The 144,179-nt window shown below is 30.8% G+C and overlaps 16 protein-coding genes and 1 pseudogene across 20 annotated transcripts in view; 5 read left to right on the top strand and 12 right to left on the bottom strand.

Moving 5' to 3' along the window:
* Positions 1-687, bottom strand: part of LOC100794167 (probable inactive purple acid phosphatase 29-like) — a 4,044-nt gene extending 3,357 nt beyond the window's left edge. The window contains exon 1 of the mRNA NM_001253003.2: positions 283-687. Coding sequence (NP_001239932.1) covers positions 283-625 — 343 coding nt within the window. The 5' untranslated portion in view covers positions 626-687. The remainder of the gene's footprint in view (positions 1-282) is intronic.
* A 6,667-nt stretch (positions 688-7,354) lies between these two features.
* On the bottom strand, positions 7,355-9,574 carry LOC100786065 (uncharacterized). The gene is given in 3 exon segments (NM_001255541.2): positions 7,355-7,944; positions 8,928-9,191; positions 9,283-9,574. Coding segments are annotated over 3 exon segments (978 nt in total). The 5' UTR covers positions 9,517-9,574; the 3' UTR covers positions 7,355-7,464.
* A 2,551-nt stretch (positions 9,575-12,125) lies between these two features.
* LOC100782875 (transcription factor 25) lies at positions 12,126-17,579 on the bottom strand. The gene is made up of 4 exons (XM_003547942.5): positions 16,589-17,579; positions 15,474-16,003; positions 13,676-14,584; positions 12,126-12,680 (listed from the first exon to the last, which is right to left on the bottom strand). Exons 1-4 carry the CDS (start codon positions 16,757-16,759, stop codon positions 12,398-12,400), a joined length of 1,893 nt encoding a protein of 630 aa, XP_003547990.1. The 5' UTR covers positions 16,760-17,579; the 3' UTR covers positions 12,126-12,397.
* Positions 17,580-21,399: 3,820 nt separating this feature from the next.
* On the bottom strand, positions 21,400-27,216 carry LOC100527600 (uncharacterized). Its single transcript, NM_001251583.1, is given in 3 exon segments — positions 21,400-21,617; positions 25,093-25,241; positions 26,891-27,216. Coding segments are annotated over 3 exon segments (474 nt in total). The 5' UTR covers positions 27,077-27,216; the 3' UTR covers positions 21,400-21,478.
* A 4,643-nt stretch (positions 27,217-31,859) lies between these two features.
* Positions 31,860-34,324, top strand: LOC100778042 (uncharacterized protein C23H3.12c). Its single transcript, XM_003547933.5, has 8 exons — positions 31,860-32,251; positions 32,329-32,393; positions 32,466-32,564; positions 33,166-33,213; positions 33,299-33,368; positions 33,484-33,555; positions 33,693-33,809; positions 34,151-34,324. The coding sequence occupies exons 1-8, from the start codon at positions 32,048-32,050 to the stop codon at positions 34,283-34,285; spliced, it is 810 nt and encodes a 269-aa protein (XP_003547981.1). The 5' UTR covers positions 31,860-32,047; the 3' UTR covers positions 34,286-34,324.
* Positions 34,325-36,613: 2,289 nt separating this feature from the next.
* Positions 36,614-40,669, top strand: LOC100820271 (26S proteasome regulatory subunit 7). The gene is made up of 10 exons (XM_003547927.4): positions 36,614-36,992; positions 37,789-37,870; positions 38,284-38,375; positions 38,462-38,539; positions 38,709-38,770; positions 38,876-39,020; positions 39,102-39,320; positions 39,405-39,586; positions 39,833-40,008; positions 40,295-40,669. The coding sequence occupies exons 1-10, from the start codon at positions 36,906-36,908 to the stop codon at positions 40,450-40,452; spliced, it is 1,281 nt and encodes a 426-aa protein (XP_003547975.1). The 5' UTR covers positions 36,614-36,905; the 3' UTR covers positions 40,453-40,669.
* Positions 40,670-43,227: 2,558 nt separating this feature from the next.
* LRPK (serine/threonine-protein kinase LRPK) lies at positions 43,228-51,743 on the bottom strand. The gene is made up of 16 exons (NM_001255005.2): positions 51,500-51,743; positions 49,184-49,307; positions 49,012-49,083; positions 48,864-48,929; positions 48,691-48,762; positions 48,519-48,590; positions 48,195-48,266; positions 48,033-48,098; positions 47,875-47,934; positions 47,486-47,784; positions 46,664-46,968; positions 46,035-46,306; positions 44,999-45,131; positions 44,192-44,328; positions 43,929-44,085; positions 43,228-43,735 (listed from the first exon to the last, which is right to left on the bottom strand). Exons 1-16 carry the CDS (start codon positions 51,585-51,587, stop codon positions 43,583-43,585), a joined length of 2,148 nt encoding a protein of 715 aa, NP_001241934.2. The 5' UTR covers positions 51,588-51,743; the 3' UTR covers positions 43,228-43,582.
* An 11,262-nt stretch (positions 51,744-63,005) lies between these two features.
* LOC100813699 (RNA binding domain-containing protein) lies at positions 63,006-65,879 on the bottom strand. Of its 2 annotated transcripts, XM_026125984.2 has the most exons (7): positions 65,763-65,879; positions 65,300-65,510; positions 65,033-65,189; positions 64,653-64,791; positions 64,498-64,552; positions 64,018-64,240; positions 63,006-63,302 (listed from the first exon to the last, which is right to left on the bottom strand). In XM_026125984.2, exons 2-7 carry the CDS (start codon positions 65,492-65,494, stop codon positions 63,262-63,264), a joined length of 810 nt encoding a protein of 269 aa, XP_025981769.1. In that variant the 5' UTR covers positions 65,495-65,510; positions 65,763-65,879; the 3' UTR covers positions 63,006-63,261. The 2 variants fall into 2 exon arrangements, with proteins under 2 accessions (XP_025981769.1, NP_001242397.2); NM_001255468.3 differs by lacking the exon at positions 65,763-65,879 and having other exon boundaries at positions 63,009-63,302; positions 65,300-65,579.
* A 9,381-nt stretch (positions 65,880-75,260) lies between these two features.
* LOC100810133 (uncharacterized protein C630.12) lies at positions 75,261-82,030 on the bottom strand. Of its 2 annotated transcripts, none has more exons than XM_006598794.4 (13): positions 81,774-82,030; positions 81,018-81,086; positions 80,685-80,863; positions 79,839-79,974; positions 77,949-78,045; positions 77,452-77,511; positions 77,260-77,360; positions 77,054-77,094; positions 76,890-76,947; positions 76,522-76,596; positions 76,295-76,452; positions 75,932-76,198; positions 75,261-75,755 (listed from the first exon to the last, which is right to left on the bottom strand). In XM_006598794.4, exons 1-13 carry the CDS (start codon positions 81,918-81,920, stop codon positions 75,506-75,508), a joined length of 1,638 nt encoding a protein of 545 aa, XP_006598857.1. In that variant the 5' UTR covers positions 81,921-82,030; the 3' UTR covers positions 75,261-75,505. The 2 variants fall into 2 exon arrangements, with proteins under 2 accessions (XP_006598857.1, XP_006598858.1); XM_006598795.3 differs by having other exon boundaries at positions 81,018-81,083; positions 81,774-82,028.
* Positions 82,031-85,910: 3,880 nt separating this feature from the next.
* LOC100807989 (tyrosine-sulfated glycopeptide receptor 1-like) lies at positions 85,911-89,494 on the bottom strand. 2 transcript variants are annotated; one of them, XM_041010196.1, is made up of 2 exons: positions 86,551-89,494; positions 85,911-86,376 (listed from the first exon to the last, which is right to left on the bottom strand). In XM_041010196.1, exons 1-2 carry the CDS (start codon positions 89,318-89,320, stop codon positions 86,015-86,017), a joined length of 3,132 nt encoding a protein of 1,043 aa, XP_040866130.1. In that variant the 5' UTR covers positions 89,321-89,494; the 3' UTR covers positions 85,911-86,014. The 2 variants fall into 2 exon arrangements, with proteins under 2 accessions (XP_040866130.1, NP_001239911.1); NM_001252982.1 differs by having other exon boundaries at positions 86,015-89,212.
* A 4,875-nt stretch (positions 89,495-94,369) lies between these two features.
* Positions 94,370-96,841, bottom strand: LOC102665479 (uncharacterized; annotated as a pseudogene).
* A 1,135-nt stretch (positions 96,842-97,976) lies between these two features.
* Positions 97,977-101,313, bottom strand: LOC548046 (O-fucosyltransferase 36). Its single transcript, XM_003547901.5, has 3 exons — positions 99,855-101,313; positions 99,066-99,315; positions 97,977-98,482 (listed from the first exon to the last, which is right to left on the bottom strand). The coding sequence occupies exons 1-3, from the start codon at positions 101,057-101,059 to the stop codon at positions 98,306-98,308; spliced, it is 1,632 nt and encodes a 543-aa protein (XP_003547949.1). The 5' UTR covers positions 101,060-101,313; the 3' UTR covers positions 97,977-98,305.
* Positions 101,314-104,729: 3,416 nt separating this feature from the next.
* LOC100777681 (nematode resistance protein-like HSPRO2) lies at positions 104,730-106,139 on the top strand. Its single transcript, XM_003548336.2, has 3 exons — positions 104,730-104,792; positions 105,222-105,869; positions 106,062-106,139. The coding sequence occupies exons 1-3, from the start codon at positions 104,730-104,732 to the stop codon at positions 106,137-106,139; spliced, it is 789 nt and encodes a 262-aa protein (XP_003548384.2).
* Positions 106,140-110,476: 4,337 nt separating this feature from the next.
* Positions 110,477-111,253, top strand: LOC100500375 (RING/U-box superfamily protein). Its single transcript, NM_001250150.2, has one exon. It carries the CDS (start codon positions 110,525-110,527, stop codon positions 110,957-110,959), a length of 435 nt encoding a protein of 144 aa, NP_001237079.1. The 5' UTR covers positions 110,477-110,524; the 3' UTR covers positions 110,960-111,253.
* Positions 111,254-121,813: 10,560 nt separating this feature from the next.
* Positions 121,814-123,498, top strand: LOC100777158 (RING-H2 finger protein ATL3). Its single transcript, XM_003548335.5, has one exon. The coding sequence runs from the start codon at positions 122,190-122,192 to the stop codon at positions 123,147-123,149; it is 960 nt and encodes a 319-aa protein (XP_003548383.1). The 5' UTR covers positions 121,814-122,189; the 3' UTR covers positions 123,150-123,498.
* A 1,843-nt stretch (positions 123,499-125,341) lies between these two features.
* On the bottom strand, positions 125,342-126,876 carry LOC100792779 (uncharacterized). Of its 2 annotated transcripts, XM_041010713.1 has the most exons (3): positions 126,444-126,876; positions 126,188-126,290; positions 125,342-125,980 (listed from the first exon to the last, which is right to left on the bottom strand). In XM_041010713.1, the coding sequence occupies exons 2-3, from the start codon at positions 126,269-126,271 to the stop codon at positions 125,567-125,569; spliced, it is 498 nt and encodes a 165-aa protein (XP_040866647.1). In that variant the 5' UTR covers positions 126,272-126,290; positions 126,444-126,876; the 3' UTR covers positions 125,342-125,566. The 2 variants fall into 2 exon arrangements, with proteins under 2 accessions (XP_040866647.1, XP_003547927.1); XM_003547879.5 differs by having other exon boundaries at positions 126,188-126,874.
* A 4,742-nt stretch (positions 126,877-131,618) lies between these two features.
* LOC100789952 (ubiquitin-conjugating enzyme E2 34-like) lies at positions 131,619-136,242 on the bottom strand. Its single transcript, NM_001254368.2, has 10 exons — positions 136,024-136,242; positions 134,413-134,557; positions 133,932-133,986; positions 133,378-133,416; positions 133,171-133,234; positions 133,011-133,072; positions 132,875-132,914; positions 132,659-132,686; positions 132,253-132,344; positions 131,619-132,152 (listed from the first exon to the last, which is right to left on the bottom strand). The coding sequence occupies exons 2-10, from the start codon at positions 134,467-134,469 to the stop codon at positions 131,873-131,875; spliced, it is 717 nt and encodes a 238-aa protein (NP_001241297.1). The 5' UTR covers positions 134,470-134,557; positions 136,024-136,242; the 3' UTR covers positions 131,619-131,872.
* Between the last annotated feature and the right edge of the window lie 7,937 nt (positions 136,243-144,179).

Raw genomic sequence — 144,179 nt, 5'->3', positions numbered from 1 at the left:
TATGCAATTGATGACTAACCAACATAAAAATAAACTACAAGCTCCAAAAACAAAATACTAACTCAAGTTCATTTCATTTCCATCCAGTTACAAACAAATGGAACAACATATGGTATGAAATATTATTAGCCAAAAATCAGAAACATTCCACTTGAAAGAATGAAGGGAAAGGGTCCTATATCCTAAAACAAGAAAAAGGAAAGCTAAAAGGCAAAAACTGCTACAATAAAAAATTAAATGAAATGATAACTGAAAACTAAAAACAAGAAAAGTATGGAATACCAGTGAAGACAATAAGATTAGGCTTCTCAGCTTTGATCATTCTGTTAAGAAAGACAGTGGTGTTGAGGTCAGAGCAAGAGAAATTCTGGGAAGGAAGCACATCCAAGCAAGGTGTGGTCTTGCCATTTGCATAGTGCATATCTGCCACCTGCAATATCTTGAATTCTCCATTTTGGTCAAACCTTAAGTTCTGGTTCGGTTGTGGTGTTGGCGGGTATGCTTGTTTTGTAGCAGAGACACATATACTAGTCAAACAAAACCATGACACTGATAACACCAAAACCATGAAATCTATACCCATTTCCCCCTTGGTGCCAAAAACATTTCTTTTACTTGAGACCATCACTGTTTTGGGAATTTGGGAGCCAAACACCAATCAAAATCTCAACTTGCACCTGTGCCTCTGGTGGGGTTAAAGTGGCAAGTAGATATATAAGTTTGAGTTTGAGCACATCAACTTTGGAAAGTAAAGTCCTTATCTTTTATCTTTTAGGTAATGTATAATAATTCGAATGGTGTTCAATGGCGACAATATTATTGAATAAGAGGGTGACATGTTCAATGCGATGTTAAAAGATATAAATGCCATACCGTCTAGGTTTTCACGCATATTAAATTTGTTTTATGGTCTCAGGGTTGGGTAGCTATAATTAGGTGCGTCATAAACATTAGATGTTCTTCAGCACAGTAGTGGTATAACTTATTTTCACTTCCATGTCCATTATAGTACTGTACTGTATAATTAATCGGCTGTATCTCGTGCATTAATTTAAAAGCATAAATCTTATCAATAATTAGTTAAGACGCAAACTTGTACCAAAACAAATTAAGACATTAACTATAGTGTTAGGTTTTTTAAAAAAACAAAACAAAATAAGTATTATACTAATTTTACATTATCATCTAATAACAAATTATTATCATATGATAGATTAATTGACTTTTTTTTAATAATTATTGTTATTTAAAAATCATACTAACTATTCCCTCTTGTCTCTATTATAAGTTAAAAAATACTTTTTATTTCAAATATAAGCAAAAATTAGTTAATTTTTTTGTCTTATTTAATGAAATTATATTTAAAATATTCTTCATTTAATAGGATTAAAGATATTTTTTATGTTTAATTTTAAGTTCCAATAAAAAATAATTTTAAAAAATATTTTTGTTTTAGAATTAACGCACCCTAATGAAATTAACTAATTTCTTAATAAGTATGAATTATTTTTTCCTTGTAATTATAATAGAAACGGGAGGGAGTATAATTTCTAGTTATTTGATAGTGTGTAAATGCTTTTACACTAATCATAATCCATAGTAGTTGAGACCCTTTTTCTTATTGCTATAACTAAAGCTTTAATTATTTTGTACTTTCTATGATGATTTAATGTTTTTTTTATTTGTTTAATTTTTCAAATAGAAATTCATTATTGATCAGTCACCTCAAAAAGTGAATTTCATTATTTTGAATGATTTTTTCCACTTCTCTTTTTTCCTTTTCTAAGTAAAACTCCAATGGTTAAAAGAAAAATCAAAAGAAATTCCCTCTGAGAATTACAAAATGTTCATGCACAACACATTTTCTGAAGGAGGAAACACTATCATGACACGACTCTTGCATTTATCACTGAGAATATCCCTTGGCAGTTGCCAGTTGACACATACTTAATTACTTTTGATCCAATCAATCTAACTATGCTTATCATCATCAACCAGACACTTAGACAATGACATCGCCTAACATTTGTTTCTTGTTCCTTGTTCAAGTACTAATAACACTATGCATCCTACATTGTCTTCTTCCTATCTCCAATACCGAAGCAATGAATCTGATTTTAATTACCATTATACCGGCTCTTGCACTGTAATTTTTTTAAAAAATTACCATAATAGGTATATTTTAAAAAAAATATAAAAAATGAGTAAATCGTGTTTTAAAGTACAATTTTACTATGAAGAAATCGTGTTTCAAAACACGATTTTATTTCTCAAAAAATTGTTACAATGAAATCATAAATGAATATAACATTTTAGTTTTTAAATTTTTTATTATTATTAAAAGTTAAATTTGTATGTTAAATTATGATTTTAATTTTTTTCCTAATGAAATCATAAAGAAAAAAACATTTTAAATAAATGAAAAATAAAATTGTTTTAATATATGATTTATTTATTGTGAAATCACATATCAAAAGTACGATTTACTCATTTTCATAATTTTTTAAAAATATACTCATTATGTAATTTTTTAAAAATTCTACCAATTTTCATAATTGACCCCAATTATTATCTATCTGTAAAACCTGTACAGAAAGAGATCTCAACTCACATGCAAAATTGTAAACAAATACCAAAACAAAACAAAGGATCTGCATTTTATTTTTATTTCCCCCCTCTTGTTTTGTGTTTTGTCCGAATATACAAGTGGTCACAAAAGGCAAAAAGGTCAGGAAAGGCCAAATAGGATTATAATTACTGTTGATATTATTTTTCAATTAAAATTAACATTTTGTTTAATTATTGATTTCAGTTATCAAAATAAAATAATAATTTTAATTGAAATGTAGAACCAATAGTATTTAAATTTTGTCCATCATAAAATGATCTTTCTCAAAGGTGATCCTCCTTTTGTTTCTTGACCTAGTTATTTTAAGCTTATTTAATTCATTTAATAACATTCACTTACCTTCACATGCATCTCTATGCGTGTCTCTTGGACGTATGTACCAAAAAGACAAATCAGTGCTCATAGTTATGGTCATGATTCATTTACTGTTCAACCCTGATTCAGAATCAAAAATGTTTCAAAGTTGACGTTTACAAGTCACTTGAATCGTAGTAGTATTATAATTAATTCAAATCTTAACTACCCATCATTTCATGAACACCTAATGATTCACAAATGACATATTTAACATTGTCCTGCACTTAGTAGACTTTTTTTTTTTATCACATTTATTTGTATTGACTATTGGTTTTCTTCATTTCTTGAAGTATTGAATTATGATTATAATACAGTTTGAATTAAAATAAGAATATGTTATCAAAGACAATCTCACATGAGAGCCTTACCCATTTTCTATTAGTTTCTCCTTACCTTATGTTAGTTTTAAAAATTGAAAAAGTTAATGGTCCAGTCCGAATAGCTGTTAACTTTCCTTCACATGAAATTCGGGATATCTCAATTTGTTTTTTCACTTACCAGTCTTGTCACTGATTTTTATTCTGATACTACACCTTTTTCCTCCTCATTTTATTTTTTCAAACTACCAGGAAAATTATTTTCTAAATTACACTTGTTCTTAGTTTTTTTTTAAATTAAAATATTTTTTAAAAAAAATTAATTCCCTTGTTTTTATAAATATTATTTTCACATTAAAAATAATAATTTTTTAATATTATTATTTTATTTTTAAAATAATGGGAATATTTTTTTAATTATTTATTAAAAGTTTTAAAATAATTAATTAATAGTCTTAAAATAAATAAAAGAAGACAAAGTGATTAAAAAAAAATAATTTGATTAAAAATTCAAGGATATCATCAAGGTTGTACCTAGGGGTTCTCTTTTATGAAATTTACAAATTATAAGTGGTTAGATAATTGTTTTTTCGACAACTAAACCATGCAACATATTTAGGAATTCAACCATTGGAAGAAAATCTGTCAAATTATGATTAATTTCATCATTTTTACGTTTCAATTGTTATTGTCAGTATATTTCATTATTTTTGTTTTATTATATTTCATTTATTATATTTGTCTCTCTAATTATTAGTATTTTCTGTTATTTGAGTATTTTAATTTTTTCATGTAACATAATTAAGATGTGATAATTATATATTCAGTGTATTTTTAATTAATCTATTTTTTAATCACTTTGTCTTTTTTATTTATTTTAATAATATCAATTAATTATTTTATAACTGTTAATAAATAATTACACAAAAAAAATAATATTAAAAATTTAAATTTTTTAATGTGAAAATAATATTTATAAAAAAAATGGGAATTATTTTTTTAATTAAAAAATTAATAAAAAAATAAATTTTTATTTAAAATTTTTAAAAAAACTCAAAACAAGTGTAGATCAGAAAATACTTTTATTTTGAAAAAAAAATGAGGAGAGAGAAGGTGTAGAGGAGGAAAAAAACCTGTCACTGTTCTGTCCATGATATATCACCGTCTATTAAGATTAGGAAGCAAAATACCATAAATAAAGGTTATCTGATCCAAAGTCAAATGAGAAGCTAACGGTTACAAGTAACCATTAACACATTACTCATCAGCTGTCTAACCAGTTAGGGAAAAAAAACAATGCATTAATTTAAGTGTGATCTTTCAATACAATTTGCAATTTCAAGAATGTATTTCATCTTATATTATTTCAGATGGGGGGTGGGGGGTCTAACGAAAGATGGGATTTTCTGTTTCTTAGGGAACACACCATCCTGTTGGAAAAGTACAGGGGGAACTTTCTACTTATGCACCACAAGCATGCAATGCAACATGTCCATGAGGCAATAAGACCACTAGTTGAAATTTCCACAGTTTTTTATTTAATTTTACCTCATTAAGGACAGAAAAATACTTCCAATGTAAGTTTCTTAACACATTCTCTAATTCATTATTTATCCTTTTGTTTCAAATTATAAGACTCTTTTAACTAATTTACATCTCTTAAAAAAAATAGTTGTCACATTAAATTTATTAATTATTTGTATTATCATTTTAAAATTATCTTTTTATTCTCTCTCTCAATCTACTTATTTCTCATTAATATTTTAAAAGAGAATAATTAAATAAGAGTATGTAGAAAAAAATAATTAATACATTTAGAAATTAGAAAATAATTTTATAAGAAAACAAATAGATTTTTAAAAATAATCTTATAATTAAGAACCGGTGAATTATTTACTAATATTTGAACGATTCATCAAATAATTATGTGTGTTGAAAAAAGTATATCAAAGAATATATTACTAGTATTATTGTTGAGATAATTTTTCGCTTTGTTACTCTTTAGAGGAACTTGCCATCTGATCCCGTTACATTACGTTTAAAATGTACATGTAAGATGACCACGTGAAAATGTCATGGTCAAAATTTGAAGAATTGCAAATAAAATCAATTATCCACACAATGTTTGCTTGGGGATGGAGCAAGAAACCAAGGAGTTGTTTTTGAACTGGGGACTGTGGGGACTAATATGACAAGACAAATATGAAACTCCAATAGACATGGCTCTCCTTAAGTTGCTTGCAGATGCCAATCTAGAAATGGAATGACCACGTAACTAAAATGGCTTTCTGGAGTGCTGAGGCTGCCAAGAAATTTACATAGAAGTGAAATGTTAATATCCTATCATGAAAAACAACTAAAAATGATAAATTTGCTTTTAAGTCCTCCAATTTAAAAGCAAATTTATCTTCATAATCCATTATATTAACTTTCAAAATCAAATCTTGAAATAGCCATTTTAAGCATGCTGGAAAATTACCTTTTTCTGCCTTCACCCAATGGATATCTAACACCCAAGTCAGGATTAAGGAATAGCAAAGAGTTAAAAGATGACAACAATTCGAAAAAAACATGTGTACCTTCCCTATGTTGTGTTTTCATCCTTGCATGGAGGTATCATACTCATGTAATAACAGAATGATACTTGATCATTTTGATCCTTTGATTCTCATTGATAGTTGCTTGATTTTTAGGAGATTTGCTACTGTGTTGCGACTGTAGGGTATAACTAGTCGTTAGGCATAATTGGACGTAGTGCAGCTGATTTTCATATTCCGAAATAGTTTTTTCGGAATAAGGATAAGTAATCCAAAAACCTATTTGGGAATGTCTATTCTGAAATGTAAATTCCAGAATAATATCCTATTTCAGAAGAATCATTCTATAATATTGGTGCCTGGTGAGAGGGGTATTTTTGTCCCTTAGAGTCTTTTGGGAGCTATAGGAAGTAAAAGTCATTTAATGGTTATTGGACCACTCTAGGTGTAGGTCCAGCCCATAACATACCTCAACAAGGATCCACTAAATCTATCTCAAAGGAGACACCCTAGATACAATTCTCCAAGAAATTCAATAGAACTAATAAAGCTACAAAGAAAAATATGAAAGAAAAAAAAATCCAAACAGTACTTTACACTGAAAAGAGGTTCACTATTCAAGTCTAGTCCCAAGCTAGGTCTCATTGAATCACCTATGACCTAACTATCAAAACAAATTTCTAGCTCTTCACTAATAGTACTTGCTCATGTCCCACACAACAACATCCCCGAATTCACCACATTCATCAGTCAAAACGTAAATTTTGTCACTTGTCTGATTGAAAATATTATAGTGCCCTTTACCATCACGAGATACAAACATGAGAGGATTTTGGTCATGAACAGACCTGAGCAATCACTTTTCCTATACATGTTTCAGAATCTAAAACTAAAGTTTTTTTACACACGCATTCTGGCTAAATGTATAGACCAAAAGGGGTCATGACAATCCCATTGCTTACCTAGAGGCATCCATAAGTTGGAGAGTGCTAACACACACTTCGAATCTCTCCACGCTAGAAATTTAGTTGGATCTTGTGATGTATCTCTTTCCAACACTAGATGGTGCTACATCTTAGTTCTTAAACTTCTGTGCATTGAAAACTTGGATATTATGGGAACACTCACGATTCATGTCAATTTTTGAAAGTTAGAGATATAGACATTCACTGGATATCAATTATCAATATGCAACCATGAGAGACCATCTAAATTGATATAGCCCATTTTACAATATGAGATCTTGATCTGCAAATAGCAATATTTTTAATATCAGACTAGTCATTAAACCAGTAAAGGCACTAGTTCATAGTTCATTGGTTTAACCATAACTGAAAAATATTTCTTTATGACTCCAGGATTTCACATAAACTAAATAAAAAAGGACCAGATCCACAGCCAAATACTCTAGTCATCAGGGATCATTTAGAAGCTAAAAAGCCGCATTCAAGAAGTATAACTCCAAATGTAGCAGATTCATTAAGATTTTATACAACATTACAGCAAACTATATATATAGAACACATACAATTCATGATTTCATTAAATAAATAAGAACAACGCAAAATTTATAACATACCAAGATGATAGTTTTACAAAATCAACCATTGCACCAAGAAAAACATCAAGCATTCTTATTTTTAACCCCTGAAGGAGAGGACTTGAACCAAGGTATCCACACAGAAGTTGTATTCTGATACACCCTAAATGCTTCTGCTCTACTTTCTTGTTTCAACATTCGGTCCTCCACAAGCCTAGTCACATAAGCCAAACACATAGTATTAACAAAAGCTCCAATGAAGGTCCATCCCACTCCCAGGCTCCATGCAAACACAACCAGCCCCCACCACCACAGCTGCTCGCCAAAGTAATTCGGATGTCGGCAGTAATACCACAAGCCACTGTCAAGGACCGAAACCACGGGTTTACCAAGCCCCTTCAGCTTGTTGTTTCTACTCACAAACTCATAGAGCTGTGTATCAGCAAAATATGCTATAACAATGCCACATAAACAGACAACAGTAGCCACCAAGTCCCACATGTTCAAAGGCTGATTGACAGTATGGACAGCATACAAGGGAAGTGACAGTGCAATCAAAAACATCTGCAAAGACAAGAAACACACACCATAAGAAAAACACTCAAGTCAATGGAACAGCAATCAAACCAAACAGGTAATTCAACAAGCAGGTTCGAGGTGTTCTGTTATAATATAAACATCATTAAACAATGAAACAGTACAAGGAAAGACACAGAGAATTAACATGGTTTGGCTGATGTACCCTACATCCACAGGCAGTTAAGAGATTTATATAATTGTTTTGACAACAATGCTTATACAATGAACAAACTCTTTCATTTTCCCTTAATATGCAACCCAAAAAATCGCCCCAAAACTGGATATGTCCATACCGAGGGCTCCAAAATGTCAAGTCAGGTCATGATTTGGATCAGCCCATTAAGTATGTGTTTGGATGAGCGTTGGCAAAATTGAGCATGTGTTTGGTACAGCGTTGTTTAGGTATGTAGAGCCCAAAAACCACGTCCAAATTCATAATTGATGCAGAAGCTACAAATATTTGCTTCTATGGGACGTGGATCAAAGTGGACGTGACTTGGTTCCAAACATGTTATGGTTTTGAATGAAATTAATTTTGTAAAACTAATTTTGATTAAAATTGATTTTGAAGTTATGTAATTAATTTATGTTTGGATGTTTTTATTATAAAATTTTGGATCCAACACAAAAAATTACTCAAAGTTGTTTCTTCGACTCAGAATTAATTATGAATTCTTCTCAAACATGAAACCAAACATATAAAAATATATCCAAAAACAATTATGAACTTGGATTCGTTTTCCCAAAGGTGAAACCAAACACACTAAATAAAATTCAAGGCATCCCAAGAGGTTCAGAGGAGTTTTATGTGAACACTCTCATTCAGTTTTTTCTTTCTTTATCTTCTTGTCATTTTATATTACATGCATACGGTCATACCTACACTTCTTTCTCTTCAATCTCTTTCTTTCTTTAGGTGTATACTATTATGCGAGTGTTCATGAAAAGAGAGCAATGAGAAAAATTACCTGTTGTGAGACATAGACAGCAAAGAATGAAACCCACCACCATTGCTTTCCATACTGTTGACTCATCTCAGTGAAACGCCAATCTTCCCTGGCACCCCACTGCCACCTCTCTCTCCTGAAATAGTTGTGAGTGAGCCTAACACTCCACACCCAAGTCAATAAAATCACGATCTTGGACCTCCACAAATCATAGGGAGCCAAAGGATGAGTGGCATAGTAGTGAACAAGCATCACAGGTATCACAGTCCAATAGGGGTCGATCATCTGCACCATCACAAACACCAAAAGATGTCAACTTTGAAGGAAATGTGAAAGTGGGTGAAGTGAATGAAGATGAAACAAAAAGTGTGTGTACCCAGTGGCTGGATTGTATTAGGCCTATGAGCCAGAAGAGGACATTGACGTTGAGGAAGAAGAGAGCGTTGGCTAATAGAAGAGGGTGGTGATAGCACCATGACCATAGAGTTGACCAAAAAGATGGGGATTTTGCTGAGTCGTAGTGGTTGAGGAATGAGAGGTAGAAGAAGATGGAGGGAAGAGGAACCAAGAATGCAATCACAGCGTTCTTCAAATTGCGGCCACTAGCCATTTTTTTGTGTCTTTCCCTTTGAATCAATTTGATTTGATACTATGTGGTATGAATGTGTTGGGAGTGCTTTATAGCTTCCACTTTTATAGGAGAACTAGAAGGAGTGCCACTTTTTTTTAAAAAAAATAAAATTGGATTTTCCACCAAATACTTCTATAAATCTTACTGATCTATGTTTTGAATAACTTATATTGAGTGGATGTTTGAATTAAAGTTAGAAAGTTCAAATACATTTTTACTCTAGATGTAACAGATATTTATTTCTTCCTCTAAAAAATCAAAAATTTATTTCTGAATTTGTGTATTGGAACCTGCAATATTATATTAGAATCGCAAAAGTAATTTTGCAATTTTGTAATATGGAAAATTACTTTTATAATCGTAAACCAAATATATGTTTAGTGCATGTTTCAAAATCTGATGTAAAATGAATATTGAGGTAAAAGTTATTCTCTAAAAAGCATCAGAATTCTTGTTTTTATTGTTAGATTTATATTAAAATACGTATCATAGCAATAACAATTCTAAATTAAACATGCATTAAGTTAGTTATAGGAAAATTAGATTAAATAACAATTATTTTTGTCGTTTTAAAATTTAAAATATAAATGTGTTATGAAAAATATTTCAAATAAGAAGTGAGAAAGCAATTTAGATAAGATGAAAGATATATTAGAAAATGTCAAATTAGTATTGAACTATCAATTTTTATGAAAAATTAGTATAGTACACAGACAATTAACAACAAATAAACCATCACTTTATATTAAATCATCTTATAAATATGTGTGATATTATAATTTATTTATAATTAATTAATTTAATATAGCCACCCTGTGTAGATTTTTCCATACATAGTTAGGTTCTGTCTTGCGTAAATTCAATAAGTAACTACTGAAAAAACACAATATAACCATATCAAATTGTATAAATCTCTGTAGCATATGAAAAATTATTATTGATTGATTTAAATTCCTGAACTTATATAAACTTTCTCCTCCTACAGAGAAAAAAGCGACACTCATTAAATCATAAGTGTCAGTACAAAAAAGATCAGCACAACTCCCTTTCTGCTTGTGGTTCCCCACATAGCCATGCTCACCTAGTGATCTCGATTATATGATCCATTATTCCTCACAATGATTAGCTGATTCTTTGAGCCCGCAGCTAAGTTATTTTTAATTTTTTTCGATAATGTAAGTTATTTTAATTTGATGGGTTATGAAGTTAAGCTTCTCATTTAATTTCGAAGAACAACTAACCTATAATAATCATCTTAACTTGTGTGGTTGAAGTACATGAAAATGGAGAACCATGTATAGCTTCTTCCTAGTGACAATGGTGGTCAAGAGTTAAGCAATGCAGGAGTATAATTCTAGTGCCATTTATTCCAAACTCAAGCCAGCAACAAAATGTGGGAGTCTCTTCTAGAGAACAAGGTTGAGCATCATCAAAAGTTGGAAAAAAAAAAAATAGATGGAGAGGGAGGAAAGAAAATGGGGTTGGACAGATGGTCACATCAAAAAAGAGATTACAAGTTACAAGACAGTAGGGGAATCCAAAACTCCATAAATTAAGTGATATTGTACAATAATGCTTAGCAGTTAGCAGTGTTGTAATGATGTTAGCTGCATATAGTTGTGACCTTAATGATATGTTAAAATCCACTCACATGATAACTTTATCATACTAACTTAATCCCAAAATGCCTGGTCCCCCACTTCTCTCCTTGCTCTCATATTGTCTTTGAAGGCTAATCTGCCCCTGATCCACTCAATCTACGCAGCAAGAAGAAAAAGAAAAGAATGTCACAGAGTCATGCATGCTTTCAGCTGGAGGGTCTTATAACAAAGTAAGCACCACCCACCACAGGACCAAGAAACTATTTCTTATTCCTCGGCATGCCTAGGCCTGCGTATTGAATGGCTTTTCTGCATTTAGTTTGTAAAAAGTTTGCATTTAGAAATAATTATAGGCATTATAGAGTCTAGAATGGTGTCCCATGTAAGTCATAATTTAATAAACTCTTAATCTCTTGTTAGCCTAACTAACATAATGTGACATACTACAAATAATTTTGTTTTTTAATCATATAATTAGTAGTTCGATTTTCAATTTCATGTGTATAAAAAAATATGTGTATAAAAAAATATTTATTGAAAGAAATCAATTCCTTAAATGAATCTCAATCCCTTAAAAGATTAGTTTTTAACTCTGACAATATCTTAGGATCACAAAAAAAAATCTTTATAGCATATTTTTGAGTATTACTTCCTCTGTATCTACTTATAAGATTCAAATTTAAAATGTTATTTTTTACAAAATTCAATCCATAATGTTCTTTGTATTAATTATTTTTAGATTAGAAATATTTCTCATTAAAAGAAGAAAGAAAATGTATTGAAAAATCATTAGAAAAGAAAAAAATATTAATGACATTTAAAAAATAATTATAAATTTAAAATAAATATATTGTTATTAACTAATGACGTTTTCATTTTTACACTTTCATCCAACTATGTTGTTATAAAAGAGTTTGAACTTAAGTAGTTGTCGTGATATCTAAACTCTTGTGTGACAACGCCTTATTAAACAAGTGTTGACAAAAATTTAAGTATATCAAATGCAAAATTCATAACACTCCAGCCAAAAAGATATGGTATAACACTTGACATCAATATCCCTAAAATTAGACACCACAAAATCATATGGCATTTTTATGCATCTAGAGTGCCCATATGGTTGAAAATGATCAACATAATAGCAGAAGACATGAAGCTCCCTAGGCGTTGCTCTGTACAAGAAAGACATCTCATCATTGAGTACAACACTCCAGCCAAAAATAGGCCCTTCAGAGCAGGAAGGCCAGCGGCCTCCAGAATCATTGATTGTCTTGCCTGTGGTCATCGTGTTGGTTATCATCAGGTTCACCATCCACTCCATCCTCGTAAGTAACCCACGGCAGCATTGACTCAAACAAGACAGCTAATGCATTCCTATTTGCAACACCACGAGGAGCATGGCCATTGCCAGGCAGATTAGCAAATTGGTTCTCATCCTGCATACCCTCCATCATCCTTGGAACACCCATAAATTGTTGCAGATTTTCTCGAGGAATCGATGAAAGTGAATCAGAGAACTCGGATACCAACAAATGTCCATACCTAACAAACAAGAAAGTGTAAGCAAGTTTGTCAAACTCTCAAGTTAACTAATGACCTCTTACGAACTATTTCAGATAGAGAAAATGTGTTAACTCACCATCAAACTATTTTTTGGATAAACTCAGGTAAACTCTTTAAATTCGTGCAAACTCGCATAAACTCTCGACTCAAGAAGCAAGTTTGAAATCATATGTAATTACCCACCCCACCCCCTGGTGCCCCTGACCCCACAACTTTTGTGTTTTACTATGACTCAAATGATCTGAAGAAATCAACTCATTTTTACGAATTTATGTACAATCTGATCATTTTATGTAGTTTAATTTAATCTTGTTTAGAACTGTAACAATTTATTATTGTGGTTTGCTACTTTGCTTTATTATGAAGTTGAAATGTTGAATTACTGTCATGTTAAGAGTATTATGTTATGCATATATGTCATTAATAGATTTTATATTATATTTTATAATAGGTAAAATTATTACGCGTTTACGAGTCGAGTCTACATAAACTCCAACTTCGAGTGTAAGTTGTATTGCTTAAATATCAAGAGTTAAAACTTATATATCACACATAAGCAAATGAAATGCTTACAAAATTTCACAACAAAAAAGATTCATCGGATCATCATGCTACTTTCTTCTTTTCCTTAATTCTCTCTCTTTTTTAATTAAATGACATGATTAGCTTAAATAGTTTTTATTCTATGCAACTTCAATACTTCACACAATTATTCTTCAGTTACATTGTTATCAGCACATTGCTGCAAGTTATTAATCATAATTTCAATTGTTCAACTACCAAATGCTCATTCCAAATTGAAATCAATTTTACTAAGTTTTGAAGACAATAAAGCTAGATGGTTTATAAAACAGCATACTTAAGTATTTGAAGCCTTTTCAGATTCAGATTCACTTCTACTGAATATGCCACCAAAGCAAACACGCAAAATTAAGCTAAAACAACAATATATAAATAAATAAATAATCACTTACTCATTTTTCTCAGATGAAAATGCTTCTTTTCTGACACAAGCCCAATCCTTAAGTTCACTTTTATTACTTTCAAGTGTTTCAATCACTAGTTTTGCAGCACCACTAAGCAGTTTTTGCAGATCAGGAAGCCTCCATATAAGATAATTTCTCTCAACATATATATTAATCAAGTGATCTTGAGATGGAATTCCTGTTTGATCTGACCAGAAAAAAGCATGCTTGAGAATATCTGTCCATGTGCGATCTTTCAATGGTACTTTTGCGACTAGCTTCTTTATGACTGAAGGATGAAGCATCAATGCTTGTTTCATAAGATCAGATGAAGAAGCCTTTTCAGCATCCATACAATCATCTTTGCAGGCCTCACGCTCAAGGTAAAACCGACAAATGGCAAGGGAATAAGAGAAGTTTGGAAACAACCAAATGGAGTTATCACTTTTATATTCTTCAGAAAACTTCTCCAGCCATGCATACTCCTCAGCCCTTAAAGCAAAGTAGTCAATGCAGAAAATAGCCCCCATGGGATCATCAGAATCTAGCGAAAGCAACAATTTGCAGACCTCTAAGGCAGATCTATGACAGCCACGCCTGTCCAAGTTTTTCATGTGGGTGAAAAGAGCTGTGAATATAGGTTTGTTTGTATCATGTTTGAACTTCAGCCGGCAATTTCCCTGCAATGGATTGAACATGGGATGCCATGCACATTCAAGGGCATATAGACACCTGGCAATAGCATCTGCAGACATCTGTTGTTCACCCAATACCGCAAAATATTCTGCCATTGTTAGAAGGGAATCTATATGATAAGGATGGTGCTGTAATATGCTCGCTATGCCATTTATGTCATTAATTGCTTTGGCAGCTTCAAATGCTCTCTGAGATTGGGAGTAGGATGGCGAGTGTACATATCTACATTGAAAAAATACCCAATAAGGGAAAATGAACAGAAGTTAAAAGGATTACAAAAGGATGCAATTATTATTATTATTATGATGATGATGATGATGATGATTCACACATCTCAATATTTTTAACTATAAAGGCTAAAATGTGAAAGCAGATACCAAGTACAAAAGGCATATTCAATTCTTAACTTCGCAAATAAACCACAAAATCATATACCAGCCAGGTTGAGAACCTCAGACCCCTTTCTCCAGTCCCATTGTGAAGAGCGGATTGACAATTTCCGCTAATCCAAAGGTCATTGACAATAAAAATGAACAATAATAAAAGCACAAAGTAATGGACTCAATTATGCATGCTCCAAGTAAAATGAAAGAAACATCAAGAATTGAAAGGCAGAGAGAGTGAGAGAGAGAGTCAGTAATGAAAGTAATCAATAATTAGGCAAAGGTAGGTAATTTTTCTAGGCTATATCTGTAATCCACATAATTTGCCCCCTCTTCTCTCTATTTTCATAACTTGGGTGACTTTGATAGTTTTGATTTGTCTCAAAATATTAGTCACTTGACAATATGAAGAAACCACTAATTGTTATTTTCCAATAATACCCTTGTTTATTGTTATATCACCTACCCAAACATCAATCCATTCACAACTACAATCCAACTCATTTAATAAGGGAATTTTAGTCAAAGAAAACAACTTTAAATTAGTAATTAGTGTAGCTAATAATTTTTTAAAGATGATGTATGCATGTTTTATATTTTATTTTTCCCACCAACAGACATAGCATCTTTTTTATGTGTTTATTTTCATACTTACATGTTTATAATTCATTGGTAGCGCACTTCACACACATTTGAAGACTGAACAAGAATGACCTTTAGTTCCTTACCTGAAATAGTTATATCCATTTTTTATCTCCAAAAATTGCATGGACAAAGAATCATCACAGCGGAGCCAACTGTCTGATGGAGTGACAAGAACACTCTTTTTAAGATTATAATGTACACGCCCCCTCACCCCTCGCATCTGCCTAGAACTGCCCACTTGATTGCTACTCACAAATGATTTCACAACCTTAGATCCAAATATTCTTCTCAGCTCATTTTCTGCATTCAAACATTTAGGATCCACTTGCAATATGGAGGCTGCTTGCTGTTTAACAGATTTATTTTTGTCTTTGGTAGAAACAGGTTGCTCAGCTGAAGAGTTGACATTCAGAGATAAATTTTCTAGAATCAAGTCCAATTCTTTATCTTCTCCCGTTTTATTCGCAACAGCACTATCCTTGTTCTTCTTCTTTTTCTTTTTCTTCGATTTTGGGTTTGATGTAGAAACCTCAGCAGTAGGTTTCAATGAAGATGACTCCTCTTCATCATCATAACTCGCCAACCTTTCATTGGTGGACATCAACTCATCTCCCTGCAGCCAAAACAGACACATTGAGTAACAACTAACAAGCATACTCCTCAATCTCTACCTTCTTTTGTACAAACAACAATCCAAGCATCAATTTTAGGCTAAACATCCAAGAAATTTTTCTAGTAATAAATCAATACAACACTGTGACCCTGTTTGGATAAACTTCTCAATAAGCACTTATAAGAGAAAAAAAATAAAAATAAAAAATGAATTGAACTTCTTCCATGATCTAAATCAACTTATGCAGTTAACATTTGTAGAAGCTCCTCTCACCTAACTGGTGAAAAGTTTAATCAACTTAGAGTCTGTACCATTTTTAATACAAAATGGTGAGACATTTAATCAAGAAAAAAGAAGAACAGCAAGAAAAGCTATATCCAACCTAAATTCAAATTCCCATAGTTTTTTAATCTATTGTCAAATACAAAGGCAAACCTACAATTTCTAGCTTATCCAATTCCCTTTGGTGCATGATAGCAACAGAAAAACAAGACCCGCATGGAAAATTCAAAAGGGTAAAAAAGGTAATGCTTCATGAATTCAAGAGATTAAATCAAAACCAGAAAGGTGGGGTTTTTAAAAAACCTGGTTTTCGGGCTCAGAATCGTTGTCGTTGAGGAGGTCGAAGGGGTTGATGGAGGAACGAGTGATGGGTTCAGAATCGTTCTCTTCTTCTTCTTCTTCTTCTTCTCCGCTCACGTGTTGCGGAAGGTGATGCTGTTCGTTCAGAACCTTCTTCATCAATCGAGCCGACATCGTTTTCGTTGTTCGAACTGAACCACTTTCAGAGCAATTCAGGGGTGCCCAGAAAGAGAAAATCGAGGATGGTTCCCTCAAATTCAATCGCGAGAAACAGAGAACAAATTCGAAGGAAAGAAAGAAGAAAACAGCGTTGGTGCTAACTCATTTCATTTCATTTCTGTCATTCATGGGTGTCTCACATTCACATCTGTATAAGAGAAGGAAGGAAGTGGCTCACAACACAAAGTGGCCCAATTGCTAGTTGACCTCATGGGCTTCCTACAAGCGTGAACCCATTTTTGTTGTAAAGAGATGGGGATCCAGTTGTGTCACATGAACCTTGGACCAAGCACAGAGTGAGTCACACAAGGATTACATCTTGGGGCAATATCTCTTTTCTTCTTTCTCTTTTTTTTTTCAATCACTAGACTAACATTATATCTTCCTCTTCATAAAACCTACATGACTACATTGTATTTGTTTGAATGAAATTACGTTTAAATTTATCAAGCAAAGTATCACATAAGAATCATGTAAATAAATTAAAAAAAATGATTGAAAAAGAAGACATCATTTAAGTGTCCAATCAAGTTTTTTGAGTTGTTAAATAAGTAGTTGTAGGCTTAATTTGTTTTTATAATGCTAATGACAAAAAAAACATAAAACAACAACAACAAGGGAATTCAACTGGTTATGGGACTGGAATGATTGGTGAAGGAACATGGTAAGAAAGAAAAAAAAAAGGAGGACAAAGGAAAATTAAGAGAACAAGCATTAATAACATTATATTTATATATCTTTTTTTTTATCTTCCCTATCTTTTTTTTCTCTTTCCACAATATGGATATCATTTGGCAGCTGAAGTTATTCAGGAACTAACAATAGCACACGGTTAATTATTACTTTGTTTTGTACACACCTATTTGTTTTATTTGAGAGAACGTAAGAGGATTTTACTTCTCATCTCCGTTGTTTTTAATTTTTATATATAGATAGACATAGAAGAGGTGAATACTGTACCTGCTTTTGTCCATGGCACATGCAATTCTTGTATTCATTTCTTCTTCATTTGTACGTATGAATTTTCAAATGTTTGGTTCAAATAATTAAGGACTTTTGGAGTGATGAAGAAGAGAATTAATTAGGTTTTCCAAGTTTGTAAGTGTAACCATAATTATAAATTTTGGTTGAGTTGCTTTGTGCTCTTTCCAGCTGCTCTTTTACTATCTCTGTCTGTGCTTCTTCCAACTATGAAAGCACTTTGGTTGAATTATTCGGAGGAATTATAGTAAAAGGAATCTGAGAAGGAAGGACAAGGAAGTCTGGCGTCTTTTGACGATCTTTTGAGTTTCTTTTTTAATGTAGAGTAAAGGCCCAAAAAAAAAAGTTTATTTTGTTTCATTTATTTAAGTGGAAAATGTCAAATAGTTACAAAATATTGAGAGAAAAAATAGAAGAAAAATCATTGTAATTTTCGCACACCTATCAAAGAGTATTTTTCATATCGTAATTGTGGATTCATTCACTGTTGGATCGGGTTGAGTTTTGGAAATACTTCAAATTGTCTGATTGGATAGTCAAAATGGTATCTAGAGAGGAAGATAAGTGTTCTGCATTCTTTATTATACATTTTAGGGTTTCATCTTCTTGTTTCTCTATTGTAAGCATTGTTTTTCTAGTTTAGTTTGACTGTTTGTAGTAGCACGTTTCAATATCTTGTATGTTCTTGATTTGTGTTCTTGATTTCTATTTTATCCTTTATATTTTATTAGTGTTCCTCACAGTCTTACAAGTTTAGAAGAATTTATTTTCGTTATCTATTCTCTGCTATTAAGTTTATTATTATGTTAACATGTTTTTTCCATCAAGAAGATGTTGTAAGATCTGAATGTTTTAGCTGAATCAGGAGTTAATATTAATGTCACACACCTACTTTTTTAATGCAAGCTACAATTAATAAAACAAGCAAATAGTTAATTACATGTAGTATACTATATTAATAGTAAGACCATATAATTTGACAAATCTTGAGAATTGGATTACCTGCCCCAACTAAATATACTAACATTATAATATAATTGTCATCCCACTTGTAGTTTAATTTAATTAATATGAAGATTTCAATCAATTCCATGAGTGTCTCCTATGTCATGATCCATCCACCTGCCGTTAATTATAGGATTATTTGCAAGGACTAAGAAAATTCTTAAAAGCACAACTTCGTTTGGTATTTTAGTGGGGCCCTCAAACATTCCCTTGGGGCAAGTGGAAACTATTTCTTCCACTGGTAGGGTCAATGGTTTGGCTTTACATATGGACAATTCATTAGCTACTAATTATGTTTTTATTTTTATCTTGTTATGTTGTGTTTTTTCACTTTGAGGGAGCTCGGTTGGGGGACAAAATACCTTTCCTCATATGTTGGCCTTCTTCTTACGCCAACCTCTTAATTATTCCTTTTCTTCTTCTTAGTCTCAGGGTATAAATTCATCTTTGAAAATGAAAATGTTTTTTTTGTCCACGATTGATAACCGATCTTGAAACAGATGACATAAATCAGTTATAAAAGTATCAGAGCAGTTTATACTTTAGAGCACAAATACAGTCCGCTAAATATAATTAATTAAAAACTCAAGATGTATTAAAATAACAATTAAAGGACATAAAAGTCTTCATCGAAATTATTTGATGTCAACGGATAAATAATGATAATTTCTAAAGCAAATTATATTAACACTCTCAAAGTATTGCATAGCACTCTAATTTTTTAACATTTACATCGATGCTTTTTATAGGAGTACATGATATAATGTTCTTGAGTAATACCGTGGTGTCAATATATAGATATTATTAGCGTAATATTTTTTTAAAAAAATTAAGAGATTAGTGGAAGGATAAATAAGAGGTACACGATATAATAATGCTCACTTGTTTTGTTTTAGTCCCTATATAAGTAATTTTTTTTACGTTTTAATTCCTATAAACTCCTCTTAAAAAATTCCTATGTACTCCTCTCCCCTTTCTTCTCTTGTCCCTTGTCCATTTCCTTCTTTTCTTTTCTTTTTTCTCATCAATATCTACTTCCTCACTTTATTTTAAGGGTTGTTTCTTTTAGATCCTCCTACACTAACTAATTCTCATTTACCCTAAATTGAAGAGTAGCTGAAGTTGCATAATTTAGACGCACTTCTTGGACAATATGAGGTAGCTTGTGAGTAGCTTTTCGTGTTAACAGTCCTTTTAGTTGCAATAATTTGTTGCATCATTATGATCTTGTTGTATAAACATTTCAGAAACATGAAAGTTGTTATTTAATTCATTTTTTAGATCACAATGCTTTTGCCAGGTTTCATTGCCAAAATTCTCCTCCGACAACAATGTGTGGTGGAAGCATTTTGATTCTTAGATTTCTAACAATTTAACAACCATAAAAAACTTAAACGGTTTTTCACGGTCAATTTCAATTTTGTGGTAGTCATAAAAAACGATGTAGTATGACCTCACCGTTGTGAGGAGTACCAATAAAAATTACTACTCAAACTATCTTGTCTTGTCCAATAAGCACATTTGAACTATGGAATCTCAACATTCTCAAATTTAGAGTCTATGAAAATTAAATTAATGTAAAAGCATTTTAAAAAATGAATGAAACAAACATCAATCACATGTTAACACCATATCATCCACTATTAATGACATTATTTTTTTATGGCAAGAACCAAAACAAAATTGATAGTACTTGCATATATATATATATATATATATATATATATATAGCATCATTTTATTCTCTAAAAAAATAAAAAGGCAGATCAAATTAATCTTTTAAAAGTAAGTGGATAAATTTGAATGAAGGAGGGAAGAAAAATGGAATATAAAAATTTCTTGCGGCTAGTATGAGACCAACCACAGAATTTCTTCGATTACATGTGGAACTGTTTTTTTTATAAATAAAAAATCAAAATAATTACGTCTAGAAAAAACAGATATTTTTTGCTCTTATAACAATCTCAAAATAAGCCTTGCATTTTCATGCAGAATCTGATATCAAGCATCAAATATTTATATTTGGCCAAAATGCATTCAGATCCAATTTTTCATAACAGTAAAATTAATATAATGAAAAAAAATTGCTAATTATTGTAAAAGAAACTTAACTCAAGTAAAACTACGATTATATGACAACTTTAAAAAAATAAAATAAAAAAGAATGCTTAAAATTCCAACGTAGTGTGACTTGTGGTTTTCAAGTTTCCACAACACCATTCAACTTGTCTCTCACGCCGCAAAGTCTTCACCATTTGACTCCTCAAATTTCAGGTGACGTCTAATGTAAGTATTCAATTTATGCTTTTATGAGTTATAAAAAAGAAGGACTATTATTTCCAAAAGAAAAAGTTAATACCAACGGAAAGGATCATCATTGTACATCTCACAGTTCTAAGTCATCAAATAAAGGAAAAAAGACTAGAAAAGAAATGTACATTTTAAAAGCACCGATATGTCAGATACATATACTTCTCTACTGTACAGAAATAACTCAACATATTTATTTGTTTAATAATACTTTTAGAAGCAGCTTAAAAAGCAGTTGGCAACAAAACATTACTTGAGTATCCTTCCAATTCTGCCTTCTATACAAATGTGTGACCTTTTTTTCCAGAACAAAAGGACAAGAAGAGGCTCTTGAGCAGGTAAGGAGTGGTAACCAAGTGTCATGGCCACAGCAACATTTCACTTATCAGCATTGATTCTAAATATCCTGACCTTGTGCATGTGGGGGAACTTTGCAACAACCAGCACAATCACTGCAACAGTGTTGAATAAGAACATTGGATTCTGATAGTCTGTTGTGTGTGAGGCTATCAAGTACCTGACAATCACCAAAAGTACAAAAAAGAAACACAGTAAATAACTACTGAGTTTTAAAATTCTAACTATACTCTACTCTATCTACCCTTCAAAATATAGAAAATTTCTTCGAAATATCAAGTATTGTGGTGCTTCTCATCTTCAAGATACAATTACAAGATTAGTTGTCTAGTTGCGTATTGATATTAAACCTTATTCTGTTAAGAAGTCTTAATTTTGATATTAACTATGAGTACGTTATTTAATTATGTTTGGTTATTATTATTCATATATGTTTTTAAATAATTTTTAGAAGTATGTGAGCTTTTACTACTTCGAGAGTTTAGTTTTACCTAAGGTCTCAAGTTAGACAACCTTACAACAACTACACAAGCCCTTCCCCACTAAGTAGGGCAGCTACGGATTAAACAAAATCATTGTGTTATGTCAATAACTAAATCCTCAGCAAATCCATTTTTTTCTCACATGGTCAAACCACCTTAGGTGAGATTCTACTATATTTTCCTCAGTAGATGTTGGCCCTAAACACATTCATTCATGATCCCATCTTGTCATGATTTTCCGCTCATCCACTGTAACAATCTTATCTTTGCAACACTAAGCTTATGCTCTTTTTGACTCTCTATAACCCATCATTTAACAAAACACAACACTGAGTTAAACACCAGTGCAGTAAAAAAATTCTTAACACTTAGACAGTTTCCATAAGAATCTGAATCATGGCAAAGCTGCTGACATACAAATCCTCTAGCTGAAGCCCAAATCATTTCCATAAATAGTACCTCCTGCTTTTGAACTTCTCAGTTGAAAAACAAGATGGATGTACCCTTTTAGGGCACTTTTGGAAATGATTAATTCTTGGAAAATAACTGTTTTTGCCCACTCAAAAGCTCTCCAGGAAGCTAAACACTTAAAAACCTCCCTAAAAAAAAACTTCAAAATAAATTGAACTAAATGTACACTTGATCTGGATCAGTTGTGATAAACTCCATGGATTTTGGTAACACTAAGAAGGAAACAGCTCTAGGCAACGTTTTCTATATAAATATAAACTGCTCACTGGAGTATTTGGCATGTAAAATGCAGTCATTTTCAAGAATATCTTCAGGCAAAAAAATCTGCTATTGTAAATTAACTTTTTTTTTTCTGCCTCTCTGGTGCTTACTACACTGTCTTTCTGAGGGTTCTGTTTTAACTTGTTTAAACTTATTTTCTATGTTTATCTTCTGTGCCTTCGTTAAGGAGGATTTCTTATCCTGCCATGTAATTTTATTTTTTTTCATTTTAGATTTGGTTCCTCTAAAGTGAAGGGGGCCTTTAGAGAGAAAAACGTACATAATAGATCATGAACATACATAATAGACCATGTTAAAACTTAATTCACTAATTTTCCAATAAATAGCTATAGTTCTACTCTCTAAAAATGCACCCCTAGTTTCAAAGGAAATGGCTTAATAATGTTTAGATCAAACATTATTTCTTCCATTAAAGCAATTTTATGGGAAAACTAACCAAGAATCAAGGTAGCTAATGAGTTTCCCATACCATGAAGAATAGAAACCTCCACATCTTAAGCTAACTTATATTTGTTTCATATAATTCATTTAGCAAACATTACTACTCATTTGAAAAGTCACTAGGGCTTCTTAAATTATATTTGCATCCTAATACTTTTATGCATACACTTCCAATAAAAGTCTTGGACATCCATAACAGCCATTTTATAGGTCGTAACTTTAGGCACACAATACTAACTTCAAATCACTTTATAAGTTCCCCACACCAGCAGCCCATGTAAATAGTAACAGGATGGAAACTGTCCTTAAAAAAATCGTTATCAGTTATCACTTTCTCACTCTATCATTTACAACCTATCGAAACAACATTTAGTATTAGCTACCCAATTGATTTACAACCTGTCTAGATAATATCTTACGATATGAATGAAATATATATTAGAGCTACATATGATTTGGCTTCTTTGGACCATAATTACTAGGTTTACACTTTCATTCCAAATAGCTAATAAAATCCTTACTCTTCCTGAAATAAATGTCACTCAAGGGCAGTGGGAAACAAATCTTGATTTCAGACACAATCCAACGACAGAAGTTGTTCAGGAAGGCCACAGTTAATACAGATCATAAGGTGCAGAAATTTTCAAATGTAGCCATTTTAGTTTGCTTTTTCTTATATTTCCTTTTTCTTATTAAAACAGATTCCCGTTTTCTAGTAATTACTTGTGGAATTGTGATAATAGAATTGTCGTGAAGCATACAGATATAAGTCTTCCAAGTATCGTGAACTTCTAAATAAACAACAGAGTTACAAAATGCATGCAACTTATTAAGCTACATCACAGCTGAGTGGTATTTTCTGTTCATGTTAACACACATGCTCACACATAATGAGAGAAAAGGAAGTCTAATTCAATAAATAGTCAATACAATACCCAAAAAAAAATGTTTTGGAAAAAAAATCTATTAAATTGGATAATAGTTGTCAATTCCAAAAAAACAGTACAGAGAGTGGTCAACCCTGAACATGCTATGGCAGGATAGAGGGATGGCCGACATTTTAACCAATTAAAATAATATAAAAAAAATTAGGGTAGGAATTAGAACAAGACAGTGAGATAAAAGACATGCTTTAGATAGATTGAAAAACAGAACAACAAAGACAGAACAGAGCACAGCAGCAAAGGTCACAGTTGGCCAGAAACAGCCACAGGTTCACCAGAAAATGGCCAGAGGTCAGGGATAACTGGAAACTAAGGAGAACAGAGCTGCAGAGGTTAGGGAAGGCCAAAATTTGTCGTAGATATAAGAAGTGTTGTTAGAGAAGGGTCAGTATTTGTTGGAAAGGAGAACAATGGGTGCCACTTCATAACAGAGTGCAAGAATGTGACCGAGAAAGTAAGGTTTTCAGTTCTGATTCAAAGGTGGGGGCAAAATCCTGAATTCACACAATAGCCCTAAATGGTGATTATTAATAATGAAAATAGGTGTTTTGCAACCCACTCCAATAACACTGGCTCCATCTGTGATTTTCAGCAATTTTGTCCACACTACCACAGCCGCAATGGCTTCTACCTCAGACTGTGATGCTATTCAATTTTTGTAGCATGCTCCAAGTCGCTCCGCAACACAATTCTGCAATAGTGCCACTGCCACTAATTGGCACTATTGACAAATATTAATTGGATAAGTTGTGATTAATGGTTTCCACACATGAATACAACATTCATTTGCAAGTCTAGCACCAAAAAGAAGTTAAGATCCAAAAAAAGAGTATAAAATGCATACCAACAATGGCATACATTTGTTCACACCAGTGATTTAGTGTAGACCATATTTAAATGAATACTGTTAACGTTTATATAACAAGGGTGCACACACATTCATAGACCCTATGACATCACCAGAAGCAGATACCTTTGTATATAAACATGATGGCAAGCAAATTAGAGAACTTACAGCACCAAAGGAACAACTGTGAGAAACTTCCTGTTACGAGTAAGCTGCTTTCCATTGTCTACCTGCTCCCACCAAGTCAATCTATTGTAGATCCCTTGGTCCTCTGCAAACGGAGTTCCTTTCTTCCAGTGAAAAAAGTCATATGTTACCTGATGGACACAACATAATCAATTAAGCCATGTAGAGAAGTTAAATTATTTTAACATCCATTAACAATATTTACAAACAAAATATTAATTTATAACCTGACTCAATCATTCAATTTTGCTTGAAAATAAAAAGGAAAAAAATGTCCTGCCCATCACTTCATGAAGTAATAAATGAGCAAAAATGGATTCTCTAAGTATTACATTAATATGTCCATTCCATTCCAAACCTACTGTTTGAAAATTATTTGATGATAAGAAATATAAGGTTCTATGAGAAAGCACTATCAAATGAACTATACTTTTAGAAATGGCCACACCTTAAAAGAGACCATGAAAATTGAACCGTCATACTTCTAGAGTCAAACAGAGGAAAAGTAAGAGCAAAAATTTTGAATATTGCATACAAGATAAAAACTGTGCGAGTACAGTAAAATAAAAGCAAATCTAGTTCAAGATTCACAACAATTAATTGAATCAAGAGAGGAAACAAATATGTAAAGGACTCCTCTGTACTGTGGAATTTCCCAGAACCCCATTCGCCTTCTTTTAAAATTTCAGAAACAGTTGGCACTCCACCTTCACAATAAGACACAAAATAAACTTATGGACAGCAATTTGGAGCAAAGCCAGATCACCATCAAAATCATCTGCAGGTAAAGAGATTAAGAGACACACAGGAAACCTTGTACATTTCCAAGCGAATTCTCTAATAGCATCAACATCTTCCTAAACTAAGAGAGGCAAATAATGGTTTAAGAAGAGACTACAACGAGTAAAGACCAAACTGTGCTTATGTATCTTGTAGAGTTGGGGCCGTGGAGAGGATACATCTGATATAGTAAACATTTATTAAAGATAGTTAAGAACATGGTGGGGCCATGGAGATGGGAAAGAGAAATCAATTATGTAATATTCTAATAACTAAATATTTACTTTGGCTTTACACTATATCCACAAAGTACATATATTTTTAATAAGCGTGTATATTTACTCCAAAGCTTCCCTTGAGTGGCGCATCACATTCCCATCCTCATTCCTCATTCCTCATTCCTCATTCCAAATGACTAACTTCCAAGTCACATGAGAATAAAAGCAAGATTATTGCAGAGTAACTAACTTCCAGGCCATGAGATAACATGAACAAGATTATAGAGCAGACACAACAAATTGCTGGCCACCCTCAATCCTTGACAATAGGAAACTAAGGTAAAATAGTAAAATATAGGATGATAGGAATACTAATCACTTTCAATTCCAGATTTTGATTTTATGAGATGACCAAGGTACCTCCAATTTGTACATGCCTTATGATAACTCCCACCCCACCCCCCTTTAAAACCATTTATCAAGCCCACATAGAATAACAACTCCAATACTAAACAACCGCCAAATGACACAATAAATTATCATCCCATTTTTTCTCCAGGTCAAGCACAATTAAATTCCTTCTATCGAAGATAAAGATCACATTCTTCCAAGATTCAACACAAACAACACGGGCATATAACCTAAAAAGCCTTAAACTGCAAGGTTTACAAAAGGTGACCAAATCAACAAATCAAAGACACCCAGAACTCAAATTCAATTTTTTTTTTTGTAAAAAGGCAAAAATTAAATTAAATGATAGGAAGCAAGAGAAAGAGGGATACAGCAAAGTGTGCGAGATTAACGATGGTCCAAGCGATGCCAGGAGAACAACCGAAGACAGAGAGTACGAGGATCCAAGAAAAGAAAAGGATGAGGATGTAACTGGTCCAAACGCCAGGGTACGTGAACCAATCCGTGTTCCTGTTCAGATCCGCCGGTGGCACCGCCTTCACGTACAGTTTTGCCATCAATCAGTTCCGAAGATTATACCCTTTTAACCAAAATCCCCAATTTCGCGATCCCAGATGCTCAAGTTTCGACCTTTCAAATTCCTTCGATGATTACTATCGTTGGGGCTTCTTGTTTTTCGATGGGGGCTGAAATTTCCAAAAACCAGAAACACACCCTCCTCTCTTCTCTCTTTCTCTCTCTCTCTCTTCTTCTTTTTCTTTTTCTCTCTCATTGCCAGCATAGTTTCTGTTAAATTCTGGTTTTTTGTTCTCTTTTTATTAAAGGATTGTTTGACCAATCATATATTTTTTTATATACTATTTTAATATGCTTTTTTCAATTAGTTAAAATTTGATTAAATCTCTGTATTAGATAAGTTTGTGAAGCACTGTTATAGTAGTGGTGGAATTTAAAAAAAATATATCAAATATTTTTTTTAAAATAAAGTTACTGTGACCTTAGTCTCTAAAATTACAATTAAAAAATATCAAATATTTTTTTAAAAAATAAATTTATTTTAAAAAAATTAAAAAATAATTTTTAAGAAGCAGATAAAATTTTCTTAATGAAAAAAAATATTATTTTATAAAAATAATTTTAAAAAATACATAAAAATATAAAATTATTTATGTTATTTAAAAAATATTTTTTAAAAAAAATTTAAGCAAACAAACTCGTAATCTTTAACAGAGTTAACAAAAGAGACTAGTATGACTAATTTTAATTTTAAGAACTTATTTGAATTTTAAAAAATGATCAACATCATATGTAGTTAGAGTATTTGACTTTTGGTAACACTCTGAGGTATCCTCATTTTTTCACAAACTTTGATCCCTTATATATTATAATAGTGTCTCACAAGTTTAAGGATTAAAATAAAGATTTAATTATTAAAATTTGTTGAATTATAATCTCAAGAGCAAGATTCATTAAATAAAAACTGAAACCCACAAATTTTTTTTTCGTGAGTGTTTTTTTTTTTTTGAATTGCACTGAGAAGAGGAATTAAAAGTCTTTACGAAAATAAATTTGAGCTATATCAATTTTTACAGCTTCACAATAAAGTTAGGAACGAAATGAAAGACATGAAAATTTATAAAACAAATAGAGTGTTGATAGTAATTTTCTTACAAATTTATATCACCATTTCTCATATAATATATCACACTAAAAATATAAAATAAAATTGGTTTATAAATCCCAATTTAACTGCTAGCACTTTACTTCACCAGTTCAACTCAACAGATAATTTTGCTGTAATTTGATTGGAAATAGAGATGAAAACATCCAAACGCAGCATTATCGTTTTGAGGCAATACATTTCATCAAATGCCCGCAACTAGAATAACTAAAGACAAATTTATAGAAAAATAAAAGTGATATCAATAACTAATAGATAGCAATCCGCAAGAAATAACAATTTGACACGATTCTTAGATTTATTTTGAAGCTGTTATAAAAAATGTGTTTGGATGTAAGATAAGATTGTGATAGATAAAAATGGTTCAGGTGTGATAGAATCAGTTGTTAATTACAATATTTTAAACTTTATTGTTTATATTAAAGTTGATAAAAGGTGATCCATTTTTTACTTTGCCTTATCAATTAGTACTAATCTTTACCATTAACTTTTGTTATGCAAGTTGGTAAAGTAAATTTGATTAACCCATAATTTATAAACATATATTATAAGGAAAAAAAAGTGAAAAAGTCAGCTTAAATATTTTATCCTAGTTGAAAATAATTACGCAATGATACAACATTTCCATTAACAAACACATCCTAAGAAGAAGTAATAAAAAATATATTTCAAAATTTCATTAAGTCAACAAAAACTACCTTAATAAATCTATAATTAAATATATTGTTTGTGTAGACTGAGACAACTCAAACTAAAATGGTAGTGGTCAATCATAAAAAAAATTAAATTATCTAGTAATTATACATCATCAATTTTTATATGGAATATTTATGATTTGATGTTCCAATTCACTAATTTCATTAATAATATATTAAAATATGAAACATCTTTCTTATATGTCATAAAAATAATTAATAATTATTTATACTAATTTTCAACAATTTTATTTTTAATGTATATTAACAAATAGTCATTAAAAAAATTCATTTTCCATCTCGTTATGAAATATAGTCTTATTACTAAAATATTAACTATAAAACATAAGATTATAAATATTTTTATTTCATTTATTAAGGTTTGGCTTTTGTCTCTCGTCAATATCACACCCATGATTATGTTGATCCTTATCGTGTGTTTCTATAATTTGAAAACACCAACCATTTACTATCAATCTAATGATATTTGTGTTATTTGATATTTAAAAAACAAAAACTCTTCCCATTACAAGAAAACAAAGTTTAACAATTAGATATTACCAAAATCATAAAAAATACAAAGAATGATTATATACATGAAATATAATATTTAAAATAAGAAGGTAAAAAAATTTATTGCATGGTTCTTTACCATATATAGTCTAGTCCTTTATGTGTGTTTTGAACACTCTGAATTTCTTATGCTGATGTGCATTACGAATATTTTCATGTCAAAGGTGGAAGTCATGTTGGACTTTTTAATAGATTCTAAACTCTAAGTAAATCGGTATATTTTCAGTTTATTATTAAGTCAACGAGTTAGCAAGTTAAAAAAAAATTAAACCAAAATATAAATAATTTTTTATTAATTTTTGTTTGTTTAGCATTCAACATACCTTCATTTAGTGTGTTATTATAAAATACAAAATTCTCATCTCTAATAATATCAAACCCTCAGAATGATATACCATTATTACAACGTCAACAAGTTATTATTATCTAGTAGTAATGTATTGTTACTAAACTATTTAAATATTTAGAACTTTATGATTTACTATTTTATTTTATTATATTGTTGAAATGTTTAATTAGTATGTTATTTATAGATATTTTGTTATTATTTTTATATAAAGTAGATTCTTACAAGTCTAAGAACTGAGTCCACGAGTTGAATTTATGAAACTCTCATCAGTCATACGACAAATCTCAAATTTGATAATCTTGATGATTATAATTTATATTTGCTGTATTATAGACACATTGATCCAGAATTTAATCCAAAGCAATTGTGGCATTTCAACATTTTATTTCTCTTTTCTCATTGTAAATATTAATGATACAATAATCACTAGCGACAAGTCGTGTATTGAAATTGAATGGATTATCGAAGTTTTAACGTGTTAATGTAAAGGATATCTAAGAAACTTTAAAACGGTTAATAACACGTTTTCCAAATTTTTTTTTTTCTATGGGTCGAAAATTATTGAAAATCAGCCGGAAGACTTGTTAAATAGGAAGTAAATTTTTCCAACTTTTTTTTATTTTTCCGCAGATAATATGTTGCTAACTTTTCTCCTCACTGAGATCAAACCCACAGCAAATCAAGATTTTTTCACACTTGACCAAAATGACAAACAAAAATCACTTAAAGTATGTTTGAATATAAAATTTTAACTGAAAAAAGTAATTTATCAGAGAATTTGGATTTCTGTAATCTAAAATTGATTGTTTGGATGTTTTTTTTTAAAGAATTTAAAATTTTAGAATTTTAAAACAGAATTTTAAACAACTAAAAATATGAATTTCAATTTCCTTCTAAGAAGTGAGAAATTGAAATTTTCTTCTTACCGTTTTCTTCAACAAATACCGTATGAGATTCTGGAACATTGATCGAGTCTGAATGTAAAGGAACATGTATAACTAACACATCAATCATATCTTTTTTTTCCATTCATTTTTTTTCACCCTCATAATTTTAACTTTTTTTTATTCAAACACAAAATTTTGAAAATAAAAGAATTTCAATTGAAGTATTTGAAATTCTTAAAATTTGAAATTTCTCAGAATTTTAAATTTCATCATCCAAACACACTCTTAGTCTCCGAAAGTCTAAGATAAAACACCACTTTTCTCAATTTATTGTTTTGAAAAATATTAATAATTTGAGAAAATATAAACTGATAAAATGATGCATATCAATATTAGACTAAATTTTTTGAGAATAACATATCTATAATTAATTAAATTTTATTAAAAAATAAGGGGATCTAAAAAAGATGTTGGGCCAATTTGGGTAGATTAAGTATTCTCATTTGATAATTTTAATTTGAACACGATAATTTTTCACTGACTTTGTTTAATATCAATTTCTTTTCATTTTTCCTTGAAGCAAAATGGTGATAACCAGAAAATTGGCGTAGTCATTTGTGAAATAATGATGTGTGCATTCATTATTAATCTGGAAATGACTGCGATTTACATTGACAAAATTTATCTATGTACTTTTCATTAATATGAATGATGCTGAATTTCTAGCATTATTCCTCGCTAGCCAACCCTATGTATTGAATGGAATTGGTTTGTTATCGGTTGAATTCGATTGAGATGCATTTTCAAGTTAATTTAAATTAATATTTAAATTTAGGAACAGATATAGTGTTAGAAAACTCAATAAAGTTATTATATATAATAACATGTAATTAGATCACATGCTACTATATTTTAATTAAATTAATTTTCAAATAAATTTCAAACCATTCATATAACTGTTTGCAATTCGTGAGAAACTTCAATTTTGTAAGTAAAAATGAGATCAAGATAAATAGATAAGAAAATTTGGTTATAACAATTAAAAAAATAAATAATGAAGTTTGAGTAAGCATTAGGTAAAACACTAAAATGTACATTAAAGTATTAAACAATAATAAAACATATGATAGTAAATACATAGGACCCCTTCCACGCGTTCTGTTCTATGTTCCCCTGATATCCGAAAAACTGTTTTGGTTTGATTTCATTTCCGAATACTTCATTCATCACTGTGAGTCTGTAACTGTTCTGTTCATCCCTACCTATCGGATTTTCAGCCACATTCTTCTTATTCCTGAATATACACCCAAATTCCACTTTCCTATCCTAGGGTCACCATCACCATGAGAGCCAAATTGCTCGTGTTCCCATTACGTGGCAGGAACTGGTGCTTCTCCAGAACCATCGATCATTCTCTTCTCTCCGCTTCCCATGCTTCCTCTCAATCATCCCCTTCAACCCTCAAAGGCTTATGGACCAACATCAACGTCCGTGATAAACCCCTTAACGCCAAAGCCGAGCTCTTTGTCGATTACATCGCCAACAAGGTCACATTTTCTCCTTTTCTCTTTCTGTGTATCTCTTTTTTTTTTTTTTAATCTCTTTTTTTTCTTGTGGGTCGTAGATGAATAGCGTTTGGATTGGCTTGGAGAAAGCGCCGGAGGGGTCCTTCAAGAATAAGATTCATGGGTTATTTTTTGTTTTTTGTTTTGTTGTTCAGTGGTAAAGTTGTTTATTTCTTGATTTCGAGTTTTTTTGCAGGTTGGGCTTGCGGCTCTTGTCGCGGGTTAAGCCCTCGGAGATATTTTTGAAGTCTATATCGAAGGAAATCACTAGTGTTGAAATCATCTATCCATCAAGGTTGGTGCTGGACTTTGTTTAGATGTGTAACATGTGTTGTTTGTTTTAAGTTTTACTTTTGTTCCTGTCGCTAGGTCATGTCTCCGAGAAAGGAGACCTAGCTCAGAACCATTCTAAGTGTAAAGTACAATCTGTCCCCCCTTCTAGGTCTATAATGGGTTATGTAGTAACGTCATTTTTGGGCTGAGTCGATCGACATCTGGGTTCAACTTTCATTTTACCATTGAATTGAAATGAAATGTGTCCTCTCTCTTCTTGTTGGTCTTTGGCTTGCTTGTTTGTTTGTGGTTACTATATTTAACGGTTCAATTCTTGCAATTCCTTGATATTTTTAATGTGGACAATGGAGCAGTGTGAAATGAGAGATTAAATTATGTCTGCTTTCCATCTAGGGGCTTTTCCTGGTTGTTTTACCTTCAATCTTGAATTTAAATATGAAAATATTATAGGTTGAGAGAACCAATTTTCTTTAGTGTAATTGTGTATAAATTTTATGTGGAAACATGATGTGAATGAAGAAGAAGAAAAGTTAGCATTATGGATAGTTTTGCTTTTCTTTTTTCAACCTTGTATATCGATAACATTAACAATATATTTTCAGTTTGAATGCTCAACTTGTTCGTCGAAGACTGAGACATATTGCTGTGAGGTAATGTGCCGGAAAACATCATTTTTGTGTTAACCTGGATTGTATTACTGCTTCATGTGATTTAATTTTAAGTGTTACTATTCAGGGGAGCAATTATCCACAGGAAATACTTCTATGGTTCAGTTTTGTTAATCCCATTGAGTGCAGCATGTGGCGTAAGTGTGTTAAGTTAATGTTAACTATCAATATATTATTGACTTTACCTTTTTTCTTTAATATGTAATTCATTCTTGTTTTGTCAATTGATATCCATATCTTTTTACCTTGCAGATTTTACCTTTGCCTAATGTCCCGTTCTTCTGGGTTTTATTTCGCACTTATTCTCACTGGAGAGCCCTGCAGGTTCGTTCTATTGCTAACTTTGCTGTCACAAGGACTTCCTCCTGTTGATGTCTTCTCCCTATAGATTTATTCCTGTAGGTTCGGAGTTTGCATCTTGACTATTAATTCTCTTATTTGTTTCATATAATTTTGTTTAGGGAAGTGAGAAATTGCTCCAACTAGTCTCAGATGGCAACAAAACTTCAAACACTTACACACAAACTGAGCATAAGAACTCTAAAAGTCAAAGCCATAGTTCGAATGAACCCTGTTGGGTGAGTATTTACATATTGTGTTTTAGTATTAATAGATGTTGGGATGTGAAAGTGATTTCAAAGGTGGGTTGAACACAATCTTACAAGTAGGCACCAATTATAAGTTGGATTGCTTGGTTTTTTGGTAGAGTTGCTTGGTTTTTTTGGTAGAGGTGAGGGTGTTTGGGATGGGGTGACGAGGTGAATGCCTATACACAAATTGTGGATCATGATTATCATAATAGTTTATTATTTAAACTTAAAAAATAATTTTTTGATATTTAAACTATGCTAAATTTACTTTGTTTAACTACATTTGGTTTTTTTTTCTTTTTTTTTTCTGATAAATATGTATGAATCAGGTGTTGAAGCCCTCCAAAGAACTAGATAATCTTGTCCGTCTAGAAGGTCTTAGTCAACATGCTATCGTAAACATTTGCAAGATCTATGACTTGAACACCAAAGATGTTATAAAATACCAGAAGTCTATTTTTTAATGTTTTGTAATGCAATAAGTTTTGGAATTTTCTATTCAATCCACTTCCTTCACATTTTCATAAATGTTAACCCATATTTTTTGGTTGTTATTAACTTATTCATCAATTTATGCTACTTGTGAATATCTTTGTTTTTCGAATACTGTAATAAGCATTTTTTTGTACGATTTTGATCCAACTACATAAATGATCCAACCCAAATTATCCGGATTAGTCTGGGTCGATTTGGATTCATGATTTTACACAACTTACTAAATAAAAAATAATTTTATGATAATTGCAGTTTAATAAATTATAATATCTAATTTTAGATTAAATTTCTTTACTAACTATACAAAAAAGATAAAAATTTATTTATTGAATAAAAAATCAGATTATTTTACAAATAAATATATAATATCATATTAATTTTTTAATTTGTAATAAAATTAGGGGGCTAAACTACTTCAATCCAAAGTGAGTCTGCCTCAGAGTAGATTTATAGAAATATTTTATGTGATATTTTCAGTTCATATGAAATTTATGAAAAAACAATCCAATAGTATAGAACTTCATGTAATTCCTATTCATGATACTTTTAATTGAAAATTACATGATTTTACCTTGGTTTGTCAATGTACAAAACATGAGCAAGAGAATAAGATAACATTTGAATACAAAAATGTGATTTTGCAGGGTAAGGACCGAAAATAAAAGAAACACATGATATAATGTTTGACTTGATCTAACACAATACAATTGGTGTTGGAGACCTAATTAAGGTGGAGAAAATAAAATAGATATTTGGACTTTTTACTTCGAAATCCGCTAAGGAATGTATAATAACTCACCTGTTGAATCAACTAGCCTCGAAAATAGATGGCGCTAAAGTGCGTGACCTATACCCGGTCGTCGGGGGCGCGGCGGTTATTGCAAAACCCTAAAAAAAGTATCTCAAAAAAATATTATAAGTTACTAAAAAATAATTTTTCACTCAACACTATTACTAAGGTCAAACAAGTTTTACAACTAATATAAAAGTTAAAGTTGAACCGAAAGACCTTGTCATTTGTATTGAGTTTAAGCTTCTTTCATTAATTTGTTTGAGTTTTAGTATTTTAAAATTATGTTTGAGTTTTTTAGTAATAGACCTTGATAGTTTTTAGGTCTATAGTATAATAGAGTAAATGTTGATCTTATAATTAGTTTTGACTAATTTTGGAATGAAGTTTTGTGAGAAAGACTCTTTCTTGGTTTTTAAGAACACCCTTGATTCATATCTTTGGATTTTTTAATTGATAAATCTTCCTCTCAACTTATCAATTCTTTTGAATTGCAGTGTTGTTCTATCATTTCTTACATCAATTCATTTTTACCTTTTGATTACTATACTTTTCTTGAAAAATTACCTAAAAACATTCAAGAACAGAATGCAAAAATACAAGTTCTAACCCTTTGTTTAATGATAAAACCACTCTATGGATCACAAATTCAGCATCTCATTAAATGTTTCTTTAGTCCATTTTTATTAAAAATAAATAAACCTCCCAATCAACCCAAAACTAATCTGAGAATTTTTATTTATGAAAAATGATTATTTTTTTAAGATTGAGGAACTAAATAAATAAATTGAAATTTAAGAAATAATGAATAAAATTATTCCTCTCAACTTCAATTCTTTTGAATTGTAGTGTTGTTCTATCATTTCTTTACATCAATTCATTTTTACCTTTTGATTATTATATTTTTCTTGAAAAATTACCTAAAAACATTCAAGGGAAGAATGCAAAAATACAAGTTCTAACCCTTTGTTTGATGATAAAACCTCTTTATGGATCACAAGTTCAGCATCTCACTAAATGTTTATTTAGTTCATTTTTATTAAAAATAAGTAAACCTCCCAATCAACCCAAAACTAATCCGAGAATTTTTATTTATGAAAAATAATTATTTTTTTAAGATTGAGGAACTAAATAAATAAATTGAAATGTAAGAAATAATGAATAAAATTACCCAAATTTTTAAAAATTAAAACATATTTAAACCTATGTAATTTTTGCTAGGAGTGAATCTACTCCATAGAATATCCTGTCATACGTTGAGATTCTTAGGTTTATCATTTTTAGTATTTTCTTAAAATTATGTTTCTACGAAAGACTAAAGATGCCTATTAGAAATTTTAATTTTAATTTTAATAAGAGAAACACAAAAGCCTTCAAGATATATTTATATATTTTTATTAATTAATGTTAATTTGAAAAACATGAACAAGAAATTACCACTGTCTTGCTCAAGACGTTTCCCCCCGCCCCCAAAGCAAGTAATAAAAAAGAAAAAAAAACCACTTAATGTATATTTTTTAGCTTTATCATCTTTGCCTTAAAAAAAATCCTCTGTCATCTCAATTTATATCTTTAATGATAAATTTTGTATGTTTAATTAGTATTAATATTTTACTGATATCTTTAAAAATATAGTAAGATTTTACTGGGAAAAAAAAGTATTTTTAATATAAAATTTATTTGTCTCACATAAAAGGGCATAGCTTAATTCAATCTCCTGTATCGCTTCTCTTCTCTTCAAAGTGAACTTTGCAACTTTGAGCAGAAAATCTCACAGTCGAAGGAAGAAATAATCGCCAATGGCAATTGAACACGAAGACGATCTCAAAGACGAGAAGAACCCTCGACCCCTCGACGAGGATGACATCGCCCTCCTCAAAACCTACGTATGCTTTCCTCCCTCCGAAACCCTAATTTCCTAATTCCTCTTTTTTGGTTTAGGCCAAGCAGATCTTGGTTCTTGCAGGAATTATATCTCTACTTGTGTTGTGCCATTTTCTATGCCATCCCAAATGAATCTTAGTCTAATTTGCTGTCAACTCTGCTGCCATTGGATTCTAATTGCTTATTATTTTGGGGGAGATTTTACTGTGTTGACCTACTTTCACTTAATTCTGATTTTGGATCGTGGGGTCGGTTAAAGTCTTTATCTTTGAACTTTTTATTGATTTTGAAATTTAGGAAGCTTAGGATTTGCTCAGGAAAATGAAAGGGATAAAGATTTCGATAGGTTTTTTTTTTTGGATGACAAGAGTTTGAGGTTGCAAGTTTTGGGTTTTGGGGTTTGTGTTAGCTACGTGGTAATTGTTCACAAAATCATGATGTAGATGCACAAAGTTTTTTCTAGTGCCAACATTATTGTGGAGGTACAGCTCGCGTGGCTATGTAGATTAATTAGGTTTGGTTAGGAGTTGCTGGGTTGCTACTGATGTGTCTGGCTAAGTATGAAGTACTGATGATGTGAAGTCTCTTTACTCTGTAATATACAAATCTGAGTAATGATTATGGTTCACAAGATGTTTTGCTCATTTATTAATCATTGGTTTCCCCCTGTCAGCTTGTGTCCTTATAGTTTATGGGCAGAAAATGTTTGTCTGTAATCAGTGGTTTTATAACCATTAGTATATTTATAATTATAAATAATTATAAACAGTCTTTTATAGTGTATTTTGGCTTCCACAGGGTTTGGGACCTTATTCCACAAGCATAAAAAAGGCGGAGAAGGAAATCAAAGATATGGCCAAGAAAGTGAATGACTTATGTGGTACGTGCAAAAGATTTAGTTTGTTACTGCATCTTGTTATTGTGCTTGGTAGATCATTTTAATTGTTTAAATTAAGGAAATTTACATGGTTGCTTTTATCTTTTGGGGGGGTCTTGCGAAGCCTGTGCCCCCTTTACTCTTGTTTTCCTTTTTGATGGGTTACAAGTGGTCCCTTAGTTGGGTATTTTTGCTATCTCTAAATTTATTATGCCTTATCCATTAGTGATAGCATTAGTTTGTTTCTACCAGTCATTGGACAGGAAAAAACAAAGGAAGGGGTTAATAGTTGTTATTATGTAGATATTCTGTTTTTGTTGCATTTATATTTTATGCTGATTGTCCTAATTGCACGGAATCTATGCTGTTAACACTTGCAAACCTCCTCAAATGTTAGCTTCCTGATGTTACAATAGGTATCAAGGAGTCTGATACTGGATTAGCAGCACCAAGCCAGTGGGATCTTGTTTCTGATAAGCAAATGATGCAGGAAGAGCAGCCTCTTCAGGTAATTATTTTTTGTTTTACTTGGTAGAATTTGTTCCAAGTGTTCTGTATATCTGCAGGAATTAACTATGGCTATTTATTGAACAGGTGGCACGATGCACAAAGATCATAAATCCAAACTCTGAAGATGCCAAATATGTTATCAATGTGAAGCAGATAGCAAAGGTACCTATAATTTTTTTAACAATCTTTTCATCTTTCCCTTTTCTAGTTGTTTGTTTGAAGATGTTTGGCTTCACTTGTTGATTAAGAGATATCACTTGCTGATCAGTTGTCTTATGTTTTGTAAAATGCCAAGTTGGGTCTAATATACCTTCTGCTTTGATGTTGATAGTTTGTTGTTGGGCTAGGAGACAAGGTTTCCCCCACTGACATTGAGGAAGGGATGCGTGTTGGGTATGTTTCCAATAAGTAATTTGATGCAAGAATATTTATAGAAAGAAGAGGAACCCTTTGGGCATGTTGTCTGCTTGTAATTTGACCTTCATTTTATCATTGCAGGGTTGATAGAAACAAATATCAGATTCAGATTCCTTTGCCTCCGAAAATTGATCCAAGTGTAACCATGATGACGGTTGAAGAGAAGCCAGATGTGACATATAATGATGTTGGCGGTTGTAAGGAGCAGATTGAGAAGATGCGTGAAGTAAGTCATTGAAATTTCACTTATCTTACATTATAATGATAATGAAGTTATGCGGCACTAAATTTGTCATTTCCCTGCAAGGTTGTTGAACTTCCCATGCTTCATCCAGAGAAATTTGTCAAGCTTGGGATTGATCCTCCAAAGGGTGTTCTTTGTTATGGTCCCCCAGGAACTGGGAAAACACTTTTAGCCAGGGCTGTGGCTAATAGGACTGATGCTTGTTTTATAAGGGTTATTGGAAGTGAGCTAGTTCAGAAATATGTCGGTGAGGGGGCTAGGATGGTTCGTGAACTATTTCAGGTAAATACATAAGACGTGCCTTCTAGCTTTTGATCGTTGTTTCCATGAAATTCAATCATTTGACTAAAATTTTATCTCTTGTAGATGGCTCGTTCAAAGAAGGCATGCATTGTGTTTTTTGATGAAGTTGATGCAATTGGAGGTGCACGATTTGATGATGGTGTTGGTGGTGACAATGAGGTTCAGCGCACCATGCTTGAAATTGTGAATCAGCTTGATGGGTTTGATGCTCGGGGAAACATCAAAGTTTTGATGGCAACTAACAGGTTGGTTGATTTTATAATGAAAGCATGTCTCTAACAGTCAACGTGCCAGTTTTGCCATAATTATGATGCATTCAAAATGCCCTTTTAAATTCAATTTTCGTTGTAAGAAATAGAATTACAAATCTAGGTTGCATTGCAACTTCCTTTGCAAATGTTACATGGTTTTGAGTGTTTTTCTTCAATTTGGAAGTTTTACTGCTACTAAGCTGGGCTTATTGTTCTTGTCCTTTTGTCCACAATTTCTAGGCCTGACACTCTAGATCCTGCACTACTACGGCCTGGGCGGTTGGACCGTAAAGTTGAATTCGGCCTTCCTGACTTAGAGAGTAGGACTCAGATATTCAAGATACACACAAGAACCATGAACTGCGAAAGGGATATCCGATTTGAACTTCTGGCTCGGCTTTGCCCAAATTCCACTGGTACGGACATTTTCAAAAACTAGGCAATTTATAATTTATCTTGTACTTTTGATCATCAATTTATCAAGGATTTCATTATTCTGCTAGTATACTTATTGGTCAAACTTGTTTCTGTTTAAGGAATTTTTTGCAGCTTTCATTCTTTTCTCATTTCCTAAAGCTTTGCTATCTAACATATCTAACATTGTGTGCTTCATGCTAGACATTGGTTTTCTGATACATATCTGACATTGTGTGCTTCATGCTAGACATTGGTTTTCTGATAGATACCTTTTGTTGTCTCCAGGAGCTGATATAAGGAGTGTATGCACAGAAGCCGGTATGTATGCTATCCGTGCCCGGAGGAAGACTGTAACAGAGAAAGACTTCCTTGATGCAGTAAATAAAGTCATCAAAGGATACCAGAAGTTCAGTGCAACTCCCAAGTATATGGTCTATAACTGAGTTATTCTTTCATCTTCTTTTCCCGAGACCATAGTAGAACGTACAATCTTTATTTTCCCCTGAAAATTGAATGGCATGTGATTCTTTCTATTTAACTCCTGTTTGAATGCATCCTTGTAGCAAACCTTTCCTTGATGTTACATCCAAAATTGTGAGCAAAACCTTCTTTTAGCCCTTGAAGAATATACTTATTATTATCAATGGAAGTTGTTCGTCATTTGCATGGAGAAATTGATTAGGATGGATAAAAGGAAACTTGATTTAAGTTAGATGAAAATATTGGTTATTGTTAAAATAATAATAATAATATAAATTACTGGATCTTATTTTAATGTAAAAAGATAAATGTTCATGATTATTTTAAATGATCATATGGTGAAGTAATTTTTTTATCTTAATCATTTATGCATGATTATTTAGGTGAGATTTATAATGTTTATTCCTAAAATAAGAATTGTTTTCATTATATACGCTATCCGGGGAAACAATTGCAGCGTATTTTTTTAAACATTTTATAATGAAAAATGTACTTGTGGCTGTATATACAAAGCAAAATATCTTTTTTAATAAATGGGAAAATTAATAAGAAAATAAATATTTAGAACTGTTTTATCTATTAATACTTTATAATATACGGTGAAATTAATATATGTAATTTATTAAGTAGAGTTTATTTAATGAGTGAGGATTCTCGTTTAATGAGTTTTTATGAAACAATATGATGAAACCAGCGTTAATTTTATCATCTATTATTTTGAAAGCATTTTTTCATTTGTATTTCTCGTATTCAAAGTTTAAGATAGAGTTATTAATTTTTGAATTGTATTATTGTATTTACACTTGTTAAAAAAAGGAAAAATAATAATATATAAAATATTAGAGAAATAAATAAAAAAGAAAATGTTAAAATATAAATTAATTACATATCAATAAAGTTTTTTATATGTAATTAATTTTTATTTTTAAGAAATATATATTTCTTAATGAACGTGAACTTATTACCACCCTTATTCAAAGATTTAATAAATTGTGGTGATTCAACGATGACGTTTGATTTTAAAACATTAATAATTCAAATATAAGTTAGAATAAATAACTCTAAAAAAATTTAAATATATTTTTTATTCTTAATATATATATGAATTTGGTTTTCTTTCTAATAATTTTTTTCCGCATTAGTTTCTTAATGTTTGAAGTTTTGTTTTAAATTTCTGTTATCAGTTAAGTGATGATGTGTTTGTTAAATATTTAATAACGCGATGTGTGACAGTTTATAAATAAGTATTTGTTTCAAAATTATAATTATAATTTCTAACCGTTTTTAAAGTAAAAATAATTAGAGCTCTTGTCTAAGTCATCACTCTAGCCCTTCACAACTAGTTTGTCCTCCTTCAACCTTCATTTTTCAAAAAAAATCTCAAATCAATTAAAAAAAATCTCACAAATACTCTCATTTTCCCCAACATCTAAGATTTTGTTTCTCCAAACTTACACTTCAAACCTTAGCATATGACACATGCACAATCTTGGAAAGGATGATGACGTTACATGATGGTTCTGATGACACTAGCAAATACGTTTGGCTCATCAGTAACAAGGGCCACTGCTACATTTCTGGTGGTGAAAGTCATTGTATCTCCATCAGAATCGACATCATTCATGATCCCATTGTGCTCTTCCTCAACTAACCAACTTTTACAATTTGGTTCATGTTGCGACCATTGTGTCGCCACCAAACCTCGACCCAAACCCCATCACACCCTAAACCCAACAGCGCACCAACCCAAATCTGAAATCCTAATCAACAATATCAGATTTGAGATCCAAATCAACAACATGTGCATTTCCTTAAATGCACTCTATTTTGTGTTGATCGAGTGCCAGTGTAGTCTTGGGACGGGTTTATGATTGCGGCTTGTGGTAGTTTGGGTGGGTTCACAATGCATGAAGAAATGTGTATTGATGCAGTGGTTTCCTTTGTTTACATAGAGGGGAAGAAAGAAAATAGGTAGCAAAAAGAGAAGCCGAAAATAAGGGTGTAATAGGAAAAAGAAATAAGTTTATTTTTATTTTGTTTTTGAAACAAATATTGATGATTTTAAACCATCATAAATTGCGTTATCAAATATTTAACAGATATGTCATAACTTAACTAATGATAAATATCTAAAATAAAACTTTTCAAATATTAGAAAATAAATGTAAAGAAAAAAATTATTAAGAAACAAACATAAAATTTAGGTATATACCAAGAATAAAAAATATATTTAAACCAAAAGAAGAAATGAAAGAAGTGTTGTGCATTCATTCACCAAAGAAAACTGTACAAGGTGGTAGAAGAAAATAATAGAAAATGTCAAGCAGTACCATAAAACAAATTCGTTCACACTGGGTGTGCTCCTAAGTTATAGATGTAAGCAAGACAGGTTAGTCTCAAATTCGTAATTAACACTGTCACAACTATTTCGAAACTAAAATAGCAATATTTTTTTAAAAATCTGCCTTAAATAGCAGGTGTAGTAAAATCTTAGATACAAGTCTAATTCAATTGATTAAGGATTTGTGAGTTAATGTAAATTTTCTAACACTATCTTCAACTCCCATAGATAAAAAAAAATAAAAAATCTTGCATAATGACACCCTGTGACAAGTTGAGATTTAAGTTTATGGTTCATACAGGAGCCGAAGGGGTTGTTATATTACATTATGATGAGCCTTTCACACCGCTTCATTAGCTTAAACACAAAACGGCTTACTTATAAGTTCGTTAATTCTGATGAAGATTAAGCAGTGTATTTATTTAGACTAATACAAAATATTGGACCCATACAATCACAAAATACGATGAAAAAGCTTCTTATGATTCCTAGTTATTACAACAAGATGGCAACCATCAATCTTAATCGAGCTTCAATTTTGCAAAAAGGTTAAATTATTGAAATTATATCACCAATAAAAGAAATAGCTCAGAAACATACACCAACAAATTGTCTAGCTTTAAATAATCAAAGGTGCAATCCATCTAACTCAGGAGAAAATGACTGAAGGGGGTTAAAAAGAAATGATAAAAATCTGAAGAATATTATTTTCCTTTTCTGCCATTGTATCAACACAAGCCTTTTGTTCCCATTTACATGTCTTGTGTATCTTGATTATCATCACCCCCTCTGTTGGATCCTCCTTGATCAGTTCCAAACGTCCTCTTGCTCATGTTAGTTCGCTGCACTAATCGAACCAGTGCTTGAACCACTTCTGACATAGGTGGTCGGAATTCCGGCTCCGGCTGCCCCAAAAGTAAAATTAGAATAAATGATAATGCATGTAAATGCTGTTCATCCCCAAGGGTGCCACAAGGCTTGAACTTAGCACTTGGGAATTATTGTGTAAAAATTCAAATAGACGCCCAAAACAAGTAAGTGATTTACTGCCTATTCACTAAAACAATAAAATTTAAGATGAAACACGACTGACATTACCTGAACGCATAGAGCAATAACATCCGCAAATCGAGAAAGGGACTTCACAGGGTATAGTCCTTCCAATGCAGGATCAACCATTTTAGCCAAAGCATCGATATCATGGAGTTGAGGTGTTGCCCATCGAACCAACGCCTGCTCAGACCTCGGCCTTGAGCTGTAGAAGGAACGTTTTAACAATCATGCATGTGCCCATTAATGTTTGAAAGTGTGTACATGTAAAAGTAAAACTGTTATGCTACTTAAAGGTATATCAATCTTACCTATCAAACGGTTTCCGTCCACTAAGAAGTTCCAACATGACAACTCCGAAGCTATAAACATCACTCTTAAGAGTATAATGACCAGACAAACCAACTTCGGGAGCTTCATATCCAGATCCAGCATTATTGTTTAATACCTGAACATGAGAAATTAGTTAGAACTTCTAATACTTTTAGTATGTAAATGTCAGTGGGCAAACAGAGAAATAGCATTCAGTAAGAGGGCTGTCAGTATTATTGCCAATGATTGACACAAACACAATATCTATCCAATCTTAAGCTTGTCTTAACCAGAGTGGTCTGAAATTCAATCCTTACCAGTACTTCATAATTAAGTTAAATTTATTTTTTATTAAAATGGTGGCAATAAGTTTCAAACTTAAGACCTCGTGCCAATTACCCAAGCCTCTCACCAGTAGCCAGCCAATGAAGGTAGGGTGGCTTGGCTTGTGCATTGTCTATGCTTTAAGTAACAGCTTAAGCTTTTAGGAGAAATGATTCTCGATAATAGGCAAGGCAACTAAAGCCAATGGTTGTTCATGCAAAATATTTATACGTCCAACCATTCTCACTTTCTTTCCCTAATTGTTATAACTTGACAATGACATATATGGCAATATCAACTAAAGAATTAGTTTTAAGTAAGAATAAGAACAATTGGTTCAAAACTGAAAAATGAGAATTTGTAGTTAAACCTAAAAATTACAGAAACAGAGTAAACTACCCTGGCCAAACACCATCGCACATCCAACTATAAGCACATCAATTCATAGCATAAAGCTGTTAAGTTCCAAAAAACTAAATCACCTGGTTTGCATTTGGAATATAGCTTGCCAATCCACTGTCAGAAAGATGAGGATTAAAATCTGTATCAAGCAATATGTTGGCCGACTTTATATTCTTATGAACAACAGATGGTGAACAAACTTCATGTAGGTACCTGGGAGAAAAACAAGTAGAGTTAGGTTGTTGATTCTCAGGGCGAAAATTTACATTGATGCTTGAAGTCCAAAACTATGTTGTCTTGTACATTAGATCTGTTGGTATCAAATTTATAGTTAAATTGTATAATCCTTTTAATTTTTAGGGTGAACCCTTGCACAGCAGTAAAATTGTGCCTCGGTGACTAGTTGGTCATGGATTTAAATCCGGAAACAGCCTCCTTGCATATGCAAAGGTAAGGTTGTGTACAAGGACCCTCCCTAGGGTACGTTAGCTTTTAATTAAATTGTATAATCCCAAACTATTTTATCCTATTTTTTCATTTTCAAGTTTGAATATTAGACTTAGTTATTGTCAAGATATTAGAGTCTATATAACCAAGTGGACAAGAGTTTGATCCTAGCTGACCCTATTCTTATAATTAAAAGTTGAATTGTATCCCAAAGCTGAGTGGTGTGTGAGAATTGTCCACACTTTAAGCCCGAAAAGGCTCCTGTGCAACAGGACATGTTAATATAAAACCATGCATAAGCCTTGACCCAACAACTTAAGCTATATGGGATAGTTGGTTCTTGACAGTAATAATCTACACATTTTAACCTGGTTGAAAACAAAGATGGTTACAAAAATCTATTTACAAGAAGACAATGCACAAATAAATTAAAAAGGAAAAATATTGAACCAATTAAGAGTTTAAGACACAGGTTAGCATGCAAAAGCCAAGAAAAATATATGAAGCAGGTAGAAAGATAGGAGAGAAAGGAGATAGAAAGGATGGGCTAATAAGTAAATAGAAAACCAGATTCATTCATAAGGTTCAGCCTAATATGAAATAGCACAAAACCTTCTTATAAATGTAATATCAAGATCTTCTGTCTACATCAACAAACAACTAACTTACTCTAAAGCGCGTGCAATCCCCAAAGCAATTTTCACTCGTGAATTCCATATCAATGGTTTACTACACTCATCAGGTAGGTGAAGGAAGTCATGCAGTGATCCATTTTTATGAAACTCATAGACTAGTAGGTGTTGGCCATGCTCTGAACAATAACCTACAAGCTCTGTCACATTGGGATCATGCAATTGGGATATGTTTGAAACTAGTTCTACAAAATCGTCAGACATATCATTGGGAAGGACAGATGAATCGATCTTCTTCACGGCAAGAACCTACAACATTTTCAGAAGAAAACCAAATCAAAACCATTAATAAGCATATACACAGATTCTAGACATGGTCTACTATAGAAAAGTCCATGGTATTTTATTGGGGGCTATTGGCTGTACGTGTAGCATCTACATGCAACAGGACTTCTCAGACTTTTTGATTTTATACTTGTATAGCCATAAGACTTAAAAGATGCATCATCAACACATGCATTCACGTGCTTTCGTATTGAAAATATTCAGATTTGACCCCTTCTAGTAAAATTATATAATGTGACAATTCTATTTTGGAATTACATATCTCTGCTACCAGCATTAGATATAGAGGTGTATTTACAGCAAACAACAGGTATGGAATACCTTTCCGTCATCAAATTGAGCACGGTATACGCGTCCAAAAGACCCCTCACCAAGAAGTTGCTCCACGCTGAAGCTTCCAGTAGCAATCTGGAGGTCAGCTATAGAATATGATTTTACATTTGCAGGAGCTGTTACAGTCTTCTTGACTTTAGTGGGCTTATTGACTATAACGGGCTTGTTTGAAAACTCATCCTCATCAAATGATTTGCGACGATCAAAAGGAGGAGGTTTAAGGCTTATTGGGGCCGCAGATGTATCAAATGTCTTAAAATCAGTTACAGATGAAGTTTGCATGGAATTCATTTCTGCATTATGACAGATAATAATATGTCAATTTCAATCAAAACATAATGAAAGCAGAATAAAAATTAATGGCTAAAAATTAAACTGAAAGCATTAAGACAAGGCAGTCATTTCCACTAAAGAAGAATGTAGATTGCCCAGTCATTTTCTAATTAGTGGTGCAGTTTGCACAACTAATTATAACAACAATAAGCTTTCTCTAGTCTGGTCATAGCTATGGTGCCAAACATGCATCTGTCCCAGACAAAAGTGTTCAAGTAATTGCTACTAACTTGCCTTACAGTTCAAATACAGATTATCTTCTAATATTATAGATTGAATTGCAAAACTCATTTATCAAAAGCAGAATTATGTATATCATAGTTAGGCGTCAATAGAGGAGGTGGTTTCAGAAGAATGAAGGGTGAACCTACAAATTAAGTGAAATGTTATGAATATTCGTTGACCTAAACTAAGGGAGACCTCTTAATAAAATAATGAAAATGATTTTTCAATAGTATGCAAGAATAAAATGTGGACCGTGCACTTCATGTTGAGCCAAGGGTTGATTGTCAAGCTTTTCAACATCATTAAATGACTTTTTGGATCTTCTCTTCACCAGAAAGAATGCTACTATTGCTCCAACAACCAAGATGGAGATCACTATTCCAGCAATGCCACCACCTCCTATACCAGATTTTTTGCCTCCACCGTCACTTGAGCCAGCATCTGATGGGCTATGACCCCCAGATTTGTGATTTCGATTTCTTGATACTACTGGAGGTGTCCCAGGAGGAGGTGGGGGTGCAGGTCCTGAGCTCCATTCATTACCATCCTTTCTGTCATTAAATTTGACCATTTTCAAGATTTATAGAATTGATGACGAAAAATTTATTCTTACAAAAACTGCTGATAATGTCAATGCTTACTGTATTATGTTATTCAATTGTTCTGGTATCCAGCCAGTAAAATGATTGTTTCCCACATTCCTGAGATAAATTTAAGAACATAAATACAACTGAAAAGGAACTTCTATTGAAATATAGGAAAGGGCATTCCAAAGCTGTTATATGAAACAAAAACATACAAAGTTCCAAGAGGCAGATTAGCAAGGACATCAATGGTGCCTGTAAACTGGTTGTTTTGCAGATACCTACATAATTGTGAACAAGTCAACTCAGAATGTAATCAATGCCATGTAAATATAAGCAGAAAAATGGAAAAAGAAAAAGAAAAGTTAGACATTTACATGGTTCTTATGCTAGAAAGTGAGCTCATAGTCTGAGGCAGGTCACCTGTCAAAGAATTGAACGAGAGATCCCTGCAACAAATAATAGATATTATACCTAGTATATGGATCATTTTTCACAGGATAATGTAAATTGTCTTAAACATGGGATCAGAAGCAAAATTGTGAAATTACCAAATGCAAAATGGAAAATAATCCATAAGAAAAGGCATAAAATCTCAGACTGAAAATGAACACGATCAATATTTTATAGTTAACTAAACTTGATAGACATCTAGACTACTTTTTATATTGTTGAAGGGCAGGAGGAATAGGAAATCTCACAATGTAGAGAGGGAAGAAAGCTTTTGAAAATCAACATTAAGTGCTTGCTGGAGCTGATTGTGACCAAGATTCCTGCATAACCAAGATTAAATTAAAAAAATGATTCCAGTTGCTTGTGAAGGAGGTTTATACAATAAGAAGTGTACAAGAAGTTAAGAAGATGATTACACACAGGATTACAAGCGAAGTCTTTTCAGAAAGGGAATAAGGGATTGCCCCATTGAAATTATTATTAGCAAGATTTCTGCATCCAAAGAAACATGAACAATGAATGTTAGAAATTAATGAATTATAATATCAGAACAAAAGTCAACAAAAAAAGTAATAAAAGATATAGAAACATACAAGTACTGCAGATTAGGAGGAAGTTGGTATGGTATGGTGCCACCAATATTGTTGTTACTTAAGTCTCTGCAGAATTTGACAAGGTCATAAGAATAGTAACAATACATATAAAACTGGCTATAAGATATGAATGAGACCATTAACTTACAGGTTTGTGACAGATGACAAGGGTTCTAGCTGGTAACCCAAAGATCCAGAAAGTGAACGACCAGGTAACTTACTGATAAGAAGTGAAAAATAAACAAATAATCATATCAGAAATCACAGCACCAAAAGCACTAATAATCAAGTCATAAGTGAAAGGGAGATTGCGACTTCACATCTCTGTGACTCGATTGCCAGAGCAAGTGATGCCTTGCCAAGACTGTCCACAGGGATCATCACCATTCCAATTTAGCTGGGAAGGTGAGTTCATACTTTGAAACAAAACCTTTAGAGAAGTAACTGCATCAAACATTAAGAAAAAGATAGTTGGTAAACCCCGGACATGTAAAATAGAAAGTAGTATGATGAAATTCTAATACATTAGTGTCTGCACTACCATCCTTTTTACATATTTTAAGATATGAACACTACTTGCCAACTAAGGAACCTATTATGATAGCATTTATCACTTCTAAGCATAAGTGAACAAATTAATCATTGATCTTCTTAGCCTGAATTCAGAAAATGTTCACATTGAAGATTTGAGAATTGATTATTCATGATATTGACTTTACACCCTTAGACATCAAGAAAGAAAAAATAACAATAAAGAAACTCAAATTCATTAAGGATTCTTAAAATTATGCATTGCAGTCTCTTGGGCCAAAATGGCATGATATGACATTAAATCAATGGATGCATGTGAGTTCATGAAAAGTAATATTACTGACTATAGAGGAACATAAAGAAAACCTATTCACATCACCTAGCCACTTACCTAATAAGAGTAAATATGCAAGGATTTTAAACCATTATGTACTTAAATTTACAAGAGTTCATCATTGGGGGTTACTAGAAAATTTAATATCAGATGTTCACCAAGCAAACATTTTATACATTCAAAGTGTCACAAAGCAGACCAAGTTGCTGGTCAAGTACGTGGATGTGGATAACAAAAGAAGAATAAATATACATATAGGATTACATCAAACATGAATAATAAGATGCAAAATCAGTATAACAAGCATATTTATTCCCAAACCTTAAATAGATAGCTAGAGCCTACAAGACTATAGTGATTGATATATCAAAAATTGCATGGCAGATTTGAGCGCTCTAGCCCAAACGAATCCTATTTCGGCTATTACCTTCTCCATTACTATGTTCTCATATGTAGGAATACCCCCGTTAACCGGCTTTTGTAGCAAATTCTATTTGTTCTTTGCCGCTTTGGGTTGTGGGGCTTACTTCCTAGCCCCAGTGGGAGTAGTGACTAGCATTATAGGTTGTTGGTTGCCACTGAGTAAGTCAGTTTGGGGAAGTGATTGATGTTCGATTGGGCTTTCACCCTTCAAGGTCTTAGTAGTTTAAGATAGAATCCAGCATACTAGTGGTGTTGTTTCAATCACTCTGTAATACTTCAAATCTCATAACAGAAATATGGCAGGACAAAATTCATTACATAAAGCCCAGAACAAAGTTGAGAAGGATTTTGGAATTAAGCAGAAATGCAGCTACCACAGTTCAAGGTTAGTTTTATTAGTAATAAAGCAATCAACCTCGTGATACAAGTGAATGCTGAGAACTACTACAAAGGATGGAGAGCAGCCATAGAATGGTGATCTTTTAACAGCCCAAGATGTCAGTCACATGTCACGCGAGGTCTAGTGCTTTATTAAGATACAGCAGCAATCTTTGTAGCTAAATCTTCTCATAGAGTTCTTAGATTTCTTTTTTTTTTAATGCATTAGACATCATCATATAGGAACGACAAATTTGAACATCAAACAGAAAACACAAAATATCCAAGACAACAAGTACATGGAAGGGAATGAATGTGGAAGATGAAGGGTCCCACTCAGCTGTTGCAATTTGTTTTTGTGCAGCTTGAGTGGATATTATTATAACAGGAATCTCCTGTTTTCGAACTTGAAAATTTGTTCAGCTGTACGTTAAGAAGAAAATATAAGAAAATAGCAACTGTGTTATTACATCAATCAATCATTGTTAGTTGACCACAATCTCTAGAGTAAAGAAGTGAGAATTGCATCAACCAGCCACACAGCACACACACAACACATAGCTGATAGCTCAAACAAAACTGAAAATAAAATAAAATAACTATTATTTTTTATATAAAAAAAAAATCCTTCTTTTGCTGAAATCATTGGTACACAAAGCATAGGCCACTCTATCAATCTGAGAAACCAGTAACATTCAGGGTAACAAAATTAAACAAGTGCCACTGAAGAGATCAGCTGGAAAACTTCACTATGATAAAAAAAAAAAAAACCAATACAACCAGACACAAAAACATAGGCCAAATCAAACTAATCAGCTGAGGAATTGACAGAGTTATCCATATATATATAAGCAAGCAAAAGGGAAGAAAACAAAGAAAGAAGTAGACTTAACTAACACTAGCACAATGGTCACACACACAGAGTGATGAAAAGTGCAAAGCTGAGAGTGAGATCAGAGAAAACACTAACCGTCATTTGGATCTGTGTCACCATTGATGGCCAAAATGCAGGTGCTGATCAAAAGCACCAGCACCAGCCTTGCTGGATCCAGCACCATTTTTTTAGTGAATCAATCTTTTATCGGAAAAGTTCTTCCAACCCAGAAAGAAAAAAGGATGTGCAATCAAGCCCTTTTCGTCAATTTTCAATTTTTCATAATAAATATTTTATGGGTTGATGCCTATATATGTTGCCTTGCCACCATTGCCGAGTAAAGCTGGCAAGCACGAATCGCCTTATCACATTATTCTGTATTCTATATTTTGTAATAATTTATTATTATCTTCTTCTTTTTTTTACAGAATTATTATTATCTTCTTACAATTCTCTTTTTTATATTTTAGAAAAATAAAGCAGCATATTATGATTCTACTCTCTTCTGAATTAAATAATTAGATTTTTTTCCTTGGTTGAAAAAAAAACTTTCCTATATTAAAATCCTTCAATTTTTTAAGGTTATATTAGTGAAAGTAGTTGAAAAACTTGTTTCTCCCCTCTTTGATTTAGAGAAAGCATTATCTCCTCTCTTTCAAAATCAATAAAATGATGGGATTTTTTCTTATTTTTTTATTAATATTAATATTTTTATAATTTTTTAAGACTATATTTGGTCAAAATAGTTATAAAATTAGTTAAAAGTTATCAAATTAGCTGACAAAAACTAAGATTACTAGGCTAACTTATTAAATTATAAATATCTACTAAAATCATCCATTGAAATAGTTGATAAACATAAAATAAAAAATATTTCTATATTAATTTAATATAACTTTATAGATAAAATATTTTTGAGCAAGTTTAATTAATTTTGAACACTAAGAATTATTTATTTAAAATTAATTATTTTAGTTATATTTTTTAGTTTCAATTGCTTATTTTTATATTGTATATTCTACCATTTGTCATATTATATCTTCAAATATTATATATTAAAATATATCAAATTAAATATTCACTTTAACTATTTTACAAATGAGTGATCGTCTTATTAATAATTAACTAAATTAAATTAAAACATATTTATAATATTATTAAATAATTTTCTTGTTGTTCAATAATAAAATTAGCAAGTATACATTAGATGTCTTATAGTTGAGAAAGACTAAAAAAAAAATTCCTAGAAAAAAAAAACAAATCAAATACATATTTATGTCACTGCAGTATTTAAAACCAATTTATGTTGAATGTATTGTTTGATTGTTCAAATAATAAATTTTGCTAATTACCTTAATTTGAATGTTATATCTGTGAATAATATTATACATTAATATTATCAATCATTCTAAATCAAAATATTTTTTAATAACAAAATATAATTATCATCATTCTTATTCACTATTTTAGTATTTAAGGAAATATAATATATTATTATTATTATCGTCAACATATCTTTATAATACATACTTCCAGTAAATTAATATATTAAAAAATTATAAATTATTTCTTAAAATAATTGATTCAACAATATGAAAAAATACCACAATTATATAAATTATTTTATAAAATTTTAAAGATCTCGTGCTGATACGAGATATTCAAAATTGGGTAGAGTAATATCTATTAATTATTTGTTAAAAGAAAAGCATATATATTTTTTTTTTGAAAAAGAAAGAAAAGTATAATTATAATTTTTAAAATTGAGTCTAAATTGTGTTATAAGATAATAATATATTAAAGATTACATATGCCAAGTGGTATTTTTTTACTTTTTCATTTCTTTTGCATTTTAAAAAGATACACAGAGCACTGTTTTTTTTTTTTTTTTATCTGGAGCCCTGCAAAGCGGACAAATTACTCTAGTTTGTCTTACACATGCATTCATCAATAAGCAAGAACGGGAACACGTGGAAAGCCATTGTAAGAATTTTGTCTTTTTAAATAAATCTATAAAAATGCAATGAACTTTTTAACTATTGAGGATGCAAAGGGAGGAAAGATTTGATTAATCTTTTATTATGGTAGAATGATTGGAAGAGTTTTAAAATAAAGCCTTGGTCCTTTGTGAAATTTTAAAAAAAAAATCATTAGGAGTTGATTATCTTGACTTTTGGGCATTGGAATGAAAGCGAATGATAGTAATGGAGGGCATAATGTGTAGTATAATATATGTTGTTGTTATGAAGGTTTAGGTTATGCAAGTTTTTAGTGATTAGGCAGAAAAGGTCAGCATTGCGCGTAATGAACTGGGTTTCGTTCATGCAATCAACATCAAAGCTACTTGTCTATGATTCGGAGGTTGGTTTCAATTTCAACTTCAATTTCGCAAGACCTTTTCTTTATTTTCGCTTCCTTAATCCTCAAATTAATAATAATACTATTTCCTTTTATTTTTGGGCTGAACAATTTGGATAATGTAAATTTGTTCTTTCCAAAAGTTTATTTGCTACTTAAACGAATTCTCTCTCTCTCTCTCTTTATTTATATATATTAATTATATATGTGTGTAAATTAACCACTTTAAAATTATTTTAAATAATTATATATATATATAATTATTCTAAAAGTGACATAATTTTATTTTTAATTTTAAATATTTATGATATGATTTAACGATTTATATTTATCCCTCTTACATAATCTGATAGAAAAAAAAAGATTAACATTTATTTTTTAAAAAAAGAGCATTCATTTTATCAAAATATGTAACTTTACTTCTGTTTTTTTTTTCTTTCAAGCAATGTAACTTTAGTTTTGTCATCAATGAATTTATGTTAAATGATAATGTAATTAATGAAACGCCACATCATTATCATCACTATGTAAACAAAAAAGAAAAAAGAAAAAAAACTTTGGTAACATGTAAATTGATTTCCTACGCTTATATTATATCTTTGCCAAAAGGCCGAGAAAAGTATTGATTTCCTGTAAATTGATTTCCAAGTGATGTTGGGCTGGTAAAAAAATGGTTGTGACAACTTTATAGTCGAAGACAAGTTTAACAAAAACCGGTCACGTGGCAAATAAGTTTATATTCTATACCAACTTATAAAAATAAGAGAAAAAATATTATACATTAATATTATAATAAATTTTATATAATTATTTAATTCCAATCAATGTGATGGGATAATAATATAAAATATTTTAAATTGTGTTGGGTATAATCATTAAACTCTGAAAATAGTATCATATTAAAAAATATATTTTTTTTAAAAATTTAATGTACACATTTTGGCCTATTTTACCCTTTAATTTTTTTTACGCAAACCCTTTAATTATTATTGATGCATTATAATTGCACACTATAATTTCAATTTTCTTTTTCTGAAGTAATGTTACTTTTAAATTAATTGCTCCCATATATATACCAATGTCTAAACTAGATATAAACTATTTTTAGTATATACATTTATTGACTCATTTTATTCTTCAACTGCTATTAATACATTATAGTTATACACACTTCTATTTCAATTTGTTTTAACTTTTAAATTAAGTAGTTATGCATTATAAATTATTATTTTCATCTCTTTATTTTATTTAAAAATAAAAATATAGATAGACAAACACATTGTCCTTGTCTTTCCACTAACAATGATTGATTTGTAAGTCTCTTTTTTATTAGAAACAACTATTTACAAATGGATAAATATTTCACTAGGTTCGACCTAATAACTAGTGAGAGAAGTAGGCACAAGATATATGTTTTAATCTTATGGATGCTAATCCGCTATCACACACACACACAAAATAAATAGACAAATGTATAAAAACTATTTGTGTGGACATCTCCATGGGGCATCTCCAAAATCTTCTACTAGGTAGGGTTCTTAGGACTATCCAACAACAACATTAACATTAGATTTCAACACGTGCAAAAGGCCATTACAAGGATTTGATGTTGAGACCAACCAACTACTGGCCACTATTGCTTTCACAATTTTTTTCCTCTAATCTCAACTATTTTTACTCCAAAAAAAAAAAAAAAAACCCACGATTAGAAATTTTTTCTTAACCACGGCAACAAACTTGTCATGTGATCAATTAAAAATCAATTTACATGTCAATAAATTTTTTTACATAAATCGGTGATGACATAATCTCTCATTAGTTACATACATCATTACTTAAGAGAGACTCATTAACATCAGCGACCAAGGTCACATATTTTAATAAAACGGGGATTAGATGCTAAGTAAAATATCTTGGTTATTTTATTTTTATTTATACATTACATAACCAAGTAACAGGTTTGGAAGTCATATGCAAGGAACAGTTAATTATTTTGGGCACTTTTTCTTTAAGTTAAAGGCATTGAATTAACAATCACATGCCCGTCATCTGAAAGATACAGCACAACTATTTACACCTACATCGTAACAGACAGCATCTATGATCTATGATATGATATATAACGTTCTACATTGTCAAATGGTCACTCAAAGCAATCTCTTTCTAGACACAAGTGGTTTGTCTTTGATGTTGACAAAAAAGACTTTTCACAAAGGAAACCAAATCTGCTAATATATGTGTTCATTTCGTACTGAATCGACAAAATGTTACCTGAAAAGTTTCATTATATTTACTAATTAAAAAGTATATTTAAATTTATAAATTAATTATCAAATAAAAAATCCCTATATAATTTTTTTATTTCCAAATTATTGATGCAATTAAAGTACCACCAATTTTAAGAGAACTAATATTTATTTAAGAACCTTCTCTACATTTTTTTTTATCATCAAACAAACTCAACTTGATTTCATTAAGAAAGAAGGTATGGGTACAAGGAGTACCCTTCCCTAACGCAACTAATATTAAGGAACACTAGTTCTCTAGTCCAACGCTATCCTCTGTCCTATTTGAATGCCTTTAGTGATTTCTCATCTCTTAATTATAATTTTTTTATAAGATTTAAATTCAAGGCTATATTTAAGAGTTTTAAATTTAGTTCTATTCGGACTAATAATATATTAATAATCATTATAATTTGTAGGTATAGGCTTGTGACTTTTAATTAAGTTTACATTTTAAATAACTCTGTAAATTTTAAATAAAAATTATAGTAATTCTTCTTAAATTGGTACCGAAGCATACCTAAGAAATTAATAACATTTTGTTGTGTTATTGGTTAGTAACTTGTTGAAAAGGACAACGAAAGTTGCATGAGGGTAAAGGAAAACAAAAACATAATTTATTGTGTGCCCTATTTTTTTTAATGAAATAAAAGGTTTTATGGTAATAGGAGGAGGTGGGAATAGTAGTGGATGCCACAACACAACCCCACCACATGTTGCGTTTATTGTCAGACAATCTGTGGTGAGCTGCCACGTAGGATGCCGCCAACCACCGCCCAGTCACCTGGCCCATAAAATCAAAATCATGTGTGTCGGTGGCTTTTTATGATCATTGACTCAATTTTAATGCAAGTGTTTGTTTTTCATATAAACAAACAGAATATATATATATATAGGACATATAAAATCTCAATACTATAGACTTAGTTGATATAATCATACATAAATAAATAATTTTAAAAATATTACTAATTTTATAATCATTTTTAATAAATTATGTATATTTTTCAATTGTAATTATTTAAACATGATTTAATAATTTATATTCATAATTTTTGTTCATTATAATAAAAAAATTTATCATTTTGATATGTTATATAATTTAAATTAAATTATCATTATGACATGATATTCTTGACAGATAACTTTGTTCATTAAAAATATAATTAAGAGTTTGAGGGATAATTTGATTTAAGTAAAATAGATTAGATTTATAATAATAAAATTAGATAAATGTACTTTATAGAGTGAGAATTTTCCCATACTCATATAAATTATTTTAATACTATTTTTAGTTAATATGTGACTTAGATTTTTTTTTAATATATAACCCTTCATGTCTTATTGAGTTTGGTGTAAAGATATATGATAGATGACTAAATAACATATTTATAATAAACTTTAATATTATCTTAAAATATAAATATAAATTTTTGTTCTTACTCAAAATATATATATATATATATATATATATATATATATATATATATATATATATTATCATTTTCTCAAAAAATTGATTTTTTTCTCAATACAGGCATGTGTGGTGGTGGGAAGGCATGTGAGTGAACCTTCGTGCATATAAAATAGAAATTTCACATTTTTTTTACGAAAGAAATTTCACATTGTTAAATGCATGATCGGGGCAAAGAAAATGAGGGAAAAAATTAAAATTATCATGATGGCAAACTATGAGATTGGGCATGAAAATGAGAAAGACAAATTGTTGAAATGTAAAGGAAATGGCAGGGGAAAAAATCTATGCAAAGCAAATGTAATATGCATTGTAGCACTTGGTAAAATGAAATCTTCACATAATGACTTATAAATATTATTCACAAGATCCACTTCTAACATAATTAATAATAATAACCTTATATAGCAAGTCTTCTTAACAGCAGTAAAGAAGAGTCAAGACGGCCAAAGAAAAATATCATAATGGAGATTAGTCACAAGAAAGAAAATATTCTCCTTCAAATTGATAGTATGAGCCTACAAGATTAGTTGGTCTGAAGCAAATGCTAGCTAGCATCCTTAGTTGCATAAATAAACCAAGCAGAAATAATATGCATTGTAACATTAGTACCAATTTTTTCCTGTTGAGGAACCGATTACGAGTGCTACAATGCACATACATGTCAAGACGCTCATGTTGAGGATCTAAAACCGCATCAAGTTGTTCATCATACCAATGGAGATTTGAAAACAAGTAATGTAATATCTTCCTAAATCCTAAGGGCGATCAAGGTTAGTGATTGGTGGTACTGGTAGGCCGTAAGGAAATTTTTAACTATTGATGATGTAAGGGGGAAATACTTGATTAATCTTTTACTATTATGGTAGAATGATTGGAAGAGTTTTGAACTGATTAATATTAATATACTTTTTAAAGTAAAGCCTTGGTCCTTTTTGCAATAAAAATTAATCATTAGGGGTTGATTATCTTGACTTTTGGGCATTGGAATGATAGTAATGGAAGCCATATATAGGTGATGCAACTTTTATAGTGATCTATCAGAGGGAGAAGGTCGGCATTGCGCATAATGAACTTATTTTCGTTCATTATGTAAACTTTAATTATTGGGAGAAATGATTATTATAAATTTCAAATATATAATTATAGATTGATGGTCATTATTAAAAGTTAATTATATCTATTATTTTTAATTTTAACAATTTATATATGATTTGGATATATAATTATTGTTCTCAAGTTTCATATTTGACTAAAACACTACTTAATTAAATTCAAAAAACCAGTTTATAAGATGGAAATTTTTCTCTATTTATATATATGACTTGATACTCTTTCTAGTTAATGTGTAATTTGGATTTTTTTTAATATATTTTTTTATGTTGAATACTGTTAAGTTTGATGTGTGTATAATATAATATATGATAAATTTATGATAAAATTTAATGTCATTTTAAAATATATTTTGAGTTTAATTCAACCTTGAAAATTTTACTCCTTGGACAGCAATTGTCATTCACTTGTTATTTTAAGTCAAAATGTTGTTTTATCATAGTAAATAATAATATTATATATTTAATTGAAAATATATTGCCTTGTATTGATATAATTAATAATGTGTGTATTACTATTATATACGCATAAAAAAATGTGTATTATCTTTCTCTCTCTCATGCATATGATCATATATAAAACATGTGACATATTGAATGATACTTTTGTGGTGGATATTATGAATTAAGATTAATATTTCAAAAAAAAAAGATTAAGATTAAATTTACTTAAATTTAATTTTAATTATTTATATATAATTATATGGCTTAAAACATAAAATTAACTAAGCAAGCGAATCAAGTCGCTCCCTCTGTTATTAGGATGTCTAAAGTCTATGTTACTCCAATATTTATTGATTATTTACCGTATTGTATTAATTCTATCTTTATAAATGAAATGATGAGTCTCTTTGAGTAAAAACTTAACCTCGAATGACTTTAAATCATCAAGACCTTAATTTATTCATGACGTGCCGAACTTAATAGAAATTTTGTAACATACATCATTCAATCAATTCATCATTGTACAACCCCCATTCCAAGCAGTTTTTTTTCGTTGTTGTTGAGAAATCTCATTCCAAGCAGTTAATAGGTTGAATTGTTATTCAGTGGTTTAGTGACTAATTATTGAAACGATGTGAAGGACTAGATATATATCACCCTAGTTGATCCATTCACATATCACAACGTGTGCCATATTAGTTGTTTTTCTCTTTTTATTACATAAAATCGGAATTTTAGGGTGAGGTATGCTTTTCACACATATACTTGCAACTAGCAAGAGGTGGAGGATCCAAGATATCGAGAATATTTTTCTCTACCGAAAGATGCTATCAACATTTGAATTTGTTACTCCATTTATCTCCAGATAAGTATCATAGTTGAAAAAAAAAATCTCAAAATAAATGTTACATTTAATTTTTATTATAATATTAATTATTTTTTTATTAATATTTAATAAGTGTTTCTTTAATTTTTTAATGTAATATTAATACTAAAATTAATTTTGTAAAATCACAACTCTCTCATGCACAACGTACATTAATTACAAATTGATTGAATAGCATTGATATTTTTTTATAATTAAAAAAAGGGTACAAGATATCACTACATCACAATTTTAAACTAGAAACTCAGCTCATGACTATGATAAAGCTAGAAAACCCAAATAAGAATACAAAGATATCTAGGTGCACAAGTGAAACAACTTGTAGAATGACAACATATTATTTTTTTAGCCATTGGATATATTATTTCTTTAATCATAGGCTAAAATTTTTATTTTTCTTTTTCTATTTTCTTTTCTTCATCCTTTTATCACTTTGTCCCTCAATAAAAACACCTAAATAAGAACACAAACATACGTATGGTGCTTGATGAAAGTGGGATCCGCTCTGGTAGCGGTGATGAAGAAGAAAGAATAAAAAAATGAAATCATGGTGAAAGATAAATTGGTGAAAAAGAATGAAAAAGAGAAGAAAAAAAACGAGCCAACCAAAAGTTAAGGTTTAATTCTTTGAGTTACTGCGATCCATTTAAAGGATTGACTTCTTCCAACAAATATTTTTTTCATATGCATGAATTAGAAATCGAACACATAATCACATATTTAAAAAATAAGGTTATTATCAATCATAACAAGTTTTATTGATATGAGGTTTGCTTTAATATCCATATATAACTTTAGCATAGTGTTTATTATCAAAGTTGTATAAATAGTGATTCTTGTTGCACTATTTGAATGACTAAAAAATAATATTCATTTTTTCTTATTTCTTAAGTTGGTACCAAAGCTTAGTTAGTCTATATTATTACCATTGGAGTCCTATTTGGCGCCTTTATTGCGACATCTAAATTAATTGTAGTCACCTTCGTTGTAGCAAACTTAGGTAACCTCTTCTTCCACACTAAAACCCCTAGCTTCCTTCATTGCAACATCTAAATTATAGTCGTCTTCATTGTGGCTATCTTAGGCAGCCTACATTGCTATCATTGAAGCCATACTTAAACTTTAGAGTCTTCAATTACGCAACTGTAGTAAGTCAATTCATGCATGATCAATGAGAAAGACACTTGCATGCAGTTGATGAAATTCTTCAGTATTTGAAGACAAACACAGGAAAACTATCATTCTAAGAAAATAAAAATTGTCCATTGAAATACACACAAATGCAAACTATGCACGGATTATTGTTGTTAAGATATCTACAATAAGATACTGAATTTTTTTGGGTGATAACTTGGTTAGAAGTAGAACTTCACGCTATGACACAAGGGATTTGTGAATTACTATATGGATAAAGATCATACTTGATGACCTCAAAATTTGGTGTAGAGTTCTTATGAATGATGAAATTATAATATTGTTAAAGTTCAACAACACAATTGAAAATTTCAAAATACAATAATTAAGTATAGTAGTTGTAAAAGTCAGATCTTCTTTAAATTCACATGCATATTCTAATTTCTACTATATGTTATAAAAAGAAAATTAGTCCACATATATAAAATAACCATACATGCTTTACATTGAGCATCTACACATATTAAAACGGTATTATGAGTTTCCAATAACATTCAAGGCAATAAACATTTAAATTCTTCCATGCTTTAATCTTACATGATGTTAAAATTATCTCTTTAGACTTTTCCTTAACCTCTTTCTCTTTTGTTTGTTATAACACACCTAAAAAAATGTAGATAACCACAACATTCGTACAAAATATTTGAAATTCTTGTGTGATGCATAAAATATAAAATATTTACTAATATTAATAAATAAATAAATCAAACAACATTCATACCAAATAGCATTATCTCCATAATTAAAAAAAAGGGTGTATTCCCTTTCCAGCCACAATCCATAGTCTATACAAAAGCAGTTGGATTATTACAAATTCGCAATAATTGTACTTGGATTTTTAAGTACAAATTTATTCATAAAAGTTGCAATCCTATATATTATCTAATTAATCGAGGGTTTTGGTTGCACTATTTGAATGACTAAAAAATAATATTCACTATTCCTCATTTTTCTAAGTTGGTATCAAAGGTGTCAATGTATTTTTTTCCCTGTGGTTGAGTGGACAAAACTGATTTAAATTATCTAGGATTTAGAAGGTAAGGAGGAATTCAGTGCAATATGCGGCATGTCATTTGCACGTGTCATGATTGGCAATTGACGTGTTTCAACATGACTTCACGTGCATGTTGTTCAACAAATTAAATCACGTCAAATAATGGAATTACCACTAAAGCTTTTATATATCAAAACAAAACAAAAAAACACAAAAGTTATTATTTATAGTTTTTGTTGTGATACGTTCATGGAATCAACGCATCAACCAAACATGTGTTTAATGATAAAATGATTCTTATACCATATATATGACTAAGATGTAGCTATAATTGTATTGAGCATGTTATACATGAGTATGACTATGAGTATGATGACTATGGGTGAGTTTATTTAAATTTTAAAAAATAATTTTAAAATAATTTTTTGTGTAAATATTTTTTTAAGAAACATATATATATGATTTATTTCTTAAAATTAAGTAAAAAAAAATATTTTTTTTATCATAAGTTGGTTAGACAAATATACTAAAATAAATAACAAAATTACTTATTTTATTAAAATAAACACTCATTTCAATAAATAAATTTAAATAAACTTCCTATATATCACCTAATCATTTTTTTTCCAATTCCAATTGAGTAAATGACACTTAACATTAAAAGTCGTTTTATTTACGTTTAAGAAAATAGTTGTCCAAAGGGAACGAAATATATAGAGTTCGAAACATTAATCACAAAAACATTTATAAAATTGATTTGTTGATTAAAAATTGTGAGTTTGAATTCCTCTGACCACAAACAATATAAAGAACTAATGCTAGCCTTTAAAAATATAATTTTCTTTACAACACTAGTGAACAAATTAAAACGATAATTTCAACTGAATGCAACTGTTCACAGCACATGCTGATATGTTAGACAGATAAAGAGAATGAAAGAATCTCATCAAGAACAAAATGCCTACGATTAACAACTAAAAATGAAACAATGTTTGAAAGACAACAAAAAAAGGAAAGTAAAGCCACGACAGATCAGATAATAATGTTGCTCTGTGCGGCCACCACCATCATATCCCCTCCCTCTGCTGTTATTTAGCCAACTAAGCTCCTCTCAGACAACCCTTTTAAAACACTCACCTGTGCCAACTGTACCTGTGATATAAGTTCATATTTAACAAATTATTAATAAAAAAACACAATAAACAGAGGAAAGAATGATTCAAAGTATGCCACCGATAACATGACCTCATGTGTGAATTATTCAGCAGAATCAAGTTGCAAGTGAAAAATTGAAATGAGAATAGATATAACTAAATGGTTAAAAGTATATTAATATAAAAATGATATATGAATAATAAAGTACATGCATGTGTAGTGTTGTGTTATTCAATAAGAATTATAGAATCTTACCTTATTCTTTCATTTTATTTGTTTCTTTAAAAGAAAAACCACTCATTAAAATAATATAGATATATTACTTTTAAACTTTGATTATATAAATAAATTAAGTAAAAGACGTGAAAAGAATAATACATAAATACACATGAAATAACACACTATATAAAGAACTTGGATATTTTATAGGTTAGAGTAATCTGCGGTCGTCATTGAACTACTTAATAATTTTTAATTAAGTTTTTAAATTATTATTTTTTCAATTAAGTCTTTATTTTTTAATTAAGTCTCCAATACAGAGACCTAATTAGAAAATAAATACAAATTCAGACTCAATTAAAAGACTTAAAAAATTATGAATTTGCAGACTAATTAAACTTATTTAATTTTATATAAGTTCTTAGATTGTAATTTCAGTGTTATGTTATTGCTGTACAGTAAAAAGAAAAGGATATGCTACCATGTGACGCACCTGTGTGAGGAACGATAGACGATGGCTTGGACATGATGGTCATTGGGACCCACGGTGCCGTTTGATAAAAGTTGTGATGAGCTGGCACGCCAATGGTCTCCGTTGGATGGTGATACTGATAGAGAGGATACATTGGCATCAGTGTGTTGCCGCCCACAATAGCCTGCCTCGGGTACACATGCTGCCCATTCATGTAGGCCCCACCGCTACCATAGCACAGTTTCTGTCCCACCAAAGCATCCGTAAAGACCAAAGTGCACATTATTAGTTTTAAATAATAATAATTTACTTTCCATAAAAAAAACATTATTTTTAATTTAATCTCAAATTATTGAATCAAAATTAACTACTAATAAAATCTCAATTCAAATTTTGTAAATAAAAAAAAATCTTACTAAAAATAATCAGTCTAATTTTTTAATAAAAATTAATTATCAATCATGATAGAATCAAAGAAATGATGAACTAATACTAGCTTACCTGATTCTGATTGTAATTGTAGTTTACGTCAGTAACAATGTAGGTAGGCGCATACCTGAATAAAAAGATTAGAAATTGAAGTATATAAGCTACTTTTATTAGTCTAATAATTGAGTAAAGAAAAAACAGCAGCTTGAATTCATCACATGACATACCCATAGAAAGGAAGAGTGTGATTATGGAATGGCAGAGCAGTTGTCCTCACTGGATAATAATATGGCTGCACGTGATTAATGGCTGGTGGTGGACCTGATGCATTGTTAACATTCTTCACTATTCCACCGTTGGATCCCCCTGCGAATAGCATCACAATGTTAGACCTTCATGATGTTCATAATCACCAAAAAGGCCAACTCAATTAATCACTCAAGTAGTGTACGTAGTTGAAAATGATTTTTCACATAAACTGAAAATGTTACAGTCCATATACATATATTACTCAATTGATATATAGTAAGAATGATTTAGATATAATAAAGAAAACATGTAGTTTCTACTAAAGTAGCTAAAAACGAAGATGAATTAATTTGTGTACCTTGTGCTTGCGGTGGAGGAGGTGAAACATTGGAAGAAGACCTTGGGCGACGAGCACCTAGGAAAGCAAGATTGCAATTCGCTCGACGGCCATTGATAATGAGAGTTGTTGAATTCTCACAAGCCTTCTTGGCAGCCTCAGCCTCCTTGAAAGTCACCTTTTATATATATTTACCACAAAGATTACAACATTAATTGATTAACATTTCTGATTACTATAGCTAGCTTTCAATATATGAATCATGAATTAATTAATTTAATTACTTACAAAGCCATAGCCTTTGGATTTGCCAGTGTGCTTATCGGAAATGATGACAGCTTCAAGGATCTGACCATACTTCTCAAAGTGGTCTTTAAGGGCATCCTTCGGAGTCTCCCAAGCTAAGCCCCCAACAAAAACCTTGGTCAGAGTGGTGTCTCCAAATTCTCCAACGTTGTTGTTGCTGCTGCTCATCATAGTCATGATCAGATCTTTGTTTCTACGAAAAAACACAAAGCTTATGAAGGGTGTGAGTTGTGATGAATGTGGTTGAGTGCACGTTAAGTATGATTAAGAGAAATATTGGAGGAAGGTAAGGAGTTAATTTTATAGGGAAAGAAACGGAAGAGAGTGAGCTGGATGAAGGAAAGAGAATGAATAAAATAGTGAGATGAGAAGAGAATAGAAACGGAAGACAGATAGACTATGATGAGGCATTAGAAGACCATAATCAATCAACGTGATCACACACCAATCTCTCAAATCTATGCATGCCTCACTTCTCTTCATATGGTTCTGTTTTGTCTCTCTCTTCTAATTCTGCACCATCCAGTGTAGCTAGCTGGACTTAGAAGTTAGAATATGCTTAAGACACATGTTAATAGTACTTGTCTATAAGATAATTGGGCAACCCAATGGCCTCTACAATAAGGATAAATTATTAAATAACTGGACAACCACGGACTAGTTTATTTAAATTAAAATAAATTACATAAATATTTTTTTTACAACAAGTATGATTCGTTTTTTATTAAGAAAAAACAGTTTAGATAAAGATATCAGAAAATCATTAAATTGTTTATTTTTTTTTAAAAAATGTCTATTTTAAAAAATAAGCTTAAATAAATTAGCCTCTCACATCTTTATGATTTCAGTCGATATTTATAATATAATTATATATTTAATTTACAATAAATGAGTCAGTAAAAGACTTGCAATAAATAACTACTAACTCTTAAATCTTATATTATATAAAAATTAGTTGAAACTATAATTACGAGCCAGTTTTTTTAAACTCATTTATTGAAATAAATGTTTATTTTAATAAAATAAATAATTTTCTATTTTTAAAGTGTTTATCTAAATTGTTTCTATTTAAAAAGTAATTTTTTTAATTTTAAAAAGAAAATCTTATCTACTTCTTAAAATAACGCTTATATGAAAATACTTATTTTAAAGTTATTTTTTTAAGTTTCAATTTTTTTTACCCAATATTAGATCACCAATTGATTTTTCTGGTATATGTACATAATGTAACTTATAGGTAAATACAATTTCTAATATTGGAGTCCTTGACTTATAAGTCAAGGGAAATATTGTTTCGCTATTGTGACAAGGCTATTATATAGTTAGGAATATAAAAATAAATTATTTTTTTATGTTTTGCGCACTAAATTAAACTAATTTATTTTGTGTGATAAAAAATCACCGAAGTAAATATATGTAGTTTTTCTTAACAAATCCCAGATAATAGTCTTGTCACCAAGTTGCATGTGAATGTCCCCAGTTTATGTGCTTGTAAATATGAAAACATAAAATTAAGAATATAATTTAACATTCGAAGATGTCAGATTGTATTCGGAATGAGTAAGCTCACATATTGTTTTTGTGAGGCATCATCAGACTATTTTCCATGTGTAAAAAAAATCAAAATATTTTCAAGCTTAAAAAAATATCAAAGATTGAAATCTATTAATTACGTTAGTCCATATTTACTACTGTTAACTCCGTTATGAACTATAATGATAATAATTACTAATTAGCAAGTTATAAATTTTTTTTGTAAAGTTCACATATATCTATTGAATTAATTCTGTTGAGATGAACTATAATGATAGTAAGTTGTTATCAAGGACTAAAATAATACTGATAGTACTAATAATAATTTTAATTTTGTTTAAAAAAATTTAAAGACCACTATAACAACGTCTCACAAGTAAAATAGGGATATACTCATTATGTTAAACTTCAACTTCAAAATAAATTAATTTAAAAAAAATATTAAAGCTAATAATAGCGTTAATCACTCTAAAATAGGCAATGACAAGGATTAATCCTTATTGTTGGTTGAATTTAGTATCCTATTCGAAGACGAGATGAATGTTCCACGACCTCAGATATGCAAAATTAACGGCGTTGAGTCAGCAAATTAAGAAAGAACAACTAACACTATATTCAATTCAATGATTTCTGTCTCATCATCTTGATTCCCAGGAATAAAGATGCAGTGAAACGTGATATAGACCGTGGCCAGCTATTTTGATAAGAAATTTGAATATCTTCTTGCGAGTATCAATAATTACTTTTTAATGTTGTGCATTTGTACCCTCTAATTTCTACAATGTCTATGCATGCACTGATGGTGAATAATTCGAAACATATTTATCTTTCTTTAATCTTCCTTTTTGATCTTTGACTATTTAAATAATAATAGTTAATCAAATACTCTTCCTTTTATATATAAATGTGAACATACTTATCAATATCTTTATATCAATACTATGCCACTTCTACCAAAAAAAAAAATCAATACTAAGTCACACACACTTCAATTGTATTTCTATCAATTAATTAATGGATGAGATTTTTGGGATAAGAAATTTAATTTAAACAGTTGAAAAACTACTAAGGTGAGCAATTAAAACAAAGAGAGTTACAATCACACACAAATTAAAATATGGAGATTAAAGATGTAATCAAATCAATAAATATAAATATCAAAATACAATCCTAAACAAACAAACAAAAGATCGAGAATTTATTTAGGAAGAACAAAATTGGCTTCGATAACTTTTATACTTGAAAAGAAGCTAGTTTATGAGCATGAGTTGGAATATAACTTAGTGCACGCAGTAAAAATGTCAATTTATTTTCTTTTTTCCATTCTCTTAATAGTTTGAGAGGTTCTTGCACCTGAATATGGAGGAGGGGGATAGTAAGATCTTACATTACCATCACACACTGCATTCTTTGACTTGACGACTTTTGGCCTATCTGTTTACCTTATATTTTTCCGCTTAAGATTATTTACATTTTATTTTTTTATTACCTATCTAATTAAATATGCAGCTATCTATTTTACTTATTTTTCAATCGTATGCATAGGATAGAAAAATCTATCTTCCATATTTGACTTTGCTTGGTGACAAAGTTGTTGGAATGTATATAAAGGGTGTTCCTTCCTGCCCCATACATATTCTTTCACTCCACCAATCACGAGTCACGACCCAATTTGATCCCAAGACTATGTTGTTCTTTCTCAGCCCAATCTCATTGCCAAGCTGAACTTTTATGGTCCAATCTTAAGCCCATAAATTTGGTTCGGGTTTCGGCTCAGTGTGCAGTAAGAAGCCATTAGGCCCGACACAGTTTTGACTTTTAACATCGTATTTGTTGATTAAAAAAAGCAATACTTATTGATGACGAAAACAAAATAATTCAGCCTTTTCCTAGCCAAATCTTAACTATATTAAAATTCAACCCTTTCCATTGCACATTTAGAAAGTGAAAGAAAAGAAAGAAAAAAGTGAGATGATTTTATAGGTTATTTGATTGGAAAAAATAAACAAATAAAAGTTAAAACGTTCCTTTTGTTTAGTTTAATTGTATAGAAAATAGAATAAAGAAAAAAATATATATTAAATGATATAAATATTTCTAACAAAAGAGAAGTGTACAGAAATAAGGATAAATTGGTGATTTTAAAACAACCTTCATCTTTCCTTTCAAATTTAGATTAATTGCTAAAACTTGTGTATCTTCACACTTTAGGGTTTCATTCCACCCTTTTCTATTGATTTAAACAGAGGAAAGAAGAGACCAATCTAATTTTTCATTCCTTCCACTATTTTTCCGTTCTCAATCTTTCGTAGCAAACATAGTGGGTTACTCCATTACAATATAATCATGAAAGATACGTGAATTTGACAAGGTATAGTTATTTCTTAAAAAAAAATCTGTATAATTATCTTTAAAGATTGCCACATATATAATTTTTTTTATTACAAACTCAAGTTTTAATTACTTAATCAAGAATTATTGTAAGTGTATTTTATTTTTTTAAGATGCATCAAAAGCTTGTGAATCTTCTTAAGTAGAGAATTTCAATATGTAATCATTGTTATATACAAGTTAAATCACATTTATAAATCACATACATTTATAATGTTAGGAATAATTAATTGATTAAAAGGTACAATCTCTCTCTCATAGACCAAAATATCCTTAGTTTAACATATTTCTTCTTAGCCTAAAATATAATTTCTATTTCCTATTTTCTTAAATTTGTTTTTATTTTTTATTTTAAATTGAGATATTTTGTTTTCACTTTGAAAAAACTCTCAATTTTAATTATTTTGATCAATTTTAAACATTGATTTATGTACCCTGTGTAAATGTTAACTAACACTTATTTATTTATTATTCACATGATAAATATTTTTTTAAAATTATTTAATTACTAACAAACTTAATTTAATTGATTAAAAAATACATTGTCAACAAGTTTGAAATTCATCAATGAGATTAAAATTATAATTTTTTTTTAAGAGACAAAATATATCAATTTAAATATAAGAAAATTAAAATCGTGATTTTTTTTTAAAAAAAGACACTAAATTTCTCAATTAAAAAATAGGAAAACTAAAATGATAAATTTACAAAAATTGGAAGATAAAAATTACATTTTACTCTTCTTATTAAGAATATTTATGCCATTTTATATACATATTTTACTTTATGTTTAACTAAATATGCAAAAAAATAATTAATAATCTTCTTTTCTTTCATTTTTTTCTACTAATTAAACAACTTGCAAAATTATCTTATTTTTTACTTATTTTTTTCTCTCTTTCTTTCTTTTCAATCAGTTTGTTAAAAAAAAAAAACAAACCTTTAATGATAAGCTTATAAATCACATTTTACGGAACCTAATAGCTTGGATTCCCTAAAATTAGTGGTTAATGTGACTTTTTTGGATATTAAAACCCACTTTTAAAATAAAGTAAAAATTTAGTTTTTTATTTAAAGTTAAAGCTGATTAATAATTTTATGACACTTTTTCTTATGACTTTATGATTTGTAGATATCTTTTTAAGAGTTATCAAAGTGTGGATTCAATATGGTATCAAATCAACGATTAATAAGTTTATAATATTTTTATTTGAAAAATTGTTTTAAGTTAAAAAAGGTTCGATATATAGTGTGTTTTTATGTTTTGAGATTTAGAATATATTTATTTATTTATTTCCACCCGCTCTTTTGCTCATTCAAACTAATAGAAAATTCCCCCCTACACATTATTTTTTTTACTTTATTTCTGGCTTTCCTATTTTTTTCATCTTATAATTTGTTTTCTTATTGTTTCACTTCTGGTACAAAGTGATCATAATAAAATAAAGTAGTTATAATGAAATTCATTAACATATGTTTGTAAAATTAATTTTCCAATTGGAAAACGGAATCATATCTTCTAGATCAAGATCGCACTTTCCATCTCTGCATTTGACTAAGTTCAATTAGATGTGTATTTAGAAGAAAAACAAAATCTAGAAACCAGCACCAAATCAAATATAGGTAAAAATTTGTCTCCTAAACGATCTTACTCAATATATTACACATGGAATCCAAATTCTTGGGACATCATCAAAATCAGGAAGCCAGCCATCTAACTTCCACCAGAACTGAAGAGTCTACTTTGACTAGTTAGCTTGCATCTACTGATTCTGATTTGCATATCTTCTCTCTCTCTTGGTGACTCACACATAAGCATAGGATAAGTCATAAAAAAGTATTCCAGATGACACTTTAGTTTTGCATGACACTTGAAAATGGATCATCAATGTAATCTCACAAAGGGACAATAGATTAGATAAAGTCAGTAAACAAGGGAAAGTAAATCCAAACGTATCAAACTTGAATCATCCTTTCTTATTATTATATATGATGAATTTAATGATGTTCCTTTCAATTAACATAATTACTATAAAAGTCATTAAATTTATCATAAATAGAATTTGTGATTGAATTACATGATTATCTTAGGAAGAGAAAGATAATTATATATAATAAAAAAAAATATGTTTTTCTTTCTCTTTTTTTGTACAGACAACAGATATTCTTTAAAAAAGATAATTTTGCTTGAATGAGATAGAACTATTATGATTTGTAAGTAATAATATAATTGTTCAAGACTTCAACTTAATACTATTGATTAAACTAGTTAATTCATGCGCTTAACGATTATGCTTTCTCTCTTAACATGACTAGCTAAAAAAACAGGACAGGACAGAGGATTAAATCCAAACATAAAAACATAATCAAAGATTCATCCTATTAACAAATTGTCATTAACAGATAAAAATCTCTCATCAAACAGCTGGCCATTTGCCTTAATAATTTGAAGTAAAAAAGAAAGAAAGACGTTGTTGCATTGGAACTTAGCAACGTGAGGCAAAGATAGAATCCAACAAAACCTCCAACCCACCTCAGAGTTGAGGTAACCTTGCCGGGTGCATGTTCCCGTGGCTGAACACTCCACTCAATGCTTTGTCTGGATTATTATAAACCAATGCCCCCTCTTTTCATGCTCTCCTTTGCCACTTTTCTAATTAACCCCCCATTGTTTTTGTACCCCACCAAGCTCCGAGTTACAACGGTAACACAAGTAGTATATTATTTTATGATAAATGCTAATAAATGTTCTTAAGATATTGATTAAAAAATTAAAATAAAAAAAGATTTTTATTGGAAAACATAAAATTTATTGTGTTGTCAATAATTTTTTTTATGATCTCCTATGATTTTTATAATAAATACTTTTTTTTAATTCTTTAACCTGCCAAAGAGATTTGTTAGCAACACCCTTATTTTATTACATCAACAAAAAAAAAATGTTACCAACACCCACGTTCATTCCCCCTTCACTTCATTGAAATTTAAACCCCTAAAGGCTGCAAATCCCTCAGTTTTCGAGCTTGCCCACGTTCACCTAATCACTTCAATTTTACTCCACCTAGTCAACCTTTGCGTAAGGCCTTAGCTTATATATATATATGCATATTGTAGCCCTCACGTATAGTTCCTCCGGGTTGTAGAGAGCCTTTTTTTTAGGGGTTTCCCTTTGAGAAAATAGAAGGCTTTTAATTGCTACCATTGCTTTATATTTTATTGTTATAACATACAACTATAAGCTTCCATGGCTGAGTTTCAAAACTACAACAAGTGCAAGCAAGTAACTAATAAGGTTGTTCAAGCAAAGAGAAAGGGATATGGGATTAGCAGCAAGTGTGCTTCTTTGGTGAAGGAGCAACGTGCTCGTCTCTATATCCTACGTCGATGTGCCACCATGCTACTTTGTTGGTATATTCAAGGAGATGATTAAGTTCACAAAAAACCACTCTTATAATTTCACTCTCTCTTTTGGTCTTCTTTAGCTATGTGTAATATATTGTCATAAAGTTTACCATCTTCTAAAATGGTGACATCTTTGTTTGAAGGAAGCTCCTTGCCATGCATGGTTTGCCAGCACAGTTGGGTTGGGCTAGCTTCACTGTGGGTTTGTCATTTTAGTCTCTTTTCTTCCTTCATTTTTTTTAACCCATTTGGAAAAACCCAATGGGTTTTTACGGGGAAAGGAGAGTTTTATGGATACCTTCAGTGCTGCTTTTTCCACAATATGAAGCTGGCAAGGAGTTGATGATTAACTAAACGTCCTTTAGCTGATGCTAGAATAATTGGAATGTACTTTAGCCTTTTTTCCCTTATACCAAAACCCATTTCCTTGTATTAGATATATTGCTCTTTCTATGACTAATGACATCATGACTTAATATATAACTAGCACTTGGAACCTCTGCTAGCTTGAAAAATACATAAGGGAAACTCAAATGTTGTAGTATGTTACATAGAAGACAAGTTGTAAAATCACAAACCGTTATTCATAATAAAGTTGCTTCATTTTGAGAAATATTATAATGGCTGGTTCATGAGAATATGAGGGATAGGCTTAGGGTTAGGGGCAAGCATTTTGTCCAAATTAAGACTCTTAGTGCATGTTTGAATTGAAGTTTGCAAGCACAAATTTGGATCAAATTAACATAAGTTTACAAACTGAGTTTGCAAAAACAACTAAACTCTTATTTCAACAAAGCAAAGTTTTCAGGCAAAATTTTCATGTGCAAACCTACTTCGTAGGATAATCAAATATATCATGAAAATGAGTTTACTTTCGAAACTAAGTTTGGAACTCCTCAAACGGAAAACAAAACATAGCCAGATTCAAGTTATTATTTTGGGTTGAATAAATCTACTTAAGGGGACAAAGGTTTCACTGTCCCTAACCTTGTTTAAAGGACCACATAGTCAACAATATATAAAATGCTGGTGGGGTTAACAATCTCGAGCAACGAAAATTGGTGCAATATTTCACTTTGCATATACAAAACATACTGAAGATGATGCTTTGACAACTTATATGGAGGCATCATGGAATGTTTGACGAAAGGTTGATTTGACAACACAAATGTATTGGCTCTAGCTAGTCTAGATTTCCATTATATTGCCTGGCCCTGCAAGGACAAGCATATCTCTTGATCCATGTTCTTTGTTATTGCAAGTTCGTAACACAAGATCTTAGGTGCAACATCCCAACCAAGCATGAACTAGTAGTTGCTTCTAAAATAAGCAAGTCATGTGGATCTCATTTTTAATTAGGAAAATGCTACTATTACAAATCTCTCGTATGCTCTTTTTGCTTCGACATTTTCAGAATGGCCCAGGTGAGTCTTTCACTGTGAGAGGTTTGTGAAGATAAAGTCTTTGCCATTATAATTAGTCTTTTAATAAGTCAGCAAAGTTGGTCAACGAAACCCTCATGCGTTACATTATGTTCACTATCAAAAGTTGCTTATAATTGTTCTGCCCTTGCAGCACTTTTAAATTTAATGATCTTTTGTTAAAAGAATTTAGTGGATAAAAAAAAGAGAAAGAAATGCATGTTTCTCGTGTGTATTATCTGAATAAAACAAATTACAAATTTCAATTCTCAGAAAATATCATACAAAAAAATCATAAGGGAAGGGAAGCTGGGGAAAAAAAAGGAAACTAAAGGAGAAGTGGAATTTCTCGAAGATGGGAAACTATCAAATAAAAGAAAAGGTTCAGTCAATTTTTTATTTTTCACATATATCCTCCTTTGAAAGTAACCATTTTTGAGGTACGACCGACTATTAAATGTAAACATTTCTCCCACCAAAAAATATTGCCTCATTCCCTTCAAAGACTTCTTTCATATTCGGTTGCTCCTCCTTAGCTTACATGCATCATTTGTCTCTTTCTCCTCGTGCTTTTAAATCTATTCTAGTTTAATTATCCCATTATATTGATTCATGTGTTTGATTTTGCCCCAAAAAAAAAAGGAAAAAACAAAACACATATGCGAAGGAGGTAATTTTTTTTTTTTTTTTATATAGAAATCACATTTATCTTTAACTAAAAACAATCATGCTCAAAACCAAATAAGATTACTATTGACAATAAAACTATCAAGGTGGCTTTAAACACTTATCTCATCCGAAATAGATCTTCTCCAGTTTTTAGAACTGGATAAATCCTTAACCCTTCCTTTATTTTAATATTTAATAATTTTAACATATAAAAGATGTAAAAACATGTAATGAATGGGTTAGATTTATTCAATTGTACACAGTACATTCCAGTTTTTATAATACTTATAGCTGTTATATCTGCATCCGTATCTCCATTCCTCCTATAACATTATTTAATGACGGATAGCTAATATAGTTGAGATTCTTTGTTACTGATACGAAGGACAAGGCAGTATTAACAAAATAAATACACAAAATGAAAAAAGGCATTGAAATTAAATGACTACTATGCTATGTAAACTTAGAGCAAACAAACTCTACAATTAACAAGTGTTCAGACTTCAGAGGAAATCTCAACAGTAATAGAATAACTCGACTCACAAAATTTATGTTATACTTGATGTTCCGTATGATCGTGGCCATGCGATGAATAATTTAAAGATGAGTTTCAAGCTACCAAGTAAACATACAAAAGCATCAACATATGATTAATTACATCATGTTGATAGTAATTACCTTCTTGAACATCTAATTGGATCTAGAAATTATCATTTTAAAAAAAAGTGAGTGTAAAACCTGAATGATATTCACTCTGATAGGAATTTCTTCTTTATTTGTCAATCCAATCCTTGAATAGCAACATCATGTAAAGAGGAACATTCACTGCTGCAATGACAGTGAGCATTCGCAGTGTGCGTATCAATCTCTGGATTATAATTTTTGTCTTTGATTTGCCAGTTCTGAGAGGCATTCTTGCTACAGGATCAACACCAATGCCTGAAGCAATATCCACATTCACAGAGTGATCTCCTTCCTGAGGAGTATTTTTTCTAGCAGCTGCCCGCATTACAACATTACCCCTGACAGCAGATAAAAAAACATACAATGCTGAAGTTTTGTCCTCAATGTGTAAGAGATAGGGATAATTACATTTCATGATAAATCAAACATATAATAATACTTCTACATGATTGCATTGCCACATATATTTTTCCATTTACAGAGTAATAATAGAGAAATGAAAACCAAAGTTTACCTTTCCCCTAAGCCCCGGTCATTTGAATTTACAGTAGATGGATTCAAGGGTTTCTTTACAAGATGCATTGTTCCTTCCGCATCCCACATCATCTCATATTCATAGTTAGCATCCTCATCCTTTTCTTTTGTTTCACTTCTAGAAAAGGTGCAAGCTATTAGTTGTTTACAATAGCCAACTAAGCCACAACACTGATGCCACAAACTCGTGCCACTTGTTGGCCAAAATAAGGTAGCAAGAAGGGTCAGAATAAATAGGACAATATACCTGACAATTATAACAAGATAGAATTCATTAAGAAAAGGCTAACTCAAAAGATCAGGTGGTAGTTATATTGACATCATTATAAGCATTTAGACCTACCATATGTAAATGTGTGTTTGCATTGGAAGGTAACATAGATGAGTCAACAATGCCTCTTCTGGAATGGAAGCTTTTTGAAGAGTTGAGTTATCAACTGATAACAGCATGAAAGAAGGATACAAGTTTCCTTGTTGCCAACTTATAGTACCTAGGGTGTGCTGCACACTACTGTCAGTTTAATTGTCCAAACTCTCAAGGAGACTGTTCAGGCAAGATCAGTTTTTTACCTCATTTACAGACCCAGATTTAGATTGATGGGTGACAGTGCATAGATCGTGATCATGACCAGATAAAATAAGCTTCTGTCAAAACCAAAACTGTTAATTCAGAAAGCAGTTATCTTCACTATAGTCACTGACTCACTGGTCTTAGTTCCCCTGTATTCTCAGTCACCCTCTACTTCCCAGTAATCTCTACAGGGAAAATGAAAACGACCCTAGTATTTTTATAATCACAGCACAAGATCTTTTAAAAATGAAAGACAAATTGAACAACCCATAGTTGGCAAATCCACCATGAATTTTTTCCCCCACATCCTCCGTATCAGGTTGGAATAGCAATGCACAACAGTCCAAAAAGAAGATAGATGACTCACAGGTTTGATTGTATCCAATAAGTACTTTGAAGACTTCTCAGAAACGTAATTTTGGTACCTGGATGAAATAAAAGCCAAACCAAACCTCAGCATCTATGAGCTACTTGCATACAGTTTGTGTAATTTTCATGCTTCTCACAAGGTTTGAAAGATGAGTAACTTACGATATCTCATTAGTATTACCATTTATGGCATGATGTATCCTCTGAAATATAAGAAAGATTTGTTAATAAGTTTCAAGAAGTGCAGGTAAGAAAACATTCAGATTTCCAACACAACTCACTGCACCACACTGCTGTGATGGCCAATGCAATGCTACATACAATGTGCTTACTTTAGATTCATTTCAAGAAACTTAAATAAAATTTACCTGATTGATAATTGGGGAACTACGATGAGGACCACAGTACGTATCATCACGTCGATATAAAGGAATATGTGACAATAAGACTCTTGGATGAACCACATCACCTAGAGAAGTGCAAAAGAAATAAGGGTTACAAATACAATAGGACACATGATCCAACCTAACAATGAACTATATTTATAGCCCAGTTCATACCAACAGAGATATTCTTCACAAAATCCCAAGTTTGAGAAGTCAGATGATTTTGTGGGTGTCCTGTAGAAAACATAATTAGTTCCGCATTTTCAGCTTGGTCAAAATTTCCCAGTGACACATATATATAGCATATGATTAAAATTTACAATATTTCAGTTATATAAATTAAGTTAGATATTTAAATAGTTAAACTACAAATTATAATTTTTTGTTTAACAAGAATCTATCCTCAAAGAGTGAAACAAATAATCCATAACGAAAGCCTCATCCAAATGGAGAAACAGTCATTGTTAAAGGCATGAAGGAGGAGTAAGTTCCACACATAAGGGTTTTTGATTAAATAAAAAAACTTGGATGTTGGATAAATCAGGATTACATATTACTCTGAAAATGATACAAGTGTGATGACTTGGTACAAAAAAAGAAGAGTACTAGCAATTGCAGATTGCTACTTAAGAAACATGACAGCCAAATTTATAAGGCAAATCCCAGTTTACCATCCAGAGTTTGTGCATCAACAGCAATAAAATCCACTTTTCCAACTGTAAATTTGTAGTTCCTAGTCCCAAATGCTTCCTCATAGCGTTGGATAACCTATGCTCATGTAATGATAAAAATGTTAAAGAGCAAAGAAGGAGCCAAAGGAGAGAAAACATGTAATGGAAAGTGCAAAACTATAAAAATCTGAACCAAATATCATAAATTCAATTGTCAATTATGTAAAATTGAACTGAAAAAGAAGTAAAGAACCACTTAATAAAGTGTTTTGAAAATTTTAAGACATAGTTTAAAGCCTGTTTTATATGAATCACAATAAAAAAAGACAGATATCTGACATATTCTATTGCCAAATGTCATTTTACAGCAGTCAAAATCCATTATCGGGCAACTTCAAAGAATTTCTGTGACATCCACAACCAACACAAGATGAAGGCAATCATTGCTACAATAAAAATCTGTTATGTTTTGTTATTCATCTTCTAATAATATCAATAATACGTAAATGTCAATAGTAGTTTATACAAAATCTCATCTCACCCACCATATATGTCATCAATAAGTCCAAATTTCAAAATGGGAAAAGATTTTACAGACTTCCTAAACTTTTAGCCCATTAGCAAATAGAAACCTTGAACTTTGTTTTCATCCCAACTACTCCTAAAACTTCTTGTATTAATCTCTACCAAAAAAAAATTCTTGTATTAATACAATAGTCCCTTCAGTTAACCTTCCATTAACTCACTAACAGACAACTCATCCTAAACCATTGAGATTAAATCTAAGCCGTTCAGTTTATTTTTATTATTATTATTTTAAAAGTTTTTTGTCCTGATTTTTATCTTTCTGAAGTCTAAAAAAATAACAAAAGAAAAATAAGAAAGACTTTCGAGACCACACCTGTGACTCCATCTCGCCTTTTTCTTCTTTTCCATTCTCACAAGGTCACGTTTCACTCTCTAAAGACCTTTATGATAGAAATAAATTAGTGCAAAGTCCAAATGCTCGAGTCTCTTCCCATGCTCCATACATTAATGAGAACTAGTGCATTTTTGGATAAAATCCTAAGGCCACATATGTCTAACTCGGCCACTGATTTGAGGATTCCTATGGGGGTTGCTAGGTGCAATCTACGGGTTTCTTTTACAATGGTATGTAGGTTAGGGACCTTAGCAATATCTTAACCTTTACGTTCTCCATATTTCTTTGGGTTGTGTAGCAACTCTGCCATAACCCATTCTATTATGGATGACGTTGCATCCATCCCAACGATAAATGAGTCTTGCCACAAAAATGTGAGACAAGGAGATGTGTGACTTGGGAGAATAGACGAAATTATGAAAAGACGAAGATGAGAATGAAGTCATGGGCGTCGTCTTTGAAGTCTTCTTTTTTCATTTTTGTTAGTTCGTTTAGATTTTAAAAACATAAAAAAATCAGGAAAATGTGTTTAAAAAAAAAATAAGTTTTTTGTTAGTTTTTTTTTTATATTTTTGAACAGCTAAGATTTAATCTCAAAGACGGATCAACACAAGTAGTTCATTAGTGACTTAACAGAAATTTAATAGAAGGGTATATTGCATTAATACAAAATTTAAAGGAGTAATTGGGATGAAAATAAAGTTCAGGGTATCTATTTGCAAACAAGCTAAATTTTAAGGGGTCTATTTACTCTTTTCCCAATAATCAACCATCCTTAGGCATAATAAATGCAATTTCGCATCCCTAAGGTCTTGAGACCAATGTAACCATGACTACATTCTCACACTCTCAGTCATGTCTTGGGCATTTGACTCCCTTATAGCTATATATCATACATGTCAATACAAGCAACCTTATAGTTATGGGACCTTGGGAGTCAAAAGTTGAGCTATAGCATGTTGAAATACCTCTGGCTTTAGAGAATGAAGACTTTCATACCCAATATCATGGTTTCCCGGAATGTAGTAAACTGGCATGTCTCTGTATTTTCCTTGTGCATTCAAACCAAATATATGTTTTAAGCGACTGAAAGACTCCTGCCACCTGTCCATCCCAAAGATTGTAAAAGAATTTAATATTAGGAAATTTTGAGTGACTGAAAATACAACCAAAGGAAACAGTCTTTCAAGATAAATGAGTCAAACCATAAATTACTTGAAATTAATCAGAGACAGCTCCTTAGCATGTAATTATATAAAAAGATGACAACAGCAATCTGGGCTTTATTTTTCTATCTTTTCCTGTTTTTAACAATATGGAAATTTAATCTAAATATGTAATTAACGACTAAATAACTAATTGAAATAAATGATTCAGAAAACAAAAGGGTTAAAACTTAACATTAAGCACCAAAGACTTGTTTGATGATTTGGTTTCACCATTACGCTCAAGTCTTTACCAGAGACTAATATATAAATTATCAGTTGGATACTATGCGGTGCTTGTTTGATTATTTGTTTAGAAAGAATTCTTTGTAAAACATAAATAGAAACTGGAAATATCTCTTTTTTTGCTTTTGATCTTTTTGTCCGAAAAAATTCTTCCTTAGAACCAAATAAAATGAAAAAGAATTGACATCCAAACCATTAAAAGTTACCACCCCTTTGGTTACTTTGTTTTTCAAAGTGAAAACCATCCTAGGTGGAAAGGGCTAATTGGAAAAATTATACATGGCATTATAGATAACATTAAACTAACTATAAAATTGTACAAAGCTAAATTAACAAATAGAAATATTTATTTTCAGGACTTACTCTTCATCTGATAAAGAAGGACCTCCATCAAAGTAATCACCTAAAAACAATATGACATCAGGTTTGAAAGGCAGGACAGATGCAAAGAATGATCTACGCATGTTTAAATCAGTGTAGAATTCTGCAAGTTCCAGTGCAAGTGATCTTGCAGGAAGACGGAGAGAAGTTTTATCCATGAGCTGTTAAGTTAAAAACAAAGCATATTAAATGATAAGAGAGATGCACATCCACAGAAACATACATTAATAGAAGTGCACAAACAGGCATATGCAATGAAGGTATATTTATCACAAACATATGTATGCCCATAACCATAAGAGAAGAAATATTAACCTGTGGATCTGCAATAACAGCCACTTTAACATAATCACCCTGATAATTCCCACTGTCTGTTTGAACCTGCTAGCAAAAATCAGAACATCAGCTGAGTTAGTTATGCATTTTATTATGTTTAGTATATGAAATTGCAATTGTAATGTAAGAACATTTTCAAATATGCTGTAAAAGAAACAATCATAATGGCTTAGGTTCCATTCACCTTTTCAGCTACAGCAGCCAGGAATCATCAAATATTCAAACTTTTCAAAATTCAACAAAGGATAAATAGTGTATGCATTGACATTGTAAAGAGTTTTTACATTTGTCAATCAATCACAAGTATATGATAAGTTTAACGAAGATTTCGGGTTGATTGATAATGTAAATATTTTTTAGACCGATGGTGTATATAAATTAAACTCTTCAACAAAACCCCATAAATAATTTCCAACAAAACAAAAATAAAAAATTTACAGATCCAGCATATACCCTCCCCACATTCCTTTCTAGAATCACTACACGTAAAAGCTAACAACCTTATATGTGAATATCCCAGCTACTAGACTGCCTTAAATTTCACAATTCACATAACCCATAATTATTATTATTATTTTTTAAGATGCAGCTTCATTATTCATGAATTTCCCCACCTCATAAACAATATCCAACAAAAATAAGACATTTCTGATTTGAGTGTAGAGAATACAAAATATTGAGTGTCAGTGTGACCCAGAAATGAAAACAGTGAAAAGATGAAGACTTGATAGTTACCGTTGAAGAAGAAGAAGAAGAACTGCGGAGAAGATGGGGCCAGGAACAGGTGAAGAGGGGTGGAACCCAGTAAGCGAACATCTCACCATAGAGAAGGGTTAGTGCCCATAGGAGACACAGTAACAGAGATAACTCGTGTTGCTTCATCACCGATACTGATATCAAATCAACGCCTCATTGCTTCACTCATCGCAAACTACACTATCAAATGAATTACGCTACCATACAAATTTGGATTAACTGTTTTTTTTTTTTTTCTTGAACTTTTTTTAGTTTTCAATTTAAGTCCTTAATAATAAAAAAATGATCATTCTTGGTCTACGAAGTTTTTCTCCGTCAAAATAAAAAACAAATCCGAAAAAACAAGTTAAAAAAAGATCAGATCTGAAATCATATCAAATCCAACCCCAAATTTATAATTTAAAAAAGGATTTAACTTATGTTAAATTTAAATATTTTTAACTAGACTCTAAAAAATATTAAATTTATAGTATTCATAGTTTACAAACTATAATTAAAATTAAAAAAATGCTATATTATTCAGTAAGTAATTTTAATTTTTTTTATCAAAACTATATTCAATAAATTAATTCTAACATATTTTTTTATATATTTATGAAAAAAGTTAACATTATTATATAAATATTAATCGATAAAACTTTTGTATATAAATTTATTAAATATGGATTCAAAATATTATTTTATAATAATTATATTTAAATTATTCTTTAGTATAAAAAATTCAGCTTCATCATATGAATATTATTTAAGAAAAATATTTATTTAGGAAATTATTTAAAATTATTTTATACAATATATAAGTAAAACTAATTTTATGGGAATTTAAAGTATATAAAAAATATTATTTATTATTTAATATGTAATTATGTTAAATAGTCATAGAAGAAAAAGTTTTGTCTTTCATATGCACTTGTACTCAAAGAAATATCTTTTGTTCACGATGAGTTCAAACAATTTTATCTTTCATATGATATTTGTGATTTCTACCATAAAATCAAAACTAATTTAAATTATGATATTATTGATCAAGTAATTTAAATTTATTTTGTAACAACAATATGGTTAATAAATTAATTCAAAACATATGTAATAATAATAATAATAATAATAATAATAATAATAATAATAATAATAATAATAATAATAATAATAATAATAATAATAATAGAGATTTTTGAGTAATAGAATGATGAAGATTTTTTTTATCTTATAAGACTATCTTTGGCAATACATTTTAATTAGCTTTTTTTATTTTTACTAGCTTAAAAGTTCATTTAACTATTTAGTAAACACTTTTTTAATAGCTTCTCGGTGGCTTTTAGTTTGCTTTTTTTAAATACTAGGTTATAATTTCTAACTTTTATATTTTGTTTCATTTTTATTGTTGATATATTTATTTATTTTTCTTGTTATTTTTTAAAATAAATCATGATATTATTATTTTTATATCATTTTACACTTTTTAATTACTTCAACTGCTAGTTTTATTAAACATTTTTAATTTAATAAGTTAGTTTTTCAACTTTCAGCTACCAACTTCCAACTATCAACTAATTTTTTAGCTTCTAACTAGTTTGACTGAATATAACTTATGTATAAATATGAAAGAGAGTAAAAGATAAAAAAGAAAAAAAAATTAAAAAGAAGTGAAAGAACATATAGAAACAATGAGAAGTTTTGAAGGAAAAAAATTTCACTTTAGTGTCAGCATTGACATGTGTCTAACAAAAAATGTATTTTATCAAGAGTAGTAAATAGAGATAAATAGACAAAAAAATGAAAAGGAAGAAAGACTAAAAAGAAAGAGAAGTTTTGAAGGAAGGATTTTCACCTAGTGTTGGCATGTGTTCGACCAATACCTTATTTTTATTAAAAGTAATAGAATAGATAGATAAATAGAATATAATAGAAATAATCAAATAGATAGATATAGATATAAGTATGAAAGATGAATAGATAAATAAATGTTGTCTAACATAGCCCTCCTCTTAAAGAGTAATAGATAGATATAAATATGAAAAAGGAAAAAAATTAAAAAGAAAGAGACAAAAAACTATAAATAAAGAGAAGTTTTGGAGGGAGAATTTTTTTACCTAGTATTGACATGTGTTCAACCAAAATCTTCTCTTATTAAGAGCGTGATAGATAGATAGAAATATGAAAGAGGAAAAAGGATAAAAGGAAAAGAGAAAAAAACTATAAAAACTTCTGTTTCCGGATTCGAACCCATGACCAACAAGTCACCAAGGCACAACTTTACCGCTGTACCAGGGCTCGCCCTCGAAAAGAGAAAAAAACTATGAAAAAAAAAAAGTTTTGGAGGTAGAATTTTTTAGATAGTGTTTAAAAGTGTCCAACTAAAATTTTCTTTTATTAAGAGTAATAGATGGATAGTAGATTATAATAATGAATTTATTGAAATCAACCCTTGATGTTGATTAATGATTAGTATAAACCAAATTCCAGTTATCCGTACTTATCAAGAGAAGCTTGCTTGAGGTTGATTTCTATTGACATTTGAAAGATGGAATAGTAACCAAGAAGCCACTATGGTCTGCTACACTTATTCATTCCTCTTTTTTGGATATGATTTGATGCACTTAGAGGGTTATTTTATTGCTTGATAATGCCCTTGGTGAATAAATGGTTAATTTCAAATATCATGCACAGCCATTATGTGTTCACTACCCCCACCATTGAAAATGAACCTCACGTTTAATGGGCAAGAAAGACTTTCTAGTTTCTACAGAAAACAGCCAAAAAGATTGATATAGGGTCAGCAAATAATCATGAGAAATGTACATGAATGTTACATCTCTAATAAGCTTCCAACATGTTCCTCTGTTGAGTGTATATCACATCCCTCTAAATAATACATATCCAGTAAATAATATATCAAAAATTGTTGATTGTGCTACTACCGTTGGGCCATTCATCTCTTCAGTGATTGTGTGCACTTCTGCTTTTGGATTTAGGCCTCAGATTATGTCTTGAAGCATAAAATTTTAAATTAACTCAAGGTATCTAATAGTAAACAACTGTCTACCTGAAAGCACGTCATCTTCACAGTGTATGTACACAACTACACATTCTACAGTGTCTATTTTATTTCTTAAAAAAAAATTGTCAAATCATGAAGTCCCTAGTTCCTCTTCTGGTAGAACATAGTTTGATTGCTCTAGCACACAATTAAATCTCCTTTAGATAGCAATCTGAGAGAAAAAATGGACATTAGTGGTTTTCTGTCCTACTGTCATATATGATCACGCAGGTGTGTGCACTAAACCAAGACCACTGATTTGAGTACTTTTAAGAACAGAAGGGACATAAAGGCGAAGGGTGCATAAACTGTTACTTGTTTTAGTTATCCATTTCATTACTGATTTACAGATCAAAAAGCACGGCATGTAATGTGAGAGCTGAGGTTATTCCACATATCATTTGATAGCAAATTGACTCCTTTGTGGCATTTTCTTTAGTAACAAAAGTAATCCATTTGGAATGCGAATTTGGCTTCAATTTGAGATGTCAGTTGTCATGTTCCAGATGTATTCTCACTAGTTTCATTGATCTATTAACACTTGCTTACCTAGAATCAAGTAACTCATTTAAAGCATAAAAATGCAGTCTTGTATATACAGAAATGTAAAGTCAGAGAGTGGAATTTGTTACACCAATTACCAAGTAGTTCAATTACTCTTGAACTATGGCAATATAGTTTGTAAAGAAGAATAAAATAAATGGTTTTGTGCTGGATGGTGTGGTATATAAACGAAAAATTGGCATCTTTTTTTCTCTTTTGAACTTAATCCCTGAGTGTTATTATCTCCTAAAAGAAAGGGCCGGCATTCAGTAATGTGAAATCAGTAAGTTTATAGCACTACAATATTAAGATTGAGAAGTAAAACAAGAATAATATAACATAGGTTTGCATTGTCTAGGATGCTGTATTCATCATCAGAAAGATTTATTAGAAGCTGTTAAAAGTTCCAACTTCCAAGAATAGAAAGTTCTCCAGCTCAAAATGGATGATAACATAATATAATTCACAAAACCTTTTTCTAGCCATAATGTTGTGATAGGGGGGGGGGGGGGGGGGGGGGTCAACATTTACAGTGGTAAAAATGATAATCTATATTTATAGAAAAGCAAAAGAGAAAATTTGCACAAGTATACAATGTGTCAAGATTTGTTGAGGGACAAACATTTCCCTCAAGTCTTTATTTCTGTGTTGGCTGGTTGTCTGATCCAACATTCTTCAGCCATTCAACAACTTCTCTGATGCTTGGTCTCTTGAAAGGATTGTGGCTGACACACATGCAAGTCACATCCAGTACCTTTAGCATCTGTACTTCAAACCCCTTCCCTCTCAGAAGAGGGTCAAATACTTGATCTTGTTTTCCTTCAATCCTCATTTGTTGAACCCAGCCAACCAACTCCCTTGACATTTTTGGCTTGCATACATCTACAGGCCTTCTCCCAGTGATCAGTTCAAGCATGACAACCCCAAAGCTGTACACATCTCCTCTCAGAGTAGCCACCCACGCTTGTCCATACTCTGGTGGAATGTAGCCTAATGTACCTACAAGTTCAGTTGTAACATGAGTATGATATGGAAGAATCAATCTAGACAACCCAAAATCAGCAACATGTGCCTCAAATTTTTCATTAAGGAGTATGTTGCTCGACTTTATATCACGATGCACAATGTGTGGCTCGCATATCTGATGCAAATAAGCCAAACCACAGCTTGCACCTTGTGCGATCTTCAAGCGAGTTGGCCAATCAAGTTGAGATGCACCATCAGGCTTTTCATGCAACCAGTAGTCCAGGCTTCCATTTTCCATGTAATTATACATGAGAAGCCGGAATCCATCATGCACACAATAGCCTTGCAATGCCACCAGATTCTCATGTTGTGCTGTTGACAAAGCCTCTACTTCTGCTTTGAATTCCCTTTCCATGAGGCCCAAGTCTCCTGAAAGTTTCTTGATGGCCAGTGTAGTTCCATTTGGTAATGTTGCTTTGTAAACCAAACCAAAACCGCCGCATCCTATTATGTTTTCCTGACTGAAATTTTCAGTGGATTTTAGGATCTCAAATATGGTAAGGTCCTTGGTTTCATTATTCTTGTTGGGAAACAATACCACTAAGCTAGCCTCCTTGTCAACCTCAGGATGAACTCCATTGTTGGAATAGGCAGAAATTGATTCCATTTCAATCTTGTCAGACACTCCTCCTGGATTGACCCTCCTCTTGGAGAGTATCCACAGTGTCAACACTCCTATCAAGGAAGCAAAGCCAAAACTGACTCCAATGATGAGTACAAGCAGCACTTTTTTGTTTGAGCTGCGACTAGCTGCAGTAGTATTAGTATTTTGTTGAGAAGGACAAGAGCGCTGAATAACCAAACCGCACAATTGCACATTTCCTTCAAAGCTGGAGTTGGAGAAAGTATCAAATTGACCACCAGTGGGTATCTGTCCTTGAAGATTATTGAATGCTACACTGAAAAAAGACAAGAAATGTAATCTTCTGAGGGAATCAGGAATTTCCCCAGATAGTTGGTTTCCGGAGAGGTCTAGTTTCTCTAAGTTAGTCAAGTTTGAAAACTGAACTGGTATACTGCCAGAGAAGTTGTTCTTTTTCAGATCCAGCTGATGAAGGACTTTGAGTTTCCCAATCTCAATAGGGATACTTCCATTAAGGTGATTGCTTCCCAGATATATTGCTGGAGGTAGGCCTGAAAGCTGATTATATTGCAGTAGGGAAACATTGTTTGCATTAGCAAACACAGGTAACTCAAAGTAAGTCCTTTCCACTTTATCATTTGCCTGCTGTGATGCCAGTGCTGGGAGTTCTGTGAGCTCTACTGGAAATACTCCTGTAAGGAGGTTAACAGACAAGTCCATGTAAAAAAGCTGAGAAAGTTTACCCAACCAAGGAGGAATTGGACCACTAATTTGATTAAAGGACAGGTCCAAGACCTCAAGCTTCTTCAGTTTTGCAAGCCAACCTGGTATTTGACCTGTGAAATTACAACCACCAAATCCTAAAACCTGGAGTTTTTGGAATCCATCCGGCTCTATTATGTTCACATCTTGTGGTATCATTTCATTGAAAAAATTCTTGGAGAGCATAAGGGTACTAAGGTTCTTGAGCCCCCTGAGTATTCTAAGAGCCCCAGTGACATTCCTCAACTTGTTAGTAGAAATTGATAGGAAAGACAAAGACTCTAGTTCAAGTATCTTGGGTGAAATCTCTCCCTCAAGTTTATTAGATGCTAGCCTCACAGCTGAAAGTGACTTGCATGCATAAAGTGTTGGTGGTAAAACACCAGTAAAATGATTGTTGCCAAGGTCAAGTGTGGTAAGTCTGAGAAATCCTGAGAAATTGAATGCAGAGAGATTTCCCTCCAAGACGTTGACCCTTAAATTCAATACCACAAGATTGACACAGTTCATCAGAGATTGGGGCATAGTACCTGTCAAATTGTTGACATGAAGGAGTAACCGTTCCAGCTTGGAGAGTTCACCAATATCATGGGGGATTGAACCTGTGAAATGATTGGAGTAGAGCTCCAAAACTGTGAGGTTGCTAAGTCCAACAATGCCATCACCAATTGTTCCAGTGAGTCTATTAAGGGGCAATGAGATTTCTGTGAGAGAAACAGCATGAAAAAGATCACTTGGGATAGGCCCTGAGAGAAAATTGAAACCTGCTCTGAACTTCTCCAACTTGGAACATGCTCCTAGTCCAGGCTGAATGGCACCATCAAATTCATTGGAGGAATAATCCAAGAATCTGAGAGAGGATGAGTTGTTATGGTCATTAATGCAAAAGAGAGAAGTGGGAATATGACCTGTGAGACTGTTATTACTAACATTCAAAGACACAAAACTCCCTCCAGCTGCTGAAGCTGCCAAGTGCTCAAGCAAAGAATTTGGAAGTGCCCCATTGAAAAGGTTACTAGACAAATCCAGCTCCTGAATAACACCATCGCTGCTAATATCACCAACAAAAGGTGGCAACTCACCAGAGAGACGGTTGTAGCTCAAATCAAGAACCAACAAGTGATTGAGCAATGAGAAAAAGTGGTGTTGGAGAGTACCAGACAATCTATTATGGGAGAGATTAAGGTGAGAGAGAGAAGAGAGGTTTGTGAGAGAGGGGGAGATGAAGCCAGTGAGGCCTCTAGATGGTAGCAAAAGGTGTGTGACTCTAAGATCTCCATCACAAGTAATGCCTTCCCAGCTACAACAATCAAGAGAATCAGACCAATCAAGAGAAGGATAAGGTGGAGAGGTGGATATGTTGCCAGAGAAGGCCAAGAGGGACAGTTTATCAATCTGGTCACAAGAGGAGACTTGGAAAACAAACAAGGACAAAAGGAATAAGGGGACTATGATTGAGACCATTAACTTGGAAACCATGTAAAGGGAATATGCAGAAGAAGATGAAGATGGTGATGGCATGAGAAAAACTGAGGAGGAGAGAATGGAGTGTTTGAGGTGATGGTTTGTCATGAGAGAGTGGAGAATGGAAGAAGGAGAAGGAGGAAGAGGGGGACATAAGGGGGTGAGGAACCAATGTAAGAAGAGATTGTTGGGGTAGCATGGGAATGAGGAAGACCATGACCATCCATTGACAATGGAAGCAAAATGAAGGGTGGGAGAGAGAGAGAGAGTGGAAGGGTGACGTTGACAAGTGGGGATTTAGATATATGCATAGATAATGTATTAAGATTTTAATTGTCATCAACATCAACACTTACAAAAATGTAAAAAAATATTATTTTACATCATCCATTCATTACGATTTTTCTGTCAATAAAGAATTCATTACAATTTAATGTAAATATGATTTTTAAACTAATGTTTTTTTTCTAAATCAGATGTATGCTTTGTTTAAATAGAATAAAACTGATATAAAATGATAAAAAAAATCCTCCAAGAATTTAGTACAATTGTATATTTAAAACTTGAATTGATTATATATCTAAAATTTGAATTAAAATTACTGTTATATGTCTGTTTTTTTTTGTTGAATTGATTTAAATGATCATTGGTTATTTTAAACTAACAAATGATAGTGGCATAAAAGACTTATAAAATAAATTAAAATTAATCCATGTTATGTAAGTCAATTTGTTCTTCTTTTAAGTTAATAAAACCCTGTTTGATAAATGAGGAAGATACATGTGACAACTAGTGGAGTAAAATTGTTTGTGGTTTAAATTTATGTAATAAATATTTATTGAGAGCTCCAACATGTCATTAATATCTTACTATTAGTATCTAATTGGATAATATCAAAGGTTTTCTTTGTTCTATAATTATTTAATTTAAAAACAAAAATAATGCAGAATATATTAAATGAAATTGCAATATAATAAAAAGAGGGCATTAATAAAATATAATAAAATGAAAGGGAGCGTTTACTTTTGGAGTGGAAATTGATGATTGAGAAGTAGGCCAATAACATAACGTGTACAAGGCTGCTCTCTCTTGCTTCTGGTGGAGGTCGTCGTGGACGGGGGTTATTATTATTATTCCCTCTCAATTCTCTCAAGTCTAAAATACCCTCTTTGGATACCATAACAAATCGTGCTTGGTCGGTCAAAAATCCCATGGCTCTTCATTTTTATCTTTCTCAAAATTACTTTTTTTTCAGATTGTTTTAAAAAATATACATGTCTATATTTATATTTTTAAAAGAATATTAATCAAATATAAATATATTTATTTTAAAACTAAATTATAATTTGGAACTTCTTATAATTCTTAATTCACGATTTTAGTCTTTTTGTTTTGTTTTTTAATTTTGGTCTTCTATTTTAAAATATATGTAAGTTTTATTTAATTATCAATTTTGCATATATTTTTGTATTTTTATATTTAAACTAATTAAATTATTTTTTATAATATTTTAACGGAATATATTACTCACGTCAGGTTCAATTGGATAAAAAAAACACATAAAAATATTTTAATGGGAAATTGGGCATGAATGCTCGATTCCCTTAAAAGAATCCCATGCATATTAGGCAAGTTTATTTCTAGATCCTTTGTTGTTAGGACTTAGGAAGACTAAAAAAAAAAAATTTAATAAATGTAGTTTTTTGACAGAAAATTTATAAATGTAGTTGAATCGAGAATTTTGAAAATATACATTTATCTATATTGTTCATTCAACAGCTACTTTTATGGACCTCATATTTTCTTGTTGACTTTTTTATTCTCAAAAGTTGGGCAAATTTAATATTATTGTGCAAATTATTTTATTTATATATAAAAATTATTCTTAACACTTCATTATGTTTGTTAATTATGATAAAAAAATCTAATGTTCTATTTTCTGCAAAATTTAGCTGCAATGATACGTAAACAAGAAGTACATGAGAATTTTAACACTTAAAATTGCCCTTCGATCGTTTTGTAAAACTAATGCTACTTTACTTCTCAAGCATAGACGAGCAATTGTTTTATTTTATATCGGTTGCTTGCTTGAATTGATCATGTATTCCTTAAATTAATTGTCAGCAGTCAAAAATCTTCTGCTGTTTGCATGTTTTCGCAATTACACCATATTGCTTTCAAAGTAATCAACCTCATCCAAGTCTTCAACTCTGTTGTGTTGTATGCTGCCGTCAGAAACGGTTTTCGTCAACAAATGCCAATTTTTTTTCTCTCTTTTTCTTTTTCATATGGTGTTTTCTTTGAACTTTATCAACTTTCATCCAACAAAACCCTTCTCTTCTACACCTTAGTACTTCCTCCACACTCTCTCCTCAACATCTTTACTATCTTCAAACCTTACAAAATTCTAATCCAACCGAAACATCATCTCTTTTGACTTTTGTTTTCTCAGAAAAATTTCATGGTTGTTTAGACTGTTGTTCAATCTTTGGACATTGTTCATCAACATATGATGGTTTTTACCAGGGTAGAGAGAAAAGATCGAAATTGTCGCAGAAAATGGCAAAAGAAAAGAGCTAAAGTCAAGAAGAAATTGAGAGACTTGAATAGTTCGACAATGCTACACAAGGTGGTGATGAAGGTGAAGAGGAAAAGTGGAAATAGTGGCAATACGGAGAGTGGTGGCGAAAAAGAGGTTGTTTTGACGCCAAAGAAGTTGAGAGAAGAGCAACGTCATCCTTGTCCTCGAGGGGGTCAATATTCTTCTCGTTCTTAAGATGTGTTCAATCGCCATTGATGATTCTTTCTCTAACTGATTTTTTGGGCAAAGTTACAAACTTTTCATCCTAGAGAAGCGAAACCCAAAGAGATTTAATTGAACTTGCAACAGGGTGCAATCATATCCTTTTACGTGGGAGAAATAATTTTATATTAAAATATTAATTCTAATTCAACATATAGGATTATAAATATAAACTGTCATTTATAAAATTAAAAACATACATTAAGTGATCTTAATTTTTTGGCTTTTTGTTTACTTGTTTTGTGGGGAAAAATGAGTTGAGCAAGACGGTGGTATTTTCATGTTCAATATTTTACAAATTAACATTAATGAATAAAATATATAAACTCATTTTTATGTCTTGAGGGCTTTTTGTGTTTCTCTTATTAAAGTTTAAATTTCTATTAGGCATCTTTATTCTTTCGCATGAACATTTTAAAAAAAAATAAGAGTTATCAGAAATAATAAATCTAAGAATCTCGGCATATAGTAGAACATCCATACAAAAAAGATTCGCCTCTAACAAAATATATAAATATATCGAATAAAATCTTTTTCCCTTACTCCTAAACAATGTACTCATATTCATAATGTCCTACATAGCCTATAAACTACTGTACCTACAACTAAAAAATTATCTTTTATTAATGTTTTTTTACACAATCTTTCATTAATGTTGAACGTACACATCTTCCAATTCTTTTTTATCTTCTTAGTCTATATTATAGTAGTTGGATGGCTATTGTTAAGTTGGTCATAACCTTCAACATTTGTCTTCTTTTTCACATTTCTTCCTTATGAAATATGTTTGCAAAGGAAATGTTATATCATTACACCTTTACATTATAGTAATGAGGTGGTCATTGTTGACTTAATCAAAACCTTCTAACTCTATCTCCTTTTCACGGTTCTTCATCTTAAAATATGTCTGTACAAGATGTGTTATATCATTAGATAAAGACATTTTCATTTTTTCCTCTAGATGAAAATTAGGAAATTATCCCTTGAGTAATTCACACTTCTCCCAATTTGTTTCTTCCAGATGACGATCCTTCCGTTGAACTAAAAGGTAAAAAGTGGGGTTTTTTCTCTCTTTCATCTAAAGATAATGCAAAATTTTAGAAGGTGACAAGATATAATATTTGAACTGACCTCCCTTGTTGATATACTTGTTTTTAAGTATATTTTAAGTGCATAGCTCTTTGTTTCAAAATCCTTTAGCTAGAATGCAATAATACCCATTTCCTTCTTATCATCCTACACTATAGCAATGAGTGTGTTAGGAATGCAGCAAGTGTCACTTGTACAAGTAAGAAAGTATTAAAGTGAGTTGTTGTATCCACAACGATTATGATTTAATAACTTTACAAGTAATTGATTAAGCTATTGACTCAAAATTAAGAAATAAATAATTTTTGATAATTTTAGGATTTAATGAAAGAATGAAGAATGCTACTGAAAAAGGTTTTAAGAATTTAAATAATGAAGGCAATTAGGTGTAAGATCCCTTTGATTTTGTCCTAAAGTAATTTCTTCCCTTCTAAATCCCCTCTAATGCAATTCACATGCAATTCCTCTAGTTTAGTTTAACCCTAATTTTGTCAATGATAAACACTTTATTCCCAATTACGCACCCTAATCCTTTGTGTGAACAAAATTTATCATAAGTATTAAGAAATGGAAATTCACACAAAAAGCATGGAATTTATCCCTATCCCTGGCTCAAAAGTTGTGCAATTATTGAATTGGACAGTTTAAGCTCTAATTTCCCAATTACTAGATTTAGATCATGAACCAATTTTCAATGGATGTCACTCATTGAAGAGATTAGACATAATTCATTAACTAAATTGACAATAGTTTTAAACCAAATTACATCCTTCTCTTTTTTTTAAAACAAATTACATCCTAATATAACCCCAACAAAATTTATTTGTGGGAATCTAAGATAGATATAAGAGAGTTGAAAACTAATATCATTCCTCAATCAACTCTAAATCTATCTTATATATGTTAATTTAGGAATCAAAAGGCTTCTGGAAGACAATGAGATCTCACATTTCCTAACTCTTCATGATAAAATAAACACATCTTCCTTCCCTTACTTCAATTCCAGTCGGGGGAGTGGATGCAAATTCTTCCCCTTCTGAATCAGGTATATTTTGTCCCTCTGTTAGAGGTGTTCTAGAAAAAATTGAGATAGATTTCCTTGATAACATAAAATAACCAAAAAGGGGTTTAAAAACTCATGGAATTACTAAACACTAGACAAGAAGTAGAAAGCCATGGACTCTTTAGGAATTGAACCCAAATTCCTCAAGATCATTCAGCATAATTTTCAAGCATTTCCTCTTCTTTTTTTTCTTCCTTAGATCAGTTATAGTACATTAGGAAGAAAAAAAATACTTATTGCAATATTCAAAAGGTAGCATAAATTGATAAATCAGTTAATATCAACAAAAAAATATGGGTTAACATTTACGAAGATTCCAATGTAACTTTTTGCATTACAAAACTGATTCAAAAAATATACTTCTCTTATTTTATAATATCTTTGGTGTTCAAGTCATAGATCTTGCAAATGTCTACGATGGCATGTTGACTAAGATCATCTTGATCATCTTCTAGACGGACAAGATTCTCTAGTTCTTTGGATGGCCTCAACACCTGATTCATACATATTTATTAGAAGAGAAAGAAGAAAAAAAAAAGACATGTCCACCACGAATGCTTGCACAAAAGATAATACTGTTACACGTTATAAACACTCTAAAAAAGACCACCAGGGGGAGAGGAAAAGACAATATCATTTATTTATTTATTAACAATAGGACTATGTGATGGAAATGTGTGAACCTAGAGTTGAGACAACAAAAATCTGTTCTCTTTAATTTTTGATATTTTTCACTGTATACAACAAATTTAAAACAATGAAACTATTATGATAATCATATTACTTCTACCCAAAAATGACTAGGCATTGACCTATCACCCCACCCCAAACACTCTCACTTCTACCCAAAAATGACTAGGCATTGACCTATCACCCCACCCCAAACACCCTCACTTCTACCCAAAAACAAAACAAAGTAAATGTGACATAGTTTGCCGATCAAACAACACTTAAATTCATTAAAAGCTAATACATGAAAATTATAAATTAGCACAATAAACGAATATACTAAACATAGTTTTCTTCTAGCTCATGCATGACATAATTTAAGTCTGCACGGGAGTTGGTGAAGGAACTAGCCACTCCAACGTATAATTGGTGCATACTCAGAAAGATTGTTTTTCAATCCAGGATATGTAAATATGGTGCATACTCGGAAGATTGTTTTTCAATCCAAGATATGTAAATAATTACCCAACACAGTTCATGGCTTTGACTTGAAGTCTTGCTGCTATCTGAGACTAGCTGAAACAGCTTCTCACTCCCCTAAACAAAATTATATAAAACAGAGAAGATAATTAATGCAAGATAAATGTAGTCAAAAGCCAAACTCTAAAATTATACTCAGAACCTAGGGGATAAGAATCAATGGTTAACATCTACCCGGGATTTTAATATAAGGCAAATCCTTGCCAATTTGACAACTATACAGGAACCATGCAACTTTAACTTTTTTTAATTACTTCTAAATCAAATGATGCCCATATTGATTTACACTATCGACTCCCTGCATTTGAACCATATACAAGTTGACCAGTTGTTGAATTTCCAAAAAAACATCTCATGATATTCATAATTACTAAATAACAAGCTTGACAAGAATATAATATCTGTAAAAAAGTCACTCTTACATACAATTAGAAAAGTTGATAAAGACATGAACAGTAGAAAGTCCTTGTTTGTGACAGCAAAGTTAGCAATAGAACGAACCTGTAGGACTCTCCAATGAGAATAAGTGCTAAATAAAACCCCAGAAGGACGGGACATTAGGCAAAGGTAAAATCTGCAAAGTAAAACTAAGATATGGATATCAATTGACAAAACAAGAATGAATTACATATTAAAGAAAAAATGTAACAAGGCAATAATATATTGGTAGTTAACATTAACTTAACACATGCGTACGCTAAATGCTGAAGTCAATGGAATACGAAACTGAACCATAGAAGTATTTCATGTGGATAATTGCTCCCCTGTAAATAGATAACAGTTCATACAAAGATGAAGTAGTAACACTTAAAATTAAATCACATGGAGCACTAATACAATCGAGGTTAACACAAAAATTGATGTTGTCCGGTACAACCAATAGGAGGGAGGAGGAAGAGCAAGAAGCAAGAATTACCTCATAGCAATATGTCTTAGTCTTCGACGAACAAGGTAGAGCATTCAAACTGATATACAAGGTTGAAAAAAAAAAAGCAAAACTATCCATAGTGCTAACTTTCCTTCTTCTTCATTCACATCATGTTTCCACATAAAATTTTTAAAGGCAGATTACTCTGTAGTAGAATTAAAGTAGAGAACATAACAACAACAAAATTTATACACAAGCAATGATCGATGGTGATGGAGAAGCACCAGTTCAAACGCAGCAAAATTTTCAAACGCAGATTCCTCTGTAGAAGAGAATGATCGATGGTTCTGGAGAAGCACCAGTTCCTGCCACGTAATGGGAACACGAGCAATTTGGCTCTCAAGGTGATGGTGACCCTAGGATAGGAAAGTGGAATTTGGGTGTATATTCGGGAATAAGAAGAATGTGGCTGAAAATCCAATAGGGATGAACAGAACAGTTACAGACTCACAGTGGTGAATGACGTATTCGGAAATGAATTCAAACCAAAACAGTTTTTCGGATATCTGGGGAACATAGAACAGAACGCGTGGAAGGGGTCCTATGTATTTACTATCATATGTTTTATTAATGTTTAATACTTTAATGTACATTTTACTGTTTTACCTAATACTTCCTCAAACTTCATTATTTATTTTTTTAGTTGTTATAACCCAATTTTCCTATCTATTTATCTTGATCTCATTTTTACTTACAAAATTGAAGTTTCTCATGAATTGCAAATAGTTATATCAATGGTTTGAAATTTGAAATTTATGTGAAAATTAATTTAATTAAAATATAGTAGCATGTGATCTAATTACATGTTATTATATATAATAACTTTATCGAGTTTTCTAACCCTATATCTGTTCCTAAATTTAAATATTAATTTAAATTAACTTGAACATGCATCTCAATCGAATTCAACCGATAACAAACCAATTCCATTCAATACATAGGGTTGGCTAGTGAGGAATAATGCTAGAAATTCAGCATCATTCATATTAATGAAAAGTACATAGATAAATTTTGTCAATGTAAATCGCAGTCATTTCCACATAATCTATTCCAGATTAATAATGAATGCACACATCATTATTTCACAGATGACTACGCCAATTTTCTGGTTATCACCATTTTGCTTCAAGGAAAAATGAAAAGAAATTGATATTAAACAAAGTCAGTGAAAAATTATCGTGTTCAAATTAAAATTATCAAATGAGAATACTTAATCCACCCAAATTGGCCCAACATCTTTTTTAGATTCCCTTATTTTTTTAATAAAATTTAATTAATTATAGATATGTTATTCTCAAAAAATTTAGTCTAATATTGATATGCATCATTTTATCAGTTTATATTTTCTCAAGTTATTAATATTTTTCAAAACAATAAATTGAGAAAAGTGGGGTTCTATCTTACACTTTCGGAGACTAAGGGATTTTTGTTTTGGTCATTTTGGTCAAGTGTGAAAAAATCTTGATTGCTGGGGGTTTGATCTCAGTGAGGAGAAAAGTTAGCAACATATTATCTGCGGAAAAATAAAAAAAGTTGGAAAAATTTACTTCCTATTTAACAAGTCTTCCTGCTAATTTTCAATAATTTTCGACCCATAGAAAAAAAAATTAGAAAACGTGTTATTAACCGTTTTAAAGTTTCTTAGATATCCTTTACATTAACACGTTAAAACTTCAATAATCCATTCAATTTCAATACACGGCTAGTCGCTAGTGATTATTGTATCAGTAATATTTACAATGAGAAAAGAGAAATAAAATGTTGAAATGCCACAATTGCTTTGGGGCAAATTCTGGATCAATGTGTCGATAATACAACAAATACAAATTATAATGATTATGACAAAAGAATATGTATAACAAGCAAAACTTATACATTACATTAACATGGCTAATTCTAGTATCATACATGACTACTCACATTGACAAATCCCCAATCATGGCACAAGAAAATACGTGTGCTGGTCCAGAGTCATGGGCTCGAGAAAACCGTTTTTTGTTGTCATTCATTTTCCGCTACAATGTTTGGCTCCTCACCTTGGCAAAGATACTCATCACACATGGATGCTGATCCCCAGTCCTTTCTCAACCGCAGGATGTCTTCAGTGAAAGTGGAACCAGGGGCTCCAATGAACACACTAGACATGGCACATATACTTTTGTCCAACATGGCTTCCACCTTCGGCATGAAAATATTCGTAATGCACATCAGCATAAGAAATTCAGAGTGCTCAAAACACACGTAAAGGACTAGATTATATATAGTAAAGAACCATGCTAATTAACTGAAATTGTAGCACAATATTCTTAAAATTTTAATATAAGCCACCGCATATTTTTTCAGTGATTGCACTAATTAACTGAAATCGTGGCACAATATTCTTAAAATTCTATTCCCAAGCAGGATAACTGATAGCAAAAAAGTTGAACACCATGGTGCCTAAAGTTCTTAAACTTTCATTTTTCTGATTGAATGAGAGTGATTAGATTTCATCTACGACACTTCAAAGATTGTCGCAGAACTTTGGATAATAATCTCAACATGAAGGGGAGAAAAAAGGGTGAGAATTTTTCCAGGTGTAGCACACATGAAATGCAAACAAAAAAGGCAAGCATGTTCAATTATATAGTCTTGTTAACAGTTTTATTATTTGTTTAAAACAAACCAGAAGACCAGATATGGAATGTGTATTGAGGTCAGTAACAGTGCTGACTTAAATTTTAAAGCACATTAGAGTAGAATGAAACCACTGTCATCTCACCTGTGAATCTCCATCCATTCTATGCCTGTACAACAGAGCATCCCATTTTTCTGCTGAATTTCGAGCTGGACGTATTACAAGAGGAACAGGCCTGCCATTCAACACAACTAGTGACTGAAGCAGACCGGTTTCACTTTCTGCTGCATCCGTAGAAAGATAGATGATAGGTGCATCGGCCCTCTCAACGACCCTCAAGATGCAATCTGCAGCTTGAGTAATGGAGTAAAAGCAACTTGGCTTCTTAGCATTACTGCAAACGTGAAAATGGATCATCAGAGCAACCTATTTTTTGGCATTGAGCCATGAAAATGCAATTAGCAATTGACTTGTAAGAAAACAAGCAGATAACAGGCAATGTTTACAGTTTACATAATACATACATATAATATAATCAAGTCATAAATTTATGAAAATAATGGTCAATGCACAAACAGTCAAAAATTACAAATTATCTTGTAAGGTAATTTTGTTGACTTATATAAGTAATTCCTTAAAAGTTAGAGAAAATAGGTTTAATTCATAAATTATCATGTGTAGTAAGTTTGTTGACTTCTATAATAACTACCTTAAAAGCCATACTGCCAGTGATTTTTTATTGTTTATCAGTGTAAAAGATTTTACATTAACAATGGATAGCTATTAAACTCTAAAAGTTATACTTATCATGATTTCTAATTGTTTGATAGTGTAAAACTCTGAACACTTACTGTGCATAGGAATTAAACTCTAAAATTATATGGGTTATCAGAGATTACAAAAAAAAAAAGGAAATGAAAGAAAGGGGAATACCAGAATTTCAAAAACCCATGTCTCCGAAAGTGCAATGCAACGAAGTTCCTTCCCAGGAATGTCTGAATAAACCGCTGAGCAGTGAGTAAAATAAGCCGATTAGGTTCAATGAGAGTCGTGCATTTGTGAGCAATTGGCCCACCCGGTTGCATCACCCATTCCCGTTCCACTTCAGCATAGAACACATCTCCAATTGCCATAACATCATCATCAAAGCTAAACTTCCCCAGCACATCCTGCACCGTCTTCTTCTTCGGATTTCGGGTATCCTCATCCCACACAGCCACAGGCTTACTCATAGTCAAACCCAACGCACCCAACTTCTTCAACCGTTCATCATCCAAGTAACAAGGCTGAGGCTGCGAAAAGTAGCACAAGAACTTATCGATGTGCAAATGCCCCTTCTTCAAATTCGAAAACACCTCAAACGAAACCACCACTTTCTTCCCCAAGCACTTGTTAATGTGATCAATGTCCACAACCCTATCGTACTGGTAATCCACCTTGGAGCTAGGAATCACCAAAACCCTATTTAACAACGCAGCGAAGAATATGTGTTTCTCCAGACAAATCAAATGGTTCGACATTTGCCCCGAAACGCATATAGCGAGCAAGAATTTACCATCCCTTGGGTTCCACTCGATGGTTTTCCTCTGCGACAAGTTCTGATCCACCGTTCTACACCTATCGTAAACGACGCCGTTTAGAGTAGCGTTTAAATCGAACTCGGGCTCGATTGCGTTGTTTCCTGTGGAATGCGGATTTAACAGAATCTGCTGAATCTCGCGGTTGAGGGAAATCTGCTTGAAGATAGAAGATTTCAGATCCTCTAATAGGTTCGGATCCGAAGCGTTGGTTCGGAGCGTGTGGTTCCACGCAGTTAAGAGCGCTTGCTGCTGTTGATTTAAGAGGTTGATGGCGCGCAATTCGGATTCCTTCATTCGATCGGTGAGGGAATCGAATCTGAAGGAAGAGGTTGTTGAGAAGAGTTTGTGGAGATCGGTGATTGAGAAGAAGAGGAGGAGGAAGAGGATAGCGAGGATTGCGAAAATGTACTTCTTCTGGAGCGTGAAATTCGCGCGGCGGAAGCGCGGGGAGGGATCCTCAACGTGGAAAGCGACGGCAGCGGGGGAGGACGGCGGCTTGCGGTGGTTGTTGTCGACGAGGTTGCGGTGGTCGTCTTCCTCGTCGGAGGAGGAGTCCATTTGAAGTGGTTTGTGGTTGGCCACGGCGGCGAGTGAGTCAGGGAGGGTGTGAGGGATCAATCTGAGTCAGTGACTCGTTCGGCGTGGCGCGTGAGTGAGTGAGTGAGTGGCAGTGAGCGAGTCAGCGACGACGATAAACAACAAAACATGTGTGTGTGCGGAGGAGATGCCAACAGAGGAAGCACAAATGAGTCGGTAGTTGGGACCCACTGAACGTTTCAACTAGTGGCTGTTGGATCGGCCCAACTACTGAAACCATAAAGTATTATGGGCTTGTGTTGTAGGACATTTGAAGGATAAATTATCATTGTTTTTTTTTTAATTTAATAAATAAAATTGATGTATAATCATGGTTATTATTATAAGGTTAGTAGGAGACAGGATAATTAGTCATGTAGCACTTTTTTTTTTTTTACAAGTGGTAGGAAGAAAATGATATATGTACCAGTTACAATTTACAACTACTCAATTGTCCTTGCTAAATAATATCCCTTATGAGGAATGTCTAACAAAAGAGGTTTTTAATGATTTTTTTTTATAATAATTCTAAGGTAATGTTTGCCACAAGAACGTTTTAACATTTACAATAAAGTGATATATTCAAATATAATAAAACTATTTTCACGACATAAAAAGTTTTTGGAAATGATAGTATGTGAATAAGTTTGAATAAATTTTCTCATTTTCACTCGATTCATCATGTTTTTTAAAAATTTGAGCACTGAATTTATCAATATAAAAAAGTACATGAACATTAATTACGTTTGCTTGAAATATAAAGAACAAAAATACATTTTTCACAAACTTTTCCATAATAATATTGATGATATATTAATCTTAGAAAAGTTGAATAATAACAATATGAGAAAATATAATTTACACACTCACAATATCATCCAATCAATCATTGATATATGATAAGTTCATTAACTTTAAAAAAATCTTTTAAAATCATTTTTATTATGATTTCTTATTAACCGACTGTATAATTAATAAAAAGAATTTTGTGGAAATCTTAGTGAACTTTGCTCGAAACAACATTACTAAAAAGAAAACCTCGGCTATAAGCTTTCTAGTTTCTTTGAAGAAAGCTTGAGCAATGGAACTATTCATCGCAGAAATCTCAAGTACCTCATCTATTAGGAATACATTTTGTTTTATTTCATGAATGTAAAAGGAAAAATGCTACTAGCAATAAGAGAAAGCACAACTTGTAAATATTATATTTGTTTGCAAACAGCCAAAAAAGAAAACACAGCCTGAGCTCATATTTTGGAAAAGAAAACATTTTTTCATTGTTAGAGGTCGTTTAGTTTGTGAGAGAAGCTTATTTTTATAAACTAAAAAAGAGAGAAAATAATTCAAATAGTGCCTTAATCATTTCGTCTACACAAATTAGTGAAATTAGCATTATATCACCTCTATCTTAAAGTTTGAACAAATTTTGAACAATTTGTCTTGTGAATGAAGGTAATTCATACTTCCGAACATTTTTTTTTGTCACCCCTCATCCATTATAACAGTCGTGTTTAGTACTTCTACATCTTTATACATATCATGCCTTATAAAAGATATACAATGAATGAAAGATATATATGTATATCTCCGACTAACCTTAATAATTCGTAAGCACTTCTATGTAATGTATGCCATCGACCCCAGATCAAAATCTCATACTTTTCCCGAATATTTTTTTCCTCCTTCAACATTTTGAAATTGAGTTTAATTTCTTTTCCCATTTGATAAGATAATTTTATATTATTATTTAATTATAAATCACCATTTGAATTATCTTAAGATAATTATTTAAAAATTAATAAAATTATTATACATGATAGATTGTAATTAGATGAGTGTGTAAAACTTTTTACACTGTATGTGTATTACATATTTTTTCTCTTTTGAATTTGCTTTTATTTTTAAGTAGAGAATATAAAGTATTTTTCATTAGAGGTAATGTTGTTCAAGCTATATAAAATCACTATGTGTGAAAAAAATATCTTTATAAATATTTAGTGTAATTACATATTGAAACTTAAATTTAAGACAAGTGATTAAACTAGAATAACCATGCATGAGTTGATCCAGTTACTCACAAAAGAATTATAAAGTTAACTAAGTATTGAAAAAAGAAAAGATTATAAGTTGGAATATCTCCTAACAATTATCATATTTGATGATAAAAAAAATCCACTTACTTAGAAATTCTAAATTTGCTACAACTTATATGATTTTGTGCATGGAAAATGATTCCTGACTTTGTCAATATGTCTTATTAAATGGGTTCAAAGAACCAAAACCATTTTAAAAGGCTGAATTACTCAACAGATCCAAATAAAAGAGACACTTGCCCACAAAAAACTCCCTATCATTATAAAATTTAGGGCAGGTTAAGGGAAAATAACACAAAAAAAGTTGATAATCGAATTATTTTTGGAAGAACTAAGAGGAGGATGAATGAGTACTTTGGGTTCGATAATAGAAAATTATAAAATAAAATTTCAATCCAAATAGAGTAATCATAATAATAACATAATAAGAATGCAACAAGATAATACATTACCTGCATCTAATTCCCAACTCTTTGGCAGAAAACAAAGACATGAGGTAATAATTTTTGTGCAATTACAAATTCATACAAATTAGCATTTTTAAAAAAAAATAAAATTAAAGCACTACAATCGACTTAGTAGTGGAGTGAGACTGTATGCATACTGTGATAAGTTTAAATCTCAGATCATTTTACATCAATTTTTCCTTTTAAACTATTAACACTCTTAGAATAAATACATAAAGTCATTAAATTCAAGTTTTTAGTAAAGGATAATGTAGTGAAATCTAGTCTAAAAAATTTCTTCATTTTCAAATTTCTTAATATCGATCTAAAGAAAAAGTTTTTTCCCCTTCTCTTTTATTACATTTAAACTATAAATACAATGTATAAGACAATTCTCATGTGTTTGCTTAGATATTTGAAGGGAGCGACAAGCGTTCACTTGATGCAAATATTACTAACTTTTGCATCAATCGTACAGTTTGAACGTGAGAAAACACTTATATAAGCGTTACGAAAGTGTTTTCAAAGACGCACTCTGCCGTAAAACTAAAAAGTGAGAAGAGAGTTATAAAGCTTAATGGAGTTGTTTGAACAAAAGTAAACAAAAAAAAAATGAAAGTTGTTTTTTCTGGCTTGAAATTTTTTTATAGGACAATTGCAAGTAGAGATTAGGGACGCTTAAGTGTATTTAGTTGAATGAATTGAAACTTAATTTCATAAGATGTTAATTATGTAAAATTTATTTTGATTAAAATTAATTTGAAGTAAAATAATTTATCTTTATAAAATTGATATAAAATCTGTAAAAAATAAATTTAAAATAAAAATAAGTTGTTTGTGTCAAAATCGCTTTTATAATTACATTCATAAAACATGATTTTTATTAAGCACAGGTGGCGCAACCACTTTCATCTAGTCGCGCGGCCATCTCTAATACACACCGTTGTCGCATGCCACAACTAAATTGTTTTCCTATTCAAATTAATCATTTTTTTCTACTTTTTATTTTGATGTGTATTTAGGATTGTTGCTTAACTTGGGATGATTTTTTATTTTGTCTGGGGCTCTCTATTCTAGCATTTCTTACTGGAGTGAAAAATACTAATACATACGATGAGCTATAACACATTATTTGCATCTAATCCCCAAGTCTTTGACAGAAAGCAAAGACATGGGGTAATAATTTTTTTGTGTGATTACAAATTCGTAAAAAACAACATTTTTCTTTTAAATTAAAACACTATAGTCGACTTAGTAGTAGAGTGAGACCGTATGCATGATGTCATAAGCTTAAATGTTAATGTGACCATTATACATCAAATTTTCCTTTTAAACTATTAACACTCGTAGAATAAATACATTAAGTCATTAGATTTAAGTTTTTAATAAAGGATAATGCGTGGAATCTAGTCTAAAAATTGTCTTCACTTTCAAATTTATTGATGTAAGAGTGTGTTTGGATGAAATAATTTAAAATTTTAAAAAAATTTAAATTTTAAGAATTTCAAATACTTCAATTAAAATTTCTTCATTTTTAAAATTGTGTGTTTGAATAAAGAATTTTTTTTTTCATTTTCAAAATTCTGTGTTTAATACAAATTCAAGGATGTAGCACAAAAGATCCTTCTCTCAGTTGAATGCCAAGTGAAGAGGTGTTCCTACACGTTAGGTTTAAGTGAGCTGAACCTAGCGGGAAAATCAAGTTTGCTCTATGACCTCATGTGCAAGCTGAATGAGATCCACCTGCTAAAGACGACGTCGTACGATGAGCGCTTGGAGAATCACGAGAACCATGCATTGCACTGGATCGTCAAGTCGTGGATCCACACGTCGCAGAAGGTTCTAGAGAGAATCGCAGACGCAGTCCTCTCCATAACCTTCAAGAAGGTGGCGGAGGACTACTATGTCGTGGAAAGGATTTGGAAGCTTCTCACGGAGGTGGAGGACCTCCACCTGATGATGGATCCGAACAATTTCTTGAGGCTAAAGAATCAGCTCTCGGTGAAATCCTGCAGCGATGAAACGGCTTCGTTCTGCTTCAGGTCGAAGGAGTTGGTTGAACTGACAAAGATGTGCAGAGATTTGAGACACAAGGTGTCGGAGATATTGGAGGTGGAGGTGGATCCGAAGGGAGGATCGAGGATTCAAGAGGCGGTGATGAAACTCTATGTTTCAAAGAACGCGTTCGAGAAGGTTCACTTGTTGCAGGCGATTGAGGAATTATCTATTAAAATACTGGAATTTCAAATTTCAGTCAACAGGACATCCAAACAGAAAATTTTAGGCCTAGAAATTTTAAATTCTTTAAAAAATTACTTTCCCTGGTTTAAATACTTCATCCATCCAAACAAACTCTAAAGAAAAAGTTTTTTCCCTTCTCTTTTATTTTTTTTAAACTATAAATACAATATTAATGTATAAGACAATTCTCATGTATTTGTTTAGACATTTGAAGTGAGTACCGTGCGTTTCCTTGATGCAAATATTACTAGCTTTTGCATCAATCGTGCAGTTTGGACATGAAAAAACATTTATGTGTGTTGCGAAAGCGTTTCCAAACACACTTTGTCATAAAAACTAAAAAGTGAGAAGAGAGTTATAAAGCTTAATGAAATTGTTTGAACATATGTAAGTGAACAAAAAAAATGTTAAAGTAGTTTTTTCTGGCTTGAGAATTTTTTTTTTGGCAATTAAAAGTGAAATAATTTGTTTATAAAATTGATATAAAAGCTATAGAAAAATAAAAATGATATAAAAAAATAAAAGTTGTTCATATCAAAATCGCATTTGTAATCATATTCTTGAAACATAATTTTTAGTAAACACATGTTACACAACCACTAGTCACACAGTTACCTCTAACATATATTGTCGTTGCAGTGTCGCAACTAAATTGTTTTCATATTCAAATTAATGCTTTTTTTTATAATTTTTATTTTGAAGTGTATTTAGGGTTATTGTTTAACTTGGGTTGATTTTTTATTTTGAGTAGGGCTCTCTATTCTCGTGTTTCTTACTGGTTCATTAATTTATTCGGATATCTGTGTTTCAATTTGATTTTGTATACAATAAAAAAAATCATGTTTACTGAATAAATGGTTTAAAACATATTATACTGAAAATATTAACATCCAAATGTCAAATGGGGTTGGGGTGTCGACCTAAATTTTTTTAATCATTATAATTACGATATTTAACTTCATTATGATCGGTTATCTGATTAATCTCTTGCTGCTTAACCACTTAATTAAATTGAAAAATTTTGAATTAATTAATTACAGTCATATCATGAGTTCATGACGCGAGTTGAATGACCCCATGCTTTCAATCATGATTAATGCCATTTAGTATATTGCAACTTAGCTTAACAAAAATTCTGCAGCCTCTCCTATTTAAACGACACGTGTTCCGAAAAACAAATAGAAAAGGTTAAGATTTCCTTGGTAATGGTAATCGATCTATTTAGGTGACTGAGGAGTGAGAACCATTTGGTATGAGTGTTACTGACAGGGCATTATTTAGGGTCCCTCTCATCATGTTACCTACTATCTTCATATTTGCAACCAAACGCCGCTATTGCGTTAAATTGTCCACCGCAAAAAGAAAGAAGAAGAAAGTGACTAACTTTTAGTAAAGAAAGAAGAAGAAAGTGACTAACTTTTGCAAGATATTTTGTTAAAATAGAACAGTCTGCTTTTATTTTTTATTTTTAGGAGACTAATAAAATTTAGAATCCATTTAGATAAAAAAAATTAACTATTTTTTTAGTCGTTAAATTTATGAAATGTTATTATAATAATTCTTCAAATTAGAAATATATCAAATAAATTTATAAAATTAAAATTATTATTATTATTACTATTTTAGTATTTGACATGTACAACTTATTATTATTATTATTATTATTATTATTATAGTTTCTAAGTTTAATAATTTACTATCATCATAGCTTATAACAGAGTAAATGGTAGAAACAATAAAAATAACTAATTTCAACTTTAAAGGTTTATTAGATAGTTTTCTAATTTTTGGAGATTACTAGGACATTTTTCACAATTTCAATAATAAAATTAATATTTTACTCGATATAAAAGTTGTTTTTTATTTATTTTATTTATTTATATGTGTTAATTTCACAAGTAAAATTAACTTATTAACTAGTCAAATTAGTAACTTATAAATTAAAAAAAGTACTTTATCAAACACACAAGTGATGCTTTTTATAAGCTGGAATAAACAATTCCTTTCTAAATAGTTACAAAATAGGGCTAAATACATTTGCTCAATTGTTCTTTTATTATTCCTTTATATATATATATATATATATATATATATATATAAATCATTTGCTTAATTATTAGAAGTATATTTTAATAATAGTTTGATATATTAATTTAACTCCAATAGTTTGTAAAAAAAAAGAAAGATATATTAATTTAACTGAAAATGGTTTGGTGCCTTCAAGGTGGCTGCTGCGGGTGCACATCCACGCGTAAAGTTCGGAATTAAATATTCAATAGAAAATACAATGTGAAAGGTGGATTATACTTCCAATGAATTTGTATAGAATCAGCCTAATAATATGATGATTGAAAGGTGGATTATATGAATTTGTATACAAAAATAACTTCCTAATAATATTATGATTAAAAAAATTCACCTATTTTTATATAAAAAAAAGAATTTCTTTAGATATAGTACTATGCTTCCAAGTTCCAATGATTATTACTGTATCCGTTATCATTAGAAACAAGTGCTCTTCGCCAAAAAAAAGTTTTGGTCAATTAGGAAGTGTGGTCATGCGTCATGCCGTGCGTGATCTACTAACTTACTACTAATATCCCGTAGAAAATTAAACAGGAGATTAATGACATACGAGTCAATTAGATTTCACTACAAGTATGTTAATAACTAATAATAATTAATAAAACTTGTATCAACATCCTATAAAGTTATATGGCTTCTTCGAGAAGGAAAAGTAAGCATGAAAAAATATGTACTTTTTAGTTTATATTAGAGAATAAAAATCAAGTAGGTCTATATCATAAAAATGATAATTATATACTGGCAGTTGTGACTTCACGGCAACAATGTTAATACGAAATAAAATTTAGATATCAACGTTCTAGAATAAATTTGAAAAAGGAAAGTTTTTAATTTTCTCACGGATTAAAGATCGATTATTACTTGATTTTGAAGTGAACGTCAATTAATATGATTTTTTTTCTTCCACTCCTTTTTTATCAGCAAAAACAAATATATTGATACTCTTCTTAATCTGAAGGTTAATTCTGTCAACAACAAAATTCTGAAGGTTAATAGTTGGTTAAATTCTCAAACAAGAAACCTTGCATTAAAATCTTTCAAGACTTGCAAAGTTATACTAAATGTAAAGTCATCAATTAACCAATTGTGTACCCTAAGAATTAATCATCTGTTTTTTTCTTCTTCTTTTTTTTTTTTTGGGTGGTGGTGGTTTAAAAAATGAGACTTAAAAATAGTAATTGAGGGAAAGAGTATTATTATTATTTTAAAAGAGGGAAAATACTTTTAATAATATGTTGTTTAATTAGAAGGAATAAAAAGAGAAATAGAGCAGGAAATTTCAGTTAAACAAAAAATAGAGGTAATTTCAAGCTTACACAATGCGAGAATGAATATCTTTACGTTCCAATTAGGAAAAAGAAAAACTCAAAGCGTTGTGAATGTATAACCAAAAAAAGCAAACTGTTGGAATGGGTTTGTGAAACCTATTAGTACCTACCTCCAAGGCTGCACCAAAACTTTACCAAGAAATTTTCTATTTTCTCAAACTTTTCCATCTTATAGTTAAGAATAATAATACATAAACATTTTATTATTTTAAATATTTCACTAACACATCTCATTTCTTTTTATCTCTCTTTCTATGACATTACAAATTCTATTTTCTATGGTACCTATATATTTTTTTTCTCTTTCTTGGTGTTGCATAGAGTTTGGAGTATCCATTAAACTTTTTCCCCTACTTAACTATAGGACTTGGTAGAAATGGAAGAATTTCCAATGGCAACTTGTGACAGTCGTTTTACGTTTCCAAGTTCTTTGTTAGAAGTTTCCACTTGACATCCCTTCTAAATTACCTCAGTCTATTCTCCATTGACTCACTCATAACAACTTTGGTGATTGTTTCTTCTAATATAGACTGCATACCAATATTGCAGAAGCAAAACGGAAGTTGTTAAGTGTTTTGAATTTTGCGTATTTCTACTCTTCCAAACCAGGCACATCATAAATGCAATTTGAAGAGAGAAAAAAAAACTTGAAAACCAAATCATGACATCAAATCTTTTAAAATATAAATCCTTAACATAAATGACATATATTTACTTAATATTCTCCATGTAATTACAAATTTTAATATTAATACAACATTTTTTTTATCTACACCATGGGGTATCTTATGAGAGGAGAAATTATCAGAGTTTGTATTTAACACAATTACATATTTAAGATTCAAATTTAAAACTACTAATTAAGCTGAAAAAGAAATCTGATACCAGTTGATAAACGAGTTCAGTAATAAATACAACATTTGAAAATACAAGGATTGATTTAATTTTGATCATACCCAAGAAATCTCTGAGTCGGCTTTCTATTTTATTTTAGCAGCCCAACAAGCCTCCATCTATTCTCTGCATAAAGAACAAAAAGATGATAACAATGACTCATTTTACAAATTCCATGCTTTTAGTCACATCTAGTCACACATGATAGGCCTAATGACCAAGTTGGAAGATTCTTCAATTTCTTTTAAACCAGCTAGGGCCTGTAAGGTTAGTTGACATATTATATAAGGAAGTGGCCAATTTAAATCCATCCTAGCAACCTTGTGGTTTCTCTGAACTCTCAATCCACAAAAAAGCAACATGGCTTCAATTCGCGCCTTCTTCACAGCCATTGCTTTTGTGGCTCAATCATTTCAAAACTACATGATCCAGAGTCTGCACAAACTTTACAAGCATTATGGATATGCTGCTGAAGTGAAGGACAATGAAGAGAAAGAAAGTGATTATTGTTCTGTGTGTCTAAGCCAAATTTGTAAAGGGGAAAAAGCTAAGTCTCTTCCCGTGTGCAACCACAGATACCATGTTGATTGTATTGGTGCTTGGTTGAAGAATCATACCACATGCCCTCTTTGTAGGAACAATATCACTGATCATATCACCCAAAAACATAAACAGGTGAAGAGCTTAGGAGAATCTTTGTTCAATCTCATTCAGAGTTTCTCTGATCTATTGGTAGCTATTCTCTACATGATGCTTCCATCTACCATCACTGAGAGTTTCCCTTTGGTTCATTAATATTGCTTTCTGCTCACACAATACTAGTATGAGTTGTATGCAATTATGTATGTAATATGTAGAATAGTAAATCAGGATTCCTGCCATTCATTAAATTGCTAATATTTTGAGTTTTTGCTTGTTTGGCACTAGGAAATATGTAATTGTGCCTAATTACGATTGATTCCTTCAATACAGAATTTGATTAGTGCAGAAGTTTGTTAAAACTCAGATTTGGAACTTCCAAAATATATGCAATTATGCTTAGTTTGGGAAATGTTAGATGCAATTCTTTATCTGCTATAATTCTATATTTCCTTTTCGGAGTACCCTCATGGCCTCACATCATTCTGTCTCACCAAATTCTACACGGTAAGAAGTCATTTTCGTGCTCATAGGGGGCATTGATGTTAATTTGTCCTCTGTAATCTACCTTGAAAATTTCGTGGGTTTGTGGAACTGTAAGTAATTCAGAAGCTTGGTAATACCATTGTTAACTGTTCAAGTCTTCAAGACCAAGCTTATGGAGGAGTTAGAATAAAGCGGTATTTCAATTTGAATAAAATTTAGTCTTCAGCTCAAAAATAAAGTGGAAAAAAAGAGGTTTCAGAAAGTTTGAATAGAACAGAATATAGCATACAAGGACTAGTTTATCTTACGGTAAAATCTTGCACAATCATTATGAGGAGCAAAATTCTCTCTTCAAGTATTTAATTTAGTTGCATATTGAGGATTCAAAATTTCAAATTCATAACCCAGATAAACAGGAACAATATCTCACACCAGTTTATTCAATTCACACACCGTGGTAGTAATCATATCAAAGGTTTAAACCAATGACATCCTTCAAATTATTTAAATAATTGAAATCCGACTGTAACCAATAACTGGAACCAAAACATGCGTATCAGCCTTTGGAAACATGTTCACATTGAATCCTGTTGCAGGCAAAGCATTGGGAGTCATAAACAATTTTAGATAACTTTTGCATTCTATCCAAAATTGCTTTGGATAGAAAATTTTATTCTAAACCATTAACTTACTTCTAAAATAAAAGCACTTAAACATAAAATTATTTCACTTCAAAATCATTCTGATCAGAATTAATTTTTTAAATGTCCACTCAAACACACATGTTGTGACACTCACTTCAAACTCGTTTGTGGCCAAATGATTCTGAAATAAATTAATTGTAGGGTTCTTCGTATTGTATGAGCAGCACTGCAGCAGTTAGCTTTCTGTTTGTTTTGGGTCAGTAAGAAGGAGTAAGCTTGAGGTGTTTCCAAATCCAATCTCAACGTCAACATGCAATTGCCAAGTATGTTTGGTACACAATTTCGTCCAATATACATCCACATGACAAATCAGATTATCCTTACTCATTCACTTAATATCAAAATATTTAGTAGTGTTATATTATTTTATAGGACAAAATGTTTGAAAGCACGAGAAAAGTAAGTAGCAAATGGCAAATTGAATACCCCGTTGCCATTTGGGCAGGGAAGATTGTTAGGCATAGAAAAATAACCTAGATGGTAGATAGATCTTATAGGTGTGGAAAATTATATAAAAATTTGAATTGAAAATAACGTGTTTGGTTTTGGATAAATTAATAAATAAGAATTTTCATATGAACTAAAATTAACTTTCTTTTTTAATTTTAGTTGGCATTCCCCTACATATGAACAGATTAACGCCAATATTAAATATTTTTTGTATAATCAAGAGGCATTTAGACTTTTTATTTCACTTTCAACTATTTTTATTTTCTTACCAAGTTGATCGATTTAGGATAAAACGATAATTTCAATTGTTCTGATGATTTTATGTACAAACAGAAAATCAAACTCCGAACTTTAACTAAAAGAGTCAAGTGAGTTAATATTAAATATTGATGGGCCCACGTTAGCAGGCTGGAAGCTGCTGCACGTCTTTTTGGGTCCGTGAAGGTGGGCCATGAAGCTGTATAGTGTATGTGCAGCTGAATCTAGAACAGATGGCTTAATTCCAAGGGATTTTCTTCTTACACGTACATACTTCTTCTGTATCTAACATTTCTTTTGAAAATTCTAAAATTATTCCTGTTAACTTCTTCTTCTTTCTTTGTTTCTTCATAATTTTCATTTCATTTTGATCTAGCTCCTCCTTCCTTATTATAACTGATTTGGTTGAGGTATATTATCGCGATGGTTCATTTGTAATTTGTGATTATCGTCATGGTTTGTGTTGCGGTGTAACGACAGATGAGATTAATTTTTTGTGTACAACTTCAATTTGTGTTAATAAATATATAGATTTGTAATCGGTAAGAATCATTAAGATTGTCAGTCTGTATAACTTAATTTTATTTTTAAAAAAATATTTTTAATCTTTTTTTTATAAATTTAGTTATACTTTTTTTTATAATATTTATATAAATATTATTGCATTAACTAATTTATGCAAGTGTATAAAATATAAAAATTTAGTTATAAAATTTCATATATATGCTTATCAATTTCAATATAATATATTAGTATATGTAGTAAAAAAATATTAAAATTGTGTGATAGTATATGTTAAAAAATATATTTGTTGATATATCGATATACTTATGTACTATAGAAGATTTTAAAATAAATTTTAACATGGAAGTTGTTTAAAATAAAATAGATTTATTTATAAATAATTAGAAATATGTATGATGTTATTAAGGGTCGTTAGTTTGTCATTAATTTTTTTTTAATGTTTTGTTAAGATGGACAAAGATTAATGAATATATGACAACATAATGTCTGAAGAAGTTAACATGAATACAAAATTGATTTTTTCAAAATGCTGAATGTAAAAAAATGGTACGAAGAAAATCCCTAATTCCAATTGTTCCAGCAATGGGGTTCGAAGAAGACAAATAGTAGAAGCTATTTTCAAGAAGACAAATGGCAAGCAGCTTGGTACTAATACTATACTTCAAGAAAATAAAATACTCTGGGTTTTATCAAGAGGAATGGCAATAAAGCAGTCCACATTTTAGCTTCTTTAGCTGACTATCACACGGAAATGACGGAATAACTTCTATGGTTAGTCATTTAGAGAGTTTAACGACTAATTAAAAAATCATTCTTATCTTATAATTATGATTACCTTAAAATATTTCTACGCTGCACACTTTTTTTAGTCATAATGCATTTCAAATATTCTTTCATATTATATTTATCTTAATAAATAATAATAATAAGTGAATTAATAGACATGTAATTTCCAGCTAATATTTTAACTTGTAATTTAACCTCATTTACCAAATGAAATTAAGTATTAACATACAATTATATAAAAGTCAATTAATCACTTAATATACTTTTTAACAACAATCATGAGTCATCCCTGATTTGACATTTGCTTTTTTTAATGGAATAATAACAGGTGCTATTCGTAACTTTTTATTTATAAAAAAATTCAAATTTAAACTGTTTTTAACCCTTATTTTTTATTTTTTAATAAATAAGAAAATATAACGAACTCTACAATTAGTGAACAATATAGTAACATTTGACTTGTGGGTAACAAGTAATTAACAACTTCAATTTTTAAGTGACCCGTCTTCAATCTAAAATACAAAAATTCAGAAAAATGAAAACAAAATATTAACGCCTAATTGAAAAAGTTAAAATTATACCATCAATTGTCATAATGAGGAAGAAGAATCATTTTGTCTAAGTATATATTTTTACTCTTTTATTTATTCATTGTTTCAGCCAATTCAAGCCTCAAATCAGGGCCCAAAGACGCGTTTAATATAATTGCTAGTATAATGGTACCCATCTCCCATGTCTCACTCCATAAAAAGCAAATGGCAAAGATCAAACAAACATAAAGTTTGATTTCTTTGCATGGCATGTAATTTGTTATAATTAATTTATAGGAACACTAATTAGATAAAATATTTAGATTATGTTTCATAATATATTTCAGTTAATTTTTAATTTTTTTTATTAGTTGAAAAATTTATTTGGATTATTTGGTAAAAAAATTTTATTAGTAATTTCTAATATTTTTTGAAATTCTACTTAAAGTAGTACTTTTTAAAATATTAGTTTCTAATTTTAATATTTTCTTTCCCTTTTATTCTCGATATATTAATTTATTTTCCTTATTATCTTTTTAAATAAATTATATTTTTTTGTTATTTTATATTTTTTAACTACTTCAACGACTAGCTTTACCGAACACTATTAATTTAAGAACAAATTACACCCACTCCCTCCATTTACCACTTATTACATGGGGATTCCTTACTTAAAATTTTATTTCTTTTGCCTTCCCTAACCTAGAATTGTTAGTGACGGTGTTAGTTTTTTTTTTCTTTCTAAAATATTAAAATAACTCTTACTAATTTACCCACATAGATTGAGTAATTTGAAATCCTCAAATTATCTCTGCTAGGGTTTGCAAAAACCATAACTATTAGTGAGGTTGGTGTACGTCGTTCAGATACATGAAGGGAGGTCTAGAAGAGGTGTCATCCGGAAGTAGGTTGCACGTGCAATGGTCATTGATGTTGGTTGTGATTGTTGTTGTCCAAAAGTTGCGCAATGGTCGCCGGTGTTAATGGTGGTTGTCATCCAGAAGTGGTGGTTGTTGTCTAAACACTGGTTGCGAAAAGGTTCGTCCAAACATTGGTTTATGCTCACTTATTTAAATTGTACGGTTTTCTATTTTTAATTTGCTTTTTTGATTTTAATACTGTGAAAATGATTTTAGTTGGTGACCATTTTTGCTGTAAAAATCATTGTGTGGTGTTAACACCGCTGTTTGTTTTGAAACCACTACATGTAAACACAGTCTTAATTTTAAAGAGATGGTGTGAGGAACAAAAGGATAAAATTGTCCTTCAATTACATTAAAGCAACATGTGTAGTACCCATGAAGAATTTTGTTAAGGAAAATCAAACTGGTGTTATTGTAACTAAATTGTAAAAGTTATAGAATTTATTGTAGGATAATTTGGAGAGGAAGTCCCCGTGTAATAAGGACTAAATGGATGAGGAAAGTGTAATTTGTTCTTAATTTAATAAATTAGTTTTTCATTTTCATCTACCCACAAATTTTTCAACTTTTAATTAATTTTTCAATTTGTTTGATTAAATATAATCTTAAATTAGATATTCAGATAGTTGCAACCATAATTTAAATGATACTAATTGATATATAAAAAACGATAGGAATTGAGATAATTTTGATGGGTGAGAAAATTAATAAAAGTAATTTTTAATTAACTTACTGTCTAATAACTTAAATTAATAATAAATAAATTTTATTAAAATACTTTTTGTGAGTCCATAGATAACAAAACACCTTAAACAATTACCTCAATAAACCTAAAGCATTCCACGGCCATTGTGTAAAGTTTATTTTGAGATATGTGCAAAGTATTTGGTAAGGTCTGATTATATGACCCAAAAAAATTGAACTAAAGAACCGGGATTTGAGTGACTTTTTCATCAACTTTATAAGTTTTTAGAGATTTTTCACCAACATTATTAGAATGATAATGCGCTAAATCATAATCCACACTCCATGCATCCATACCACGTCCTTGAGTAAATTGTTATTTTCACATAATGACGAATCGATGATAATTAACAAAGCAAACAGTTCAATATCTTTTTTTTTTTTTTTTGCTAGGACAACAATTCAATATCAACAATCCAATTTGTAGCCGAATCCTTCTTTCTTTATTGCTAATCATGAATTAACAGTAAGAAAATCTTCTTTCATTATATTGTCTTCAAATAATTTCATATTTTCCCAATACATATTTTGTTTAATTAAGCTACTGTAGCGATATTAATTAGTTTGTTTTTTAGTAGAGTTGGGAGTAAAAATAGATTGGACTAGATTAAGTTTGGCTTATTTTTTAAATTTAAGATTCAAGTTAAACTTACTTATTTAATATGAAGTTTCTTTTTTTAAGTACGTACGACTTAATTATTTTAAAAGTCTATCTTCTGAACATTTATTTGATAGTAAAGTCAATTAAATATAGATTAATGAACTTAATTACTTCTAAAAAATAATATGTAAAATTTAGTACACTTAAACCTTTTAATAAATTAATAAGTATATAATATGAAAACATTAAGTAAAAAATAATATAATAATACAAATAAAATTAATATTATCATTAAATAGGTTGATTTATTAAATCTAAAACAATTTTGAAATGACTTAAAAAGTGATTTTTTTAATGAAGTAAAGTTTTTCAAAAAAGTAATAACATGATTTATGTAATAAATAAATATGGCTTAACTTTGACTTTATATAGATTAAATGCACACTTTTGACGAACGATTTAATATGTTTTCATTCCTAAATTATAATGATAATATGTGGATTCAAACTTAACCCATTTCTTTTAACAAGTAAGACGCGCACAATAGACGTAGAAAAACTGAAGTTACTTTCCCTAGTTTTTTGTATTTGTTATTTTAGACGTTATTTAATTTTTTTCCAAACACACAAGCACTCTGTTGCCTCTTTTTTGTCATTCTTTTTTTGAACATTTTCTTTATTCTCTCTTATATGATTAATTTATTTGGTTCGATCTTTAACTTTATATTATTTCAAGCAGTTTTTTTTCCTTCTTTTGGTAATATGAGTTTATTATTCATTAGTAATTGTCTGTAGTCAAGTTGGCCTTTTTATTGCAAGATTATTAACTAGTTAAATTTTCATTTGACTTATTTAGCAGGAACTGGACTTCTTTAAAAGGAAGAATGTGCCTTGAAATCACCATTATTAAAATAATCAATACTGAGAAGATTACAACATTTCATTTCAATTATTATATGAAAACAGTATTCATCAAGTAATTAATTTATATAAATGCCTTGGTGAAGAATCAAGGCAAGCAGAGTGGCCAAACTCAAATTTACACATAAAACACCCACAGACACAGTTCCTCTCTAATAAAGGTTTGGGGGTTCAAATATCATGGTCAGGTATTGCTATTTCATAAAATTGGTCTTCTAGACAGCTTTTACAAGAAAGAGATCGTATGATTGCAAAAGCTAGGTGAGAGGTGAACAATGGCAAAGGATGAAATTGAAAGATACGTTTTTTATTTTTTTTTATTTTTTTATGAAAGATAAGAGACTTAGATAGAAACATGAATTAATTAAGGAGGAAGAGGTAAAAAATAGGCGGAAAGGGGAGAGGGTTTATTTTCTATATTTTATATTAAAAAAAACTTATAATGATATGTTATCAAATGGTATAATGTCAATAGATCTTATGTTCTAATCTAGTTCCGTGTTTAGTTTTTTAATTTATAATATTATTTAAACAAGGTAGATCTTAAATACTACTAGTATGATAATACTGCTACAATTAATTTTGTTTAATTATATAATACATTTGTAGATAAGTATTTTTAAAATGCATTTTACTTAAAAATATTCTATGTATAATCTAAACCGTATTTTGAATTTACATTCAACTTTGACAATATTTAATGAAAAAAGTAATTAAATAAATATATTTTAGGAAATACTAAATTCATTCCCGCACCGTATGACATCACACACAAGTTAGTAGTTTAAAGTAGACATGACAAGAAAACTCGTATTCATGAATATCGTCTGAATCCGTCCTAACTTTGACGGGTAATATTCAAGTTGACCGGGTATGTATTCGAGTTTGGATTTTTCTCTATAATCAAAAGTTAGGTACGGGTGTGAGATTACTACATCCGCCCCGACCCCGAACCAAATTCGTCCTGTCACTTAAAATTTGTAGAATTTTTGCATAATTTAATCAAAAGACTTATAATTTTTATTACTAGTTAAATTTATTTTAAACTTTTTACATAATTTAATATTTTTTTCTTAACGATTTTTGTAGACACATGTCCCATAATTAATTTATTGATATATAAATAGTTAAAAATAAATGTTTAATAATCAAATTATTTTTTTAAAAATCAAATTTTTAATATCTTCTTTAAAAAAAATAATTTTCTAATTTGAATCGAGTACGGGACAGAATCGAAAATACCCAATATCCAATGGGTACATAAATGTGATAATAAATCTTAACTCGGTGGGTATCGGATCCAGAACATGTTGGAGAGTCCGAGTCAAGGAATTGGGAAGACAATAACCATCTATACCCCCATTGACATGTCTAATTTAAAGTTTATAGAAGTTCTTTTGTATTTGATTTTCTTTTATTAGTACGTAATGAATAGTTAATATTACGACGTTAATGGTTATGGTCAATTCAATACTATCCAAAATTAAGGTAAACTTTTAAAGCTTTTTAATTAGTTTAAAAGTCAACAAATTAGGTTGAATGTACCTTAAATTTTACATGCACTGCATTCCAGAGAGAATGGAATAACAACAACTTGCGAATGCTACAAAATATTCTGCATTCCAGAGTAATTCTTTTGCTGCATGTATTAGTTGGTTCGTAATTCATTTTCCAACAAAATTTATATATAGCCTTATAATTAGTTGTGACATAATTCGATTAAAACTGATATTTGGGGTATTTGTAAAATAAGTTAGTATAAGTTTACTTTTGCCTTTTATCTAATCTAACTTTTTAATAAGATTATTTATTTAAACTTGAATTCATCCAGATTAAGATCAGATGATTTATGAAATGATCGAGATTGAGTTAGCTTAATTTATTCACATAATACATCAATCTTAATAATATATATAATTGATTATAAAACTAAAAAATAAAACTAAATTTAAGATATATTTTATGATATATATTTAAAAAAAATATTCATATAAATATAATATTGTTATACAAGAATATTATTAATTAAATGAAGAAGTATTATTATTAATATAAGTTTATTTTAAAAATATAAGAAATAAAATCATATTAAAACATATCATATAGATGATACTAAAATATAAGTGTTTTCAACACTTGTAATGAAAAATTATGATTTATTTTATATTTAAGATATATTACAATAATAATAAATAGAAAAAATAGATTTGTGTATTCAAATGGATGTTGTTGAAATAATTCATGAGTGTTCAGATTTTACGCGTATTCACACTCAAATCAATCTTTATTATCAACTATTTTTTTCAAAGAGCAAAATCATCTTTCTACACTTCATTTCGGATGCATATCAATAAAATCTTATTCTTGTTTTGTGAATAACTTCCACATTTATAAAATAATATTCTTTTTTTATATTAATGATATATTATTGGTACTAGCAAAGAAAATAATACTATTCCACTAAAATATTTATTTGATTAAATTAAATTCTTTAATTTAATTATTAAATAAATTATTTTCTTTGACAAAGATTGAAACACTTGTTTGTGTGTGACATGTAAGTCCAATATCAATTCGGTAGTAAATTAATTTGCTAATAACTTCTAATAACACTTTTTAACGTCTGAATAACATAAAATAATGTCTTCTACATTTAAGAATCAATAAAAGAATAATATAATATTTCCTTCCATAATTTTCTGCTCAAGAAGTTAATTTTAGAATGTAATATTACTATCAAACTCTAATAAGTTAACACACTTAAGTTTTTTTTTTGTCTTCTCTCATTAATATTGTCCCGTCGAAGATTTTAGTTATATCATAGAGCTCAAACACATGAATTGATGAATTTCTTCTTAATTAATCATTAATTTTACAAGTGTTTAATCATATTCAATATTCATTTAGCTAGTGTCTTAAGACATTAAGTACATGAAATTAAAATATAATAAATAATTTGTTAATTAATATGATAATCTTATATCAAATGAAACTATTATATTTCTTCTTAAGAACTTTCTATTGACATATTAAAATAATATTAATCATTAAGAATTTTTAATTAAGTGATTAGTTAAATTATGACATTTACGTATATATCATCTATCTATATAATTTAATAAATAAGGTCTATTAATCTTTATTGAATAAAGATCATTACATATATAATGATATATTCAGATTATTGATATTCTATTTATAATGAGTTTACAATAAAAAATAATTTAAATTTAAATTATAAAAAAGTTATTTTTCATTATCATAATCTTTAATCTTTATCATGATAACAAATATTTAATTTTAATCAAATACTTATAAAATTAATAAAAAATAAATATAATCATAAAATAATAAAATAATTTTTTACTAAAATTTATTACATAACATATTAAATCTTGTATACACACTTTTATCTACAATATTATAATCTAAGTTCAGTCTTCTCCCTGAGAAAGATACTCGTGAATATCTCTTACTAATATTCCATTCCAATAATCATTTTTAACCCCACTAAAAGTAACAATTATCAAATAAAATATTGATTTTTTAATTTAAAAATCAATACCATTTTTTTATATATAAACTTTGTACTTTGTCATTGTTTTTGGTCCATTTCATACGTTAAACGATCTCAATCCGAGTCTCTAGTGTGTAAATTCAATAGACGGGTCAAAGGGGAAAGCAAAAGAATCTCAATAATTTCCAAGTCTAACAAAACAATAAATAAAAAGGTAACAACGCCGCTAATAATCCTTTTTCTTAAACAAAGAAAGATCCTACGACCTGTCTAGACGGATGAATAAAACCACAATTCAGTACACAATTTTGAAGCCATCCTTTTTTTTTTCTCCCCTTTTATTGAATCAAATAATAGTAATAAATAATAAATCCAAATTAAATTTAATCTAAAAAATTAACGTCGCTGTGTTTGCCTGTATAGAACAATTTATTTAGTGATATAAGCTGTGGGATTTTATTCGCTCCCTATGTAAACAAATTTTGAATCGGTTGCAAGTACACTCGTAAGTATATCTCATACAGGACAAAAATAAAAAATAAAAAATAAAAAATAAAAAATAAAAAATAGAAAATAAAATTGCCACCAATTGAGTCAATCACTCTTGACTCCAAATCCATCACCTTCTTCACTCCTTTGTTCCAAAGTCCAAGTCTTCTAGCACAACGTGGAGGCTAATCCCTCTTCTTCTTATTCCCTTCATCTTTCTCACTTCTTTGTGTTCCAAACCCATTTCACAAGCCAAAGTGCCAAATCCATCTTTCAACTTTCCCTTCTGTCTTCACTTTCAGCTTCCCATTGTTCCCATTTCAACACTCTAAGCACACAAAAAACAAACCTTTTTCACTTCCTCTGCAAAAACCCAGAATTCTCAGACAAATTCTGACTTCTGGGGTGTGGTTCAAATTTTCACCTGAAACAGAAAGTCTCATTTTTTAAAACATGAGTGCAAGTGACGACACATGGGGTGAATCTGGCACAATTGAGATCACAGGGAAGATCATGGTGGTGGCCATAATATTCCTCTTCATGGTAGTTGTCTTTGTTCTTGTGCTTCACCTCTATGCAAAATGGTTCTGGTGGAGCATGGAGGAGAACGCCGCCCCTCAGCCCCGCCGCCGCCGCCGCCGCCGTAGGTTTGTCTTCGCCCCCGGCCAAGACCCGGTGATCTATGAGACACACCAAGTTGGACTTGACCCTTCAGTTCTTAAGTCCTTGGCAGTGTTGGTTTTCCAACCTGAGGAATTCAAAGAAGGTTTGGAGTGTGCAGTTTGTCTCTCTGAGATTGTTGAAGGTGAAAAGTTAAGGCTTTTGCCTAAATGCAATCATGGGTTTCATGTGGATTGCATCGACATGTGGTTCCATTCACACTCCACTTGTCCTCTTTGTAGGAACCCTGTTACTTTTGAATCATCCAAAATTGAAGAGAATAATAATGTCTTGGGGAGTAGTGAGGACTCATCATCATCACATGAAGAGAATTCAGGTGGTGGGAGTGGTTTGGAGCCTTCCAATTTTCCCACAAATGTGTTGGTTTGGGGGAACCAGACACAAGTTAGTTCCTTTGGGGTTTCCTTAGAAGATTCCTTAGAAGAAAAACAAGAACAAGGCACTTCTCAGTGTCAGCAACCACCACCTTGTTCTCCATCACCTACGCCATCTTCTTCTTCTTCTTCTGCCAGAGGTAATGTTAATGGAAGGTGTCATGGAATGTTGGTGATTGATATTCCAAATGAGTGCACTTCCTCCTCTTTGTCACCTTCTGGGAGTAGGTGTGCTGAAGATGAGGTGAAATCACCAATGGCTGTCACATTGAGGTCATTCAAGAGGCTTTTGAGCAGGGAAAAAAAGTTAAGTCCTTGTAGTCCAAGTTCTGTAGATGTGGAACAAGCACAGAGCTAGAGATTTGTTGATTGATGGTATTCATTAATTATTATTTTGAGGAGAGTTCTTCTTCCTGAGAGATAATTCTTGAAGAGTCATTGTTATTTATGATACTTCCTTTCCAGTACTTGTGCACATAATGGCTAAGGATGGTTGCTTTATAATGCCTTGTAATACAATCTTTTTTTTTCTTTTATTTTAATGTCTGTGCTTGAACTTGAAGCACATTAAGCCAATGGTCTAAATTCTAAAGTGTTTATACTGTGTAAATAACATGTTTCTTTGCAGTGAAAGGGTAGAATGACCCACTTTCTTTTAGACAAGATGAATTTTGTATAATTATTGTCTTAATGTCGATCCTTACTTGCAATCAGCCTGACATAATGCTAAGCTATATCTTAAATATAAAATGGTGAATGAAATAGAATGAAAGCGGGTGAAACTAAATGAAATGACTTAATTTGACCCGAAGGAGAAAACTTTTGCTTTGAGAAAACAGAACAATGTAGTTATCTATTGAAAACAGAGCAATTACTGTATAGATAATACATGCTGTTCTATTTCCAGATGTGATCAATGTTAAGAAAGCGATAACTGGCAAGTGAAGAGAGGCTTCGCTATTGGAATGATAATAAAATTGGAACAAAGCCTATCTTCAACTGTTAACACCGGCTAAGATGTAATGTAGATATGATGTTGATTGTGCTCCTAACTATGATCGGGATTTGTTTGAATAAACATTAATCTATATCTTAGTACCAAAAGGAAGCAAAAAAGTATAATCAGGATTTGATAACATAAACATTAATCTATACCTTAGAACCAAAAGGAGGCAAACAAAGGAAGAGGAGAAAGTATTTTATAGTTCAAGACCATTACGTGTTCAGGATCTGACTAATCTCTACATGATACACAACCAAGCTTTTTTAAGGAGGGGAGAGCTCCATACTTCTTTCGTATTAGGGAAATTATCAATGTGATCCTTCCATGCCAGCTGAGAGGTCATCAATGTATTTGATTTTTATTAAAAAATAATAATAAATCACTAGCCATTTCAGATTTCACGATCAATATGGCAGATATGCTAATGTTTTAAGGTAGTAGTCCACTCTCCGTTGTATACTGTTTAGTTAGCCCCTTGCTCAAGCCATCCAAACCCGACAATTGACAAACAAGTTTTCTTTGACAAAATATTCTTCTCAGGTCGGTTGCGTAGATAGTGGCAGGCAAAAATCCAAAATTTTCTCAATTATGCTTACTTTTTCACGCATCCCATGGCTAATGCTTTTTTTGTTTTATTACTTTTTTCCCAATGCTTTTCAATTTTTTACCTCTAGCTTATTGTTGATCCCTTTAGACCATTTTCCATTTCCATCACGAATTTTTGGCTACTGGTCGAGATTCAAGTAGTTCGTAGACCATTATCTCAAATCTAGTGTGGGAGGTGTACTTTCTACAATCACAACACAATCCCTTTGTGGCTAGTTCATGGATTCACACACATCACATGTTTAGTGGCATGACTCTAGGGGGAAATAGATGACATTTGGGGTCTTGAAGATTGTATGATTTTTACATGTTATTCTTTTCTTCCAATACTTTTTTTACTACTAATTTTATTTTATGCCATGCTATTATATCATTCATTTTATCTCACGTCTTCCTTTTCTTTTCTCTTCTTATTTCTCTCCTAGTTGTAGAATGGAATTTATCTTTTTATATCACATGAAGCAGACAAACCTTGAAAATATTTTAGCCTTTTGCACTCACCCAAAATATGCTTTTTGTCAAGGACATTGTCTGATTTTGTGTTTTCACTTCGTTACCTAATGACTTAGACCTTAGCAGGTAAGAAATCCCTCTTCCACCTACATGCTAGAATGGAATAGCTTCTTTGAAAAAGAAAATGTTTGGGAGGAGATAACGGAATATTGAGTAAGAATATAACTCAAAAGGAAGAAAAGGATAGGAGAAAGCTATGTTAGTCAAGAGAGTTTCTTCAAATTTGTCAGGGGTGAGAAACAAATAACTTATCTATGCGGAAATATTTTATTTATTTATTTATTTTGGTTTCCTGATTAAGCAAGATAAAGACTAACATCCATATAACAAAAATCTGTCTATGGAGGGCATTTTTGTTACTGCCGTGTTATCAATATTCTCTTGATTTCAGCAATCTTATCACATTACATATGAATGTTTTTACAACAAGGAACAAAGGTGACTTATTTTGAATTATGTTTGTCCTCTAACAAATCCAACAAGCAAATATAACTCATTCAAAATCAAAAGCAATAATATTCTTTTTCTCACAAAGAGTTGTTCTATTACATTGTCCAGCAAAATTCTCCCATAACAACCAATACAAATTAGAAAGCCTTTTCTCAATGAAGCTTGTGTCACCACAATTTGCAACTATGCTAGTGATACACAAGTCAATTTACCACATAAAGAGGGCCATAGTTCTGTTCAGCAGGAGGGCTATTATTGTGTTGGTGGAGAGAAATATAAGGTATCTCATTTTCATCCTTCTTTGTGGATTTGAAGAGACTCACAAGAGGACCAGATGATGGGCGCCAGTGTTTTCCATCAGAACTTCTGGAGGATCTATACATTGGACCAGAAGAATGAGCATGCTTTTTACCAGAATCCTTTAATTTAGAATTGTTGGAGGTTTTTTCACTATGCTTGCTTTTCTTGTCAGCCTTCCACCATGAAGCCAGAGAACTTTTCCATGACTTCTTCCCCTTTTTCTCTTTCTCTGATCCTGTTTTCCTAGATTCTTCTGGATGCACTGATGAACTCTTAAGTTTTGCTTCCTTTCCATGTTGCCTTGCTTCCTCCAAGAACTAGTCAACACCACAAAAAAACAAAACATTACTTACAAGATCAAAGTAAAAACGAAAACCATCTCAATACAACACCAAAATTGGAGAATGTTTGTTGAAATCTTTTCTCACATTATCGCATACTTTGACATGAGAACTTTATTAACCAGTTCATAAAGTGCAACATTTTTGTTAAAATTTGAAAACTAACAATCGAGTTCTTATTACCTGGCAAAAGTCTTGTTGCAGATCAAATCCATAGTCATCATAATGGCTTGCTTCATATGTTGATTGTGATGGAGATTTCATCATTTTCAACAAAAACCATAAACTTGAGCAGAACAAAATAAAAAGCAGAAAATCCCAAGAGAAGATAAGAATGAGGTTCTCAAGGATTATCCAAATTGACTAGATAACTCTTCCTATGCAAAAGAATAGTGTCTCTTTGTAAAAAAACCTTCAAATGGAAAATAATAACTTCTACCTTTTACATCAAATTAGTTCACATGGGGGAATTTACTAGCTTGGTTCACAAAAAGGCAAAGTTCAACAACTCCTCATAAAAATATCAAAGTCACAGGGCCAGTTATGGAGATGACAGTAACTGTGGTGGTTGAAATGACATTGCAGTTTTAGGCTTATCATTCACATTTTCTCATAGAGGAAGAATTGGCGTAAACTAGTAGAAGGTGCATTAATATGGGAAAGGATTGCCTTATATAACATAGTACATCAAATCCAGACTCAGCACCAGACAATATTGCAAGGTTAATAATGCCAATGAGAAAATGGTAGAAATAAAAAATTGAGAAGAAAAAAAGGACAGATGAATGAAATATACTATGATCCTATAAATTAAGCATCACTTTCAGGGTAGAAGTGAAAGTTATCGAACCAATTGAAGAAAATGTTTAGTTTTTGATAGGGACCAAGCATCCAAATATCCTGACCAAAAAGTGGGTGAATATTGTTAATTATTATGACAACCATTTCTTTCCTCACCTGGGACCATGCTTAATCACTACATTTCACTTTATCTTAGCCTTTTCAAAAAAAAAAAAAAAAATCACCCAAATTAATTCTTTCTAGAACTAATACTACTAAACCAATAAAAAAAATATTTAAATTAAAAATGCGAAGAGAAATTATAAAAAAAAATAGAATTACACTGAAATATCACTTTCATGTTAGAAATTAGAGCAAATTACACTTGTACCAAATTATTGTTAATGATTACCCTGTTTACTATGGTATCAGAGGCATCTAAAAAAATCGTGTCTTTGTATGGAGGATCTACTGCCCTTGAAGTTAACAAATTTAATTTTTTACAAATTAAATTCTATATTAATTTATATTTTTATACCATACATTTTATTTATTATTTTGTTTTTCTTTTTAATTCCTAATCTCTAATATCAGCATTTAATATTTTTTATTTTAAAAGAAATTAACCTAAAAGTACTTGGTTTTTGACATCTGGATCGGTGATAGAATGATGGATGGCTACGTCAATTATGCAGCATGTTGCGGAAGGTACAGATGATGCCCTAGGCAGGCCGGACGTCCTTTCCATTATGTCTTATTTGGTTGAAAAAGGAGAAAAATGAAATGAATGAAAATAGAAATAAATAGGGAGGATGCATGAGAAACCTCTTCATTGATCCTACTTGAGTATTGTCTAGGCCAATTTATGATTTGAGATGGAAAAAGATTTTGATTAATGTAAAAGACACTTGCTAAATGTGTGTGAGCACACGTATCAATTCAAATAGGTCTCGTATAATTAATTTTACTTTCTAGTTAAAAGAAAAAAATTACAAGATCAAAAACATTTATTAATCATATATCAAACAAAATAAAAAATATAACATTGTTAACTTATGGATATTCCATTCATATTCTTATATATGAATTTAAAAAGCAGGTATAGTTATACAAAATTAAATTAATCCAAGTTTATAATTTATGCCATTATAATTTATCTCCAAGTTTATTAATTTTTAAATTAATTATATTAAAGTAATTCAAATGATCATATATGGTATACATACTAAACTCTGATTCAAATTAAAATTTACTGGTAGTTAATGTGCAGCATCACCGTTAATTACAATGAGAAAAATATTAATTTAATAATTATATAACCATTAATTGCAATATTAAGAAAGATAACCGCAGCAACTCACCGCAATATTACATGTTTGATTATTTGATGATTTTCTGATAATTAATAATTTCAAATTGGTTATTTCCATAATTAATTCAATCATTGAGAAATGAATTATAAACATGGAGCGGCTGTTTCTAAATTAACAATTGCTTTATCCCTTTTTTTTAAGCATGTTTGAATGAGGCAACTTGGTAATCACACATTAATTCGGTTAAATGTGGTAACTACTTATGATTGAAATTCAAATTTTTAGATGGAGAACTTCTCTCTCTCTGAAAAGGTTTCTCTATTCTTTCAAAGAACTACATTTTTCAGATATGTGATTTGTAGGTGGGAGTTTCTGAATGGTACAACATTTCAATGGAAGTGTGATACAGAGTGAACTCACAATATCTTTAAGCAACGACACACATGCATGCAATTGGGTTCAAAATTTGGATTTCGGCATGTTCTTGTTGTTCTATCGTGAGATTTTTTCCTCTGCATGTAGAGTCTTTTGTCTGAAACACAAAAGACATATGGTTTGAGATTCTTTTTTGTTAATCTTTGTGTTTTGGTGAGAGATTATTTTTTTAAACTTTTGGTAAAAGATTGTACTTTTAACTTCCTCTTCTAGAAAAACAAAAATTTCATGGAGCTACATTGATTTTCAGAAAACGAGGGTTGTGGGTTTTGTAATGAAAAAATTGTATGCTTTAAAGATTATATTTTTATCACTTCTGAATAACATGAAATATTTATTTATTTTTACTTCTATTAAAAGAGCTATCGTGTAATTAATTTTGCTTTCCCATTAAAATAAAAAATCAAAATAAAGTTGAAAATCATCTTCATCTAGCATAAATCAAACGTATATAAATGTTTAGGACCTGATTATTATTTTTTTCAATCCAAAATAAGAAAAAAATATTTACATTATTATTAAATTGTCATTATTAATTATAAATCAAATATTATAAATGTTGCATAATTATTAATTAATGTCTGAAACAGAACATTTGTTTAATTTATTAAAGAAAATTAATTTTGTAAAACTTATATATAATTAAGTAATTTTATAAAATTTATAAAAAATAATAATTACCATTATATATATGATAATTAATTTTACAAAATATATTAATTTATTGAAGATAATTAATTATATTAAATTTATTTAAAATAAGCAATTAATTAAATTTATTTTAATGTTTAAAAAATAAATTCATAAAAATATAAAATTGTATTTAATTATATTATATATTTAAAATGTAAAAAAATCAAATTCATCACAATTAGGGGGTTGATTTATTGCTTTGAGTTGTAGCTTCATTCCTTCCTTGCCTGCCTACATCAATGTAACAGACATTTTAAATTATATCTAGTCATTTCTTGTCAAATCGTTGATTTCTTAAATCAATGAAATTTGCCTCAATAAATTTTAAGATGTTAACTTTTGATTTTTTAATTATTTCAGAACCCATTTTATCATAATCCTTTATAAATGTCTGCGCCATTTTTTTTTTCAGATTACAATGGTTTTGGGAGCCGTTCATGGCAGAGGCATGACGATGGTATGGTAATGGTACAATATTTTTTTGCTTAGGTTATATATATATATTTTTTTTTGCTTTTTCTTTGTTTTTGTATTTCTCTCTATTTTTTATCTGCTCTTCAGTTGCAACTGCAGACATTGAGTGTGATTGTGGCTCTAAGAAGGGAAAGAAATGGCACTGCAGGCTTGATTTGTCAGGTTTGAACCTTTTACCTTTGTAATACTTTGTAACTTTCAAAATTGTTGCTTCAATTTAACCTAAGCAAGTAGTAATTTTTCGGTCTTAAAAGTGAAAACAATTGTTTTGTCCTGAGATTCAGCAAATTTAAAGGATTTGAAGAGAGATATTTTTGTAGAGGTAGTGAATGAAGACAAATCAAACTCAAATAAAAAAGCATCAAAGAGTTTATTTTATTAATATTTGTATTATTTTCTTAAAGTTTAACTTTATTTTGACTCATTTACTTTATAAGGTTAAATTATAATTTAAAACTACCAAAAAAAATTCAGAATTTGACATTAACCTATTTCTTTATTTACGCTCGATTGAAGATTTTTTTCCAGTCCCAATCTCATTATTTATATTACTTACGCATCATAAAAGTTATATATTGCATAAATTATATATACAAAATTAAAAAATAAATTATAAAATAAGAAATGGTAACATAATACAATATGAAAATATAAAAAATATAATGTGAATCTAAAACATAAAAAATCTCTATAAAATATATTTACAAATGTAATATATTTATGAGTCAATTATATGGAAAATTTGTATAGGTGGCAGCATCGATCTCATGATTTTGAATCAAAGTTTGTAAGTGTGACAATACCTCAAGCATTTGAATTTAATGTTTTTTATTTTTTGAATCCTTTATTTTAAATTAACTATATAATTATTCTTCCTTTAATTAATTTCTTCTTTCTTTATTTTAAATTTAATTTGAATGATAATTAATATTGATTGATTGATTTCTTTTACTTACCGCAATGCCCTTCTAATGTCTTACTTGTTTCTTCCCGTGTGCTTTAAATTCTTGAATTATTTGTCCTTTAAATAAAATTTAAATTAATTGAAAATCGATTACTTAAAATCCTTTATATAATAACTCGATATGAATCTTGATATTTTTTAATGTACTAATTTTAATTATTTAAAATTTTTATAAATGATTTCTTGAAACTTTAAAATTTTAAAAATGTCATTAATATTTGCAATCAATTCAAATCCAACATTTTGATTAATATATTGTTTTTAATGAATTAAATAAAATATAAAAGTTATTTTTTGAATAAATTAATAAAGTTATTAATATAATTTTTGTGTAATCCGAAAAAAACTTTCGTTCAAATTTACCCATACATCACACACGTGTTATCTAGTATGTAATAAGCGTGGTATTTTAATATTATTTTAAACTTTTAATCAGGCATGCTTACATGCTTATATTGTGAGACTTAAAAATTGTTTTTTTTTTTTGCTATAGAGAGGAAAGAGACTTAAAAATTGGTATCCTTTAAGTTATATATTTGTTGAACAATTCTACTAATGTGGAGGGCTTCTTAATTAGCCAAATTTATTATTATTTCCTTACTACGAGATAGAGGTTAAAACTGAAAAACATTTTGCAAAACCTAGTGGCAATATAAAAATAAACCAGATTCGTAACCCTTCCAAAAAAAAAAAAAAAATTAATTTACACTAATTTTCATCTTCAAAAAAATGTTTCTTAAAATTGACCAAAACCAGATATGAGAAATACAAGTACCATTTCTTCATAGAAAGTAGGCATATTCCATTTTTAACTTTTCACTCTGTATACATTGCCATAAAGGGATCAAAACTCTACTGCGAATTACGTTTATGGTTTGATCTGATATAATTTACCCATTCTAAAAAGCATAATGTACCCAAGCAGCACGTGCAGGGTGACCTACACCACAAGACAAACCTCAAAAAACATTTATAAGAAAGTCAAGAGTATCAAAGCATGTAACTTCTTAACATTCACCACGAAGAAGCTGGCAACATAGACACAAAGGAGAAAATTCAGCCCATAGTAAACGCAGCCTCCATGTCCAATTTCATTTCCCTATACAAATTCTGTTAGACATGAGAACCTAAGCAGAACATATAGTACCAGTTCCAGGAGAAAACTTTTGGGACCCTTATACCCTCCTATAAAGATTTCTTTGCCTATCATCACAGCTGAAGCAGTGGTAATGCCATTACAACCCCAAAGATGGAGAAGAGTAATAACATCATCCACGTTGGGAATGGTTTTCTGTTCTTCCTCACTTCCTTCAACCCATCTACTCTTTTCATGTCTTCTCCATTGGATTCTAATTTCTTTTCCAAAACTGGCCTTGAACTCTTGTCGGGAGACGTATCCAATGAGACCCTCTCTGGAGCAGCCTGCTCAGAAAGCTGTTGCTGGTTGTACTTCTCCACATACTCAGGGAAGATCTTCCTGAATGTAGCACTGCATGGAAAATTATCGATACAACAGGAATTAGTTGTGAAACACAAATTAGAGAGACCTTGCTCACTTCCATTTTGAATGGCTGGTACAGTATGCTTACTTCTTACAGTTGAAAGAAAGGGAAGATTTTGCTAGACGCTGCTTCTCAGCAGTGGTGGTGTTTACACTGCCAGTGGTTGGACTGTTGTCCATCTGCAAAACAGAAGACTGTCAGATATCAAAACTCCCAAGAAAATATAGGAGTCAACCAACCACAAGTTGGAAAATTGTATTAGCTTTTTTATGCTATATATATATATATATATATATATATTGATCAATTGAGTTTCATGTCAGTGGTGGAATAATAAGTCCATGGCAATGGTGAGGGACAAAGGTTTAACTCCAACCCCACCAGTCCATCACCACACAGAAAACTCAGACAAGAGGCAATAAAAAAGAAAGAAAAGCCACTGGTAATGGAAGAAACTAGAGTTTAGTTACAATATGAGAAAACTAAAACATACCATGAATGAAAGAAGCCCTGTTAATATGCTGCATTCGGAAATTGAAAACATCAGTATAAAGCTATAAAGTAATAATAATCCACATTTATTGTTATTCACAGATATCAATTCCTCATGCAAAAGTCAAAGGATAAATAAAAAAGTAAAAAACCAAACATGGTAAACCATTAACCATATAATATAAATAAAAGAACTTCACAACTAAAACTTTCTGACCTTGATACAGACCACATGGGATTCCAACTTTCTGGATGAACTGCAAAAGTAGCAAATCGTGCAGAAATATTAAATTGTAATATGGGTTAACTCATGATACTAATTGTTTTGTGCTACAACAGAAAAGAGAACTTACAGTCACTCATAGACAAACAGATCTTTTTCTGTGTCATGAACCGTCCATTAGGTGTAGTCATGCTACATTATAGAAGTATAAACTTTGTCAAATTTAAAATGGAATGGAACAGATAAATGAAAACTAGAATGAACAAGCAGACTACAGCAAGAAGGATTACCTGATTCCAGGAGGTTTATATGGATATTCAGGAGGAAACTTGATTTTTCCATAGTAATATCCACCTAAAATGGGACCAAAGGAATATAAATATAAATACTATATAAATTGAGATAGGATTACATAAATTGGGACATTTCAAAATAACAAAGCACATGGGGACTGAAAAGGTAAAATGTCAATAAGCAATTATCACAATTTGCTAAACCTGCAAAAGGTGTTCCTTCACTTCCCTCCAACACATAATCTGAGACATTAACATAGAATAAGGTCAGTATCAAGTATCAACCATTCCATAACAAACAACTTAAAATAAAATTGCTGACATCGTGCTACAACATTTTCCTTTCTTGCTGACAGTATAATGATATTAAGGAGGGTGAGGCTTGAAGCAAAGGCTGCTGCCTTGTGATCTGTTGGTTACAGGTTCTACAACATTGATAAAGGTCCTGCTTGGATAAACTTCTCTATAAACACTAAGAGAAGAAGGAAAAATGAAATAAGCTTCTCTCATAAACTAAAGACAGCTTATCCAAAAAGCTAATTTTAACTTATGCATAAGCTGTTTTTAGTTTATGGGAGAAACTTATTTCATTTCCCCATCTTATTTTCTTTTTTCTTTAAGTGCTTATAGAGAAACTTATGCAAACAGGGCCAAACACATGATATATCAAAGGTTCAACATAATCTTTTTCTTCTTGCTGAACATTAGAGCTTAACATAAATTAATATAAGAAATGGAACAGTGTGAAACAAACTTACGCCACTCAAGAATATCACTCGGTGAAGGACGAGCCACAACATGAGAAACTGGCTCCTGCAAATACAATTTTAAAATTAAGCATTATCCACTTGACATATTCTTTAAATATCATCATTTTTTTATGTATTAAAAGGAAATGCCACACCAATGATTGATACAGACCCAAACAATTCACCATCATAAATTATCCATTGTAGACTAATGAATCATGCAAAAATTAGTCAGAGTAAAATGCAAAATATAGAGGCTGGTATATTCTGTGACTCTGAAGCTCTAAACGTTTTAACAGCCGCAACATCAAATTACCAATTTGAGAAACATGCACAAATACACAGAAAAATGAGAAAGAAAGAGAAGCAGTGAGATAACAGAACAAGCATAACTATATGGCTGTACCAACAGAATAAGTAAGCATACATACTGTGAACAAAAATAAATAGTGAAGCACAATTTTAGAAAGACAAAAAATGCTGTACATACTTTACAAAGGGCTCTATATTCCTTCTGAAGGCGCTTGATGCATGATTTCTCCGCCATCCAACAAATTTAGCACAGTATCAAGAACAAGACCCTACACTACACTCTGTTATTTTTACTCAAATGCAATTTTTTTTCCTGCCAAAAACTGATCAAGAACATAAACTTCAATAAATTGAGTAAATAATAAAGAAAACCACAATAAGCAACCTCTGTAAAATAGAAGAGGCAATTTTGTAAAAAAAAAATACCACAAGACAAAAAGAAGTAGGTTCTATGTAAAATATAAAAGAAAATGGAGATGCACATTCATGCATGCTTACGCACAACACAAGTGCGCAACTGACAAACTTATAAACACTGTAAACTGTCACCAGTCTAATTTTATGATCAAACCATTATTTCGAGCAGAGAGGAATTAGCACAAAACTATTCACAAATGCCATGGCATGAGAATAGTGAGTAAGCCAACCACGTAGCTCTCTTTTATAACTGAATTCAACATATCATAATTGGGCGGTTCATTTGTAAACTGATTCACCATATTGACTAAATTTCTCTCAGGATTCATTTGGCAACATGGTTGAGTTGGAATCAATGGGTAAACTCAAAGACAAAACAACAACAACCCAGACAGAGCCACAAGTAACAGCATGAATATCATTTGTTTTATCTGATATTAAAGCTGGTGAAATTTAAGGAGTTGCCTTGAAAACTAACTCCAAATTATGACCCCTAACCTAACCAGAAACTACAAGCACCATAAGTGGACAGAAAAAAACAACAACCTTAAAAGGCTTGAGTTATCACAATTCATAAGCCTACAGATACATATAATAATAATAATAATAATATGTATCACATTGATACAGCAATACATACTGCTCTATAGTCAGTGCTTGAATTTTAAGGAATGCTTTTAGAATTACACTACCACCAATTTCCCAAGAATCTGTTCTTAGTAGACTAATCCTGTAAATTCCAGGAAACAACTAGGATTGTATGCATCAATAACCGACAAACAGCAGCAAACCAAATTCATTAATTTCTCAAATGATAACTATCCATGAACAAATTCTTATTGTACAAACCCTGCTCTCACTCAAAACAAACAATTTATGCTCCCAAACACTGTCAAAACAAGTTCAACCCTAAATTACAACATCTCCCATGAATTCCCCCTTTCAATATCATGAGCCCCTTATTCGATTCCACAACTTAAACGCCCTGCCACCGAAGTAATTCTACCCACACAACCCTAAATATTCATTTTCGGATGATGCACTTCCCATGGTTTCCACCACGAATTCTAAAATCAATAATTATACCCATACATAAAACAATAAAAATAAAAATGAAAAACAGCACAATCAAATGATAAAGATCAAGCCTCAATCAGAACCCCATAATAAAAAAAATCAATAAACGGATTAATATATATATATATATATATATATATATATATATATATATATATATATATATACACATATATAACAAATTGAAATCTGGAAAAAAAAAGTCAATCTGCAAATTAGACAACGGAAAAACAAACATTACAATTTGATTAATTCATTTCTGTTTGCATAGAGACAAAGAAGCAGGGAAATTGACCTGAGATCCAAAATTTCTCGTTGTCCCAATTCAACGCAAGAGAAGAATTGGTTGCGAAATCGGTATTAATTATATTTTCCCCTCTTTCGGTTACAAAGACAGAGAAGAATCAAAGGGAAAAGAAAAAGAGTTCCAAAACGACGGCGTTTGAGAGCAGAGTCTAGAGAGAGAACACGTAAAGCTGCGTTTCCATTGTTAATGTGCTGGATCGAGTGTTATACACCACCATCACAACCACTTTCTCAATCACATGTTCAGAGTGAAACTTTCTCTGCATTGACTATTTTAGCCCTTTGTTTATCAAGCCCACGTCACCCACACACATGAGGGTATTTGTGTAATTCTGATTCTTTTATGTCCATTCATGGAATTCTCTTGACCGTTAGATTTTTTGGTACTAGGTAGGATTTGACTTTGGCTGAGATTTTATTTTTATTTTTTGAGAACATTTTTTTGGGTGGGGCGTGAACGGCTAAGATAACTTTTTTTGGAAAATACAATCTAAATAAAATTGGAAAACGACGCGTGAGAAAGATATAGAACAACAAATAATTACAAGTATGATAGTCCATGCGATAAAAAATTAAGATATTAACAAATGCACTAAGAATAGTATTGGTTTGTTATTACTTTTTGTATGTTGGAATCAGCGTTAAAAATATTGATTTTGAATAAAATTAATTTTGAAGTGATATGATTTATGTTTGGTTGTTTTATTAAAAAAATCAAATTAAAAGTAAAATTCATTATAAAATTTTAGATTAACGAAATTACTCAAAGTTACTTCAATTTAAAATCATAATTAATTATGAATTCTGAAATTAAACATGTAAAAATATATCTAAAATTAATTTTAGATCCTGAAGGTCAAACTAAACACGCACTTAATAAGTCATTAATGTTGATGGTAAAGGCTCAAGACATGGTGATCCATGTCACCACCCTATTGTTTATATTGGACATTGAGGGACTTTCTTCTCTTCTAAAAAAAAAATTAAGAGCAACGGAGAGATTCATGTATCAAGGTGTGTAGAGGATTCTGATTCTCTCACATATTTTATTTGCAAACAATTGTTTTTTTTTTTTTACAACAAAAACAGAAACATCGATCCTCAAGAAAATTCTTGAAATTTATGGAAAAACATCAAGACAGATGCAGAAGTCAGAAATTATATTCAGCACCCATTGAGACACACAATCATGTCTACCTTAGGTGTCTCAACAACAATTGGATCTGGCAAATACTTGGGCCTACCTTCAATGATTGGCAGGAACAAAAAGAAGTCTTTCGCTACTTAAATGATAGAATCTGGAGGCACATAAATCACTGGTTAGGCGAACATTTATCCAAGGCCGGGAAAGAAATTCTTATCAAGTCATATGCTTAAGCAATCCCATCTTACTGCATGAGTGTTTATCTACTTCTAGCAAGCCTTAAGGATGACATCAAGTGGATGATGAACTCTTTCCGGTGGGTTCAAAAGATGCAACAATAAGACACATTAACTGGCTCAATTGGGATAAACTTTCAATGAGGAAGGAGAATGGAAGTATGAGCTTTCGTAATCTCCATGGTTTTAACCTTTTCATGCTAGGGAAGCAGGGTTGGAATTTTATTTTAAGACCACATGCTACAATTACTAAAATCTTCAAAGCCAAATACTTTCCTAACGGAGGATTCTTGGATGCCAAACTAGGGCATCAACCAAGTTATACATGGCGTAGTATCTTTGCTTCACATGTATTGGTCAAGGATGAAGTTAAATGGAGAATTGGTGATGCAAGTTCTATCAATCTTTGAACAAATATGCATCCCTTCATACCCACATCACCCCCTCTTGGTCTTGAAAATCTCATGGTGAGCACTCTTATCAATCACACGCACCAAACATGGAGACATGATATTTCTGAACAAATATTTGACGCAAATGTCTCTCGTAATATTGCATCTATGTCTCTGCTTAATTTACATGATAATGATGCAATGATTTGGAGACTTACTAAATCTGGAGAATACAGTGTCAAATCAGCGTACCATCACCTCATGGAATCCATGACCAACAATGATCATTTGAAGGTGAATGGGGATTGGAACCTAGTACGGAACCTGCAAGTGCCACCTAAGGTCAAACACTTCATTTGGAAAATTCTTACGTGTTGTTTACCTATGCGATGCAATCTGCGTTCAAAAGGAGTAACTTGCCCAATTATATGCAGCTATTGTGAATGTAATCCAGAAAATGAATTCCATATTTTGGTGTGAGCATGTGTTCAACGCATATGGGAAGCTGCTATGGTCTATGGACAACTGTTGTTGATGATGTCAAAGTGGCAGAATCAACAACAACACTTATATATCTGCCACTTGCTAGAAAAGCTCCAATCACAATCCTTGCAGTTTTTGAGTGAATGGATGCATGCTCGTAGGCGCCTCGAGAATTAGATCACATACCAACGTGATAACACAACTCCATGGCAAAGACCACAGTAAGGCCATCACAAATACAACATTGACAAATCTGTTTTTCATGATCAACAACAGTTGAAGCTTGGAATTTGTATTCGAGATCACAGTGGCAAATTTATAAAAGCACAGACTTTGCTCATGGATGGCATACCTCAACCATATGAGGTAAAAGCTATGGCTCTTTTTCATGCACTGAAATGGGCGCACAACATCAATTCATCAAATGTGGTGTTTGTATCCGACTGCAAATATCTTATGGACACCATCTGCTCAAACCAAAATGACTTCGCGGAATTTCACAGAATAGTTGCTAGATGTAGAGCTTTGTTATTTATAATTCCAAACTCAATGGTGAATTTTGTGAGGAGACAATCAAACCAAGTAGTTCTTAATCTAGCCAAAGCTTTTTTAGGTTTCATGATCATTTCCAATTATTTTTATCAAATTCCAACTTTTATTTTTTCTTGGATTATAAATGAAATGCAATAACCTGGTTTCCGAAAAAAAGTAGTCACTAAATTTAATATGGTAGAAGGCTTTCTTACAAAAAAATATACACTATCAATAATATGTTATTACTTATCAATAGTATATTTTTTTACCCTATGAACATATAACTATTAAAGCCTCGTAAAAAAATATAACTATCAAACTCTTTAACTAATGGAGTTGTTTGACTAGTGTTTTGAAAATCAGAAGAAACTAGCTAATCAGATCAACACATTGGTTATCTAGTCAGGTCACGGGTTCAAATAAACTACAAAATCCAATCAAAGAAAAAATGGTATTTTTTTTGTTGTTGAAAAATCAATAAAAAGATTGGCATAAAATTCATTCAGAGTCAATAAAAATGCTTAATATAACATAATTTTACTTTTTTTCTTAAAAAATAAAAATTAATCTACAATGTTTGTCATTTTTTATTCGGAATATAAACTGGTTATTATTATTAATGTTGATGTATATTGTTAAAACCTAGACTCAAGTATTATAATATGTTTTATTTGAACATTTGTATGTATTTCAAATGTTAAGAAATAAAAACCTATTCCCGTATAAAAAAGAAGCTATTAAATTATGTTTTATATTTAATTTTTAGTATTATAAAGTTATAATATTATTATTGTTTTATTCATTTTGGTTTGACCTTAATCACGACAGAACCATTAAAACTTTCATGTTTCATATATGATTGTCTTCAAATAAAAAAACATCATGTGAGAATAGTTAAAAAAAACTTAATGCATTTTCAGTTCTCATAAAAGATACGATTAGGTACATTATGAATGTAATTTAACATAATTATACTTGTAACCAACTAACTTATCCCTTCTAGATAATAAGTGAGTACTCGGTAACAAGCACACGAGAATTTTCTAATGTACATAATACTGTATATATACATATATATAAATAAAAATTAGATTATTTTAATGAAAGGATGGGACCTAAGCTCCTCCATACACTAGATTAATACCCACGAGGGTATCAATGGAAAATTAGATAGCAATATACAAATTACGATAATAACGTACTATAGTAAAAAAAAGTGAACTTAAAATTTTAATTATTAAGATTTTGTTAGTTTATCTAATAAAACCACTGTTTTATTAAATGATTATTTATTCCTACCTAATTCCTACTTTCCTCGCCAAATTTCTATAACTTCTTCCAGGAAAAAAGTGAGAAATACACAATAATGATAATGATATAATTTATCACTACGCATTAAATAAGAGAGTATTTCAAGTTTCAAGCATTTATGGCTAGAACAGAATTTCTGATGCCGTCCACCACCAAACACCAATTCACCTAACAAATGTTATTTTCTTTATGAAAATGGTATGCATACAATTATATAAATTAATAATTTCATAATTAGTTTAACAATTGTTACTGATGATTAAATTATCAATGTATAAACCATTTTTCTAATGTGATGCGAAAGTTTGCTACTTGTCACAATAGAAACCATGCGTCTGTTGTGGAGTTTTCATGTCATGTGGATAGAAATAAACATGAAATGATGAAACCTACTCTATAAAATGCAAATTGTGAAAGGCTATGAAGGAATTTGTCCATTATTTTTGCGTTACGAGATTGTGACATTTATGATATATCCAATAACTATTCCGAACGACTAACTGCTAACAACACCCTTGATGTTTCAAAGTAGTATCATAAGTCAGATATTTTAATAGAAGAGTATATCAATGACATAGTGAATTTCGTTAACAGATTCTAGAAAATGATCCAACTAAGAACAACCAATAAAATTTGACTAGTTCTTGAGTCACCCTTGTGAAAACAAGCATTTTAATCTAAATATAACACGGAAAAGTACCAATTAAAATTGAAATTCCCATTTGATCCAGCCAATTAAGCAACATGAACCTAAACCAATTGCTACTAGACGTGCACTAGAAAACATGTCAATGGATATCCTATTGGGTCTTTTCAGTTTTCATGGTTATCACTAGGCAAAGAAAATAAGAAACTTTAGCCTTGCATCTTTCTGTCTGCTTAAATTGAACAAATTGGGTGGCAAACAGCTACAAAAGCTACTAGAATTTCCTTAAAAAAGCTAAACCTCAGAGAAAAGTAGAGGCATGCTTCTGATACAAGCTTTACTATATGCTTAAATGTCCTCTCAATAATTGCAGCACCCAACTACTTCTCTTGCACCTTTTTGGAGTGATGGAAATCATGTTTCTTCACTGAGCCTGTGTCAAGCTTGCCCTAACAAGGAAGGAACCAGGTATGAACATCCAAGATTCACTTTAGCTGTTGCCTAACTCTAATAATAGTGTTTGGTTCAATCCTATCACCATATCACCTTCCAAGTAAGTAGTAAGTATGGATTAATAAAAATTAAGGTGAATTAGATCTCAAGATTTATTAAGATTAAAGTAAGTTATAAGACTCAAAAAGTACTTATAAAAATATACACTTATATATTACTATTATTTATTAACAAGTTCTCGTATTGACAATAGAATTTAAATTCGTGTTGTTGTCAGAGTCATTTTCATACCAATTAGACCAACTTTCTTAGCAACCTTTTAAACAAGTTAAAGCTTAATAATGTACTTGGTTCCATAAGGTGGTGAAAGAGAATAAATTATTTTTCATTTATCTTTGTAGCTTCAAGATTTTTACTATAAAAAATTGATTTTATTGGTGTCACAATGGAACCAAATATCCACTAAGTGCGTGTTTGTATCTCTAGCGATTTTATTACAGGACAAAGTATGACACAACTTTAAGGTAGAAACACAGAAGATGATGTTTCCTGAAAATAGAGGTTAAGCACAAACAGAGAGATTGGTATCCGCAATCCAAACTCACTCTAAATATATGGTGATAATACAGTGGAATCAATTACAGTATACACTAAATAGTTCTGTGAAATACACATTAACATCACGTGGCTGATCACATGACCTCTCTGAATTTTCTGTCCCATTTTTTCTGTTTTTCACCAAATCCCAAGGCTAAGACAGTACAACATGCAACAGTGACAGCACGTGATCCCAATGGCATCAAATCCCAATTTTCAGATATTTACCATTTCACTTTCACTCAGATTGTACCCAAAAAGAAGAATAAATGAACACTGATTGATTTCACTTGACCCTCATTTTCTTGAAGGCTCTCAATTAATGCCACAGAAACACTTCACAGGATCCTCCACTAAAATGAAGGTCTGGTCCTTACTGGCAGCTCTGGCTTTCACACTGTTACTAGTGGTGTCCTCAACTGAGGTTAATTACTCTTTGACATTCAGAGTGAAATCATCTTCTCATCAAGCTCTGAAAGATTTGCGGGGTCATAGAAAAGATCCTTCAAAGCAGGTGGTGGAGTCATGTTTCCGAGCAATACCCCCAAGCAAATCAAATCCCACACAAAATAAGTAACTCATGCATACGGTTAGACACTGTAATAATAACAGTATCTCAAAATTAGTAGTACTCTCTCTTTTGTTTTAGTTTTAATTTTTCATTGTAATTGTCTACTGGCTTCTAATTAAAGTTGCAGATAAAATAAAATTGTTGGTGATCAATTGTCAATGATTATATGTACTGCAGTTTAGTTAATATTTATTTTACAATTTTGTTAGTCAAACTTGTTCAATTATCTGATGATATGGTTGAATCTATTCTATTTCTATGATGAGAGCTTGATAGGATCACAAGATAAGCAAGCATTAACATAAACTTGGGTTTTGTATCTTTGGAGTTGAAAACCTACTCATTTTTAGCCTTTCCAAGCCCATCCAAAGTAAGCCCAAAAGTGATTCTTGAGTCATGCACCTCCTTTGCTTTTGACGTAAATATTTTGGCAAAGTCAATGATGAATGTTTAAAATTTTAAATAAATAAAAAATGGTTATTCAATTGTTTATAATTAAGTTTCTCCACGCTTGTTCTGCCAAACTGCAATCACGCATGGCACAAAAGGAGTAGTTTTTTTTTTTTTTTTTTCACGACAACAATGTATTCTCACAACTGAAAAGAAAATCATGAGAATAATCGCTGACATATGCTTAAGGACTCAAACTACTTGTTATTTGTGTCACAAATGACACAAAGAGCAGCTAGTTTCTTGGAATATATTGAGGACACTTGAGGATAATACAGTTGGATGAAATGTGTCTTGTGCATTTAGCCTTATTTGCCAGCAAGCTGTCATGAACAACTTTCCACGACAAAATTTGACTCTTCTAAGACCCTTCCTTCCATTGCCATGTGGCACCATAAATATTTGCTCTTGGTCTAAAATTTATTTATTTTTGATTCATTGGAAAATTAAAAACAGAAACTCAACCTAAACTATCCCTAAGAAGGAGGGTAGTTAGGTGAGGAGAAGGAGCATCCCAAAACAACAAAGGCTGGGACTGCCTAGCACCAAGAGTAGCTAAGTGACGAGCTACCTTATTTACCTCTTTACTAATACATTTGGAAGACAGAGTCACAGACCATTGCGATTGACAGTGTCCAAAATCATATTCACTAGAGCACCATGATTATGAGAGGTGGACACACCTTAGACTATAAAATTTTGTTTGTGAATTCTTTCATCCCCGACGAATGTTATTGTAAAATTGTCATCATTATTGGGTTTTTTTACTTTACCGGTGTGGGGTGTTGTCAGGTGCACGAGGCACATTGTCTTCCTGGATACCCAGATTTAAAACAAATTTTTAACAATATCTTTAAGTGTTTTTTTCTTTCTTTTAAGTAATTTTTTTTTATATAACTTACGAATTGGTTAATTCATAAGTTTTATATAATTTAGGGTAACTTATATAACTTAGGGATTAGTTAATCTGTATGAGTTATACCGATTAACTAATTTGTAAGAGTTATTGAATTTTTAATTTTTTTATTAAAAGAAATATTAAATTTTTTATTTTTTTAAAATTATACATATATTAATATGATTGATAAAAAATAAATAATAATTATTTTAAAAAAATTAATATATTTGTAATTAAAAAAATTACTATTTAAAAACATAATTCAAAATAATCTATTTTTATTTAATAAATAAACAATAAATATTTAAAAAAACATAATAATATATTTACAACTAAAAAAAAATACTATTTAAAAACAAAAATCAAAATAATATTTTTATAAATAAAAAATATTTACTGTTAAAAAATTAATTTATTAATAAATTAAAAA

This window comes from Glycine max, chromosome 16 (genome assembly GCF_000004515.6).
Source record: "Glycine max cultivar Williams 82 chromosome 16, Glycine_max_v4.0, whole genome shotgun sequence".
Taxonomy (NCBI): Eukaryota; Viridiplantae; Streptophyta; class Magnoliopsida; order Fabales; family Fabaceae; genus Glycine; species Glycine max.
Note: the sequence above shows the minus strand (reverse complement) of the source record. Positions and strands in the feature narration are given on the sequence as shown.

Excerpts from the sequence above, each read along its gene's own strand:
- LOC100820271 (XM_003547927.4), top strand. The coding sequence starts at position 36,906 with ATGGCAATTGAACACGAAGACGATCTCAAAGACGAGAAGAACCCTCGA. Across the intron at positions 36,993-37,788 it reads TCGCCCTCCTCAAAACCTAC|GGTTTGGGACCTTATTCCAC; the intron begins GTATGCTTTCCT and ends TGGCTTCCACAG. Across the intron at positions 39,587-39,832 it reads GTTTTGATGGCAACTAACAG|GCCTGACACTCTAGATCCTG; the intron begins GTTGGTTGATTT and ends CACAATTTCTAG.
- LOC548046 (XM_003547901.5), bottom strand. The coding sequence starts at position 101,059 with ATGGACTCCTCCTCCGACGAGGAAGACGACCACCGCAACCTCGTCGAC. Across the intron at positions 99,316-99,854 it reads CATGGGTTTTTGAAATTCTG|TAATGCTAAGAAGCCAAGTT; the intron begins GTATTCCCCTTT and ends TCACGTTTGCAG. Across the intron at positions 98,483-99,065 it reads GAATGGATGGAGATTCACAG|GTGGAAGCCATGTTGGACAA; the intron begins GTGAGATGACAG and ends TTCATGCCGAAG.
- LOC100810133 (XM_006598794.4), bottom strand. The coding sequence starts at position 81,920 with ATGAAGCAACACGAGTTATCTCTGTTACTGTGTCTCCTATGGGCACTA. Across the intron at positions 77,361-77,451 it reads TGTGAAGAATATCTCTGTTG|GTGATGTGGTTCATCCAAGA; the intron begins GTATGAACTGGG and ends GCACTTCTCTAG. Across the intron at positions 75,756-75,931 it reads GACCGGGGCTTAGGGGAAAG|GGGTAATGTTGTAATGCGGG; the intron begins GTAAACTTTGGT and ends ATCTGCTGTCAG.
- LOC100789952 (NM_001254368.2), bottom strand. The coding sequence starts at position 134,469 with ATGGCGGAGAAATCATGCATCAAGCGCCTTCAGAAGGAATATAGAGCC. Across the intron at positions 132,915-133,010 it reads CTGTTTGTCTATGAGTGACT|TTCATCCAGAAAGTTGGAAT; the intron begins GTAAGTTCTCTT and ends CTACTTTTGCAG. Across the intron at positions 132,687-132,874 it reads CCCATGTGGTCTGTATCAAG|CATATTAACAGGGCTTCTTT; the intron begins GTCAGAAAGTTT and ends TTCCGAATGCAG.
- LOC100777158 (XM_003548335.5), top strand. The coding sequence starts at position 122,190 with ATGAGTGCAAGTGACGACACATGGGGTGAATCTGGCACAATTGAGATC.
- LOC100792779 (XM_041010713.1), bottom strand. The coding sequence starts at position 126,271 with ATGATGAAATCTCCATCACAATCAACATATGAAGCAAGCCATTATGAT. Across the intron at positions 125,981-126,187 it reads TGCAACAAGACTTTTGCCAG|TTCTTGGAGGAAGCAAGGCA; the intron begins GTAATAAGAACT and ends GGTGTTGACTAG.
- LOC100778042 (XM_003547933.5), top strand. The coding sequence starts at position 32,048 with ATGAGAGCCAAATTGCTCGTGTTCCCATTACGTGGCAGGAACTGGTGC. Across the intron at positions 33,214-33,298 it reads CTGAGACATATTGCTGTGAG|GGGAGCAATTATCCACAGGA; the intron begins GTAATGTGCCGG and ends GTTACTATTCAG. Across the intron at positions 33,810-34,150 it reads GTTCGAATGAACCCTGTTGG|GTGTTGAAGCCCTCCAAAGA; the intron begins GTGAGTATTTAC and ends TGTATGAATCAG.
- LOC100813699 (XM_026125984.2), bottom strand. The coding sequence starts at position 65,494 with ATGACTATGATGAGCAGCAGCAACAACAACGTTGGAGAATTTGGAGAC. Across the intron at positions 64,792-65,032 it reads TCCTCCACCGCAAGCACAAG|GGGGATCCAACGGTGGAATA; the intron begins GTACACAAATTA and ends TGCTATTCGCAG. Across the intron at positions 63,303-64,017 it reads GTCTATCGTTCCTCACACAG|GTACAGTTGGCACAGGTGAG; the intron begins GTGCGTCACATG and ends CTTATATCACAG.
- LOC100807989 (NM_001252982.1), bottom strand. The coding sequence starts at position 89,212 with ATGGTCTCAATCATAGTCCCCTTATTCCTTTTGTCCTTGTTTGTTTTC.
- LOC100782875 (XM_003547942.5), bottom strand. The coding sequence starts at position 16,759 with ATGTCGGCTCGATTGATGAAGAAGGTTCTGAACGAACAGCATCACCTT. Across the intron at positions 14,585-15,473 it reads AATGGATATAACTATTTCAG|ATATGTACACTCGCCATCCT; the intron begins GTAAGGAACTAA and ends TTTTCAATGTAG. Across the intron at positions 12,681-13,675 it reads TTTTCATCTGAGAAAAATGA|GTATGGACATTTGTTGGTAT; the intron begins GTAAGTGATTAT and ends CTTGTTTGTTAG.
- LOC100500375 (NM_001250150.2), top strand. The coding sequence starts at position 110,525 with ATGGCTTCAATTCGCGCCTTCTTCACAGCCATTGCTTTTGTGGCTCAA.
- LOC100777681 (XM_003548336.2), top strand. The coding sequence starts at position 104,730 with ATGAGCTATAACACATTATTTGCATCTAATCCCCAAGTCTTTGACAGA. Across the intron at positions 104,793-105,221 it reads ACAGAAAGCAAAGACATGGG|GATGTAGCACAAAAGATCCT; the intron begins GTAATAATTTTT and ends TACAAATTCAAG. Across the intron at positions 105,870-106,061 it reads TACTGGAATTTCAAATTTCA|ACATTTGAAGTGAGTACCGT; the intron begins GTCAACAGGACA and ends GTATTTGTTTAG.
- LRPK (NM_001255005.2), bottom strand. The coding sequence starts at position 51,587 with ATGGTGCTGGATCCAGCAAGGCTGGTGCTGGTGCTTTTGATCAGCACC. Across the intron at positions 48,267-48,518 it reads CTTTCTTCCCTCTCTACATT|GGATCTCTCGTTCAATTCTT; the intron begins GTGAGATTTCCT and ends TATTTGTTGCAG. Across the intron at positions 46,969-47,485 it reads GGCTCAACATGAAGTGCACG|AAATGAATTCCATGCAAACT; the intron begins GTCCACATTTTA and ends GTCATAATGCAG.